The sequence below is a fragment of the Grampus griseus genome, assembly GCF_964374135.1.
Source record: "Grampus griseus genome assembly, chromosome: 1".
Lineage (NCBI taxonomy): Eukaryota > Metazoa > Chordata > Mammalia > Artiodactyla > Delphinidae > Grampus > Grampus griseus.
In genome coordinates this window covers 53,752,388-53,878,232 of record NC_139017.1, presented here as the reverse complement: position 1 = coordinate 53,878,232, position 125,845 = coordinate 53,752,388, and the positions used below count along the sequence as shown (strand labels likewise).

The window sequence follows — 125,845 nt, the reverse complement described above, 5'->3', positions numbered from 1 at the left end:
GAACTCCAGGTTCATACATTCATTTGCCCACTTGACTTCTCCATTTAAATGTCTGTTAGGCATATTAAGTGAGGAAGAATGGAATTTCTGAGTTTGCCCATCCCACCCCCTCAGACACTCCAAATCTACTCGTCTTGAGGCTGATGGAAACGCCATCCCTCCAGTTGCTCAGACCAAAAATCTTGGGGTCATCCCTTACTCTTCTCTCTCACAACCCCTCATCCAAACCATGAGAAACTTTTATTGGTTCTATCTTCAAATATATATATATCTAGAATCTGACCACCTTTCTCACCATCCCAACTATTACTTGTCCAAATTATCATTGTCTTTTTCCTGGATTACTACAGTAGCCTCTGAAATGATTCTGTTTCCTCCCGTCGTACAGCCTGTCCTCCACACAAACAGCCAGAGCATGCGTCTCCTTTTCTGAACACCCTCCATGCCTTCCCAGCTCATTCAAAGTCAGTCCTTACACAGCCCCACGTGATCTACCTCCTTCCGCCCCCACCAGTGACTTCATCTACTAATGGCCCCTGATTCACTCTACTCCAGCCAAGCCCCACTGGCCCCTTCTCCTTCTCTGGATACACCTTTGTCTTAAGGCCTTTGCACTGGCTCTTCCCTCTGCTCTGATGTCCACACACCTAACTCCATCACTGTCTTCAAGGTTTTACTCAAATATCACCTTCCTAATGAGGCCTACCCAGACCACCCTATTTAAAATTGCAACTCACCTGCTTCTTCCTCTGCCACTTCTAATCTTTCTTACCCTGTCTTATTATTTTTAAATGTCTTTTCCATTACATTTAACATCTCCTAACATATAATTCGTTGTTTTTAAATTATATATACCTTTTGTCAGTCTTCCCCCACTGGAGTGTAAATTCCACGGGGGCAGTGATTGTTTTGTTCAGTAATATGTCCCTAAACCCACTTGCACTGTTGGTGGGAATGTAAATTGATACAGCCACTATGGAGAACAGTATGGAGTTTCCTTAAAAAACTACAAATAGAACTACCATACGACACAGCAATCCCACTACTGGGCATATACCCTGAGAAAACCGTAATTCAAAAGGAGTTATGTACCACAATGTTCATTGCAGCTCTATTTACAATAGCCAGGATATGGAAGCAGCCTAAGTGCCAATCAAAAGATGAATGGATAAAGAAGATGTGGCACATATATACAATGGAATATTACTCAGCCAAAAAAGGAACGAAACTGAGTTATTTGTAGTGAGGTGGGTGGACCTAGAGACTGTCATACAGAGTGAAGTAAGTCAGAAAGAGAAAAACAAATACCGTATGCTAACACATATATATGGAATCTAAAAAAAAAAAAAAAAAGATCAGAAGAACCTAGGGGCAAGATGGGAATAAAGATGCAGACCTACTAGAGAATGGACTTGAGGATATGGGGAGGGGGAAGGGTAAGCTGTGACAAAGTGAGAGAGTGGTATGGACATATATACACTACCAAACGTAAAATAGATAGCTGGTGGGAAGCAGCCACATAGCACAGGGAGATCAGCTCGGTGCTTTGTGACCACATAGAGGGGTGGGATAGGGAGGGTGGGAGGGAGGGAGATGCAAGAGGGAAGAGATATGGGGACATATGTATATGTATAACTGATTCACTTTGTTATAAAGCAGAAACTAACACACCATTGTAAAGCAATTATACTCCAATAAAGATGTTAAAAAATAGACTCATGACCAAGATTTAACAAAGCCAAAATAATAATAATATGTCCCTAGAACAGTGTCCAGCTCACACAGTAGGTACTTAATATTTTGAACACATGAATAAACAGAAAAAATATCCTGGAACTTGCCCAGAAACAATCAGAAATAAAACTACCTCAAGGGGTACCCCTTCCCACCATTTTCCCTCCTTGATTCTATGCTTAACTGGCTGTGTGACCCTAGACTAGTCAGTTAACCTCTGTTCCAGCAGTAATGGAACTTTCTGTAACCACAGTATGCTCTATATCTGTAACATGCAGTATGGTAGCCACCAGCCACATGTAGCTATTGAGCACTTGAAATGTGGCTAGTGCAAGGAACTGAATGTTATATTTAATTTTGATGAATTTATGTTTAAGTAGCCACCTGTGGCTAGTGGCTACCCTATTGGACAGTGCAGGCTTGTTCTCTCATCTGACTGAGGATGAGGTCATGTGTGTGTTGAGCCCCCAGCTGGCGATGACAGGTGCTCCAGGCCTGCTCCCCCTGCTTCACTGCTGCGGCGGCAGACCACAAGAAGGAACCTGACTTCCACATCAACAGCACAGCCTGCTATGTGGGGAGGGGATCTGAGCACACATAAGGGTGGGCTTGGAGGGAGAACGCCCACAAGAACTCTGAAGAAGTGAATGCAATAAAAGATGGCCCTGTTGGGGGCCAGGGCAGGCCACCCCAAAATGTGCCTCAATGGCGTATGGATTACCTTAAATACGTTACCTAAGAAACGGCCAATGCAAGAGGAATACTCTGACCCTCCTTTCTGTCTGACCCTTAAAGTAGGAAATAAATCTCTCACATAAACAGACACACTTATGATCAGAGAGAGAATTCGGGCTGAGAAGCCTGTAAACAAATCTTGTTACTTCTTTTATTTACTACTCCAAGCCCAAACTGTTTAGATCCTTCATTAATTGAGCACCCCAAAACCTAAATTTCTTTGTCCTACCTGTTCCTCACAAATGTATTGTTTCCTTGTCTAAAAAGTATAAAAACTGCCTGCTTTGGCCACTTCTTTGGTCCCAATTCCATGAGACCTCCATGCACATGAATTAAAATTTATTTCTCTTTCTCCTGTTCATCTGTCTTTTCAATTTTACTATTAGTCCAACCACCAGAACTCAAGAGGAATAGAGGAGGAAATTTCCCCCTCCCCAACGGCAGCTGAGGACATTTCCCAGAAGTGGATTTGAATGATCACCTCTTTAATGCTTTCTGACTCTTCAGAAGAGTCCTGTGGGTCCTTAGAAGCGCTCTGGGGAGTCTTGAGTATGAGACCTAACTAAGGTCCCTCCTCCCTAACTAAGCCGCTCTGCGCTTGGCTGCTGTTGAAGTTAAGTTTCTTCTGTTAGAGTTTGAAATTCACTTGAAAATCTCCAAGAAACAAACTTTGAAAATTTCGTCCATCAATGTGAAATGCAGCCCAGTCCAAGCCCAGGAGATGCCACAAAAGGCCACAAAACTGTCACGTCCCAGGCTGAGGTTTGAAAACCCAAACCCCTCAGGGTTCTCTGGAGCTCAGATCTTTAAATTGAGATTTTCGCTCATCCAGGTTTAGTAACAAACACTGAGGCCTGATAATTTTTTTTTTAATTCAAATACAACTGACTACCATAAGTGTTCTACCGTGTGGCATAAATTAAAGACCAAACAGAGACATCAGAGACTTGGCTTGAGAAACCAAAGATTACTCTAAGTGCATAAGTAAGGATAAACAATGCTCAACAGTGGTTGTAGGAGAAGAAAACTAGGAAAGAAAGAACAAAGATTTTCCAAGAGAGTCTTCAAAGCCAACCCCAGTGACTTCACGGAAACTGTTTTTTGGAGTTTTCTGTCAAAGTCTAGTTCAAAATGATTGATGTTTTAGGTGCTTAAGAAGGAAACTTTGGAGTCTTCAGTTGGAGAAGGAGGTGGGGCTGGGGGTACTTCGGAGCCAGCTGCACTAGGAGGACGAGCTTGTCCCAAATCCATATCTGAGGGTATCTCCCCGGCTTCATCACTTTTCTTGGTAAATCTCTCTTCTCTGGGAAGAAAGGCACACTGAATGTCATTTAAAGGTGGGATTTTTAAAAAGAACCCCCAGATCCCAGCACCTAAAGAGCATACAGTATTTTGGAGGACATCTTGACTCACCTACCCACGTTTACAGAGCCATCACCTGGCAAAGATAAGATACACTCTATTTACACTTTGTGTGTCTGCTCTTCTCAGAGACAATTTAACCATCTCCACTGGTCCCATGGAACCAGTGTAGCTGGGGTCCACCCCTACCAGCCAGCTCTCTGTAGTTTCAGTCCAGGGCAGGCTCTCTCTCTCAATGTTTTATTTGCATACCAGCTATTCTCTGGCTAGTTCAGCCTGGGCTCACTTCAGCTCTCCTTTCTGCCTAGTCACCCCCTGCCCCCCTGTCCCCACCTCCAGCCTGCCAGGTTCTCCTTCCCATCTGCTAGAATGCACCAGGCATCTCCATTCTACTCAGGTCTGGGCAAACCCTGCCTTCAAGGGAAGAGGACTAGCCAGTTAAGTGATTAGAGATTCAGAATTAACTGTTCGCTGAATGAACACCTACTCTGGTCTAGGGACTTGGAAATTAACTAGAAACTAACTACATTCAGATTCTCAAGGACAGCTCACCCCTGTTAAGTTTTTCAGCTGAGGAAGCTGAGACAGAAGGCGATTTACCCGGGTCATATGGCCAGTAAAATACAGAACTGGAGGGCTTCCCTGGTGGCGCAGTGGTTGAGAGTCTGCCTGCCAATGCAGGGCACATGGGTTCGAGCCCTGGTCTGGGAGGATCCCGCATGCTGCGGAGCGACTAGGCCCGTGAGCCACAGCTACTGAGCCTGCGCGTCTGGAGCCTGTGCTCTGCAGCAGGAGAGACCGCGATAGTGAGAGGCCCGCGCACCGCGATGAAGAGTGGCCCCCGCTTGCCACAGCTGGAGAAAGCCCTCACACAGAAACGAAGACCAACACAGCCATAAATAGATAAATAAATAAAATAAAATAAAAAGGGAGATGGGTCACAAAAAAAAAAAAAATACAGAACTGGAATCCAAACTCAGATTTCCTGATCACAAGTTCACTGCTGCATCTCCCAGTGAGAGCTGATGCCTAATGTTGCTGCGGGGATGTGGGGGAATGGGGAGGGGCTAACCGGGAAGGAAGCCAGGAGAGGCCCCAGAACTGTGGGATCTCTTCCTTCCTGAGTGGATTTTAGAACATAGTGACCACAGCACCCTGGAGACAATGCCCACTCCACAGTCTAACCAGTGGTGTCAAATTTGCCACGCAGCCCCATCTGTAAAGGTTTAAAACTCCATACCTATGTTAACTAAGAAATTGTACATAATTTTTTAAATCAATTCACTAATATCTTACATCCCAACAAACTCTAAAGTCAAGAAGCACTGTGAACAAACTGGACAGAGGTTCCTATTTCAAATCAATAATTTTTATTTTGAGCCAACTTGTCAGGTTTCACAAAATCATTATTTTTAAGCTCATACTATACCCACAGAACTCAGACCAAAAGTGTCAGCTCTGCCAATTGTTGTTTACTCATATCTGCATTATTAGAATGACTTCAACCCAGGTTTCTTGGCAGAAATTTGTTAGGCCACTTTTCTGTGTTGAGGGTTGCATTCATTAAGACTAGACACAATAGGGCTTCCCTGGTGGCGCAGTGGTTGAGAGTCCGCCTGCCGATGCAGGGGACATGGGTTCATGCCCCGGTCTGGGAAGATCCCACATGCCGCGGAGCGGCTGGGTCTGTGAGCCATGGCCGCTGAGCCTGCGTGTCCGGAGCCTGTGCTCCGCAACGGGAGAGGCCGCAACAGTGAGAGGCCCGTGTACCGCAAAAAAAAAAAAAAAAAAAAAAGGACTAGACACAATAACTTATAAGTCCACTTAACTCACACAGACAAACTGCAACATGTTGGCATTTGCTGCGAGTGAGTGAAGCAGTCCAGTGAAGGTGGCCTTCCTCCAGCTTTGCAGCTCCCGTCCTCCCATCTGGAAAGTCTCAATCTACACACAACCTCCTGACACACAGGGAAGGTGCAGCATCCAACCAACATCAATTTCAATAGAGCTCAGTTTTCCTATAAATTGGAGTCCTAATGTTTTCTTTATATACCTTTATATATGAGATGTCTCAGGCACCTGACTTGATCTGGGGATCTCAGACCAGAGAGAGTGCAGAGCATCCCACAGTGGCCATCGTAGGCTTGCCAGATTTAGCAAAGGAAAATACAGGGTGCCCAGTTAAATTGGCATTTCAGATAAACAACTTTTACTGTAAGTATATCACAGATATCACACAGACTTACTTAGGCCAAAAAAACCCCTTTTTGTTGTTCATCTACAGTTCAAATTTAACTAGGCATCCTGTATTTTATCCACTGAGCCTACAGTCAGGGGAAGGTGTCAGGCAGTGGACTTGTTTGAGAACTCCAGCATGCAGCTCAGGCAGCTAACTACTCCAAGGCAGGCAAACCCTCTCCTTTGTGCCAGGTAAGCTGTCGAGGCCTCCCCTTGCTAAGGGCATGCTAGCACAGTCCTGGGCACCAGGTGCAGAGTCATGAAGGAGAAAAGCAGTCCTTGCAGGGAGCTTACAGCCTAGCTGGGAATGAGGACAAGCTTCGGGGAGTCCATGCTGTTCCCAAACTTTGCAAAGTCATGCATTTTTACACTGAGAGGGTACATCATAACTTCCAGCTGATTATCAACGTGATCCTCACTCCCCAGTCAAGAGCCACTGACCTGAAGTTCATCCCAGCGCCCTTATCATTGCCTATTGAAGGATCACGTGACAAGGGTCTGTTTCCCACAGTGGGTGACAAAGTGTTTTCTCATCTGTAAAATCTGCCTTGCTAGAGAATGGACTTGAGGATATGGGGAGCGGGAAGGGTAAGCTCTGACAAAGCGAGAGAGAGGGATGGACATATATACACTACCAAACGTAAAATAGATAGCTAGTGGGAAGCAGCCGCATGGCACAGGGAGATCAGCTCGGTGCTTTGTGACCACCTGGAGGGGTGGGGTAGGGAGGGTGGGAGGGAGGGAGACGCAAGAGGGAAGAGATATGGGAACATATGTATAACTGATTCACTTTGTTGTAAAGCAGAAACTAACACACCATTGTAAAGCAATTATACTCCAATAAAGATGTTAAAAAAACAAAAACAATCTGCCTTGCTGCAATGGATGAATACATTTACATAAACCAGCATCTGGAGGCATTTTACGGCACTTGGTGAGGATCAGCATTTATGTTCCATCCTAACCCCCACCAGAGACCCCGGAAATACCTCATGGTCATGGTGATTCGGCGCTTGGTCACCTCGGAGGCCAGGTCTCTGTAGGGGAGGTTAATGCTGCTGCCCACGGAGTGTTTCTCTGCCATGGCCTTGCACTCAGAGGATTTATATTCACCGCACCTGCGAATCTAAAAGCACCAGCAAACATGCTTCAGGGGCTGGGACTGCTCTGCCTGGGTCCAACATGGCACGGTTTGCAGAGGATTTTCACTGCCATGTTCTCAGTGGGTCCTCCCTACAGCCCACCCCCCTCCCCCCATTCCCCAGTCCCACCCCTGTCACGAGGCAGACATTTTCTCATTCAAATACCTGCTGTGGGGGAAGAGCAAGGTCCTCCCCACCTTAGATAGAACAGGTATTATTAACCCAATCTCATGCTATGGAAACCAAGGGCAGCGATGGTTTCCCCCAGGGAACAGCTGAGGAAACGGAGGCCCAGAGAGGTGAACAGTTTCTCCCCAGGTTGCACAGCTGGGCCCTGTCGGTGCTGCTTCCCCTCTAACGAGTGCCACTTCCATGGAGCCCTTCTCTCACAGGGCTGTTTGGCATCACTGACACACGCAGAGCCGCCCTCTTCCTGGAGCACTTACCTTCTAAAGAACAGGAAAGGGACATAGGATTGACAAGGCTACTTATTCAGATATGCACCTGGCAGAGATACTGGAGGCTTGATATTGAGAAGAAAAATAACAGCAGTGGGACCTCTTTAGTGTCGGATGTGGGATATCCTTTTACAGTATTCTGTTTGGTAACCACAGTAACTTGCAAGATAAGTTATTATGATCCCCATTGAGCCAATGGGGAAACGGAGCAGCAGAGAAATTAGGTAGCTTCCCCAGGGGGAATAGACCTAGAATCTCAACCTACGTCTGCCTGGCTTCAAAGACTCCAGTACACAGTCAAGTGACCCTCCAGTTCTGCCTCGGTGCCAAGCCATTTCCAAAGGAGTAAGGGATGAGTCTTCATTCCTGGATACCTGGTCACACTGACGGGGTGACATGGCCGTTCTCAGAACGTGAGTTGCAATGGCCTGAGCTCGCCAGCCTGGTCTGCTGGCTGGAAAGGTTTGTTCTTAGGAGGAAGCCCAAATGACTCACCTTTTGATTCCAGATCAGCTCACGATATGACCCTTTCCACACCTCAGCTCATGGTCTTTGAAGAAATGCCCTCATTCTGTGCAGTCTCTGTTCCCACACGTCAGTTACTCCACCGTCTCAGAGAAGGAAAAGTCTAAAACCACCACTACTGCCGCCAACTGCCTCCCAGACTTTTTAAATCCTCCTGTAGTCAATCTCTCTCAAGAGCTTGAGTTAATTGATTGATTTTTGCCCTTCAAAGGTAGCAGCTGGGACTTTCCTGGTGGTACAGTGGTTAAGACTCTGAGCTCCCAATGCAGGGGGCCTGGGTTCGATATCTGGTCAGGGAACTAGATCACCCATGCGTGCCGCAACTAAGAGTTCACATGCTGGAGCTAAGGAGACCGCGAGCTGCAACTAAGGAGTCCACCTGTTGCAACTAAGACCCAGTGCAACTAAATAAATAAATAAGTTAGCAGCTGACACAGATTTTCCCTGCAGAATTGACCTTGATGAGAAATCTCCAAAGATGTTGCAGCAGGGGAGATGGGTCTTGAGCGCAAAGCAGGGCAAGAGCCTTGGGCGACATGAGCAACGACGAAGCACAGAAAGAGGCTGGAAAGCATGACCTGTTACTACTGACTACATTTAAAAAGCTAATTCATGTACAGCTGTCCTCCCAGCACCATCATAATAATTGATCCCACTCCTTCCTGATGACTCAGCACTTCTGCTGAGGCGGCAGGTGCTTTGACTTTGAAATAAAAGGTATTGACTGATTTCATGACTCTCACTTTTGAGCTGCATGATCTTGGGCAAGTAATTTAACTTCTATAAGCCTCGGTTTTCCTACCCGTAAAAGAGGAGTAATACTCATAGCAGCACTATTCACAATAGCCAAGATATGAAAACAAACTAAATGTCCATCGACAGATGAATGGGTAAAGAAGAAGATGTGGTGTATACACACACACACACACACACACACACACACACACAATGGAATACTACTCAGCCATAGAAAAGAATGAAATAATGCCATTTGCAGCAACATGGATGGACTTAGAGATTATCATACTAAGTCAGTCAGAACGAAAAAGACAAATACCATATGATATCGCTTACATGTGGAATCTAAAATATGACACAAATGAACCTATCTATGAAACAGAAACAGACTCACAGAGAACAAACTTGTGGTTGTCAGTGAAGGGGGAGTGGGGGAGAGATGGAGTGGGAGTTTGGGATTAGCAGATGCAAACCATTATATATAGAATGGATAAAAAACAGGGTCCTACTGTATAGCACAGGGAACTATATTCAATATCCTGTGATAAACTATAATGGAAAAGAATTTTTAAAGAATGTATATATATATATAATTGAATCACTGTGCTGTACAGCAGAAATTAACACAACATTGTAAATCAATTATACTTCAATTACAAAAAGTAATAATCTCTACAAGGGCAGTTGTGAGGATTGAGAAAATATTTGCAAAAATCCCTAATTTAACCTTTTTTGGGCTTTTAAAATGTTTAAATTCGTGTTTATATACACATACACACACACATATATATATATACACATATATACATTTAGCCCAGGATGAATATGAATATGTGTGTATACTGCCCTTGATGTGGTAACATGAATGTAAGCCTTTTCCTCACAAACTCAATTATATACTTTTTGAAAGTAGGAGCCCTATTTTTTTTTAAATTTTTTTATTTTTGGCTGTGTTGGGTCTTCATTGCTGCGTGCAGGCTTTCTCTAGTTGTGGTGAGCAGGGGCTACTCTGTTGCGGTGCACAAGCTTCTCATTGGGGTGTCTTGTCTTGTTGCAGAGCACGGGCTCTAGGCACACGGGCTCAGCAGTTGTGGCTCGCAGGCTCTAGAGCGCAGGCTCAGTAGCTGTGGTGCATGGGGTTAGTTGTTACGCATCATGTGGATGTTCTCGGACCAGGGCTTGAACCCGTGTCCCCTGAATTGGCAGGCAGATTCTTAACTACTGCACCACCAGGGAAGCCCAGGAGCCCTATTTTTTCCCTCCCTCCTAACCCAGGCTTGGCACAGTGTTGAGTTCCTAGTGGGAACCCAACAATTACTTAAATTAAATCAGAAACTGCAATAGCATTGTGTTCCCATCTGTCTCCTTTAGCCATGTGATTACTAAAGTCTAACATAATCAAATTTCTCTATTGTGTTTGAATATGTCAGAAACAATTATTGGTTTGTTTTGTGTTTGTCTGGTGTTCTTTTGGCCCAATGACTTTGGAGAACGAAGTCTGAGCTCTTAAGTAGGAACCCTTGGGAAGTTTGCTGTCGTCAGATATATCTGAATGATTAACAGCAATACAAACCTGGACAAACCCCTACCTCCTATGCTAGCCATCCTTTATGATATTCCATACAAATCTAAAACATGTTTCTGAACCCTGACATCCAAACATGAAGTTGACACTTCAGATGTGTAAGAAGCAGCCCTGGTAATAGAGTAGTTTGGTGGTAAGAGAATCGGTATTTCTATCCATTAACTATAATGAAATCACATTAGAAATTAGCTGCTACTTGTGAGATAACATGTGTTAAAGCTGGGGTTCATGAGGGGCAGGACCAGAATAAAGACGCAGACGTAGAGAATGGACTTGAGGACACGGGGAGGGGGCAGGGTGAGCTGGGACTACATGAGAGAGTAGCACTGACATATATACACTACCAAATGTAAAACAGATAGCTAGTGGGAAGCAGCCGCATAACACAGGGAGATCAGCTCGGTGCTTTGTGACCACCTAGGGGGGTGGGATAGGGAGGGTGGGAGGGAGACGCAAGAGGGAGGGGATATGGGGATATATGTATGCATATAGCTGATTCACTTTTTATACAACAGAAACTAACACAACATTGTAAAGTAATTACACTCCAATAAAGATGTTAAAAAAAAAAGCTGGGCTTCAAAACATGGTCTACCTGACACCAAAGTTCACATATTTAATGACTGCGGTTTTCCACTCACAAAATAGAATAAAATGAAAACATGTATTCTCTAAAAAACAACAGAAAACTATACAACTACCAATATTACTAATTTTACAATAGGGGAACTGAAACTTCTCTCTTAGGCTCTCTCAGCTATGTGGAACAAAGACCAAGGGATAGGGATTGTTGGGAGGATATGCAGGCAAAAGAGGGACAGGAATCCTCCTGGAAGAACAGGATGGGTCACCCTGCTGTGCCTCCCAGGAAGACTTGAACTGGGAAAGCCAAAGTGGAGACACCTCTAGGGACTATATTATCTTGCCATCCCTACAGCTACAAAAATTTATGGCTCTAGCACTCTACCCTGAACGGGATTCAGTTAGTCTCAATCTCTGCAAGATGTATAAGCCGGGTATAATTTTTATAGGCATAGATGCCTAGCTGAGGTAACAGGATAATTAGCACTAACACAGGTGTGTGAGTCCCTCAAGTCTACTCTCAGCTCCCTTGACCCCCTCTCTAGTCTGCATTTGCTTGGCTGAGTGCCAGCCTAAGTTACATTCACCTCTCTACCTCTTGACGCTCCAACACACACCTTGATGACTACTCACTTGAAATTCATGACGGCAAACTTCAACTGGGTACTTATCTCAGGCCTAGAAACCTTCTCATCTCTTCCCAAACCTCCAACCCTTCTTCCTAATTCTCATTTTCAGCTGAGGAAAACAGAGACAATCAAGAGAACTTCCAAAAGTACCCACCACCCACCCATCTACCCACCTTCCAGCTTTTGTGCCATATTGTTTGCCTCTTCTCCCGTTACTATCAATGCCTTCTCAGAGACCAGTGCTTGCACTCGGACACCTGACCCCATCCTCTCTCATCCACATCAGGTCTTCACTCCAGTAATCCTCTCCTCTTGAATATCAAATGTCCCCTCTCTACTGGATCTTTCCCATCAGTGTTCAAACATTATTTCTCCCATCTTAAAACTCTGTCTTGAATCCAGTTTTCCCCACCGCAAAACAAGTCAAGAAAAATTTCTTGAAGAAGAGTTGTTTGTATTCATTGTCTCCAATTGCTTTCCTTCCATCCTCTATCAAATCCACGCCAGTGGTGAATTACCAAAACAACGCTCCTCTCACTCAGCCATCAGTAGCGTTTGAAACAGTAGATCACTCCCTCCCCCTTGAAACATTTCCTCATTGGCTTCCAGGACACCACACGTCTCCTGCCCCAACCTCACTGGTTACTCTTTCTTAGTTCCCTTTGCTTGTTTCTTTTCATCTTCCTAAACTCTTAACATTAGAGCATCCAAGGCTCGGTCCTTGAATCTCTTCTCTACTCTCATTTCTCTGTTGATCTCATTTAGTCACATCATTAAATTCCATCTCTAGGATGATGACATCCTGTCTGTCTCTCCAGATCTCTCTCCTGAACCACAGACTGATACATCAACTGTCCACTTGACATCTCCATTTTACTAATAAACACTTAACTCAAAACGCCTAAGAATCAACTCTTGATCAACTCCTTCAAACCTGCTCTACCTGCTGTCTTCCCCATTTCTGTTAATGGCAACCCCATCCATTCAGCTGCTTGAGCCTCAAATCTAGAAGTCATCTTTGTCTTATCTCTCTCCTCTCTCTCAAACTCACATTCAGTCCATCAACAGATGGATTTTGAGCTCAACTTTTCAAGTTATATCCAGAATCCAGCCACTTCTCACCACCCTCACTGTTACCTGCCCTTGTCCGCAACTCATCATTATGCTTGGCATGGATAATTGCAAAAGCCTCCTAACTGGCCTGCCTGTTTTCATCCTTGCCCCTCCTTCAACACACAGCCAGAGCAATCCTTTAAAAATATGTCGTGTTCCTCCTCTGCTCCAAACCCTCCAATGGCTTTCCATTTTTACTCAGAGTAAAAGCCAAAAACCCTTGCAATGGCCTTCAGAGCTTATTACAATTTGCCTCCTTCCCTCACTCCCAATTTCTCTGACCTCGACAATTGTTACTCCCCCTTTTTCTCACTCTGGCTTCCTCGTGTTCCCGAACACCCGGGGACACTCCCTCTTCAAGCCAGGCTTTGCACTTGCTGTTGCCTCTGCCTGGAACACGCGGCCCCAAATATCTACATACCTTGTTTCCTCTGTTCCTTCAAGTCTTCGTTCAATTTTGCCTGCACAGTGATGCCTTCCTCGTGTACTCCATTTAAAATATAGAAAAAAACACAGGTTTTTGCCTGCTATACTCCCTGCTGTATCTCAACACCTGAAACAACATCCAGCGCATCGTAGCTGATGCTGTGGCACGTCATCCAGATCCTCTTTCTGGCTGAGGCACTCGTTTCCCCAGATGCTAGGAGTGTTGGCGGCTGATGGCTTTCAGGTGAGTCCCTCTCCAGGCATTGCTTTCAGCTGAAGACAGTTGCCTCAGCCCCTCCCCTAGAGACAAATGATAGCCCTCATCCAATGACTGACCAGTGTAGGGGTATGAATGCCCAGACCCATCCTACCTCAGGAGCTGCCTATAGAATCAACCGAGGCCTTTGTTGTAATTATCGATACATGGCAATTCAGCTTCTCTCTCCCATGGCTACTGATGCAGAGGGCACTCCCCCAATGAGCTTCCCGCACATAAATCTACATTTCAGTGTGTTTCCCAGGAAACTCAGTCTAGCACAGCAGGTGCCAGCAGTGGTCTAAGGAAGACGACTCTAAAAAGAGATTTTGGCTGTGGGTTACCAGGCAAAGAGAACCTTATCACTGATGGTATGTGGAGCATTATCAGTCCCTGGCAAGCTGTAATGGCCAGTGGTTAAAATTTTCATTGATGTGCAAGAAGGAGGGAATATGGGGATATAGGTGCACATATAGCTGATTCACTTTGTTATACAGCAGAAACTAACAACATTGTAAAGCAATTATATTCCAAAAAAGTTTTTTCACTGATGGTGAATTGGGATGGGATTGTGTTGGAAGAGGATGAACTGGAAGGTTTAATATCTCAAGCTTTTCAGAGGCTCAGGGGAAGAACCAATTATAAGGACAATGCCTCTTTCTGACAAAGATGATGAAAGATTGGGGTCATTAATCAGCAGTTGAAGGTGAAGTGAGAAAGTCAGAGGCCTCTTAGGCAACAGCTTAGTTTCTGCAGCCAAAGGACAGAAGACATTGAGGATAAGGCTGAGGACGTAATTATAAAAGTAGCATTCCATGGGCTTCCCTGGTGGCGCAGTGGTTGAGAGTCTGCCTGCCGATGCCGGGGACGTGGGTTCGTGCCCCGGTCCAGGAAGATCCCACATGCCGTGGAGCGGCTGGGCCCGTGAGCCATGGCCGCTGAGCCTGCGCGTCCAGAGCCTGTGCTCTGCAACGGGAGAGGCCACAACGGTGAGAGGCCTGCGTACTGCAAAAAAAAAAAAAAAAAAAAAAAAGTAGCATTCCAGAGGAGGCTGACTTCTCAGTTCCAGCAGGGCTGGGAAAAAACAGGATCCTGAGACTTGGGATGAAGAAAATCCTCAGAGGGCTTCCCTGATCGCACAGTGGTTGAGAGTCCGCCTGCCGATGCAGAGGACACAGGTTTGAGCCCTGGTCTGGGAAGATCCCACATGGTGCGGCGCAACTAAGCCCGTGCACACCACAACTACTGAGCCTGCGCTCTAGAGCCCGCGAGCCACAACTACTGAGCCCACATGCCGCAACTACTGAAGTCCGAGCACCTAGAGCCTGTGCTCTGTAACAAGAGAAGCCACTGCAATGAGAAGTCCGGGCACCGTAACAAAGAGTAGCCCGCTCTTGCCGCAACTAGAGAAAGCCTGCACGCAGCAACGAAGACCCAACGCAGCCAAAAATAAATAAATAAGTAAATTTATAAGCAAATCCTCAGGGCCTGCCAAGATGGTTTAGTCCTCCCTATTGGAGACTAGCACTCCTCTTGATTAAAGATGCTGCAGAGGCCTCTGTGTTGTAGGGTAATACACACACCCTTCAGGATCTCCATTCTGGCTGCCAGACCAATACCTAGAGTCAAGTCACCACATAGCCTGCCAGGAAACTGCTAAGGGACCAAAGGGACTATAGGAAGAAACAGCTACAGCACTCGGCTAACCTGTACCAGCTGGGCCTGGTATTAATCTACATCTGAGACCGGATCCTGTGACTGCCGGCTCAAGGGGGGTTTAGGAGAGACCTGTCCTGCGATACATGTTTTAACTCCCCAGCAAGGACCCTGGGAGACAGTGCTCACCGGCTGCTATGATGGCTCTTGGAAGCTGGCAGTAAGAGTTGGCCCATGTCAAATGAAGTACAAATTCCAGGATGGATGGTGGAAGGTAACACAAGGCTCAGAGAAATGGGCATTCTAGACTGGATATACTGTGTAGGGCAGAAAACCCAGTTGAGTAGGCTCTGGGGATGCACATGGCGGACATTCCCTTTACCAAAGGAACAAAGAATGCATTGCACAAAAGGGCTCCAGTGTCATTAGGAAGCCCAGGGGTGGCTGTCTTCTGTAGGCAAGGGCTGACAGTGGGAGATGCTATGACTGGAATTGGCCTCACGTATAGCAGCAAGCATAATAGATACTAAAGTAAGAGAGGTCAGGTGGTTAAAGATCAGGAACAGGTGGATAATGTTATCATAACCAGCAGCAAAACCAGAGTGGCAGCTGGGTGGTTTGGCCCCCACACAACTATAGAAGTGGTTCATAGAACACAGCCTTCCCAGGAATGAAGAGTCAGCAAGTATTGCTCAGTTTCTACAATCAGATCAATGCTGGATGATGAGGCCGAGGGCAGCCACCTTAATAACCCACACTCACTAAAAGAGAAATCAGGAATTTCCCCGTTGGTCCAGTGGTTCAGACTCCATCTTCCCAATGCAGGGTGCACGGGTTCGATCCCTGATCATGCATGCTGCACAGAGTGGCCAAAAAAAGAAATTAATTATTTACAAATCAATCAATAAAAGAGAAATCAAGTTCTAGGAGGAGGTCCTTGCAATACCCTGGTGAGAGTGTATGATAATGATTCCTCATGGGGATCTAGGGCCATTTACCCAAGTAACCATACACTGGGAATTACCTACACATTTCGAAGATTTTTGGATACAGGATTCAAGTTGACGTTGATATTTAAAGTGCCAACATGGTCCTTCTGTTAGAGTTGGGAACACATGGAGTCCAGGGATAGAGTCCTGGCCCAGGTTTGAATCACAGTGAGTCCACTGGGTCCAGGACCTACCCAGTGGTCCTTTCCACATGCTTTCCATATGCTTTTTATGATTGGAACAGACGTACTTGGAAGTCGGCAGTCCTCTCCCATCGTGCCTGGGCCTGAGGTAGGAGCTGTTGTTGTGGGAAATACTAAGTTGCTAAATGAAAGTCTCTGAAACTGTCTCCTCCCAGTCAATATAGTAAATCAAATATCTTGTGCTGGGTGGTTATTGCCCTGATGGGTACCACCCTTAGAAATCTAAAGGGTGCAGAGATACTGGCTCCCATAATATCCCCATTTAATTCGCTCCTCTGGCCTCTACAATAAACCAGACTGAAGATTACTGCAAACTCAATCCAGCTGTAGCCCTAATTGTCACTGCTGAGTCAAGTAATACATTTGTTAGAGCAGGTCGATGTGGGTCTACCCCATCAGTGAAGTTTTTAGGGATCCAGAGATCTGGGGTCACGCCGTTCCATCACCTCCAAATTAAAGGACAAAATATTGCACCTTACACCTCTCACAAAAGCACAATTGTTGGATTCTGAGGCAGCATATTCCATACTTGGGAGTACTGAGTGACATGAAAGTCTGCCAAACTTGAGCAGGTTCTAGAGCAGGAAAGGCCCCTGCAGGTACAGTGAGGCAAGTGTACTCACTTGCCACTTGGTTGATAACTGACTAGAAGACCCCATCAAAGGTATTGATGACGGGAAAAAGATCTGTGTGGCAAGATACAGTAGGAAAATTACAATGCAAGACCATCTGCAATGGAGTTTTATGTATACAAGGCTCCTGGGAGAAACAGATCACCTGACCTCAGGACGCGAAGTGACCAAATGGCCAGGACTGTTCATCTTGAGCAGCTCTGTTAGGCCCTCAGGGTCGTAAGTTGAGCAGGCCCAGCAGCAATCTATCATAAGCTATATATCTAGAACTGGGCATACGTAGGGCCCATGCTACAAGCAGGTGGCCCAGACCCCCATATCTTTCATTAATATTGCACAGCACCTCTCCCTCAGATCATCCCTACGTTTGCATGAAGTGTCCCTTATGGTCAGCCTAGAAAGAAGGGGAAAACTCAAGTTTGGTCCCGTCATTGTAATATGTGGATGCAAGCCAAAACTGGATGGCTGTTGTGCTGTACCTCTTGTTAGTCGTGGCCCTAAATGATAGGGACAAGGGAAAATTGTCCCAGTAGAGTTTTGGGCAATTCATCTGGCCATTTACTCTGTGTGGAAAGAGAAGGGGCCCAAGCCAAGAATATCTGCAAACTCATGAGCAATGGGAGAAGACTTGGCTTGTTGGTCAGGAGCTTGGAAGGAAAAATGCCTGGAAGACCATCCAACACTTTGGTGACTGGAACTGACCCATTCTGTATATGGGTTTGCCTTCGCTGCCTGCAGGACCTCAACTGGCACCATCAGAGAGCTTACAGAATGTGTGTTCTCCCCTCAAGGGTTCCTACCTCTCTTTGAACAAAGGAGCCCACCTTACCTCAAAGGAGATGTGGCAATGGACGCATAACCAGAGTCCACTGTCCTATTGCATACTGTACCAACTAGAAGCTGCCACCCCGACAGTGCAATGGAATGGCCTTTTGAAGACACAATTGAGGCACCATCTTGGAGATAATACCTGCAAAGAATGCATGGGAGAAATATGCCAACATGAAAATAGCACAGGAATGAATCAGCAGTTTGCAGATGTAAAGAGAAATATAAAGAGAAAATGTACCAATGGAAACAGTTGAAATGTTCTGATAATTACCCACAATTTCCATATACTAGGTCCACTGCCCACTCTTATCACAGACACCATTGAATTTATTTATTTATTTATTCAGAAAATTCCTCAATATTTATTTTTATTTTTTAAAATTAATTAATTAATTAATTTTGTCTGTGTTGGGTCTTTGTTGCTGTGCATGGGCTTCCTCTAGTTGTGGCAAGTGCAGGCTACTCTTCATTGCAATGCACGGGCTTCTCATTGTGGTGGCTTCTCCTGTTGCACAGCACGGGCTCTAGGCACACGGGCTTCAGTAGTTGTGGCTCGCGGGCTCCAGAGCACAGTCTCAGTAGTTGTGGCACACGGGCTTAGTTGCTCCATGGCATGTGGCATCTTCCCAGACCAGGGCTCAAACTCGTGTCCCCTGCATTGGCGGGTGGATTCTTAACCACTGTGCCACCAGGGAAGTCCCTCCTCAATATTTATTAAAGGAAGCACGGTATGAAATAATTCTTGAGTAAAGGAGGAAATACAACCTGAAATTCCTGTTTTGTTTTTTTTTTAATTGGGGTATAGTTGTTTTACAATGTTGTGTTAGTTTCTTCTGTAGAGCAAAGTGGAGTTCCCTGTGCTATATGGCAGGTTCTCATTAGTTATCTATTTTATACATATTAGTGTATATATATTAGTCCCAATCTCACAATTCATCCCACTCCCCCTTTCTCCCCTTGGTGTCCATACGTTTGTTCTCTACATCCGTGTCTCTATTTCTGCCTTGCAAACCAGTTCATCTGTACCATTTCTCTAGATTCCACAAATGTGCATTAATATAGAATATTTTTCTCTTTCTGACTTACTTCACTCTGCATGACAGTCTCTAGGTCCATCCACGTCTCTACAAATGACCCAATTTTGTTCCTCTTTATGGCTAATATTCCAGTGTATATATGTACCACATCTTCTTTATCCATTCGTCTGTCAAAGGACATTTAGGTTGCTTCCATGACCTGGCTATCGTAAATTGTGCTGCAATGAACATTGGGGTGCCTGTGTATTTTTGAATTATGGTTTTCTCTGGGTATATGCCCAGGAGTGGGATTGCTGGGTCATATGGTAATTCTATATTCTGTTTTTTTAAAGGAACTTCCATACTGTTCTCCATAGTGGCTGTATCAATTTGCATTCCCAGCAACAGTGCAAGAGTGTTCCATTTTCTCCACACCCTCTCCAGCATTTACTGCGTGTAGATTTTTTAATGATGGCCATTCTGACCAGTGTGAGGTGATACCTCACTGTAGTTTTGATTTACATTTCTGTAATAATTAGTGCTGTTGAGCATCTTTTCATGTGCCTCTTATCCATCTGTATATCTTCTTTGGAGAAATGTCTATTTAGATCTTCTGCCCATTTTTTGATTGGGTTGTTTGTTGTTTTGATATTGAGCTGCATGAGCTCTTTGTATATTTTGGAGATTAATCCTTTGTCCATTGATTAATTTGCAAATATTTTCTCCTATTCTGAGGGTTGTCTTTTCGTCTTGTTTATGGTTTCCTTTGCTGTGCAAAAGCTTTTAAGTTTCATTAGGCCCCATTTGTTTATTTTTGGTTTTATTTCCATTACTCTAGTAGGTGGGTCAAAAAAGATCTTGCTGTGATTTATGTCCAAGAGTGTTCTTCCTATGTTTTCCTATAAGAGACAATTTTTTCCTCTGCATTTTTTTTTCCTCTGCAATTTTTGGGAATAGTTTCAGAAGGATAGGTATTAACTCTTCTCTAAATGTTTGGTGGAATTCACCTATGAAGCCATCTGGTCCTGGACTTTTGCTTGTTACAAGCTTTTAAATTACTGATTCAACTTCAGTACTTGTAATTGGTCTGAACATATTTTCTGTCTCTTCATGGTTCAGTCTTGGGAGACTGTACCTTTCTACGAATTTGTCCATTTCTTCTAGGTTGTCCATTTTATTGGCATATATTTGCTTGTAGTAGTCTCTTAAGATCCTTTGTATTTCTGTGGTGTTGGTTGTGATGTCTCCTTTTGGATTTGTTTTTATAGGTCTTTTTTTCCTCCTTTCTTCTTTTGTTCTCTTCTCTTGTGATTTGATGACTATCTTTAGTGTTATGTTTGGATTCCTTTTTCTTTTTTTGTGTGTATATCTATTATAGATTTTTGTTTTGCTTTTACCATGAGGTTCTTGTATAGCAGTCTATATATATATGCACTTGTTTTAAGTTGCTGATCTCTTAATTTCAACTCCGTTTTAGATACCCTGCATTTATACTCCCATCTCCTCATGATTACTGTTTTGGGTATATTTTCCATCTAATTGTTCTGTGTATCCCTTAATTGCTTACTGTGGATACAAGTGATTTTTACTACTTTTGTCTTTTAACCTCCCTGCTAGCTTTGTGTGTGGATGATTTCCTACCTTTACTGTGTTTGCCTTTACTAGTGAGCTTTTCCTTTTTGTAATTTTCTTGTTTCCAATTGTGGCCTTTTTTTTCTTTCCACCTAGAGAAATTCCTTTAGCATTTGTTGTAAAGCTGGTTTGGTGTTGCTGAATCCTCTTAGCTTTTGCTTGTCTGTAGAGCTTTTGACTTCTCCATCAAATGTGAACGACAGCCTTTCTGGGTAGAGTATTCTGGTCATAGGTTTTTCTCTTTTATCACTTTAAGTATATCATGCCACTCCCTTCTGGCCTGTAGAGTTTCTGCTGAAAAATCAGATGATAACCTTATGAGAATTCCCATGTGTGTTATTTCTTTTCCCTTGTTGCTTTTAATATTCTCTCTTTAATTTTTGTCATTTTGATTACAATGTGTCTTGGTGTGTTCTAATGTGGGTTAATCCAGTATGGGACTCTCTGCACTCTCTGGACTTGGGTGAGTGTTTCCTTTCCCATATTAGGGAAGTTTTCAACTGTTATCTCTTCGAGTATTTTCTCAGGCTCTTTCTCTCTCTCTTCTCCTTCTGGGACCCCTACAATGTGAATATTAGTGCATTTGGTGTTGTCCCAGCAGTCTCCTAAACTGTCCTTATTTCTTTTCATTCTTTTTTCTTTATTCTGTTCAGTGGCAGTGATTCCCACTACTCTGTCTTCCAGCTCTGATCAGTTCATATGCTTCATTTAGTCTACTATTGATTCCTTACAGTGTATTTTTCATTTCAGTTATTGTATTCTCCAATTGTTTTTTTGTTCTTTATATTTTCTAATTCTTTGTTAAAAACTTTTATTTCTCGCTCTGTGCATCCATTCTTCTCCTATTTGATCATCTTAACGATCATTACTCTTAACTCTTTCTCAGGTGGATTACCTACCTCCACATCACTTAGTTCTTCTTCTAGGGTTTATCTTGTTCCTTCATCTGAAACATATTCTGCTGTCACTTCATTTTGTCTAAATTGCTATTCGTATTTTTATGTATGTGGTAGGTTAGTTACATTTCTCGACCTTGGAGAAGTGGCCCTCTGTAGGGGACATCCTATGTGTCCCAGCAGTGCACTCCCTTATTATCACCCAAGGGCCAAGGGCCAGCTGGTCCCAGGGTAGGGTCTGGCCTGCGTTTGCCGACTCTGTCTGCAGGCCGCAGAACTGTAGTTTTCTTGCTTCTCTTTGTCCCCCGGTGGGTGGGGCTGGTCTAGAGGCTTGTGCAGGCTTCCTGGTGGGAGGGGCCTCTATCTGCCCCTTGGTGGATGGTGCTGGGTCTTGGTCTTCTAGAGATGGTGGGCAGAGCCATGTCTAAGGACGTGTGTAGAGGTGGCTGTGCTCACGAAGACTTTAGGCAGCCTGTCCGCTGACGGGTGGGGCCGTGTTCCTGCCCTGATGGTTGTTTGGCCTGAGGCATCCCAATACTGAAGCCTACAGGTTGTTGGGTGGGGCCAGGTCTTGGTTCCAAAACGACAGCCTCCAGGAGAGCTCACACGGATGAATCCTCCCTGATATGTCTGCCACCAGTGTCTATGTCCCCAGGGTGAGCCACAGCTGCCCCCCACCTCCCCAAGAGACCCTCCAAGACCAGCAGGCAGGTCCAACCCAGGCTCCTATTGAATTATTGCTTTTGCCCTTGGTCCCAGTGCACGTGAGAATTTATGTGCACCCTTTAAGAGTGAAGTCTGTATTTCCCACAATCCTATGGAGCTCCTGCAATCAAGCCCTGCTGGCCTTCAAATCCAGATACTCTGGAGGCTCCTTTTCCCAGTGGCAGACTCCTGGGCTGGGGAGCCTGATGTGGGGCTCAGAGCTCTCCCTCCTATGAGAGAACCTCTGTAATGTAATTCTTCTCCAGTTTGTGGGTCACCCACCTCGGGGGTATGGATTTGATTGTATTGTCAGTCTGCCCCTCCTACTGGTCTCCTTGTGGTTCCTTCTTTATGTCTTTAGTTGTAGAAGATCTTTTCTGGAAGGTTTTAGTCTTTTTCAGTGATGGTCGTCCTGCAGACTGTTGTGATTTTGGTCTGCTCGTGAGAGGAGGTGAACTTAGGGTCCTTCTACTCTGCCATCTTGGCAGCTCTTCTATAACTTATCTAGTTCTGGAGGCTGAGGTCAGTGTACCAGCGTGGTCAGGTAAGTGTCCTCTTCTGAGATGCAGACTTATTTTATGCTCACATAGTGGAAGGGCTAGAAATTCCAGTTTTCTGAAGAGCATAGATACTAGTTTAGATTAAGCTATGTGGATTTAGCAAGGCATGAATCACTTTATTGCAACCTGCCAAACACCAGGCATAGTGTGTGTGGATATGTGTGTGTATGTATATATATTTTATTTCATTTAATCAAAACCTGTGAGGAAGACTGAATCATTTCCGTTTTAGAGCTGGAGAAACAGACATAAGAGTTGTGATTTTCTTAGTAACTTCAAGTCCAGTGCTTTCATAGCAGTTCAGCTCAGTAGTTAAGAGCTTGTGCTTTGAGAATCAGAGACTTCCTGGACCAAATCCTGGCTCCTACACTTACTGCATATCCTTGGGCAAGTTATCTATGCCTCATTCTCCTCAAGTATAAATGAGAATAAAAATACCTTTTAAGGGTATTGGGAGGCATCAGTTGATACATTGTTATTAGGACAGTCCCTGGCACATTGGCATTTTCTGTTTCCTACTTTTATGCAGACATAGCAGGAGGACTAAGGAAGAAGCTAGTTTTGGACACGTGTGGCCGGAGAGTGTTACTCTTTGTGTTACCACTTTTTCCTGTGTTCTCTGGTCAGAATGTACTTGGGAGAAGCCTTTGTACTATGGATGTGGATGGGAACTTTAGAAGGAGTATGAGCATGGTCTGGCACTGGTGGCTAGGTCCTGTCCCTTCAGTAACCTAAACCACCAGGGAAGTACCACTACTGTTTGGTCACACTGTCTCTTAAACTGTGAGCTTCTTGGAGGGTGGAATCATGCCTTTGGCTTTAAACACTTAGGACCTAGCAAGGATGATGCTTCCCATGTGTTAGGTGCTGCACAAATGTTTCTGGAATAAATAGGAGTGCCCGTGTGCCTTTCCCTATGGTTAGGAATAGGATTGCTTTATGTGGGAGGCCTACTTGGCCAGGAGGGTTAAAACAAAACTCAAGCACCTGAACTATGCCCTGATTCTGGGCTGCTGAGGAAAAAAAGGTGGTAATGTCTATGAGAATTGTTTTTCCCCCATGAGGCTTTAAGCTGGATATAAAATTCTGGTAACTGAGCTGTTTAAGAGGGAACTTTATAACATCCATTTCTATTCCCAGGTTATAGAAATTCAAGAACCAATCAATCCCCCCAATGGGTATCACTATCAGCTTCTGTGGGAAGTGTGGCTTTACTCTTGGTACAATCGTCTTTTTGGCTTCTCATATTAAAGAGTTTGAGAGGGCAGCTCCTCTCTGGAATCAACCAACCTTATTCATGTTAATTCTTGTGTTTTGTAGCAGATGAATCCCTTGGCCAAAATTTTAAAGTAAAACTGCTTCAGTTGAACAGTATGTGTACTTCCAATTTGAAAACCACAACCCTAAGTCAGTAAACCACGTATCATTCCACACCTAACAGTGTGAAATTAACTGAAATTGAACACTTCCAAATCTAACTCCAGCGGGCCAAGATACATCTGTCCATCCTTTTTCTGTCCCTCTACATCATCCTTGAACCTGAACCTAAGACTTATTCATCTGGAACCTCAGGCCTGATTAATGAAATTTCCGCACTCTAATTCTCCACTGAATATTAACTCATTTAGGGGCTCCCTTTTCATCTCAGATGAACAAATTGTTGACTTCGCTTTTTTTGCTCAGAAACCAGTAAGACCAAAATTTACATATAATTCTACTACTTACTACCTAGTGTATCAAGAAATGGTGAGAAACAAGACCAGATTAGTATTACCTAAATACTTTTAGAAGGTTTTAATCATACTTAGAAGTTAAGCAGTATGGATATATGGCAGGGGAAGGGAGAGATTGACTGGAAGAAGACAGCTTGAGGGACCCAGGAAATAGAGGTCAGGTATCAGTGATGGCAACCTGAAAGACCTCAAGCTACCACTAGACTATGTTGAGGTAAGAACTGTCTTCTATATTCCCAGCACCTGACACATACGTAGTTGATACTTGACTCCTTGCCTAATTATAACAGAGCCTCATCGCTTGCTTAAACTCTCCAGTGCAAGTAAAATTTCCTTCTCCTTTGGTATGATATTTCCCTGTCCAGGGAAATGTGTGTTTTTGACAATAATTCTTTGGAGTAATTCCATGTTAGAATATGGAGTTAAGTTGGTGAATCTTACCCAAACTTTTTTAACCATTCCTAGATAACAGCCTCCTAGCAATGGGCATTAGTCAATATGTGTTGTCTATATTGCTTGATATCTACCAATTTTCACTCTAAAAAATTCTTGTCAAATTAGGTGTGGAAAAAACTGACGGAAAGTATCTGTAAAAATTCAAAGAAATTCTGTATTCGCCATATGTAAAAGACTCTAGCAGACATGTCAAAGAAATGGCATAGGCTTTGTCAAAAGGTTGGATGGAAAATAAATGTACACCTAAAATCATGCAATTAAAGTATCCATATTTTCTGATTTCCCACTCTAAACAGCCCCCAGTTCAGAAAGATAGATCTGAGGGCTTCTATTAAGAATCTAAGTGATGCCATGTCACGGTCACCCTACCACAGAAATAAGCTTTTACCCATTGTAACTCAAGAAAGGCTGAAAATCAATAGCACTCTTGGCTTAACATCTGTTGCCACCATCTTCTGGATATTCCAGGAAAACCAGTCACTAATTTGAGCACCAACAGCAGACCCAGCCCTACACCTGAAGGTGTGAGGACCAGCACACAGAGGAAGGAAAGGGGCCAAGGAACCATTTCCCTTTGTCAACGTAAAAGAAACATGCAAATGCTAAGATAGCCAGTGTAACATGAAGACATCTTTGTCTAGTTCTTTTGTTTCATTTCACAAGCAGAAATTTTATGGCTAAAGTTTCTTAAAGCACCTAAAATAGAATTAAGATGCTTTTCACAAATAGGTCAACTGTGGTTAACTGCTGACTATGATTGGAATGGAAAAGTGAAAACACTGAAAATGCCAAGAAGCAATGAAATATGATACAGTGGCAGCATAAAAAAAATCACTGATGGGGACTTCCCTGGTGGTCCAATGGTTAAGAATCCGCCTTCCAACACAGGGGATGCGGGTTCAATCCCTGATCGGGGAACTAAGATCCCACATGCCACAGGGCAACTATGCCTGCACGCTGCAACCCGTGCACCACAACTACACAGCCCATGTGCTCTTTAGCCCACGTGTCATGACTAGAGAGAAGCCCGCGTGCTGCAACTAAGAGACCAGACGCAGCCAAAAAATAAAAATAAAATGGATTATTTGCCTTAAAAAAAATCACCGATGACCTGTTAGAAAAGACATACCTCATACATTTAGGTTCTGACCATCTACTCTCAGCTTTTTTAAACCTATGATATACTCTGATCCTACCTTCTACATCTTGCCCCCAACCAAGAGTATGTTGGAGATTTGCTTTCTGTAATTTATACTGTGAAAGCAAGTAAATTGAATGCCTTTTCAGACTATACTCATCTCATTCCCCAACATAGCCCCTGATCATTTTTCTATCATAGAGCACAATTTGTATTAACTAAGGACAAAATCATGCCCCTTCCCCCTTACCAGAAGGGCTGAAGGGGCAGAAGGTTATGTGACCAAGTCTACTGTCAACCACTAACTGCAACATCTTTTGGGTTATCGTGTCCTATGTTGGAGAAGCCAGAGATAAGATTTATATGACCAAACTGTGGAGAAGAACTTATACAAATATCTTTCTTTCATTGGCTATACTTTCTTTGTCATTTTTTCCACTGTAGATCCTAGCTAATAAAGGGCCTAAGGTATTAATGGTTTCAAATTAACACAACCAACTGAACAGCACATACTTGGTGGCTTGTAAGTGAAGACGGTGCACACTATACAGCTGGTTGGTCACTCTGTAAGTCCTAAAAGTCCTAAAATTTAGGAGGACTGAACTTAAGGATGAGAATATGAAAGAGTGGTAATGGAAGTGAGTGAGAAGGCACATATGTGAAGTAGTGACTACAGCATTTTGGTAGAGGCTTGTGTTCCCAGCCTTCTCCATCATACCAAATTAGAGCACATTTAGAGAAAAACCTGAGACTGGAAAGCTTGGACATCAAGGTAGGGTTTATTAGTACTTGCATATTTTCAATGTTTAAGAATCACAGCATCTATGAGTAAAAAAGGCACACAGGTTATTAGTAACTGAATTTACTAGTTTTCCTAAAGCTGGATCTGGAAGCCACACGTTCTGGATACAGGATTTTAGGCAATTGAAATCCCTCAGTACTTCACTTCACAAATTGAGTGAATGATAAAACAAACTCCCTTACTGTCTGCTTGTGTGGGTGATAATGGCTATGAATGTGCTAGCAAAAATAAGAAAAATACAAATATAAGTACTGAGATCTATTTTGGGTCCTTCCATTTCCAGCCAGAAGCATGGCGATTCTATTTTCTACATTCAGCACTTTGCATCATCAAGAAAGACTTCTCTTCTCCTCCTCCTTGGCAGACTGCTTTCAACAGGAGTATGGCTACCTTGAGAACAGGAGCCATAAACATTTATCCTCTGAAACAATCTTTACTTTGATTGAATAAGCTTTAGAGTTTTTGAAAGTTAGAAATCAAGTCTTGGGATGATGACTTTTTTCCTAGAGCATAATGTAGTCTTGATCACTCTTTTTGGTATGTGACAAGCCTTCTTGCTTCAGATTTTAGGAATGGATAAGAAGCTCCAAGACTCATTATTTAGAGAATACTTTATTAGTTTCTGTAATCAAACCCATGTAGATAAGACCTTACATATTTAATACAGTGCGTTACCCCTGTACAAATGGAAAAAATTATGTTTAATGTTTCTAGACCAATATGGCTGTTGATTTCTGTACAATGCCAACCCAACACGGTACAACTGGGATACTTCTCCAAAGTTGACAGCACAGCTAAAGTTTCCAAAAATTCAAATTATATATATATGTATATATATATATAGATAGATTTATTTATTTATATAAAAAGACCAATAGCAGTATGTTATGCATCAATAGCAGCAACAGCTTTTCCAGGTTCTGCAGTCATCTGAACAAAATTATAGAGACATCCAGCGCACTCCATTAAAAAAAAAAGTAAAAAACAAAACCTCAGAAAACAGCAAATTCTGTTACTGTTGTGGTACCTGGCACCATTTTTTTTTTTAATTAGCTTCTCAATTATCATCTGGAAAGAAAACATTCTAGAATAACGTCATTAAAAACAGATCTGATAAAGCACGGTCACTACTACGTATCATAAAGCAGGTACAAGATATTTTACATTCACAGAGGTATGATACAGTACTGTCCTACATCTATAATACTAGAGGATATAATTAAAAAGGCATTATTTGAGACTTGATTCTACTTTTCCAGCAGAGGGCCCAAAGGATGGTTATAACACAGCTCTAGTGCAGAAATGCACCTTCTTAGATAGGATTTCCTTTCTTTAGTGGCACAGTTCTAGGTACTCACTGATCTTCATGAACATCAGCTAAAAACCGTTTTAAAAAATAAAAAAAACTACTGGATTCATACAAAGATGACTGAGTAGAGGCAAGCAAGATTCAACCTAACTAGTATTTGACCAACTCTGTTGTGTCTGAACCGTAAGAGCTCCACGGAAGAAAGAAAACGCCAAGTAGCACATCAAACCTTTGGGCCACAACCAAAACACAGCATCTTTTCAAACAGAAGCAGTAGCCAAACACTGCCCACCTGGATATGTTCAAGGATGCTGACGACAATATTTCATCATCTGCTCACTCATTCAGGAAGAAGGGGAGATCAGTTACTGTACTTTGATTGTGTTCAACTCAATCACCACGTTACAAAAATAGCAAGCTGCCATAATAAAAAATAAGGCTCCTCTATCCAGCACCAGTTATCTTCTGTTCTTCACCACCAAGCCTATAAATGCTATAACCATATCCAAAGAACATAACGGAGCAAAGAAACCACGTCTGATGTCTTAGCTGGGATCATTGCATTGTTCAGGCTGAGCTATTCCTCTGTGATGTTACTGCCCTCACATTTCTGGTGTTTCATCTAACCATAAGGATTTCAGTTCTAAATTATATGCACTCAAGGAATGTGTGCACATATTCGTATATAAATTTCTGACTGAAGATGCATGGCCATCAACAGAATGCATGTTATATAGTAGGTGCAAGCTGGCAAAGCCTCATTTTTACTGGTGCAGCAGCTGTGTGTCAGTGTAAATTGCTCCTATGTCCCTTGTGCACCTCCAAGCTCTGGACAGGATAATGTCAGAGACCATTTTACCCCTTTGGCTGCTGGCATTATCTGACTTCATCCTCCCTCTTTCCCCTCTCCCTTCCCCCAACCCCCTGCAACAGCCCACAGCCTTTAGGATTTTGTTTCTTCGGTTTTGATTGCCTGAGGTTTGATTGGTCCAGTTCTAACAGGTTTGGTGGCTATGGTGGGTGCAGGGGGTGGCTTTTCTTCTACTTTTTCCTGACAGACACCAGGAGGGTCGGTCAGTGTTTCAGGAGGTTTACTTGAATCATTGTCCACTTTCTGGGCTTTGCCTCCTATCTGTTTGTTCTGTTGCTGTTCAGAGAAGAACCGCTGCGTGGACTGAAGAACCTCTGCTCTCTGCTTTGCCTTAAAAAATGAGAAACAACAACTGAAAATGCTACAGTATTACCAAAGCTTGTCAATCAAGCTCAGTTCAAATTCTTTTACCAATCACAAATCAGTTTTCCCCATGTTGGTTTGGCCCCAAAGTACCTCACTGATCTTTTGGCTTTTAATGGATAGATTTCTTCCTGTTTTTGAAAACATTCCATGTGATTTAAAAAAATAATAAAAAAAAATATAAAAAGAACAGGACCACCTCCCACCATCTTTTCAAAGTTTGCCCTTTTATAAAATAATAAAATAGAAATTGTTGTTGGTTTGTATCTTTTCTGGAACAAAGCTTATTGATATTAAATTTTATTTAGGGAGGCTGCTTGCAAATTTGAAAACATATATGTAATACTTAAAACTTCTAGTTATCAATATGTGGTCTACAATAAAATGAAAAGGAAGCACTTATATTGTGGCATTACCAACACCTAGGACCAAATGTCTTGTGGCTGAGTCCTCTTCCCACAGCTCTCTTCTGCAGGGGAAGAGCATCAGAAATTAGTAACTACAACTTCACTTGATCACTAAGTTCTGATAGCTCCTACCACATTCTGAGCTGGTAAAATAATTTCCTAGTTTTATTGACTCTGTGCCCCCACAGAATATACTTACGTCAATCTGTAAATTATACCATTGTATAACATACACAATTAAAACTAAAGTTTCTACACCTCTTGCATATAACAAAAGCCCTTCATGTTCTATAGGTAACCTGTACTATATTCAAAGATCTGAAGCAATTTTCATGAAATCTGTATCCTTCCCCAGCCCATTCATTATTAAGCTCTAATGTCATTTCCAACATGGGGATGTATGAAAATCAAGTGCCAAGAAGGCAAGAGAACTGGAAACCAAGGCCAAATGGTTTCCAAAGATTTCTACACATACTAGTATTTTTAATAGTTATGAATGGATGGAAATCCTAGGCACACAGCCTATTTTAAAATGGGTAACATTTAACAAGCATTTCACTGCAGGGCAGTCTTTAAATCTGATTACTCAGCATCAGAAACAAGGGATATCCACCCAGAAAGAAACTTTACTCAGTCAACCGAATTTTCTAGCAGGATTGTCACAAACATGTTTCTAATTCAGAGTAAAGCATTTACTATGGACATTTCCCATTTGAAAGCAGTAAGCTTTTCTTTGTTCTTGTCTGACCTGATATATAAAGTGACAAAATTGGCAAAATTATTAAGACCTCTGAAGTTAAGTGTAGAAACAGAAATAAACTGATTCAGCTAGCTGTACAGGCAGACAGGTAAGGTTTATGCTATAAAAACTGTCCCCACACAGACTCCTAAAGGCACCCTTCTGCATTAGCAAACCTCAAGTTTATCAGCGCCTTTTATCACGAAGGATCCCAAAGTGCTTTTTGAGTTCTTCATCTACACTATACAATCTGTTGTGGAATATGGCTGCCTCAGGTGGCAGGCAAAAAAAAGGGTATGAAACCAGTTTGAGAAGAAAACTATACTTGGATGACTCATGAAGGAAGAAAAATCAAGATAGGTAAATGCCTCACCCATTCCAGAGTTTTCACATAACCATGATTTATATCTTGGGATGGGGGGATGGGGGTGGGGTGGAAAGGGAGAAAAAAAAAAAAAGAAAATGGGGAAGCCTATAATTATTCATATTACTTATTTGCTCTTCCAAAAAATGTAGTAGCTAAACTTAGATCTCCCTCAAATATTTATTTTGTAAGCAATTCATTTGGCCACAGAGTTTAAAATGTTAACTTGTTTGCTGACTATAGCTGCAAAAAACAAAAAACAACAAAAACATTAAAAAAAAGAAAGAAAAAAGTGTGGGGAGGGTAGGGAGAAAAAAAAGAAATTAAAAAAGGGGGGCGGGGTAGGATGAATAAAAGTAGTTAGTTTGGTTAAAAGTCTGCTAAGACAATGAATGCCTGGATATGCAGTTATGGGTCCAGAGGCATCTTAAGACATGGTTCAGAGACAGATTCTTGCTCTGTTGGCTGTTAACACTGTACTAACCTTCATGTCTTGTTCAGCCTTCAACGCAGCCTGGGCCTGATTACCTCTGACTCCAGATAGTGATCCACAAGGACCCCTGGCTACATGTGGCAAACGAGCATGGCTCATGAGGCCTGTGGTCAGCGGAGGAGGCATCTGACTGGCCAGTGCCATTGGTGGCCTCTGAACAGGCGCTGGGAAGGTGTTAGTATGTGGGGCTCTTACCAATGGAGGGACCAGGTTAGGCTGAGAGAGAATCTGAGTGAAAAAAACAAAACATACAACATTGAACTGTTAAAAAAAGAAAAAATTTGCCAACTAGACCAGGTTGGCTTATCCCAGAGTAAATCTGTGCCCATTCTGTCAGTGAAAGGAAGTGTATGGGTTTGTGCCATTCTATTACAAGGACCAAGAACAAATGGGCCATGCTTGGAGAATCTAACCGAAAAATTAGGCAAAGCATGCTATGGCACTTGAGTTGGTTCTAGCATTTCAGCTACAAATTCTGAAGGGGAGACAGAAAGGCTATTAATTAGGATATCTTTAAAAAAAGATATAACTGCAGAAAAGGCACATACCTATACCAAATATAATCTGAAGATAAATGAAAATAATACTAATTCAACAAATATATGAGAGTGCTTATTAACTTTAGTTAGTCCTTCCATATGATTAGCAAAGGGAAGCCAACATTTTTACACATACAATAGAACACCTTTTTGAATTTCCAGCTCAACTACATATAGTTATCTTAAAAAAACAAAAACCAACCCCCCCACCCCCCAACTTTAAAACTAGAAAACGTTAAGCACTGGGACCCTTCTCTGAAAAGTCATCTTCAAAAAGATAAAAGGATCAGGACTGAAATGAATGATCAGAGCTGTGTGGGGAATCTTATGACTATATTTCAATTGTCTGCTTTAGAACTATATGGTTACTACTTGTGTCTAGCTAAAGATTGTAGAGAATATATTTGAATGTCATAAATTTACTAAAAACTGTTTCTAAACTGGTTATAATACGGCAAGATTATTAAATCAGAGAATTAGCCAGATTAGCAATCACCTGCAAGTAAATAATACTCATTTCTCACTTATATCTGCCCACCTGGGGTGCAAACTGTGTAGGAAAAGGTTGTGTCATTCTCACAGTGGCAGGGGCTGACTGGAACTGCTTCTGATAGACAATGCTGTTCATTTTGCTGGACTGGCTGTTCGGACTTGTGGAAGTAGCCCTTGGAAAGAAGCCATCACTGGTCAGTACGGTAGTGCCACATAAATGATGCTGTTAGATTTTTAGAGACATTGCTCTTGGTAGATTCATCATACTTGGTAGTTGATGCAAATTCACCAAGGTGAGTTACCAAACATTATGGTGGTAATGAAGAGACACTGGAGGTGCAGATGTGAGAAAGCACACTAGCTAGATTTTCCCTGGGTTAAATTTTTTTTTCTTAAAATAGAGTACAGCAAATACATTCTTAATAACTTAATAGCTTAACATTTTGGTAAAACTATCAGAATGTCTTATACTTACTATAGGAAAAGTGGCATTAAGTATCTAACAAACAAATGGTGCTCAGTTATTCGGATATTCTATAAGCAAATTTAAAGGCCCATTTTACCGGAAAGGACTAGACGTTGGTGTGGTGCTTCTACCGCTGATTGGAGGTGTGCCTGGTTTTATATCAATGCCACTTCCAAAGGCTTTTAGTTCCATTTCAGACATCTGAGAAAGAGCATAAAGTAAACTTAATATTTCTGCAATTCCATAAACTAAAGTGCTGTGTTTAGTATTCTATATATGATAACTTCATCTGGCAAAGTGCAAAGAACCTTAGTACAAAATTCCTCCACAAAATTTATGAATTCTTTGTTATTAGGTAAAAACCAGAGGGGACCAAACACATTAACAGAGAGTAGATAAAAAATAAGTATATTGAGTTTGACATTTCTTGGAGGGTGGTAAAAACTGATGCATTTTATTTTTATATACTACACAGATGCATATCTAAACTCATGGCCTTAAATTCTCAAAGAAACTGCGTACATTTCTCTTCACTTACTTTTCCTGTGGTTGCGATCATGCTGTGCTGTGTTCCAGCAGGGATTAATCCCCTGAAAGGCTGGCTTACTTGTGCAGGACGACTCATGCTCTGGGCCTGTGCTTGTGGGGTGGTATGCTGTAATGGGGGCTGAAGAGTCTGAGGCAGAGCAATTAAAGGCTGCCCGGTGGATCCAAAATTAGGCAAGGAAAGCTGGGAGGCTGGTAAAGGTACTGTAACCTAGAAAATAAGCAAACAGAAACTGTAACTATTTGCTTAGACCTGTTGTATATCCCTTTTACTATATATTATACATGACTCTTCAAATACTTTTGAGTAATGTTTTAAACAGAATACTTCAATCTATTACTATATTTCACATATAAATAGTTTGCTTAGTGACTATCTCCATTCTTTTATTAAATGTGCAACAATAAAACAGATTAGCAGTAGAGAAACTATACATATAAAATAATTATGACTATCTTTGAATTAACCCATAGTACATGCCTAATAACCACAAAATACAATAAAATTATGAATATACAATTTAAGAAAGCAGTTACAACTTTCATTTTTATAACAGACATTTTTATACTGTTTTCAGGTGTGGTCAAAATGAGCTTTGACAAAAAAATAGTCTTTCAGTTTTCATACAAATAATATTTAATTTGAACGTCAATGTGGTGATATTTTTTGAATTCTCACCCCCTAAAATAGCCACCAAAAATAGTTATGAGAAAATGACTAATGGCTTGCCTCTCTCCTCCAGCCCTCTACCAACTTTCAAAGAGTAAGCTGATTAATGACATTGCCAGAGGAGATAGTTTCATAAAAATATACATTTTTCACTGAAAATTATTATTACATTCATATACTTAAGAAATGTGTTTGTCATTTTTACTGTCATAACTCTGCCACACAGTCCTATGTATTATATTAACCGGTGTGGTGGTCTTCAGGGTCTTCCTTCACCTCTAGCACGAATGGGTAAAGCATTTATCACACATGTAACTGCATATCCTGGACAATGGTTTTCAAATTTTTACATTTGTGGAATCTTTTGTTAAAATAAATGATTACACAGAAATCCATTTTAAAAAGAGGTAAAAAACATAATGGATTGAAGTGGGGGTGAGAAGAGGGGTGGTATAGGACTGAAATATGTCCCACTACTAGTGGACCCCATGGAATTCCGAGACATCTCAGAGAGAAGTCTGAAACCACTGCACCACTTCCCCATGTTGGTTCTATTTAAATTCCCCAACAATAACAAAAGCAACAGCAACAGCAACAGCAGCAACAACAACAATAATAGTAAAGAAAATTGAGGAAATTTACCATGCCATAGTTTACCTGCTGGAGAGCACTTGGTGACTGGGCAGTGTTATAAAAATTTGTCTGACCAGGCTGTTGTACTTGTCCAGAATAAAGATTTGAAGCCTGGGTAAGATTCGCTCTAGCCTAGAAAATATTTTGTAAGAAGTAAGATTGAAATATTTTTCAGTTCAGATATCAAGATCATGACTTCAAAGTAAGCTCTAAGAATTTTAGCATTAGATAGAAAGGAAGATCTTGTTTTTTCCACTGCACCATTTAACATTTTTTCTTTCAAAACTGTTTTCTTAAATAATTTGCTGCACAGGAATACAAAGACAGTGCATGATTCTAGCTCCTGCCTTACCTGGAGAAGATGTGTATCAATCAGTTGGGAACCCCCTAGTCCTGATGCCTGACCCAACTGATGTTCATACAGTATAGGAATAGGCTGAGTATTTGAAGTTTGCTGAAAGGCAAGACCCGACTGTGCCTTGGCAAGTTCCTGGTGTTGGACAGCTGGGAAGTTGTGGATGGCAGTACCAGAAAGTACCACAGATGGCTGGGATAGACTGCTTTGCATGAAGGCTGGCTGAGATCTACAGAAGTATTAAAGAGAAAAGGCTTGTGTTAGAAGTTAATTCTATCTGGAATCTTAAGAATGAGTATCTCAAATGACCAAATACTCTAATCAGCACAATTAAAGAGGCAGAGTGTGTCTAAAGCACTTGTTTCAAGATTTAGAGCCCTGTATACAGCAAAGCTCCCCATGTAAAAGTTCTGGGAAAAGGCTTGCTCTTCCTGAGGAAATGGTAAGATTTCCTTCTCTTTAACAATGAGAATAATTCTCTTTTCATGTGTTCATTAGCCAGCTCAGAACCAAATCTGCTGTTTTTCTCTTTGGTATTGACATTCTATTCAAATTTATAGACCCCAATAGCTCTGACTTTCGTTATTCGTATTTCATTACTTCCACATATATGTGTGTGTATATACATACATACATATATATGTACATATATTTTTCCTCTAAGAGGTCTCAAGACCTCTATGGAATGAAGCAGAGTAGTAGTTAGCAACAAGATTACCCACAAAATTTTGTTTTGTTAATTGAGGTATAAGGGACTTATAACATTACACTAGTTTCGGGTGTACAACATAATGATTTGGTATTTGTATGTATGCAAAATGATCACAATGAGTCTAGTTAACATCTGTCACCACACAGTTACACATTTTTTTCTTCCTTGTGATGAGAACTTTTTAAGATCTGTTCTCTTAGCAATGTTCAGATATGCAACACACTATTATGGTCAAAGGGTATAAACCTCCCATTATAAAATAAGTCATGGGGATGTAATGTACAGCATGGTGACTATAGTTAATAATACTGTACTGCACATTTGAAAGGTTTCAAAAAAAATACAATGCTGAAATCTAACCTCAGACTGCCCTACTATTTCTGGGATGGAGGCGTCCAATCTTTACACATGTGACAGGAACAAAACCCATTAAGCAGGAGCACTAGTCTAGGGTCACAAGTATTCTTTACAATGTCCACTTATAATCTGTTTCAAATATAAAATGTAAAACATAAGCATACTGTTAAAACTACCCTGGTCCTGGCAGAAATTAATTCAAGGATTCCCTGTTAATAAACACTATGCTAGTTACGTTCAGAACAAGAAACAGCAGAATGATGCGGTAGGGATACAAACAACTACTTTCAAAGTTGAAACTGGTGCCTTCCAAGTAGCCATTTGCCACAATTACATATACAGCTTATATTTCTATTGAACAGGTCTGGTCTTAAAAAGTACATCTTCTGGGGCTTCCCTGGTGGCGCAGTGGTTGGGAGTCCGCCTGCCAATGCAGGGGGACATGGGTTCGTGCCCCGGTTTGGGAAGATCCCACATGCCGCGGAGCAGCTGGGCCCGTGAGCCATGGCTGCTGAGCCTGCGCATCCGGAGCCTGTGCTCCGCAACGGGAGGGGCCACAACAGTAAGAGGCCCGCGTACTGAAAAAAAAAAGTACATCTTCCAAGGCAATTGTTAAAATGGGGGTTACAAATACAGAATTGCATTGCTAATCCATCTCCCATGGCTATGGAAGACCTTACTATTAATTACTAAACTCTTTTTAACAGAGCTGAAAAGTAGCAAACTTTTCAACAATGTTTCAAACAGCCAGTACCAATTAAAAGGAGATTAGTTCTGAGGTTAAATCTATTTGCTATATCTAAATCTACTGAAGTTTTAAAATTTTAATTTTTTTTAAAAAAAATAAATTTATTTATTTATTTTTGGCTGTGTTGGGTCTTTGTTTCCATGCGAGGGCTTTCTCCAGTTGCGGAGAGCAGGGGCCACTCTTCATCGCGGTGCGCGGGCCTCTCACTGTCACGGCCTCTCCCGTTGCGGAGCACAGGCTCCAGACGTGCAGGCTCAGTAGTTGTGGCTCACAGGCTTAGTTGCTCCACGGCATGTGGGATCTTCCCAGACCAGGGCTCGAACCCATGTCCCCTGCACTGGCAGGCAGATTCCCAACCACTGCGCCACCAGGGAAGCCTTAAAATTTTAATTTTTACCACAAATTTCAAGATAACCTCAAATTTAATAACATGAAAGAGATTGCCTATAATTCCAGTTGGGGTAAATAATTTTACTTGTAGTGAGAGAGAATTTCTTGGAATAACCAAACCCAAACTGTCATACTATACCATTACTCTGGTATGACAGAATAATACCAGAAAATAAAACATACTATATAATTATACAGATGTACTAAATTCTACTGAATAATCTTTAATAAAAAATGAAGTGAGAGCCACATTTATTAAGTTTACTAATAATTCCGTTCCTTTGAGAAAGTTTGATTAGCTGAGCCTAGCTTCTTTAGGAGTAAAACGTAATCTGAAAGAAATGAGCTGTATCAATTGATGCCAAGTTTAATCTATAAAGTATGGAAATTCTACCTGAACCACTTAAAAAGCAAAATTCCAAAAGGAAATGCCTAGTTTTGCAACCTTCTTTACAGTAAATGTCCTGAAAGGAATTTTTCTTTTTTTTAAATATTTATTTACTTATATATTTATTTGGTTGCACCAGGTCTTAGTTGCAGAAGGCAGGCTCCTTATTTGCAGCTCACGGGCTCCTTAGTTGCGGCAGGCGGGCTCCTTAGTTGTGTCATGCGAACTCTTAGTTGCAGCATGCATGTGGGATCTAGCTCCCTGACCAGGGATCGAACCCGGGCCCCTGCACTGGGAGCGTGGAGTCTTATCCACTGCGCCACCAGGGAAGTCCCTTATTTTTCTTTTTGATGGTTTAGGGCCATTACCATGAGTATCAATGACAGGTATACCATGATGATGACTGAGTTATGCCATGATCACTGCTGTCATTCAACTCTTACCCCACCCTTCCACTCTCATTAAGTTGGAGATGAGAGACACCTGGGTTAAATCCAGGCTCTGCCACTTATTTTCAGTGTAACATTAGGATAAAATACCAAAGAATCCAAAAACAAAACAAAAAAAACCCCCACAACTTCTTCGAATGTCAAATGGGGATGACTTAATCTACCTTATATGGTTTTGTGAAAACTAAATAAATTAGTGTATGTAAAGGGCTGAATAACTATCATATATAAAGAAGTTCAATAAAGATCAGTTTTCATTACTTGCTTAACTGCAAAGATAACTTAGAGTAGTGAATCTTTCAAAACAATGGTTTCTTCTACACTACAGAGCATCACCACTCATCACCACTACTTCTATTCTTTGACACTCTACTCTCTCGCTTTTATTATATTTCACGCTGGCCTCTGCCCCCTTACATACTGTAATGATATCTGCCATGCCTCAGCTCTTACACAGAGCAGGTCTGGATTTAGAGCTGTTAGCAGCGAGATGGCACTCAAACTTTCAGGTCCTTTAGCAGCTATTTTCTGTGATTTCTAATTGTTATAGGACTGCTGTTAGCCTCTTCTTCAAGACGCTTTGACGATTCACTTTGTTCAATAAAGACTGACAGAAATTACCAGAGGCTGAAGTTCATGACATATACTCAACACAATTATTTAATGTAGTTTGTAAGAGGGTCATTGAGTTTTGGAGGGGAAGGAGGGAGTAGAAAGGATATGGCAAGAAGGCTCAGCAATTACATTGTTTCCAACATCACAGACATAATTTTAAAGCTTTTACCTATATGGTTGAAGTGAAGAACTGAATAGTTCCTGAGCCTGGGAAACAGCAGGTCCAGCACCCAAACTTAGCTGGGCTTGATGCTGCCCTTGCAGTGGTGCATAAATAGGGATTGGAATCTGCTGAACTGAAGTTGGCTGCAATGCAATGAAAAAAACAATATATGAACACCATATACACAAATGACAACACCTGGAAAATAAACATTCGAGATATGAAACAAAAGATTAATGCTATGTATCAGTTCCTTTTTAAAACAAAACCAAATGTAAACATCTAAAATTTCTTTTCAATACATTACTAGTTCTACATTGAGCCCCAAATACTATCACACCACAAAAATGCAAAGAAACAAATACAGAATGGAAGAAGCCTGTGATACTTACCTGAGAGAGACCTGGTTGGAAGCCTTGTTGCTGAGCCAAGGATGGTGGAGCCAATCGTGCATGTTGGGTATTGAATAAATGACTTGTGTCCATATAGAAAGCTGGGATTTGAGCTAGATTGGCAGGAAAAACAAGCAGCGATGAGTGTCTAAACTTCAGAATTTTCCAAATAGTAACAGAAAACCCAAAAAGCGGATTTCAAATAAAGTGAGCCCTCTGAAAATTAATACAGCCAAGGAAAAACTAGAAATGTGGAAAGATACAAATGCAAAAAGATGTAAAACTTCTTTCAGACAGGTATATGCAAAATTAAAACAATGAAACTCTAGAACTTGTGAAGGCAGACGAAAATAGACACTCTCATACAGTGCCGCCACTGCAGTATAAACTAGTAAAATTTTACATAATCCACTAAAACTGAAAATGAACCTACCTGTTTACCAGCAAATCCACTCCAATTTTAAAATCTACCAACTAGAATTTAGCAAAATATTTCAAAAGAATTGACATTTAATAATTGAAAGAATTTGGTATAGATTCTTAACAGATTTCTTCTCTATGTTTATACTCACTACTTTGTATTATGCTGTTTCTATATAATAGTATGTTTGGGAGAACTTCCCATGTTGTTTTTAATTTATTATCATTATAAACAATACTGCAATGAATGAACACCCTGATACATATATCTCTGATTAATAAGTTTACCAGTACAATAAGATTCCCAACTATGAAACTGCTACTACAGTGACTAGGTACACATAAAATATCCTGAGATACTTTTCTAAAAGAATTCTGCCAATTTATATGCTCACTAGCAATGTACTTTTTTTTATTATTATTTTTAATTTTTTTTGCGGTACATGGGCATCTTACTGTTGTGGCCTCTCCCGTTGCAGAGCACAGGCTCTGGACCTGCAGGCTCAAAGGCCATGGCTCACGGGCCCAGCCGCTCCGCGGCATGTGGGATCTTCCCGGACCGGGGCACAAACCCATGTCCCCTGCATCGGCAGGCGGACTCTCAACCACTGGGCCACCAGGGAAGCCCAGCAATGTACTTTTAAGAGCCTATAATACCTGTGGATCCTTATCGATAGTGGGTATTAAATATGCTGGGTATTATCAATCTTCCTAATATTTCCCACATGGAAAGACAAAAAATAGCCTCACTATCCTTTTACTTTGAATTTAAATCATTAGTGAGCTTGAATATTTTTCAAATGCTTATTTACTATTTAACTCAGATTAACATTGTGACATTTAGTAGGACAAGTTACCCCCTGCCAATAAATATTTTTTTCTCTTCTTTGCTGTTCTTAGGTTTATTCTTCCTCATGAACTTTATCATCAATTTGTCAGGTTTCAGATAACAAACTCCAGTTATCTGTAGAGGGTTGGTTCTAGGACCACCCCCCAGATACCAAAACCTGCAAATGTAAAATGGGGTATATCATTTGCATATAACCTAAGCACATCCTCTCATATACTTCATTTTTTAATTATTTCCAATTTGTTTATTTATTTATTTTTGGCTGCACTGGGTCTTTGTTGCTGCGCGCAGGCTTTCTCTAGTTGCAGAGAGCAGGGGCTACTCTTTGTTGTGGTGCGTGGGCTTCTCATTGCAGTGGCTTCTCTTGTTGCGGAGCACGGGTTCTAGGCACGTGGGCTCTAGAGCACAGGCTCAGTAGTTGTGGCACACGGGCTTAGTTGTTCTGCGGCATGTGGGATCTTCCTGGACCAGGGCAGGCAGATTCTTAACCACTGCGCCACCAGGGAAGTCCCCTCTCATATACTTTAAATCATCTCTAGATTACTTACAATACCTAATACAATGTAAGTGCTATGTAAATAGTTACCTGTGTGCAGAAAATACAAGTTTTGTTTTTTAGAACTTTGTGAACATTTTTTTCGAATTACTTTCAATCCACAGTTGGTTAAATCGTAGACTCGGAATCCATGGATATAGACTGTACTGGACACTAATATGTCTATTATATATATAACATATGTGTAAGAAACAATTGCCACACACCCCAGAATGCTTGCCAAGGAGAGACAGCACTCAATTCTATGAGGAAACAAATTTGCAAAGCAGATCAAAAAATATTTAAACTTGAAAGGTAAGGGAAGAGAGAAAAAAAAGCATTAAAACGTCTTCATTTTCTAAATTCCTTATATTCAAACATCTTACCTGCTGCAGACTGAGACACATAGACTTGTGGACTCTGTTGCTGCTGGGCAATAAGGGAAGGCATACAGCTTAACTGTGAAAAATGACTTGCAGAAGGCAGGCTGCTTGTCTGTAATTGTTGGGGTTTCACTTTACAAATATTAGGAGGGTCTGACGTGGTTGTAGATTTTGTACTTAAAGAAGAGGTAGTATAGGTACCAGCTCCTACATTCGGAGGAGGGATAAAATAAGGGTGAAATGTAGCATATTTTAAAGTACCACTGATGTTCACAGTAAACTCAAGCACCAACCAGAAACTGGAAAATTAATATTTATGCCCACTGTGTACTTATTAGGCGCTTATATACGGTACCTCAGACAACAAGTGGATATGAGGGGGCTTGTAAAAGGAAGACACATTTATCAGATGCAAATAAGACTATAAAATCTGGAGAAATATAAATACAAAATTAAAATGAGGAGAAAATTTAAAAATAAACTCACAAAATAAGGAGGCTGAGAGCCTACAACATTGTTATAGTTTAGCCTCAAACTAATATTTAGTTTTTTAATCATCACAAAGGATAATCAAGAGCTTCATTCATTTATGGTGAGGCATAAATATTAGCACAAAATGGGCCTTGAGAGATCACAATTGCTCCTAAAAAGTCACATAAACTTAAGGTTAGAATTTTTTTCCTCTTTCTGGCAAAATACCTTAAGGATAATCTTTAGAAGTTCACTTATTTATAAATAAATATTTGAACATCTATTAAAGGCCAGGCATAGACATAAAAACACAGAAGGATAAAGTGCCTTAAGAATAATTATTAATGTAATATAAAAATTTAATGTAAATTGCTCCTAAAAAGTCATATAAACATAAGACTATTCCTGTCTCTCCTTGTATATATACCAGCAAAAACTGGTATTTAGTGATACGTTAAAAACAAGACAAACTATTAATAATACTAGAGCAAATGACAATATAGGTATTTGATTCAAAAGTGTGATGTAGTAGTTATTATTTTCAGATATCAAATGATGTTCTAAGAGAGGACCAAGACTGAGGTACCCCTGTTCTTGCACTTGAATCTACCAGTAGGATGACTAGCCAAGAAGGTCCTTGTTAGAAGTTTATCCTAGTTGAGGGGAATGTGGGGAAACTAGACCCAAAGGAAAGGAAGTAGTTGGGTTCCAAAGAAAAAACTAGGAACCTCCCTAGTCCCTTTATTTCCTAATCTTCCTACCATACGCTCCTCCTGGTTCCTTTATAGCCTCACCCCCTATCCACCCAAGTAGTCTGGGGCCCAAGCTGGTAAGCATAATGAAGATGCCTTGGAAATGGGTGATGGGGAGTGCCTGAAAGGGTTTAAAGAGGGAAGAAGTACAGTTGGAATACTCTCTTTTGATTTGAATATCTGGGCTTGTCTTAATACATATATCTGATTCCAGATAATGTCAAAATAACTATAGTACAACCTCAGTCCTTTTGGTGCTTGAAAATAGCACAGAAAGCCAGAATACTGAAAATCATTACTGCATTCATTAAATGAGAACTAGCCAAAGCAAGTAAATTCTGTGCTGTATATATTTTACATGTATTGGAAAGGAGTTTCCCGACTGTTTTGGAAACATTAGAGAGTATTAGGAAAGCTTAAAACGAATTTCTATTTTCAGTAGAAGAAACATGGTTATACATATGGTAAAAGGGTATACCTTCTTAGAGCCAAATATTTCAGAAACATCTCTGGTTCTTTAAGAATGATAAAGCCCCACATGAAATATAGTTCAATGAAAGGATTACACACTAGAGAAACATTTAAGAAAGAAAAACACCTTTTAACTTGGGATGCTGATGGACTTTCCTTTAAAAAACAAAAACAAAAACAAAACCCCAAAACTAATGGATATCATTTACTCAAATAACACAGACTGGAAATTCTCTACCTGTAACTCTTCCCCAGAAAATATGTTAAACCAACAGACTTAGGCCAAGAGCTCCTTCAAATTAGATACAGATCACACAAAACTTAAAAGCTTTGTGATTCTGTGTTATTTCCGAGTTGGTCTAATTAGCTCTATGAGTTAAATAATAAAAATTAAAAGGTGAAATTTATAGAAAAATTTAGAGGAACAAGACAGAAAATTTCCCACCAATTCCTTACCCGTATGTGTATTGGGAGTTGGGGTGGGAAGAAGAGAGGGTCAAGCGAAGTATTTTAGTAAGCCATCATTAAATATTTGCCAAATTAAAATTGGGAGAGGGCAAGAGAGGGGAGGGAGGGAAGAAGTTTATAAACCAGCTGATAATTATCTCACGTGCAATCTTCTGTCTTTTACAAATAATACTTTGAGGGATAGTAAACAGGAAAAGATCATAAGAAACTTTAAATAATTTAAGGTATTTAAAGAAAAGGTACAAGACCTCTACCTGATAGTGAAGTTGTGGGAGTGACTGAAGCAACAGGAATCTGAGGCATCGATGCACTTGAGAATGAATTGTAATTAGCAGTGCTTGGTCCACTGGCACTACTGCTGACTCCACTTGCGATTGGAGGTGCTGTGGAAGTTACTGGAGATCCCTTTTCCCTAACATTTGGAGAATTTTCCCATGCCTTACGTGCAGACTCCATCTGCAACCAAATGAACATTTTTTAAAGCCAAAAAAAAAAAGAAAATCACTATGCTAACAAAACTAATACACATATATAAACAAATACATAGACATAAATGTGTTCCAACTATAACCTTTCAAAAACCACATATAAAGATTAGGACCATAAGGCTTTCAAAGCTTTCATGTTCTCCTTTATCTCTACTCCTTTACTCAAATTGGAGGCAGTGGGCTTTAATTATGTCTCTATAGAGAACTTGTTGAAAGCTTTGGCAAACAGGTCAGTGAAATATAGTCACAGCTCTTGTATCATCTAAACCTGAGTCCCTATTCCTACCAGTGAATAAGGAAATGGAAATACCATGTCCCTTTAGGACTGACATAAGGCTCTGATTCTAGTAGGAAAGACACTAAAGGCCCTCCATTAAATAAATATCCATTCTCTCCAGTCTTTCTTTTTAAACCAACAGTTCTCAAATGGCAAGTGACAGGTACCTTTTGTTTGGCTGTTTTATGCTCAGTGTTTTAAAAGGCAGTGTAACCAGACAGGTTTTAGGCTTGGGTACAGTAGAAACACTTCTTGTTTCACCTCCAGACCCCATCAAGCATTTTGGGTTCTGACTGCCACCATTTGTATTTGTGGCTGCTGGTTTTACCTGTAGGCTTAGTTTAATCTATCTAGAGCTATTCAACAGACAGACAAATGCAAGCCACATATAATTTTAAATTTTCTAGTAGCCACACTTTAAAAAATAAAAATAAAGAGGTAAAACTAATTTTGGTAACATATGTTATTCAACCCAATATATCTACAATAATAATTAAAACCTATAATCAATACAAACATTGAGATGTTTTAATTAAAAAAATTAACATTTCAGATCCACCATCTATTTAATTTTAAACTTACAGCACACACCTCAACTTGGATTAGCCACATTCAAGTGCTCAATAACTACATGTGGCTTGTGGATACTGAACTGGAGAGCACAGATGTAGATCCTCAACTATCCTGAGGCTCCTTGAACAGGAAAGGAACAAACAGAGAGATTCTGAAGTTTTTAGTTCTACTAGTCAAAATACTGAGCTGAGAGGAAAAATCTAAGATAACCTATAAAATTCAGCTGCAATGACTTACACCAGGGTACTTTTCACAAATAAGATTTAAAAATACCACTGTTGGGAAGTTTGTAGGTCTCTGAAGTACCAACTTTAAAAATTTCAACCTGATTTTAAGTATTTGAGAAGTATCACATATCTCCCTACTTTCCTGTTAAAACACACACTATATATAATATAACCTCTTCTTGATGGCTAATATCATTACTACAAATTCAAAACATAGGACACTTTTAGGTTTACTTGACTCTTTCCTTTTCCTCACAATCACCTTGCTGGTTTCAAATGTATTTTATTTTAAAACAAAAGTCTTAGGGGGTAAGAAACAAAAACAAAAAACCCCCACACCACCACTTAGCAAGTTAGACAAAATGCAATTTGCTTGTACAGTCTGAGATTTTATAGCTTAGAGCAATGTTATAGACTACAATGCCTTTACAACCAGTTTTGTTGTATGGGAAATACATAAATTATAGGTTATCAATCTTACATAATACTTAAGCCATATACAGTGGTTTCATTTCATTTCTTAAGCAGCATGAAAATTTAGATTCTAATTTTGGAAATTCAAGGAAACTAAAAAGTATAATTACTTAACTACATTCATTTTTCCTTTTGGCAAGTATACTGTTGACAATACCCATATAATAGAAATTTCCATACTTCATAAATTACTCAAATAAAGGTGTCCAAAAAAAAGTGAAAATAATTGACAAGGACCTACTGTATAGCACAGGGAACTCTACTCAACATTCTGTAATAACTTATATGGGAAAAGAATCTGAAAAAGAATGGATATATGTATAGGTATAACTGAATCACTTTGCTCTACACCCAAAACTAACAAAACATTGTAAATCAACTATACCCCAATATAAAATAAAAATTAAATTAAAAAAAAGTAAAAATAAACCAGAAAAAGCCTTAAGCTAATACAATTTAATTTAAATTTACTTTAATTCAAATGCATATTATTTCTTTTTGGGGTGTTAAAAACATTAAGTGAAAGGCAATGAGGAAAGGCTTTCTGAAGAATCAACAACTGGCCTGAAGAATAATTAATGATGATATTGTATTTGCTTATGCGAAATGAGACTGCCTTAAGCAGAATAACGGTAAAAACCACATGTAAGATATAGTATGAAACACAGGTTAAGACAGTCATTCAGGTGGAAAAACAACAAAAAAGGCTGAGTAGGAACTGGCAGTAAACAGTAAGAACTGGGTAAAGATGGAGATGACACAAAGCAGAAGCGGTTGTCTTGTAAAATCTTATAGTCTCAAACTTGTATTTAAGCAGCTTCTTAAAAAGAAGTTGGGGGTATTAAAAAAAAGTTGGGGGGGGGCAAGGGGACAAGTGGTCAGGAGGCTGGAGAATCAAACAGAAAGAGTCTAGAAATAAACACTGGTCACATTATTAAAAAAAACTTAGTTACTCCCTCTCCTGAAGATCATCAAAAAGATTCACTGGCAACCAGTGTAGCATTAGAAAGCCCTGCTACAGTAGAGGATAAATACTTGCCCAGGTTATGAAACTAAACAAACAGCACCAAAGAGATAAATAAATGCAGTTAAAAAAAAAAATCCTCACTTAATTCCACATCTGTACTTTTAACCACTGACTAATCTTGAGGTGAACAACTGATTTAAAATACTCTCAAATAACTCAATTGTAAAAAAAGTATTAGTAACATAGCTCAAAATTATAAGAATAGGAGATTTAAAAAAAAAAAGCCTAAACTTCTTGACATCAAAAAACATGTGTTGTGTAAAACTCTTTTGGACCGTTACTCAAAAATTATCCAACAAAAATCAAATCAAAATCACTTGTATTAATCTAATCAATTACATCTTCATAAAATATTCTTAATTACTACATTACATTCATTCAATTCACACATGACTTAGAGGAAAGACAGAAAATTAGCATTCTTACCATTATTAGTACTTAGGATAAAAAAACATGCAACACCAAGTTAGTTGTTTTCTATACAACTTATGTATCCAATAACTATTAAGATCTCTAAGAGGAACTCAGTACAAACATGAAATATAAAATGCTCTCCTGTACTTTTAAGACAAAATTCACAAGCATAATACGCCTTACTTTAAATATGAGGATATCAAGTCACTGCTATGTGGTATTAGAAACGAATACAATTTTAAGGTATAATTTGACATCATTTCTTCAGCTTAGTGTTGCTGCTTTTCACACAAAACTAGTAAAAATACCAAGAGTATTGTTAACTTATGTCCCCTTGCATACAATAATCAAGGACCGTTAGAAATGGATGTAGTACATACCTTGAAGGTGAGGCTGAAAGTAGTGGGAGGAACTGAAGTTAGGCTGGAGCTCTGTTGTATAGTCTCCCTCTTAGGGAGGGGGAGGGTGTTGGGCAGGGGCACCTGAAAAGGTAGGCAACACATATTATAATCTAACTAAGTCTGCTACAAAAGCCCCATTAAAGATAATGCTAATGTATTCTAAGGCTATTTTCATCAGAGCCAAGAGGAATATTTGACTGCTTAGTTACACTGTATTTATAGTAACTGATAATTCTGGACATCTTAGATAAAACTTCTGAGAAGAAATACTATCTGCTTATTTATGCATAAATTGACAGAAAAAGAATCTGTCGCAAACACAAGGTAAAAACTCAAAGGTCATGCTTCCTATATTTTAATATATATACAAAACACCTGGGGGTGTTGTTAAATGCAGATTCTGATTCACTTGGCCTGGGGAAGGCCTGAAATTCTGCCTTTCAAACAAGCTCCCAGGTGATGCTGATGCTACTGGTCCCTGGACCATACGCTGTATAGCAAAGCTCTAAGTAATATAATTTCCACCATTTACAGGGCCCACAGGTTCTATGAGAAGCATTTAACATGATAGGGTAAGTATAAGAAATTATTCTCTTTACAGCAACCTAGTCAACTTATAACTAGATTCAAGAACAAAAGTAATGTTGAGAGGAAAATATATAGTATCACCCCCACCTCATTACACTAACCAAATTGCTTTGCTATAGTAAGACATGATTATGGCAAGTACTGTTAGAAACTTGAAGATACTAGAAATTCACTACTCATATCTCTTTTCTTCCTCTAAGTCTCTGGATCTTGAGAGTTTATTATGTACTACTATATGATTGATTTGTACTACTACATGATGGTTCAGTCAGTTGTTTAAACACAATGACTGAGTTGTTGGGGGTGGGTTTAAGATAATCACTTTGTGGTACTATGGACAATCTAATGGAGATTATTTTATAAATCTTTAAAATAGCTGTGCCATAATAATCAAAACACCACCTGCATTTAAATCTTCAAGACATTCAAGATTCCAAACAATTGTAATATAAGGTACTACAACCAATAAATATTAGCTAAGATCCTTAAAAAGTGCGTTAAGCCTCGGGAAATAAGGCTTTTTTTCAGTTTAATTTTAATTTTTAACTTTTTGGCCACGCCAGACGGCTTGTGGGATCCTAGTTCCCCAACCAGGGATCAAACCCGTGCTCCCTGCAATGGAAGTGCAGAGTCCCAACCACTGGACCACCAGGGAATTCCCCAGTTTAATTTTTAAAAAGACAAAAGTTCTATGCATAAAATGGAGCCCCCAGACTAATGAATTAGAAAGGGACATTTCAAAAGGTCCTAAAATTTTTTCCCATGTAGGACGTTTGTTTTTAACACTACGTTAAGCTCAGAATCACCACCAAACTTGGCACAAATAAGCAACACTGTGAAATCATTCCAAATTTATCACCTTTTATAATGCTCCCTGACCCAAACTGATCTTGTTTTCAAACATACTCTGGATACACTGCTAAAAATCAAATATAGACTATTTACTTAAACCCAAGACTGGGCGTCTTCCCTTCAGTAGTCCTCTGTGTACAAGTCACTATGTTAATTAGCCTTGCAGATTAGACAGAAACCATTAAAATGCTCATATGGATATTTTCAATGAGTTTTAAGGGTTCTGAGAATAATGATCTTCCCTTCCATATTCATATTTTATAAATTATATTTTTAGAAAAGAGTTGTTTGGCAGAAAGCATCATATACTTTCTGGAAAAGGTAACATACTCTACATTTTTCTAAAGTGAGAAAAGACAGCATGATTCAAGTATAATTAAACCTTACTGAAATGTTACTAATTCAATATTTGAGAATCCATGTAGTGACATCAGGAAGTAAATTGACAGAAAGTCTTTCTGCCCTTCCCAAGTTTTCTATTACTTGCTATAAGAGGTTAAATAAACCTTTCTCCAAAAGGTCAGGGGAAGAGGATTTGGCATATGAAGTGAAGCTTCATAACATAAGTTGGACAAATTACATTAATCAGCTCCAAAAGTGTTCTCTTATCACAAAGAGAAAATGTGTGTCTTCCTCCTTTCTCTCCTTTTCCCTTCAGCTGGACTACAAAAGTTGGATTAAATGATCCCTAATGCATCTCACCTAAAAGTCTATATACCTGATGCTAGAGAGAAAAACAGAAAACATGGGAAAGACATTGTAATAAAAGATAATTGAGATTTTTATTCTAAAATAATAGAGTTAAAGCTTTTTAAGAGATCTTTAAATATATCTGTAAAGGTTATTTTTTTAAAAGAAGCCTTTGTTTAATATAGAAGGCTATATTTAAAAAAGAGACCAGATGAATTTCCACCATACCTGCTCTCCAAAACAAGAGCCATACACGTAACTTCTAAAATGCTCTTCTTCTTCTTCCATGGGAGGTTACCTAACTTTTTTTTGGCTCACAATTTTTCACCTGTCAGTTAGTGAATTAGGCCAAATACTGGACTTTACTGGTTTTTAACAGTCTTGAATTATAACATGGTTGCTTTGGGATACTAGAGCTAAATTTACATAACTTACTGTCATCTTTTAACACATTTTTGAATGGAGACATATTACGGCCACAGGCGTTAGTTTCTGCAAAAATCCCCTGGTCCATAATGTGTTAATAGAGCATTTAAGGCTATATGAAGATATACATTATAGCTCAATCTTCACAAGAGGAATGAAGTTGTTAACGTTCAGTATAATTTAAATTCAAAAAGAAACACATAAATCTTTGGTAATAATCTAATTGTCTTTTTAAGTGAATGACCTTTCACTGCATTATAAAAAGGTGTCATTTAAGAACAAAATTACCAACCAAATAAATGCCGAATCTGTAGAATGTGAAAGCTAAGAACAAAAATTCTTACCAAACCAGGTTAATAGGATTAGTACTTATGAAACCAAGCCTCAGCATCACAAGCCTGTATATTAAACATAAAGCTGATGACTTTCAGGGGAAAAGCAACAACTCAGCTTTGACTATTTCCCCTAATTATATTACAGTGCTCCTAAATACAAAGTTACTATCAACTTTTTCCCTAAGAAGAGTTAAATATTGGTTATAAAGTGTGTATTAGATAACAATAGCCAGGTTCCTATTCAAACTTGCCACATCTCAGGTTGATTACTTACATTATTAACCAAAGTATCCTCCATCTTTGCATTATTAGTAGCCACAGTGTTAGGCAGAGAGGAAGAAGGTGTAGTATAGTCTGTTACAGACTCCTGTGGAGTGGTAATAGAAAAAAATACGTTTTAAACTGAATTAAAGAGTCACTTTCTAATAACAGCCTAACAGTTGTAAAGTTGTTTGGAAGAAAGCAGGAGAGAAGAGCAGATCTTAAGACTCAAATCTTAAAGACCAAAAGTGGGATAAAACAAACATGGACCTACCACATTCCAACCACTGCTGGGGTCCTATACATTTAAAAAATATACTGTATAGTACTAGGAGGTTGTCAACAGTGTCAAATAGTTATTTCTATGGATTTCTAAAAGAACTCTGTGTGGTTCTTATACTCAATCTATAGCTTACTTTCAACTATTGATTTTTTATTTTCTTCAAAATAAAACATGGATAAACGAATGTCAAGATCTTAGTTGTCACAATTAATTAGGTTTTAGGATAAACTCCTTGTTTATCATCATGAATCTCTTCTTTAAACATGGCAGAGTTAGATCACACAAGCTTTTCACTTCTATGCACTGAGTAGTATGGCAATTAAAAAGAGAAAAATATTCAAGTAATATGAAAGATTCCATCTACCTTTCTTCTCCATGAATACATGTTCCGGAGTAAACACCAAATGGCAGATATAAATTTGCTACTCCCACAAGTGTCAGTCCCCATAAAGTCACTCAGTGTATCTTGCCTTAATGACTATTTCTAAAGATATGCATCTTTCATTCAATGTAGTTCCTAAATTCAAGTCAACCATTCCTCTGGTGCTCAACCAATGAAACATGATCTGTTCCAACCCTGAAAGAAAACTGGCTATACTGGAGTTACTAAAAGTTTATCTTTTAGTTTATCTTTCCTGACTTCAGAATCTCACTAGTGTGCAAGATAAGGAGGGGTCCACTGTAACTCCATTAACAAAATAAAAAGTAATATAGAGCAATTCTTTCAAAGTCTATAAACACGCTGAAAAGCATTCTAATCTTCGGTAAATATTTTTTCACTTTGAACTACTCAATAGTCCAGAATTAAGTTGCCATAGAAAAATAATTTACTGTAAGGAATTTCTTTAGATCACATATGCACACCATGAAATAAAATCTTCTCTGTAAGAAATAATAACCCTTATAAGCTATAGAATTATATGCCTCAAGAAAAAAAAAAAAGTATTTTGTTGTTGCTTTCCCCATTCATTTTAGACGTGATTTGCATCAACTGAACTGGTAATCATTGCACATTGCTTACCTTCACGTTAGTGCCATATTCTGGGGACGATACTGAGATCATTGTTCCTATTTCAGTAGACATTTCTGAAACTGCTTTGGTTTCCTTTGTTGCCACAGGATCTGTACTTCTGACTGTAGCAGGGCTTGATTTCTCTTGTCCTTCCGGCTCCACCTGTTGGGCATCTTTTACTTTTCTATTTTTTAATGAACGTTCCTTTCCAATAGGACCAGGTTTATGTTCTTTGTTTTCTACTGGACTCAAATCTGGAAGCTAAATTCAATGTTTATGACAAAAACACATCATGATCAAAGACATTCATTGAAAACTAATCCAATTTTGAAACTTATTTATTCTCCTTAAGTGTTAGTGGCTTTCATACAATTATATCTGGAACATGAACTATATTTACCTTCTGGGCTTTGATAGGGCCTGCCCGTGGCTGCTTCTGCCGTTGTTCTTTAGGTTCAGATATTTTGTCAGTAGTTTTTTCCGAAAGCACAGGAACAATTTCATTTTCACCCCCATTTGAAGCTGGAGCACCAAACTGAATTGTGTCAATTCCAATTTCAACTCCACTTTCTTGACTATTCTTTGTTCCCTAGTAAGAGAACATTTAAAAACTTGCTTCAGATGTGAGAGAGTGGCATGGACATATATACACTACCAAATGTAAAACAGCTAGCTAGTAGTGGGAAGCAGCCACAAAGCACAGGGAGATCAGCTCTGTGCTTTGTTACCATCTAGAGGGGTGGGATAGGGAGGGTGGGAGGGAGAAGCAAGCGGGAGAAGGTATGGAGATATATGTTTATGTATAGCTGATTCACTTTGTTATACAGCAGAAACTAACACACCATTGTAAAGCAATTATACTCCAATAAAGATATTAAAAAAAAACCCTCTGGTTTTATAATGATAAAAACTTTAAAAAAAATACTTGCTTCAAAGCAGAATTCAAATTTGAATGATTTATGTAATAGCACACATTTTAAAAGTACAATAGAAGGTCTGAAGCAATCTACATCCAGCTGAGATTAACTGACCTTGGTTTATGTTTTAGGAGAACACTCCCTTAACCCTACTGATTTGTATTAGAAAACAACAGATAAAATAAAAACTAGGACAAGACTTAAGTTTTAAAGTCCTGGCTTTAAGTGCCCTGGGTTGAAGGGCAAATCACAGCCTCAAGTTAAAACAAATGTAAAACATCATTTAAAACAAATGTAAAACAAATACAGAAAGGCACCACCAGCAAGAGATAAAGGAATGAATTAATGGAGCAGAAAAAAGATAGGAATTCCAGTGTCACCCACTTCTGCTTTGAAAATAAAATGAATTAATATACATGAAAGTACTTCGTGATTGGTAATGGCGTGCACACACATCAGAAATTCATTCATCAATTAAACTGCTACTTTATGTAATACCTTCTTTGTGCTAGGCGCTGATCCAGGCAGACACTACCTATCTAACTTGCATTATAATGGATGAAGAAAATAAACAACTAAAAAGTTAGATAAGGGATATGCAAAAATTAAAATATGGTTAAACCACTTAGAAAAAGGCCCTAGGAGGTCATACTGAAACTGAATCTAAACTATAGGATTAGTGGAAGGTGTTTCTGGCAGAGCAAACATCTAGTGTAAAGGTCAGGAATTAAAAAAAAAAACAAAAAAAAAACCTAGTGAGGCTGGAACACAGCAGGTATTAGGAACAGTGGCAGAAGATGGACAAGCAGAAGGTTAGATGACATGGGGTTTTGTAAGCCTGAGGATGTTTATAACAATGTCCCCCAGTGGACATTCAAAACCACAGATAGTACTCAACAGTGTACATACTGTGTTTTTTTCCCTATACATACACACTGATGATAAAGTTTAATTTACAAATTAAGCACAGTAAGAGAACAGCCAAATTGCCAGTCACACTATTTTTGCGCTTTGGGGCCACTATTAAGTTACGTAAGGGTTATGTGAACACAAACACACCAAAACGACCAACTTGATAACCAAGATGGCTACTAAATGACTAATGGGTGGGTGGGAACACTGGATTTCATGACGCTATTATTCAGAAGGGTGTGCACAATTTAAAACTTATGAACTGTTTTTTCCTGGAATTTTCCATTTAATATTTTCAGGCTGTGGTTGACTGCAGTTAACTGAAACCACAAAAACTGTACTTAACCTTTTCATGGAAGAACAAACAAAAAGACAAAACTAGGGACAAAGTTAAACTTCAGGCCTTGGTCTTATAATCATATCACTATTTCATATCATTTTTGGTACCCCTAAATTAAGTGTGGCAATTACTGTGTAAGGTTATTGTTATATTTATCAGTATAACAATGTCAACAGTAGGAATAAGGCATGTCACTCAGATCTATTTTTAATATCTGAACATTCACTTTCAACTACAAACAGTACTGATATAACTTAGAATAAACATCTCTGTTTTAGTCAATGTTGAAATTTTCTAGTCAGTTCAATATAAATGTACAATTAATCTTAGAAGAGAGAATGGTGCAGTACTTAATAACTGAAAGCTCTTGATTTTATGTACAAAACAATTAAGAACTTATAAATAGTTAAATGAATAGGAATATAGTTAATGGGACTAGTTAAAATAGTTAATGGGACTTAGAGAACGTTGACAATATTATATTCTTTGAAACAAAAAATGTCTATAAAATATAGATAAGACAAGGAGAGATGATAAAATCATTCTATCCAGAAAATATAAAGAATATAAAGAGGATGAAGAAAAATATGCATGAGAAAAATGAGATACCAACAAAATATCCTGGTGCTCCAAGAGGCTGAAGAAGAATGTAAGCATCCTTCTAGTATTATCAACTTGTAGTGGAATGTCTACAACAAAAATCTTGCAGCTGAGAGATTATGGTCCCTGTACTTTAATGTCAACTTAAAAACCTGGACCAAACATTTTAATAAAATTATTAAACCAGTACACTCATCCAAAACAAAGAAAAGAAACTTTCTACTCCATCCTTCTCATTAGTAATGAAAAATCAACTTTCTATACAAGAAATGTTCTAATTAATCATAATGTCAAAACAAATAGGCAGAGGAAAAACGATTAAACTGGGCATCTCAGATACAGAATCCAGTGATTCTTAATTCTATTTTTACAAAGAGTTCTCTGTAGAACTTAAAAAAATCAAAACAGATGATGAGGCCTACTCCAGACCTAAGTCAGAAAGCTGAACTGGGGGTAGGGAACAACAGGAAGACTTCCCTGAAAGGAAAAAAGAAGAAAAACAAAATCTCTTAACTGTATCTTCCTTGACATTTCTCTGCTCCCCTTTTATGGCAAAACTACTCTAGGTTCTCTACACAGTCAGCCTTGCCTCAGCATCCATGGGCTCCACCGCCCCTGGATTAAAAAAACCAAAAAAACACCCGAGAAAGTTCCAAAAAGTGAAACTTGAATTTGCTGACACCGGCAACTATTTATATAGCGTTTACATCGTATTAGGTATTACAAGTAATCTAGAGATAAATATATGCAAATACCGTGCCATTTTATACAAGAGACTTGAGCATCATTCGACTCTGGTATCCGTGGGGGATCTTAGAACCAATCCCGCTGCGATACTGAGGGACGACTGTACTCATCTTTTCTCCCATTTTCTCTTAAATTCACACTAACCAGGCTTTTGCACCAAGTGCTCCACCAACATTTTTTTTGTCAAAGTCACCAGTGACCTCCACATTGTTAATGCCAACTGTCAATTCTCAGGGTCTGTCTTACTTGACTTTCCAGCAGCATTTGACACACTTGATTTATCCCTCTTTAAACTCATCTTTCATTTGGATTCCAGGACACTTTTCTCATCACTTAGCTTCTCCATCTCCCGCAACTCCCTGAGTTGGGACTCGGTTTTTGTTTCTCTTCTCTTTTTCTAACTACTTTTATAACTCATTCTCCCTTCGTGACCTCAACCAACGTCATCACTTAAGCACCATCTAATGACTTACAAATTTATGTAGTCAAACTAGACTATCTTCTCTGAACTACAAATTCTTTTTTTTTTTTTGTGGTACGCGGGCCTCTCACTGCTGTTGCCTCTCCCGCCGCAGAGCACAGGCTCTGGACATGCAGGCCCAGCGGCCATGGCCCACGGGCCTAGCCGCTCCGTGGCATGTGGGATCCTCCCAGACCGGGGCACAAACCAGTGTCCGCCGCATCGGCAGGTGGACTCCCAACCACTGTGCCACCACGGAAGCCCTACAAATTCTTATATTCAACTACCTACTTGACATTTCCACTTAGATGTGTAATAAACATCTTAAATCTAACAAGTTCAAAACTGAATTCCCTGATCTTCTTCCCCAATGATGATTCATTTTACAGCTTCCCAATCTCAACTGATGGGAACTCTATCCCTTTTGTTGCTCAAGTGAAAAGCTTTGGAGATAACTGACTCCCTTTTCTCACATATCACATTTAATTCATCAGTAAATTTATGAGCTCTATCTTCAAATACCCAGAAACCAACCATTTCTGATCACTTTTAATGTCACTTCCCTGGTTTAAGCTATCATCATTTGATTATTGCAACAGCATCTTACCATCTATTCTTTGCTCCCACAGACTGTTCTTAACAGACTACTTAGAATAGTCTTTTAAAAGGTCAGATGCTGTCACTCTTTTTCTCAAAACTATCTACTGTCTTCCTACCATGCCCGAAGTCCCTACCGGATCCTCCACCTATTATCTTTCCAACCTCATCTGTTCTCTTTTCATCCCTACTTCAATCCAGCCATATGGACCTCTTCAAACACACCAGGCATGCTCCTGTGTTAGGGTTTTGTATTTACTATTCTCTGAACCAGGAATTCACTTTTCCTCAGACAACTGAATAGCATGCTCTCTTACCTCTTTCAAGTCTTAATTCAAGTGTCACCTAAGTAGCCTTTTCTGGCCACCCTATTTTAAGCTGTCTCCACACCGCCTGGGAAATTCCTTATACACCTTCCTTGCTTTTGCTTTTCTCCTCAGCACTGATCACCATTTAACATTCTATGTGTTATTTATTGTTGGTTCTCCCCAACTACAATGGAAGCCCCATGAGCACAGGGTTTTTATTCTGTTTTCACACCACCACCCACTTTTTCTAAGGCCACAGGTTAGGACAGTGCCTGATACCATCACAAGTGCTCAATAAATGTTTGTTCAATGAATGAAGAATTGCTGGCCTAAATAGTCAATTACCAATACTGCGTGTTTGAGAAATTACGTTAGAACAACCTCCCGGAAACTCTGCTTCTAGGTAATTATACTGATTATTCAAACGTGCATATCATTAAAAACATAGAACAGTCCAGAAAATAGTAATTGCACTTATACTCTCTGTGTCACAAAGCTAGAACTTTTAAAATGTTAACCTTAATATGTCTAAAGGTGAGAAGCAGCTTATAACTGTTGAGATTCAGTAGCATTAACATCACTTGGGAACTTATAAGAAATGTACTCAGGCCTTAGCCCAGAACTAATGAATCAGAAACTCTGGGCATGGGTCCCAGCAATCTACTTTAATAAGCTCTCCAGGTGATTCTGATGCATGCCAAAGTTTGAAAAACTGTTTTAAGGAAACTCTGCCACACTAACCCCACAAAAGCCATTATTAAGTCTGTTCCTACCTCTGATGAAGTAGCTGATCCAAATGATGTTAGGGGCTTATTCCATGCACTGACTGAAGGTGGCTGCGGTGGACTAATGGGACCTACTGAGAAGGAGAAGCCACAGGAAATATGACCATTAAAATTTAGAGGCTAATAATCTTTAATTCATTTAACCCTTTCTTTTAATGGTAGCTAGATAATAAAACAATGATTTTCACATGGTATATAATTCTTAAAGAGATTCTTGCATACCAAAATAAATATAATCTCCTCCAAAACATTGTACCATTGTTTTATCAACACAAAGTTGTGTCCATAAAATATGGCTGTTAAAAATATAACACACTTGTCTTAGAAACAAAGGTGTTAAGAAAGGAAGCTAAGAAAAGATTACTGTTACTGCTTCCTACTGACAAAAAAGAAATGCCTAGGAAAAAACATACTGAGTATATAAATAAAATTGAAAACAAACCCCCAATTCCCATGCCATATCCCACCTCTCACTTCCTGTTGCACACTTACATTTCTTAGAGATGTCATTCAACACAGCTGGTGGGGCCACCTTGTTATCCCATAATTCAGTTGTAAGAGTGCCATGTGACTGTGGGGTCTGGATGGGTTTTCCTGTGGCTACATAATCTGTGCCATTAGGTGTCTGAGCTGAAGGCAGTCTAATTGAAGGAGGTGGCTGTTTTGAAGACTGTGTTGTAGTCTGTAGTGGACTCTGGACTGGTTTGTGAGTCTGTCCCTGAGTCTGGGCTGGGGCAGTAGGGGCTGGGACTGAGACTTGGACTAGGGCAGGGGTTGGGGCTGGGATTGAGGCAGGGACAGTCGGGGCTGAGGTGGGGGCAGCTGGGGCTGAGGTGGCTGGAGGTGGAGCTGAAGCTGGTGATAGAGCTGAAGCAAGGATAGGAATTGAGGCTGAGGCAAGGATGGGGACAGAGGCTGGGGTGGAAGCAGAGGCAAGGATTGGGGTTGGAGCTGGAGCTGGAGAAGAGGCTGTGGCTGTAGTTGAGGTGGAGGCTGGAACTGGAGCTGAGGCTGAGGCTAAGGTTGGGAGTGGAGCTGAGGTGGAGGTAAAGACTGGGACTGCAGATGGGGCTGGAACTGGAGCCGAGGGTGATGCTAAAACTGGAGCTGGGGTTGAGGCTGGAACTGGAGCTGAGGTTGTGGCTGAACCTGGAGCTGAGGCTGAACCTGGACCTGGAGCTGAGGCTAGAGCCAAAGCTGGAAGCTGTGCTTGCTGGGTTCCCGTAGCCTGTTTTTTGGCAAATCTTGGCGGGAGCTTAGAAGTCTGACTTCTTCCTTTTTCATTTGCATTCTTTTTATTCCAGACCTTAAAAAATTTGCAGGAATCATTTGTGTCAGTAACACAGCTGAAAGTAATAGTTCATACACAGACATTCCAACAAAGCTATCTACTGCTAATTTAGCTCCTTTACTTTACAAAATAGCTACTTGATAGAATAAAAACATCAAGGTTGCCAATGAGATTTTAAATTACAAGATGCTATAGGGGAAAAAAGACAAATATGTATTATATATTCTTGACATACAGGTCCACAATCTCTTTTCCACTATTCTGAAGTTAAAGAAATTAAGGAAATTCGCACTAAATTCATTTGGCAGCAAAATCTGACCCCACCTGACAAAAAATTACTGACTTCACTCAACTCATGTTTGCCACAGAAGCATTAATCCTGGGAGTGTTGCTAGGTATTATGCTATATAAAATACGCACCAATGTATCTTCCTAAACAATAATAACAAATAAATGACTTCTGAAAATATCTAGTCCCAAGAATTATATCCAATTAAACTCAATATTACCAACCACATAGGATTTTTACAGTGTTTCCTGCTTTTAAGCCTCTCACCTGTTAGGGCTCTTTATCGGTATGACCTATGTGCTCTATTTATTTTTATCCTCTGTCAGCATTTAGTAAAATGGGTGTTGGGTTGATCTAAAGGAAATAATGTATCATGATTCATACTATGTATTTCAAAGAACTAATTTAGATTACAACAGAAACTTGTATAGGTCAAGAATCTGCAAGTTATTAGAGATCATGGCAGCTGTATTCATTAAGTTTCCAAGATGATTTAAAATTAACCCTAACTCTGCAATGAAGTATGATGGGGCAAATAAGATATATTTTGAAATAAAGTAAAGATGGTCTTCTCTAAGGCAAATGGTGAGCTAGTGATTACATTCTACTTAAAATTTACCTCATTCTGGTTAAAAAGTTTAAAGTTGTGAAAAATCAGGTCATTCTCAAAACTTGAATAATAACTGCAGCCCTGACCTTATAGGTGGATAGAAACCTTGACCATTTCCTAGTATATTTTGGGCAACAATCTAAATAACTAGTAACAAATTGAAACGCTATACCTGAATGATTTGTTCTTCCTTCTTTCGGCGTTCTTCATCCTGTAAACGTTTCTGTTGTTTTTTGGATACAACTTCAGTAAAACCATCATCATTCAAATTTGACTGGGGGTCTTCAACTACTGTTACTTCAGGATGGTCATCAATTATAACAACACCTACAGATATACAAAAAGATTTAAAATGATATTTTTTTGCAACTGAAAAGATAAATAGAAATGTTTAGTCCAGTAGTGATTAAAAAATAAAAGATATGGCAAAGATCTAGTTCTCATAACTCATAGTATATAAGTCATTTCCCACACCATAAAATGGCCATTTAGCAGCAAAATTTGAAAAGATTTCATAGATATATGAAAAAATTTCATAAACAGGTTAAAAGTCCTGAGACTATCTACTTTGAATGATATATTATACATCCTTTTTTCTTAAGCAATATAGTGGTAGTGCCTTGTTTTTTAAAATAAAAATCAAGGGCTTCCCTGGTGGCACAGTGGTTAAGAATCCGCCTGCCAATGCAGGGGACACAGGTTCGAGACCTGGTTCGGGAAGATCCCACATGCCGTGGAGCAACAAAACCTGTGCTCCACAACTACTGAGCCTGCGCTCTAGAGCCCGTGAGCCACAGCTACTGAAGCCCGGGCGCCTAGAGCCCGTGCTCCGCAACAAGACAAACCACCGCAATGGGAAGCCCACGCACCACAACAAAGAGTAGCCCCCGCTCTCCGTAACTAGAGAAAGTCCGCATGCAGCAACGAAGACCCAACGCAACCAAAAATAAATAAATTTATAAAAAAAAAAAAAAGAAAGAAAAATCAAAATTGTCTTATCGTAGTCAAATCACTTAAACTCTACCTCTCCCAGCCTCAAGATGTGTGCTGTGCTATTAAAGATCTACATAGTACTTTATCTCATTTGCATCTAACCATTCTAAGAGGTGGGTATTACTATTGTTTCCCCTTTTCAAAGGATGTATGTAATAAGCTCTGAGAAGCTGATGTGCTAACAACGCGGTGTTGAACAACTAAGCTGGTCTTATAATTCTTAATGCCTCTAGTTTACGTAGACTATTGTCTATAATGTGGAGCTGTTAAAAACCATGAAATACATGTTAAAGTTCCATGTGAATGTAAAGTGGCATAGATGTACATACATCATAATAACCCAGTGGAAGAATAATTCAAGATATACTTTCAACTCATTCTCTAACAATTATTCTGGCTATCTTGTTAAATTATTCTAGGGCTTCCCTGGTGGCGCAGTGGTTGAGAGTCCGCCTGCCGATGCGGGGGACACGGGTTCGTGCCCCGGTCCGGGAGGATCCCACATGCCGCGGAGCGGCTGGGCCCGTGAGCCATGGCCGCTGAGCCTGCGCGTCCGGAGCCTGTGCTCCGCGACGGGAGAGGCCAAAACGGTGAGAGGCCCCCCGTACAGCAAAAAAAAAAAAAAAAAAAAAAAAAAAAAAAAAAATTCTATATTCCAGTGAGTATAAGAAATCTAGATCCATTAACTAATACTTAGAAGAAAAATAAAAATATTCCAGGTGATGTGATTTTGGGTTGTAGGCATAATGTTTGCACAATAAATATAAGAAAAGGGTGAGACAATTCAAATAAATTATTTTAATTTTGCAAATATAAATATATAATATGTTCTGATCGGGAAACACGTAATAAAAATAGATACTCGCTTGGGAATGATACATATACAATTCAGAATGGTGATAACTTGCGGGGCCTGGCAAGAGAATATGACCATGGAGTGGATCATAGAGAATCTACTGGCAAACAGTTCCTTTTAAATAGCTAAAAATTTGCATTTATAGAAACACTGACAGGGAAACAAAAAATAAATACTAAGACTGGCTTTCACTCTTTATAAACCTATTACTGTTACTGTTTTTCTAATAAAAGTTTAATTTCAAAGGAAAAAGCCAATTGATTCTGATTTATCTATGACGCTTCTACTTGTGTTCTAAATCCTTTAAGAAATTAACTGTGTATAACACAACACTGTAAAGCAATTATACTCCAATAAAGATGTCAAAAGAAAAAAAAAGAAATTAACTGTGTAAAATGGAGCATATGCTCATCTCAATGCAAGGTTTTAGTCCAACATTTCTAAGGATGTCATGCACTCCAGTATTTCAGACTTGTGAAGAGACCTCTTCATAATTCTAAATTCATCTCGGTTTTTCACTTAAACTAAAAAGTGTGTGTGTTTAAAGCTCATCTTCATAGTCATGTCATCACTCATTATTAATTTTTTTTTGCGGTACGCGGGCCTCTCATTTGTGGCCTCTCCCGCCGTGGGGCACAGGCTCCAGATGTGCAGGCTCAGCAGCCATGGCTCACGGGCCTAGCCGCTCCGCGGCATGTGGGATTCTCCCGGACCAGGGCACGAATCCGTGTCCCCTGCATCGGCAGGCGGACTCCCAACCACTGCGCCACCAGGGAAGCCCCATCACTCATTATTTTAATTTTCTTGCCTAAGGGCTCCGTTAGAAACCTTTTGAATAGTTCACTCAATTACATGAAGCATTTACGGACATGTGAACAATACTTTGTTCTCAACACCCTGTTCTTGCCTGGTGCTTTGCAACGTTTTGGGCTAATGGGACATTATTAGGAAGACCATTTTTAGGAAATTATAGAACATTTTTAGGAAAAGAACCTAAAGATGACTCTTAAAATTAACTTCAACAAGTTAAAACTAATAGCTCAATTTCCATTATCAATTCAGAAATAATTTGACTTCTTACCTTTTTATATTGTGTTAATCCAATAATATAATACTTTGCAAAATTTCTACTCCAGAAGTTGTTTGGAAAAAGAGAAACTAGTAAACAAATATTTGAGAAGTCTGCCATGTTCTGTGGACTTTTGTAATCTTCACTTGTCATTTTCCAAATGTAGTGTTTAGATGGATGTTAATCTCTTCTCATGGACCACAATAAGATTAGCATCCAAGCTTCCTATGGATTTACTTTAATCGCTCTCTCTAAATCAGAACTTTCCAACTTTAGCAGTATTAACATTTTGCGCTAGCTGTCCTGTGCAGGGTAGGATGTTTAGCAGCATTCCTGGCCTATACCCACTAAGATGTCAGCAGCATCCGGCCACCAGTTTTGACACAAAAAATATCTCCAGAGATTGCTAAATGCAGAACCATCCCTGTTAAGAACCACAGTTCTAAAAATTCTTAAAACGCGCAATTAAGATAAGTTTATTTCTTTCCCATGTGAATCCTAAAATGGTAGTCTAGAATTAGCTCTCAAAAGTTTGCGTGCATTGGAATCACCTGGAGAACTTGTTAAAACACAGATTGCTTCACACTCCAAGAGTTTCTAATACAGCAGGTCTGGGGTAGGGCCCAAGATTCTGTATTTCTCACAAATTTCCAAGTGATGTTGATGGTCTGAGGACCACGCTTTGAGAACCGCTGGTCTAGAAATAATAATGCCAAAGTCCTGGGCCCAAATCAAATTTAGTATGTATAAATAAGTATTAACTAGATGAAAGAAAACTCTCATCTACATCTCTAATACTGATATAACAAAAGTACCTAAACCAAGTTTCCCATTACTACTATCTGGTCTTAACTTAGTAAATCTCTCAATCTTATTCAGTATTTCCAGCTTAAGTCTCATCTGAATGAATGGCCAATAGCACATTTTTACATGTATCAATATAAGTGTCTACTCATAGAGATTCCTTGTTAACTTCTTCATCAAATATCTCCTTCTTGCTGTGTTGTCCTTCATATTTGATATCCTATCACTCTGTGGCTTTCTGAAAGCATTTATCCATAGCAACACTACCTCCCATCCTATTATTTATTCTCTATTTATCGTATCTTAGATGCCAATTTTATCAAGGTCATAACTCACTGAGGTTAATATTTCTTTCCTTTCAGACACAGAATATGTACAGATATAACTAAGCACCTTCACATTTGGTTTTCTGTGCTTCCCCACACCTGTCTAGCAAGGTAGCGTGGTTAATTTCCTCCTCTTTTTTTTTTTTAAAGAAGAACAGTGAAACTTTGTGGATTATCTTTAACAAGAATTTTATCAAGCACTCAAGCCTATGCTAAAAGCTGGTGTTATTTCAGTTAAAGCTATATCGGTGATTCATAACCAGTCTCTATCTCTACCTTGAAGTCCAACTCTTTCTTTTTTGATGACTTCTTTATTTACAGTATCTATTTAAATGTAACAAATAGATAAACAGATAGATATATAAAAGGGACCTGAGACGCACTTGCATAGTTGTTGAGATCAAACTGTGATAGTGCATCCACTTTCTCTTTGGGTTTTTTAGGGCCTGGTTTGGGCTCTTCTCTTTTTTTCCCAGTAGAATCTTTGGAGTTCTTTTGTCCTGTACCATTAGGGGCTCCTTCCTGGTGGTGTGCAGAGCTGCCATTGACAGTATCAGCACCAGCTGTGCCTGCCGACTGGTCATCAAATGGCCTACAAAATAATAATTTGAGATTTTATTACTACCTCTACATATCCGAACAAAAGAAAAATGCTCTTAGTGGCAGTTTCTAAAGTTCAATCTAAGAAGAAATAACAGTGGGATAGAAGACCCTAACTCTAAAACCAACAAGCTTTAGTGACTTTGGTTGGGTACAACTTCACTAAGATGGAGCTTCCCAGTAAAGGAGATAAGACAAGCTCCTTAGGATTCTTTCCAGCAATTAAATTCTAGAATTCTAATTATCCTCTGAAGGTTCTTATCGTGTCTATTCTTACTGTGTCTATCATGTGATAAATGAGCTATCAACATTGTTTACAGCAGAAAATTTCTGTGATCCAAGCTAGTCCAAAGTATTCACTAGTGGATCTTCTCCACAAGAGGGCAGCATATGAAAATGTCTTTTTAAAGAATTCTATGTTTATACTACAAGAATGTTTTTTTTTTTAAAGTTCAATCAGATTTATATACATGTAAACATTTTAAAAACCAGTTTTAATATGGAAACGATTCACGTCACAAAACCAAAGGTATTTCTACAGGGTTTTTTTTTACCTAACAGATTCTTTTCTTGGGTTCATTTTATAAAAACTTCATGAAAATACACCATGAAAAATGGCCTTACCAATTCATTTCCAGCTCAGTCTATAGTATTACTCAAGATAAAAGCTTAACAAGAGCCTGACAAAAAGCATGACCTCAAACAGGTGAAGAATGAATTCATTTCTTCTAAATGGGACTCTTGCAAAACATTCATTTCACTACAGCCAGTAACTGCTATTTCTGCAGGTTCAAAGTTGTTATCATCTACACAGCACAAAAGTCTTGCTAAGTAGTTGAGATCTACAGTGCACACAAATCTGATCAATTTTTCCCTGAGTATTATTACTTGAAATTCTAATAGTTTGGTTACAGTCAACAACTATTGATACGTTGTTATTTTAACTTATATGTTATCCTATTCTTTTGACTTTTAAAGGGAGATTTAAATTCTGTGTTAAGCAGGTACTCAAACACAACTGGTAGTATTATTTCCCTGGAACTTCGTCTAAATTATCAGAAAGCAAAAATATTTTCGCTGACTGGTATAGTAACCTGAAATGCTAAGTGTCAGTAACTAACCAATGCAGATTAAGATACTTTGCCTGAATAAATTTCCTACCAGCTCAGGCTGCAAATCTGGGAATTGGTTTTAAAAAAAAAAAGAACAAACGGGCAGGCCATAATAATAGTTGCTTACTATATACCAGGTGTTACATTAAGTTTCACAAATATCATGTCACTAAATCTTCACACATTTTTATAAGTACTATTACTTTCTCCCCCTTTTACTGGTGAGGAAGCAGAGTTTATACCACTAGTAAATACCAGAGTCTAGATTTAAAACTAGGAATAACGCTACTTTATAATGTTTCCTAATACTAAACATAATAATAATAATTTACTATAACCAACATTTTAATATTTAAAAAAACAGACCAAGTTTAGCATAGCTGAGAAAAATTCTTTTAAAAACACCACCAATGACATGGTATTTATGTTACTGGTGGCCTTGGTGGTTGGGCAGGACTTTGTTTTCTAGGCCTCTCTCTAAGCTGGATCATTTATTGTAGGTTTGCAACTTGAGTGAGGAATATAATTTATCCTTAACTTTCAACATTCACTCTCTAGAAACCAGTACAGAGTGACTGTATATGGTTACAACATATTAATTTAAGTCCCAGAGGACACCTGTGAGCACCAGTTTTCCAAAGAGAAACCAAGAAAGAAAGGCAGGCTGCTCATCATCAGTAAGATGATTTACCAAATGGAAGACACTGTATAGGTCCTGCCCTAGGTGTGTAGATTTTCCCAAACCTACAAATTCCTAACAGGACTCTTTTGGGAAATGTAACGTAACAACAGGCAGACTCCTGAGACACACTAACCTCTTTCTCAAGCACCCTTACACTTTTAGAATAGAAAAAAATTCTAGGAGAAGAATGTCTTGGCCCTCTATAGACTAGTTCCTTTGCACAGTTCAACCAAGAAGTATACTTTTAGCTTCGCTAAAGGTACAAAACTAGGGAATTCCCTGGTGGTCCAGTGGTTAGGACTCTGTGCTTTCACTGCCGAGGGCCCAGGTTCAATCCCTGGTCAGGGAACTAAGATCCCACAAGCCGCATGGCGGCCAAAAAAAAAAAAGAGAAGTTGCGTAAGTAATTATATCTAACACAAAATACTCACCCTCGTTTTCCACTTTTTGATGGTGGGCCACTTCTTCTTTCATTCCTAGGACCTGAGAAATTCCTTCCGGATTTGGGTGGACCATTGTTGCCACGCCGATTCTGGCGATCTATGCCAGGTCTCTGACTAGAAAAACTTCTCTTTGCTATTTCCCTTTTTGGAGGTAAAACATTCTCTCCAGCCTTCACAACCACTTGTGCATTCAAATCAGCATTTTTTTTTTCATCCCTTTCACGCCTCTCATTGAAATCACTGCTTTCAGAAGCTGTTTCCCATTCTTCATTTGCCTGATCTGAAGAGTTCTGATTAGATAAGTCTGGTGTCTTATTCCCAGAAACATCCCCAGCAGTATTAACTGGTTCTTGAACCACATTACTAACTGTGCCATTTGTGGGCACTGCCACCTCATTGGTTTTTGAAGCAGCCTCCCTCTCTCTTAGTCGTCTAAATCGGGGAGGTTTATCTTGCCTCGGTGGTCGGGTAGGACGCTGCCTTCGGGGCCTCTCTCTAGCTGGGTCAAATTTTCGCTCAAATTTTGGAGGCCGTTTATCTGCTGGCATAGGAATAAACTGCTCATGTCTTCTTGGTGGCTCTCCATCATCTGGTTTAGGAGCTTCTGCCTGCCTTGGGTTCCACTGATTGTCCCGATAAGCAGGTCTTCGTAAAGTAGAAGGGCGTGACGGGCGACCTCCAGGATCCCTTCCACCACGTCTGAATGTTCCCCCTCTGCCTCGCCTTGTAGGCTCTCCTTTAGGAAGGAAGCCTGGTTTAGATTTATCATCATCCCTTACAAAAGGTTTTTCTAGAGGTCTACTATCTATTCGGACATGATTTTCAGGCTTGAAAGAAGATGGAGGCTTTACAGGTTTTTTGTTTTCAGACCGTTCCTCTCTTTTGGGAAGTTTACCTTTGCTTAAACTATCCTTGTCACTTGCACTTTCATGAATTTCACTGTCCGTGTCAGTCTCTGAACCTCGCTGTCTTCTTCTTTTGGGAACTACTTCAAAATCAGAGCTCTCACTTCGTGTTTCACTTTCTTCTCGCTGTCTGAGGGGCCCTGGGGGCACATGCTCTGCTCGTGGCTTACTGTCTCTATACTGAGGATAGTCTCGAGTGTGTCCTCTACCACCCCGGCCACGCCCTCCATAAGAGCCTCTATAGCTTCGCCCCCTGGAGTAATATTCACCTCGGCCTCGACCTCTGTACCCTTGATCTGGAAACCAATCTCTATCTCTAGCTTCTTTCCAATAGGCCCTAGGGGGTAAAGCTGATTCTTTCTTAGCGGTTGGTCTTAAATCTGGTCGAGACCTCTCTGTAACAAGGTCTTTGCTGATGACTTTCTCAGGTTGCTTTTCTTCCTTGACTGTTGGTGCTGGGACAGTTTGCTGGTTTACAGTTTTAGCTGCAGGCTCTACCTCAACACTACTTACAGGTTCCAAAGGCTTCTCAGTATCCTGAGGTGGCTTTTGCACCAAAGTTGAAGGTGAAGTTTCTACTGAAGGAAATTTCTCTGGTTCTGGTTGAGGTGGCAGTGGAACCGACTGTGGCTGAAGCGGTGTTACAGGTGGTGGGGGTGGAGGAAGAGGCTCTTTCTTTTCTGTCTTTTCAGGTTTTGCCATTTTTTCGGTGACCTTTTCTCCCTTTTCTCCTTCTTTCTCCTTCCTTTGCTCTCGTTCTTCTTTCATATCTCTAAGTATAGGTTTTTTAATAGGACCTGATCTTCTCACAGGCCTATCATTACCTTCTTCTCTTCTGTTGGAGCTAGGCCTTGGGCCCCAACGAGTTTCCGATTTAGATTTATACAGTTTTTCAGGTTTTGGTCCTTCAGAAGATCGTATAAAGCCCTCTTTTTTTGGTTTTTCCTCTGACCTTTCTGCTGGTTCTTTTGAATCAATGCATCTGCTAGTTACTTTAGGAATGCTTGCAGATGGCTCATTTCTCTGCTCCTCTGATTTTTGAGTATGGTTAGATCCATGGGAAACACTTCTTTTCCGGGCAGGCTGACTTTCTCCAGCTGAAATTCGCTCTTCTTGAGTGGATACAGTCTTTTGATCAGGTACATCAAAACAAGCAGGCTGATTATTTGTGTCAGTATGATGAGGTCTAATGTCTTCCACTGATCTGCTTAAAAACTTCTGTACTTCTGTCTCACTTGATTCTCTGACAAAGTCTGCTTTTGGATGAGCCTCTAACTGACTATGTTCTACTGGATAAGCAGCAGTTATCTGTTCCTGATCCAATGGGGCTTCAGGCCTATGATAAGGAGAATTCAAAGAAATAACAGCCATCAAGGCAAAAATCTTTCTCACAGGTACATGTACAGCAAAATAACCCCTCTAATTTAAAAAGAAAAAAATGGATTCTAATCATAAAGAGCTTTATATGTCTCTATAAAAAGTTTAGTGCAACATTATTCATAATAGCCAACAGATAGAAACAACCTAAATGCCTACCGACAGATGAATGGCTTAAGAAAATGTGGTAAATGCATACAATAGAATGTTGTTTAGTATTAAAAAAAGAAAGAAAATCCTGCTATATGCTATGTCATGGATGAGGACATTACACTAAGTGAAATAAACCAGTCACAGAAGGACAAATGTTGCATGATTCCACTTATATATACTATATAATGTAATCAAACTCATCCACACAGAAGGCGATTGCCAGGGACTAAGAGGAAGGCGGAAATGAGTATGATTAAATGGGTAAAAAATTTCAGTTGTGCAAGATTAAAAAGTTCTAGAGATCTGTTGTACAACATTATGCTTATACTACACACTTAAAATTCTGATAGGAGGGCAGATATGCTATGTTTCTACCCCCACAATTAAAAACAAATGAAGCTCATTCCTTAAGAGGAAGTTTAGACCATGCTGATGTGAATTTTTAAGACCGAAACTAGTCATTTCCACTTATAACGAGAGTGCACTAGAGTAGGTCCATCTTTCCCACTGAATCAGAATTTTAAAACACCATAACATACTCCTTAAAAGGGCAGAAGTTCTAACTTCATGGTTATAAACTGTTAGAGATCACCAATTGTCTGACACTTCATAGTAACTCTGTAAATTAGTGTTTGTCCTCAACTCAGCCTTAGAAAACTTCCATAAGATATCGATAATTAAATGTCTACCATATTTCTCGTTAGTGGAAGAACTACATCCACACTTTAGCCACATTACAAGTCAAGTACTTAATCAACAGCAGAATCTTGCCAATTTTAACATCTACCACTGAATTTCAGCATTTAACTAAGTGTACAGAACTACGTTACAAAATGCCCTAATCAATACAGAAATGCCAGAAAAAGGAAAATACGTCCTAGAATGAAATAAGGCATACTAAAATGGGAGAAAATCAGATCGGTGGCTCAGTCCTAAATCAGAAAGATCTTCAGAGAGACTACACAGTTTTCGTTTCCCCACAATATTCTATTGGTCTACTAATAATTTTAATAATTACCTTATATCCTCAGGTTCTTCTGTTGCCTTGGGAGTGGTGGCCTGCTGAGGCTCAGTATGAGGATAGGGATCTGACCCCCACATCATACGAGGCTCAGAAAGGGAAATTGCATGATCTCTTGCAGAGCGAGCTATATGCTCAAATGACTCAGAGCTGCTCGGTGACCCTTCCATCTGGTCTCTTCTCATTAATGGCTTAGGAGGCATCATTCCTATACAAAAGATCAGAAAAAGATTGGGGGGTGGGGGTAGGAGAACGAAGGAAACAAAATCATTATAGACGTAGAATCTACATTATTACTTAATTACTATTTGGACATTCTATATTTAAACCAAAGAAATACTTTTGGCAAGTAAAACTGATTAATTCAAAAAAATAATCAGTGAAAATTATATTGAGTTTTTCTGTGAATGAGATTTTTATCGTTGCTTTTAAATAGATTTAAAAATTGAGGAAGCAAAGCAAGCAAAACCATAAGAACAGCCTATTTTACTTTAAAGGAAAGAAAAGATAATGCCTATAAAAATCAGATAACAAGCACCGTGACTCTACGCATGTTAAACATTATGACAATTACACCAAGTGATAAATTTTCAGAGAAACATTTTCTATAGAAAATCCCATTAATCTAGTTTAGTTGATCAATATGCTATAAATTATGTCTCTTAAATTTAAAATTTTCAGTGTAAATTTTAAAATAAAGATGTGATTCTTGATCATATTTTTGTCACCTCTAAATTTTCCTCTAGACTGTCTTGGTAATGGATTATCTGGATTTATTCTGATAAAGACTGCTATTTTATTTGTTTTTAGCTAAACTATTAGGAAATCCAAGTGTTAGGCTGGCAAATGACAGAGAAAATTGAAAAGCTGTAATATATAATATATGGACAAAATTCAAATGCTGAAACACCTGAAAGAATAAAAACAATGTAGCGAATAACAGATATTATAACTAAGATAGCAATTTTCCACCTGAAAATTTTAAAATAGTATTTGCAAGAGAGAAAATATATTTTCTCTTTGGTCTTACCACACTGTTGGTACAGTACCTGGCATTTAACTACTCTGTGCTGAGAGAAGACACATAATTTTATGATTAAAAAGTCCTACTTAAGTTCTGACTAGATTATAACTCTCAAAGGAATTAAGACTAAAAACGTGGGGAAAATGAAAAACTTTGAACTTGCAAAACTGCAAGTGAGCCATGAGACAATGCCAACTTAAACTTACCAGGATGAATGGGTGGAATATCCATAGCAGGTCTACCTGATATCATTCGCGGATCCATGTATGACTGCATCATGAGCCACCTTGGATCAAAACCCATAGAAGCCAAATGCTGAGGGTGAGGCTGCATGGCCTGGTAAAGAGGTCTGTGTGGTGGTGGAGGGACAGCACCACTGGATGGCTGTGAAGGAACCGTTTGTGGAAGTACACCTTGCTGCTGCTGCTGCTGCTGCTGCCACTGCTGCTGTTTCATCTGTTCCTAAAAAAAGCAGGACCTTACATCTGAGACTTTAGTTCCATGTGATAAATTAATACAATCAATCAGAAAACAGGCTTTTTTGAAACCTTGAGGGAAAAGAATTCCAAACACATTTGACAGTGAGAGGTGGCAAGACAAAAGAACAAAGAATAAGTTATGACATTTTGCCTTACACGTGACTTAAGCAACTAATCACTCATTAATTATACTGCAGAAACCACTTCCTAGAACGGAAGATGGTTTCTATAAATGAGGCAGATGGAAAAAAGGAACGACACAGAAGTTTCACAGTAAAGCCCTTATCAACAAACTTTTACTAATTTAAAAGGAGGAAATTTTTCAGGGAAAATTTGTATGCTTTGTGTATTTTGAGTTTTATGTCAAATTATTTCTTATACTACTGAACAATAAACCTTTTTAATCACACATACAAGATAAAATGTTTTTATTGTTACCTGCTGCCGCTGGAATCGTGGTGGTAAAGACTTCTGAAACTGTTTAAAATAGCCAGATAATATAGCAGGCCGAGGCTGAGACCCTGACTCTGGTTCTGTTTCATGTGCTGCTTGTGTGGTCTCTTTTTCACTGCGATTGTTATCTTGTCTACTGAAAACTGGGTCATCCTCTGCCCAAAGAAAAGGTGAAAGATAATTATACTCATCAACGACACTTGACAAATACATGTTGTTTGTACTGGAGTGAAATAATTAGATTGATATATTTAAAAAGTTAACAAGGAAGAAAGCATCCTTACTCTAAAACACTTTTGTATTTTAATATTGGTAACCATCAATGAGGTAACATTAGATTAACAAAACCCTAGACCTTCTCAAAGCTGGATTCTTAAGACAGAAATCACATGCCCAAATGCTTTACCATACAAATGTCTGTATTTGATATTTTGTGATAATAAACCATTTCAAATACTACCTATTTTGCACTGTTTCACTAAATATTAACACTACTGTCAAAATTTACTTGGGGTCCTCTAGGACTTAGGTGAAAACATAAATGGCCTATAAATACTTAAAATAGAACATACTGGTTTACTTAAAAATTTTTTTGATCAGGGGATGTTATCTATAAAGAAAACTAATGAATCTAAGTCTGATGACAACAGTGATCACCAGCTATCTTCAAATATATAAATCATTATTCTGTGATATATCTGAAGATAGATGGTGATCACTCTGTTGTCATCAGAGTTTAAAATCATTATTTTATGTAAAGGGTATCAATTATGATACACGAGAAGGAGAATCACACACATCCCCCACACACAAAAAATGTTCTCATCCCAAAGAAAACTAGAGCCATATATACATTCTAGAGAATGCTATTTGTCACAACTACAAAGCCATGCATACTATAAATTCTTTTCTCAGATAATTAGGGGTGGATTTTAATGGGAAAGCTAATGTAATGCCAATGGTAAAACGATGCAGTAAAGAATCACAAATCACATTTTGTCTGTATTACATTCAATATTAAAAATGCTAAAAAAATAAAATATTAGCGAGAAAAGAGAGCCAAGTAGGTGCAACATTTAAAAATGAAATGGGTACATCTCATGATAAACCCAGCTAAAATTAAACTGCCATCAGAAGACATATAAAATGTGAATGAAAATAAACGTGTCACTAAATAACGATTATTAAAAACAAAAGCATAATTAATTAAGTATATATAGTGGCTGCTGATGGTTAAATTAATTAATCAGGGTCATTACATGTATTCACTGGCAGAACTAGGACTAAAATGCATTTCCTTATTTCTAATCCATGGTCCTTTCTCATTAACTGTGAATGAGATTCCCTAAGGTTGTTCTCTTTCAGAATTCATCAATTTTAAAGTATACAAATGTTTTTCATTTCTGTGGTGAGAAATTTTACTTTACCTTTTTTGAGTGTTTTGAGCAAAGTGCTTAAGATATATAATAAAAGCCCATTATCAATATCAACTTATCTCTAGACTGCTTAATATAAAAATTTGTGAAATCTGGTAACTAAACAAATAATCCACATGGGCTGTATCTTATTTTTTTAAAAAAATTGAGATAAAACACTCTTACTCTTTTTATAGTTACATTAAGGACCAAGTTTGAAGGTAACCTAGAATATAGATAAAAACTTAAAGCAAAACTTTAAACAGCTTTATAACTTCAAGCAGCAGGGTCTTATAGAAAGAGCATTGGTTTTGAGGTAAAAAAAATTTCAGTATTTCCGTAACAGAAAATATACTGAAATAAAACTATTTCTATTTTAAATCACTGTTAACTCAAGCTATTCATTAAGACTGAATTTTACAGCAAGTTTGGAGCAAAGTTTTATTAATTAGAGTTTATAAGCTAAGTTGGGAAAGAACAAAAAAGCTGATTATAGCTAACAAAGGCTTTGGGTTTTTTTGGGCAGCGCTGTGTGGCTTGCAGGACCTTAGTTCCCCAGTCAGGGGTTGAACCCATGCCCCCTGAGGTAGAAGCGCAGAGTCTTAACCACTGGACTGCCAGGAAAGTCCAGCAAAGGCTCTTTTCGAAAAGCATAATTACTGTCTGGTAAGCTTATAAATGACCTGTGGAAGCTTTTCTATTCCCACTGGTAGAAAAACAAATATGAAATTATGAACAGAGTACAGTCATTTAATTACGACAATCCAAAATTCCCATTAACCTCTATTCAACTTAAGTTTTAGAGGTATTAACACATGTGAACAAATGAGATTTTATTTAGTAGTTAAATATCTTGGAATCAGAAAAGAGTAGAAGAATCAGCATCTCCTAACTATGAAGCTAATACAATTTTGCAGACAAAATAGAATTAAAGGTCATCTAACTATATGGTATCTACAATAAACTCACTTTAGATCCAAATATGTAAATAAATTGAAAATGAGAAGATGGACAAAGATAGTCCATGGAAACAGTAACCAAAAGAGAGCAGGGTGGCTACACTAACATGAGACAAAATTGACTTTATTTTTTTTTTATTTTTTTTGTGGTACGCGGGCCTCTCACTGTTGTGGTCTCTCCCGTTGCGGAGCACAGGCTCCCGACGTGCAGGCTCAGCGGCCATGGCTCACGGGCCCAGCCGCTCCACGGCATGTGGGATCTTCCTGGACCGGGGCACGAACCCGCGTCCCCTGCATCGGCAGGCGGACTCTCAACCACTGCGCCACCAGGGAAGCCCCAAAATTGACTTTAAATCAAAGAAGTTTTACAAGAGATAAAGAAAGTCATTAAATACTAATAAAAGGTTCAATACTGCAAGATACAACAATTATAAAACACTTATACACCTAGTAACAGACCATCAAAACGTATGAAGCAAAATACTGACAGAATTAAGGGGATAAATAGTTGCACATTAATAGTCAGAGGCTTCGGTCTTCCCTGGTGGTTCAGTGGTTAAGAATCCACCTGCCAGTGCAGGGGACACAGCTTCGAGCCCTGGTCCAGGAAGATCCCGCATGCTGCAGAGCAACTAAGCCCATGTGTCACAACTACTGAGCCTGCGCTCTAGAGCCCGTGAACCACAACTACTGAGCCCATGTGCCTAGAGCCTGTGCTCCACAACAAGAGAAGCCATCACAGTGAGAAGCCTGCGCACTGCAACGAAGAGTACCCACAAGCTTGCTGCAACTAGAGAAAGCCCGTGTGCAGCAACGAAGACCCAACGCAACCAAAAATAAACAAACAAACAAATTTATATATATAAAAAAATAGTGGCTTCAACATTCCAATCCCAATAATGGCTAAAATAGCCACACAGAAGATAAATAAGGAAAGAGGACTTAATAAACCAACTAGATCCAACAGACATATACAGAACACTCTACCCCAAAGCAGCATACACATTTTTCTTGAGGGACATTTCCAAGACAGATCACATTAGGCCACAAATCATCTCTCAAGAGTTAAAAAGATAGACATCACATAAAATATTTTCTCTAACCACAATGGAATGAAGTTAGAAATCACCAGAAGTAAACCTGAACAATTCACAAATCTGTGGAAATTAAACAATACACTCTTTAACAGCCAAAAGATCAAAAAAGAAAGTGCAAGGGAAATTGGAAAATACCTATGAGATGAATGAAAACAAAAGCACAACATACCAAAACTTCTGGGATGCAGCAAAAGCAAAGCAAAGAGGGAAATTTATAGCTATAAATGCTTACATTAAAAAACAGGAAAGCTCTCAAATCAGTAACCTAGAGTTACGACTTAAGGAATGAGAATAAGAAGAACAAACTAAACCCAAGGTTACTAGAAGGAAATAAAAATCACAGCAGAGATCAAGAAAATAAGAGAATAGAAAAACAGAGAAAAATCAATGAAAACAAAAGTTAGCTCGTTGACAAGATCAACAAAATTGACAAATCTTTAGCTGGGGTGGGGAGGGGGTGAACTAAGGAAAAAAGGAGACTCAAGTTACTAAAATTAGAAGTGAAAATGGGGACAATACTACCAATTCTACAGAAATAAAAAGGATTATGAGAGAATTATGGACAATTGTACACCAACAAACTGGATAACCTAGATGAAATGTACAAATTCCTAAAAACAAAAAATCTACCAAGACTAAGTCACAAAGAAATAGAAAATGTGAATAGACTTTTAACTAGTAAGGAGACTGACTTGGTAATCAAAATTCTCACGACAAAGAAAAGCCCTGGACCTGATGGCTTCACTGGCGAATTCCACCAAACATTTAAACAAATAACATCAATTATTCTCAAACTTTTCCAAAAAACTGAAGAGGAGGGAACACTTCCTAACTCATTTATAAGGCCAGCATCACCTTGATACCAAAGCCAAACAAGAACACTACAAGAAAACTACAGACAAATATCTCTTATGAACACTGATGCAAAAATTCTCGACACAATACTAGAAAACAGAATTTAGCAGTATACTGAAAGTGTTATACACCGTTTACCAAGTGGGATATATTCCTGGGATGCAAGGATGGTTTAACGTACAAAAATCGATCAATATATTATACGCTGACAGAATGAAGGGAAAATAACACATGATCATCACAATTAACACAGAAAAGGATTCAACGAAATTCAACACATTTTTATGATAAAAATACTCAAACTAGGAACAGAAGGAAACTACCTCAACAGAATAAAATCCACTTATGAGAAACCCACAGCTAATACCACACTCAATGTTGACAGACAAAGCTTTTTTTGTAGGATGAGGAACAAGACAAGGGTGCCTCCTTTTGCCACTTTTATTCAACTTAGTACTGGATAATTTTGAGGGATTCAACACTGCAGTGGAGGAAGTAACTGCAGATGTGGTGGAAACAACAAGAGAACTAGAATTAGAAGTGGAGCCTGAGATATGGTGGAATTGCTGCAATATTACAATAAAACTTGAATGGATAAGGAGCTGCTTCCAACAGATGAGCAAAGAAAGTGCTTTCTTGAGATGGAATCTACTCCTAGTGAAGATGCTGTGAAGCCTGTTGAAATGACAACCAAGGATTTAGAACATTATTACATAAACTTAGTTGGTGAAGCATTGGCAGGGTTTGAGAGGATTGACTCCAATTTTGAAAGAAGATCTACTGTGGATAAATGCTATCAAACAGAACGGACGTTACAAAGAAATCATTTGTGGAAGGAAGAGTCAATCGATGTAGCAAACTTCACTGTTGTCTTATTTTAAGACATTGCCACAGCGCCCCCACCTCAGCACCCTGATCAGTCAGCAGCCATCAACACTGAGGCAAGACCCTCCCTCACCCCCACAGCAAAAAGATCATGGCTCACTGAAGGCTCATTGATGGTTAGCATTTTTAGCAATAAAGTATTTTTAAGTTAAGGTATGTACATACAGCATATATGTATTTTTAGACAGAATGCTACTGCACACTTAATAGTCTATAGAATAGTGTAAACATAACTTTTATATGCACTGGGAAACCAAAAAATTCATGTGACTTGCTTTATTGCCATATCTGCTTTATTGCAATGGTCTGGTACCTAACCTGCAACATCTCTGAGGTATGCCTGTGCTCAAAATAAATGAAAGCAAGGTCTCAAAGAGATATCTGTACACTCACAGTCACATCAGTGTTATTTAAAATAGGTAAAACATGAAATCAACCCAAGTGTCCATCAACAGATTAGGTAAGCAAAATGTGGTGTGTGTGTGTATTTATATGATGATTAGTAGCCTTAAAAAGGAAGGAAATTCTGTAATATGCTACAATGGACGAAACTTAAGGACATTATGCTAAGCAAAAAAAGCCAGTTACAAAATGACAAATACTGTATGATTCCACTTACGTGAGGTACTGAGAATAGTCAAACTTACACAGAAAGAAAGCAGAATCACCATCCAGGGAGGGGCTGGGGAGAGTTACTGTTTAATGGATACAGAATTTCAATTTAAGAAGATGAAAAGAGGGGCCTCCCTGGTGGCGCAGTGGTTGAGAGTCCGCCTGCCGATGCAGGGGACGTGGGTTCGTGCCCCGGTCCAGGAAGATCCCACATGCCATGGAGCGGCTGGGCCCGTGAGCCATGGCCGCTGAGCCTGCGCGTCTGGAGCCTGTGCTCCGCAACAGGAGAGGCCACAACAGTGAGAGGCCCGTGTACCGCAAAAAAAAAAAAAAAAAAAAGATGAAAAGAGTTCGGGAGATGGATGGTAGTGATGGTTCATTATGAATGTTTTTAATACCACTGAACTGTACACCTAAAAATGGTTAAGATGCTAAACTTTATGTTACATGTATTTTATCATAATAAAAAAAATTACAGAAAAAAACATTTTAAAGTATCCAATAAAATTCAACCTTATCCAAAAAACACTAATCACTTTTATTCGGATTACATATTTTAAAAATACAAAAATATCCAATATCCACATGTAACATGAAGCCTTTTGTAAAGCTTATATAAAGACAAACAAGACTGTCATACCTTTGTTACAGCTGTTTTCACTTTCTGGTTTTTCTACCATAGGCTCTAAAGTAGGTTCTTTGTGTTCAATTTTTTCCTCCACCTTCTCCCTTTCTTTCTTCTCCAACTCACATTCCTTTTCCTGTTCTTTCATCTTCTGCAGTTCTTTTTCCTTTTCTTGCTGCCGTTCTAGTTCTTTCTCTTTTTCTTGCTTTCTTTCCTTCTCCATTTCTCTCTGTATTTCCTGCTCTCGCTCCAGTTCTTTTTCCTTCTCCTGTTGCCTTTCCCTTTCTTTTTCCCGCTCCTTCTCTCGCTCCCATTCTTGTTCTTTTTCAAGTTCTTTCTCACGTTCCCGTTCCTTTTCTCGTTCTTTTTCTCGCTCCCTTTCTCTAATTTCCTCTGGAGAGGGTTGTTTGTCCACTATACCAAGCTTTTCGTCTAATCGTTTAAGCTTCTCTGCACATGCTGCTTTCCTTTGCTCTTCCATTCTTCGCTCTTCCTCTTCACGCCGTTTACGAGCACGTTCCACTGCTGCAGAAAGTTCTGACTGTTGTCTTCTTCTTTGCTTCCATATTTCATCTTCATCCGGAACCTGTTGCTTAGGGGGGAAAGGGCCTGGTCTTCCAGGTACTGCCTGTCGGTCTGGAGGAGGATGCTGAAACGTTAAGATAAATTATCAGATGAGTATGACAACAAAGGATATATCACAGACACGGAGCAGGAGCAAAATTCTCCAGTGTGTCAGAAATTTTCCTGAAAAACATACACGTTAAAATGTAAACAAGTAACAATGTGGGGAAAACAGTAAATCTAGTTAATTTTCGAGAATAATTAATCCAGCCATCTAATAAATATTTACTGAGAGTGTACCTATTTACTGTGCCAGACATTACCGCTCACTCAGTATTTGTTGAATAAAATTAGAAATTGCCACAACATGAATTTCAAAATCTATATTTAGAGACAAAGGAAATTTAGAATGTGAGTGCTTTAGCAGGAACTTCCAGAGATGGAATGCCTAAAGAGGGAGAAAAGAAGTCCATAAAGATGCAACATGGCACCACATGAGCCCTGAGAAGGTTGAGATACAGTTACAAGGAAAGAGCACACAGTCAAAGATGCTAAGTAAAGGACATGGAGACATTGCTGCTGCTGACATGCCAAAGGAGAGGAAATTCCTAAAAAGCAGCTTGGGTAGAGAGAATTCTATCTTTAAACTGAAAGATCCAGAAAGGCGTATCTAGATCCCATGGTGAAGAATGGGAGGATGACCTGAGAGGCTGAGTATTAATGATTTAATTTTCAACTAACGTGTTCTAAAACAATTACTACAAAGCCTAAAAATGCCAGCAACTTTGCAAAGACAAGCAGGATGAAAAAAGCACATGAAGAGCTGCAATATCAAGGAACTAAAAAATTTGTTTAAAAAATATTGATTTTGGAGACTTCTGTGGTGGCGCAGCAGCTAAGAATCCGCCTGTCAATGCAGGGGACACAGGTTTGAGCCCTGGTCTGGGAAGATCCCACATGCCGTGGAGCAACTAAGCCCATGCGCCACAGCTACTGAGCTTGCACTCTAGAGCCCACATGCCGCAACTATGAGCCCACACACCGCAACTACTGAAGTGCACGTGCTCTAGGGCCCACGTGCCACAACTACTGAGTCCATGTGCTGTAACTACTGAAGCCTGAGCACCTAGAGCCCGTTCTCCGCAACAAGAGAAGCCACTGCAATGAGAAGCCCGTGCTCAGTGACGCAGCCACAAAAAAGATTTTTAATAGTATTAGGATGAAGAAACCTTAAAAGCCATTAGTCAGAATCCCTACAAAAGAGAAAATAATGATATGGTGAAAACACTGGACTGAATACAAAACAAAAAACCCAAACAAACCATGAATCCAGGCTACCATTTACTAACAGTGCTGTCTTAGGCAAACCGTTTAATCTCTCTGGTATTTAGTTACTTCATCTATAGCTTGAAAGACAAGCTGCAAAAACAAAGTAATTATATAAACACACCTAATTTACACTGTAAATTCAGAGAGTAAGCATTTTTTAAAAAGCAACTTCACTGAAGTATAATTTACATAAAATGTGATATATATATTTTAACTGTATAGTTTGATGAGTTTGGACAAATGATAAACTTAGGTAACTACTGCCCCAATCAACATATAGAGCATTTTCATCAGTCCTCTGCCTGCATCCCTGACCTCAAGCAACCAGCAATCTACTTCTGGCAGTATAGAGTAGATCTGCCTTTCCTAAAATTTCACAAAAATGGATACATCAAGTTATATACTGTTTTGTATCTGGCTTCTTGCATTCAGGGTAATGGTTCTGAGGTCACTGTGTGTAGCAGGAGTTTACTCCATTCTATTGCTGCGTAGTATGGCATCATAGGCATATTGTTTCATCTGTGGATGAACATACGGATTGCTTCTAGTTTTTTTGTTGTTGTTGTTTTGTTTTTTTGCGGTACGCGGGCCTCTCACTGTTGTGGCCTCTCCAGTTGCGGAGCACAGGCTCCAGATGCGCAGGCTCAGTGGCCATGGCTCACGGGCCTAACCGCCCCGCGGCATGTGGGATCTTCCCGGACCGGGGCATGAACCTGTGTCCCCAGCATCGGCAGGCAGACTCTCAACCACTGCGCCACCAGGGGAGCCCGCTTCTAGTTTTTTTTTAACTAGATATAAGACAGCTATGGTCATTCATGCCTAAGTCTTTGTGTAAATGTATGTTTTCATTCCTCTTAGATGAGTACCTAAGAGTGGAACTGCCAAGTCATATAGTAACTATGTGTTTCACTTTATAAGAAACTGCCAAACTGTTTTCCAAATTGATTACAAGGTTTTACAGCTCCATGAGCAATATATGAGGGTGTCACCTGCTCTGCATCCTCCCCAATATTTGGTGTCATCAGCCTTTTAAATTCTGGATGTGTAACAGAATTTCAATGTGGTTTTACTTTCCATTTTCCTGCTGACTAAAGATACTGAACATCTTTTCATGTGCTTATTGGCCATTTGTATACCTTATTTTATGAAGTGAATGTCCAAATCATTTTGTTGGACTTTTTGTCTTATTATTGACTTGTAAGGGCTTTTAAATACACACACACCCCCATACAAGTTCTTCGTCAGATGTATTAATATTTTTCCTGTGATATCTTTTCTTCGCCTTAGAGATGTATTTCAAAGTCCAACTGATCGATTTCCTTTTTCTTTCTAATTCTTGAATTTTTTGTCTTATCTAAGACATTTTTGTTGGCCCAAGTTCATAAAGACTTTCTTCTACATTTTCTGCTAGATGTTTTAGTCTTAGCTTCTATGTGTATAGAAATGCTACAAAGAGCATTCAGTGGTTAAAAGGAAAATGACTGGTGGAGATGACGGTGATGGTGATGGTATGTGCACTGTCACTGTACAGTGATCAGGGAAGGCCTGTGCATTGTTAACACCTGAGCAAAGAACTCGACCACAGCAAGAACCTTGGAAAGAGTCTTCTGGTTAGAGGCAACAGCAAATAAAATGTCTTGAGGGTAAAATTAAAACAAGAGCAATAAAGCTTGTGTGGTAAGAACAGAGAGGGAGAAAAGTAGATGAAGTCAGAAAAGGAGACAGAAACTTTAAAGACCATGAAAAGAACCTGAGCAAGGAATAACTGACCTAGTGTATGTATGTATGTGTGTGTGTGTGTGTGTGTGTGTGTGTATGTAAAACATATACATGTAATATAAGATATATAAATATATACATATTTAAAGTTATATCTGCTATAGGAGAATTCGGGGTGGACGTAGTGGGTGAGAAGGCAGCAAGACAGGAAAACAAGACGACCTGTTAAGTCCAAATGAAATATATCTGGTGGCAGCAAGTACTCAGTATAGGAATATATTCTAAAGGTAGAGGTGACAATTTGCTGATAGATTAGGTTGGATGTAAGGTAAAAAAGAAGAAAGATTTAAGAGTGACTTCCACGTTTTAACCTCAGCAATGTCATTATCTAAGATAGGGAAGACAGTAGCTGAACTGCCTAAGTGTGGGTGGGGGTTGTTATGGTTTGGACTATTAACTGTCAGATATCTACCAGAGATCCAAGTGGAAATGCTGAGCCGACTGTTGAATACATGACTTTCGAAGTCAGGATAGAGCTTTAAGGGCTCAAGAAACTTACTGAGTGCCATCAGATGATCCCCCAGGGAAAGAATATAGTTAGAAAAAGAAATGAGAACACAGCCCTGAGCCCTCCGACACCCAAAGGTTTAAGTATAGGAGGTCCAAAAGGAATATAAATTTTAAAAAGAGAACAAAACAGTATGATGTCTCAAAAGCAAGTTTTCAAAAAGTTTTAAGAAGGATGGAGGGATGAAAAGATTAACTATGTCAACTGCTGCTGAGATGAGTAATCTTGTAAATGAATACAAGAGAACTGTATTTGGCAAGATGCAACAGTCATTACTAACCTTGATACTAACAGTTTCAAAGGTATAGTGGGGAGATGAGAACATAACTGGAGAGGGTTAATGAGAGACAAAGTGAAGCCAGTAAGTGTAAACAGCTCACTAAAACAATTTTGCCATGAAGGGGAACAGAGATACAGGTAGGAAACTGGGGAAATGGAGTGTAGTGGGAGTTAAAGAAGGGTTGGTGTTTAAAACTTTTTTTTAAAGATGAGAGAGAATATTACTGGTAACTGATAGAAGATGGGATCCAGAGAACAAGTAGAAGGGTCGTCCTCAGGAGCAAAGGCAACAGGAAAGAAGTCAGACCAGGAAGGGTACTCAAATGGGAAGAAGAGCTGCTTCTTATTTTCTTAGAAAAATTAGGAATATGCTTATCAGCTGAGAAGGAAGAGGGACAGGCTAAAGAGGAAGACGTGCAGGAGCTACAAAGTAAAGTCAACAACTGTTTCATAAAAATTATAAATAAGAAACACACAGAGGACGTTTCCATTAAAACAAATAGGGCGAATAATACACACAGACCATTAACAAGCATTTAGTTAAAATTTACCTGCTGTGCAAGCAACTTTGGAGGTGGTGGCAAGTGTGAAGATGGTCCACGTTCCTATTATTAAGAAAAGGATTTTTACAAAGTAAGATAAAAAAATATCTACTTGAAATATTTCTGATTGCAATGTTTTTCAGTGAGACCAAAAGACTGCAAAAAGTAAAACACCTTTATCCTTTTCTCTTTTTAAATAAAAGTACATCAGTCTCTACAAAATAACTTTATGTTCTATACAATCACTCAGCCACTTTAATTAAGGTTACAATCTCAAATTAACTTTAAGAGTAGAATCTTAGTGTACAAATTCTAGAATTTTAGCCCAGGTAATCTGGCTGTGAAGAAGTATGCCTCTAATTTCAAATTTTTATTTACATAAACCCAATATTTTTTCTAATGGCAAACTAAACCTTTCAAATTTATATAAGGAAAAGAAACATCTAAAACATTGGAACCAGATATATATAGACTATTCACTTGTTATTATACATATCAGTGTCACACGCATGCAAATCAAAACATCAAGATATGGTCTATATTTTTCTATTCTTTTATCATTCCCCATTATGCCAGTAAGTTAAAAATCACACAAAACAACAGATTTTATTTAAAAATTACTTTAAAAATCCTTCTTTTCCAGAATTCACAAATTTATTTTCCAATGGCTAACCAATGCCTTAAGAATAAAATTCAAACCTCTTGTATAGCATACAAGACTTAACAACTACTAGTTCTTACATAGCTCTCTTACTCCTCTCCCACGTCAAACTGTTGGGGACTTCTTGATTAGGCCATGCTTTACTATACTTCTCTACCCTGAACATGTTCCCACTGCTTGGAAGCACCCTCTTCCCTCTGTTTACTGGCTAATTCCTGCTTCAAGTATCAAGTCTTTTGTGAAATGTTTTACATAGAATTTTCTAAGAACTATGTGCACCCTATCACGGCACTGTTAGCTACTTACTTTTACCTCCCTGAAGGCACCGATTCCTCCATCTGTTTGGTATGAATTCAACAAATACATGCTGAGTATACTATGAATTACTTAAGTAGGCTCTCTGGAAGATAGCCCTGTTAAATTCTCACTTTGCAGTGCAGTTCTTGCTACATCTTTGAGGTAGGATCAAGTGTATCTGTTGCCCACATACTTCCCCCCTTTTAACAACATTCTTCAAAATGGCTCAGACTACATAGACTGCTCTACTCCCTAGTGTGATTTCCCTACTCAGATAACATACAATTTCACACATGAATACTAACTAGGATTTACAAAGCATTCAGTAAACTATAAAGCACTTCAGTTATGTTAGTTTGGAAAAACAATTTATCCCTCCACTCTGACATGCCCAAGCTGCTCTAAGAAGGAAGAGTGAAACTTTAGTTTCTACTTTATAATTTTAGCTACTGCATTGATAATTCCTGTTGGTATGGAATAAAATTATGGTTTAGGTCTAGAGCTATTTAAGAAAAAATATATAGTTTCCATTCCCTAGGTCTTTTTCCAACTAACTCTATGATTATGATTAATTCATCCTTGTCACTTGTCTGCAGTGACAAGAATCTCCATGAGTCCAACAAACCTGATTAAGTGGAGGTCCTTTCCCATAGGGACCTTTTGCTACTGATGGATGGGCAGGTATCTGAGAAGATGACTTAGTGTTGAAAACTTCATCTGCTTCTTTTCGGTTTTCAGTGTTTACAGAGGCTTTTGAACCTTGATCCTCACTGAAGAATCAAAATCCAGGTGAAATAAAAAATAGAGTGGACAGAATGTACCACAAGTAAATGCATTTTCTCAACGTAAAAAAGACATTATTTCCATACAATTTCAGGGGGAAAATGTATCAAGGAATGAGATGGTGTTGTAACCTAGCAGTGTTAATTTATTCATTCAAGAAATATATGCTATATATCTATAATGTGATGGGGCCTGGGCTTGGCCAGATTTATCACTACAAGATACAAGATGCGATATAGTACTTATCAAATACGGACACTCACACCTGACACACAATATGATTCCATCATTTTCTATTACCCCCACCCAAAACTCTCATCTGAGCACAACCAATATTCCAGATAATTAATTAATTAATGTATTCTAATTTGTTCTGATTTAATGGAAAAGAGAAATCAAACTACAGTATTTTTAGTAGGCATCTCACAACTGATCACGAAACAGCAGTGTATTATAACACTATGGCTGAAAAATTATACCAATATGTGCATGCAAACTCCTGTTTATCTTAAGACCCCAATTTTTATGTTACATAACCCATATATTCCTGACTCTGATGCCCCTACATTCCAGAAAAAAAGAGAAAAAGCTCCTATTTTCAAAGACCTTATTGCTCCTTGCTAAGTTTAAAAAAAATCAAAGACTTGAAGCAGCTGTTGTAACCCAAGTAATTTTTCTCCAATTTTATAAATATGGATCAGGTCAAGTAAGTAACAAGTTTTAAATAGTCCCAAATACGGTTTCTCAAAATATTTCCAATTAGATGACAAGCATCTAAATAGCTTCTTTTTAAAAATATGTATTTTCTTTAGAAACATCAAACTCTTAATTCCTTGATTATCTGTACTTTTAAAATTTGGCTCATTAATCGCCTTCCCACTCAGTAAAACTCCTTGGGGTAGAATGTAGAAATTCTGTAAGCGGGGAACAAATACCTATTAATGAAACCTCTCTGCGTAAATGGCTCATGTCACATCAACAAATTCATACTATTATTAGTAAGAGATATCACAACTTACCTGTTGTTTTCTTTAGGACTACTACTTCCCTGCTCATCATCATCACTGAAATTCAGCTGTTCTGTATAATCTACTTCCATCTGAGCACCTATTAAATTAAGGAGAACTCAGATTGACTGTTTCAAAGCATCTAAAAACTAAAAGTGCTTAATTAATCTTGCCTCTTACCTGCCCAACCTTCATCAGCTTCAGCATCTAGATTATCAAATTTATCAAGCTCCTTCAGTTCTGATGCACTAAGGATGGAGGGGCGTTCAGGCTCAGAGGCCCATGAAGGAGGTGGGCCTCTTCCTCGAAGGCCTCTAACCAGTGACAGGTTATGAGAGAAAAGGATACTAAGTTTTAATGATACTAAATTAGGAAAATATTAAAAGACTGGAATTTAGTTCATTTCAATTCAGCATTAGTTTTCTATACCGTGATATACAAAATATTTTGCACCTGACATGTATGAAGAGATTATAAAATTAACAAAGAAATTTAAGATAATACATAATTATATTTCTTATGCAGATATTTAATAGCAAAGTTTTCAAACATCTAAAATAAAACAAATATATGTTAAAGGATGATATGGCTAAGACTAATACTAATCTCAAAATACACTAAGCAAAAAAAAAAAGAGAATGGGGGTTATCAACATCATGGAAGGAAGGAGTAAACAAGTGCCATACATTTTTGGGGCCACAATTTTCAGTTTTTAGAATTTTATGTCAGCTGATTTAAAGTTTTAGAAGAATAAAGTATTTTTGTTCTGTCTTACGAAAGTTAGCCAATTACTTGTTAATGGTAAATGCACCTTGAGGACAGAAAAATAAATCCCCATAATCCACTCAACCTCCAGAAAATCTTAACAAGTATACATATACCCTGCAAACTTTAATCATTTAATAGTCTTACTTGTTTGTTTCAGTTAAAGAAGGTGGAAACCTCATGGGACCATGTAGAGGAGGATAGGCCATCCTTGGATACTGCTGAAACATCTGTATAAAAGAAACAAAAATTGATAAAATCTAGCTACCCAGTTATTTTTTTAAAAAAAGATCACCCTGACTAAGCCTGAAATTATAATTTATAGAAATGATTAAAATAAACAGTACTGTCAATAAATAATTTTATCTACTGGTATAGATGATCATTCACCCTCAATAACAAGCCATTTAAATATCTACTGCCTCCAACAAGTCATTACAAATACAGGTAATAACTAGGACACATCTTATTAAGAACTTCTGTTATCCCATTAATTAAGTTACATAAAAATGACTGTGTACTGAAATGAAAAAGTAAAAACGACGACATGCATGCACCCCAGAAAACTTCAGTTTCTTAACCAAGTTCAAATATCAATACTTGACATGATATAATGTGAGACCTCATCCTAATGCAAGAGTAGATTTGCAGATTTGCTGATAAAGAGGAACTCAGTTCAGATAAAAGGATAGTCCATAACCCAACAGAGTTGAAGGAGGAAGTGGGTAGGGAGCTAATTGAGAGATTTTCTATGGGTGGGGCATAGGTGGATTCTGAGTCATTACACAGATAGTAATTATATACAGAGGCGCAAAGATGATGCTCTCCACGGGAACTTGGCTTTGAGAATCTGACTTTAGGAGAATTCTAAGATTATGAAGACAAATAATAACACCAAAGGATTCATCCTATGATTTGGAAGGGAAGAAGTGTCAAGGAGTGCTTGATTATTTACTATTTGCTTATATCCAGGTTAAATTATGTTTAAAAAAATGAAATTGTATTATCTTAAATACATAATTTATATCCTGAAATAGTTTAGTTTTTCTTTAAAAAAAACTGATGAGGGAATTACTTTATACTAGAAGAAAGGCTATGTTTATATGATTGTGCTGTGTAAACAAGAAATTTCTAAGCAGGGTTGGAGCAAAAGTTAATTAAGATAAACAACAGCTGAAACACAACAGGAGACGCTTTTTGTTTGGGGAACACTCTGCAGAATTTTCGGTTGCATCACACTTTACACTGAAATTAGCAAATACACTATTGGAGGCAAATGTTCATAGGATAAGTTGCATTAGATCTTTCTGATTATTTAGGCATAGGTATTAATTTCATGTGGTATTAATAAATGTTTGAAATTTACGAATTTGCCACAAAAACTGCATAAACAGGGGACTCCCCTGGTGGTGCAGTGGTTAAGAATCCGCCTGCCAACGCAGGGGACACAGGTTTGATTCCTAGTCCTGGAAGATCCCACATGCCACAGAGTAACTAAGCCCGTGTGCCACACTACTGAGCCTGCACTAGAGTTGCATACACCCCAACTTTTTAGAGCCTGCGAGCCACAACTACTGAAGCGCGTGCCCTAGAGCCCGCACACCGCAACTACTGAATCCCATGCACTCTAGGGCCCACGTGCCGCAACTACTGAAGCCCGTGCCTAGAGCCTGTGCTCCGCAACAAGAAGCAGTGGTTAAGAATCCGCCTGCCAATGCAGGGCACATGGGTTTGATTCCTAGTCTTGGAAGATCCCACATGCCACAGAGCAACTAAGCCCTGCACCACAACTACTGAGCCTGCACTAGAGTTACATACACGCCAACTTTTTAGAGCCTGCGAGCCACAACTACAGAAGCCTGCGTGCCCTAGAGCCCGTACGCTGCAACTACTGAGCCTGCACGCCGCAACTACTGAAGCCCATGTGCTCTAGGACCTGCATGCCGCAACTACTGAAGCCCACACGCCTAGAGCCTGTGCTCCGCAACAAGAAGCCACCGCAATTAGAAGCCCACACACTGCAACGAAGAGTAGCCCATGCTCGCGCAACTAGAGAAAGCCCGCGCGCAGCAACGAAGACCCAACACAGCCAGAAAAAAAAAAAAAAATGCAGAAACAACTATAAGTTCTCAACACATAATAATGGTGTTTTAAATGTTTTTGTTTAGTGAAACGTTTTATTTGAATAAACTCATTGATGAAATTGGGAACAAAGCTCACTTGGTCTCACCTTTCCCCCTTATCCCATTCCACCCCTACGCCTGGAAATTCAGGCAGGGGTCCTTGGAAGCACAATTTGAAAAATCTTAGGAGACAAGTATTTGGATGCAAATCATTATTCAAGGTCAGGTTAGCACATAAGATTGTTTTATCATACACCCCAAATTTTTAAGAAAATATTTAACAAGTAATTGTATTTAATAATTTATTTCCCTCTACCTTAGAATGGTTAAGTAATAATGATACAAAGAAAAAATAGAAAATATGGTTGGACCTTGACTACTTAGGAGTTAAGTAATAAGAAAAATAAATGTATGAACTAGATTGTTCTTTCCTTTGAGATTAATGGTTTTCTCAAAAAATGTAAAGTTATTTACTTGAGCACATGTAACTTGCCATATAATTTCACAGTAGACTGAGAGCAAACGAATGAATGAGGGCACCAAATCTAACTACTAATTTATAGGAAATATGGGGGTCAAAAGTATATATATATGTGTGTGCGTGTATATGTGTGTGTGTGTGTGTCTGTGTGTGTGTATATATATATATATATATATTTGTTTATTTTTTAAATTTCCCCTGCCCAAGAAGCAACCACTATTAAGTTTTGTTTCTTTTTTCTTTTTGGCTGCACCGTGTGGCATGCAGGATCTTAGTTCCCTGACCAGGGATCGAACCCGTGCCTGTATTGCGAGTGTGGAGTCTTAACCACTGGACTGCCAGGGAATTCCCCTCAGAAGTATATATTAAATGAAACTACAAAGATGGAATCAGCAAAATCCAGACTATGAGAAACTGCACAGGAAAACAAATAAATTGTAATAGATATGCTCCAAAGAAAACAAGCGATAAAGGAAAAGAGGTACCCATAGATAACAAGATTACTAACAAAAATATAAACCATCTCAAGAATAGATGTTACCTGGATCCTAATTATGAGATAATCAGGGAAACTAGAATATTGACTTGGTATTTTAAAAAGAATTTTCAGGGACTTCCCTGGTGGCACAGTGGTTAAGAATCCACCTGCCAATGCAGGGGACACGGGTTCGATCCCTGGTCCAAGAAGATCCCACATGCCGCGGAGCAATTAAGCCTGTGTGCCACAATTACTGAGCCTGCGCTCTAGAGTCTGCAAGCCACAACTACTGAGCTCACATGCCGCAACTACTGAAGCCTGCAAGCCTAGAGCCTGTGTTCCACAACAAGAGAAGCCACTGCAATGAGAAGCCCATGCACCTCAACAAAGAGTAGCTCCCGCTCACCACAACTAGAGAAAGCCCGCACGCAGCAACGAAGACCCCATGCAGCCAAAATAAAAAAAATTAAATGAATAAATAAATAAATAAGAATTTCTTTTTAGGTGTGGTAATGGCACTGTGGACGTTTCCCTAGTCTTTATCTTTTAAAATATAACCTAAAATATATATGGATGAGATGATATATCTAGGATTTTAGTAATCCCAGGTGGTGAGAAACAGGTAAAAAAGATGGACCACAAATCGATAACCATTGAAGATGTATGGTAGTTATGGGAGGAAGAAAGCTCAGGCTTTCTTTTATCATTTCTATTTTTGAATGTTAAAAATATTCCATTATAAAAAGTTTTTTTAAAAAATTCAAGGTATACTAATAAAAACTTTAGAACTAAAGCAGGTATTATCCTTTTCTTGTGCCATGAACAACCCCTCTGGCAGTCTGATAAATCTTACGGACCTCTTCTCACAGAAATGTTTTTAAATGTATAATTAAAAACACAGTATTACTAAGGAAACAATTATACTAAAATTCTGTTACCACAATATTTAAAAAACAAATTTGTGATACAGTAATGTATGTGCTTCATTAAATAACACTAATAACTATTTTGAAGGAATGCTGAGTATAAACAATATTTGCAATACCTAAAAACAATGTAATGTGATATGAAAATACCTATGATCCCTAAGGATAAAACATGGGTACTGATACTTTCTGTGATTTGATTCCTAAATTCATAATCAAAGAAAATTTTAATTTTTAATTAGATGTTAATGAAAATAAAGACTTCAACTTTTTCCCATTCCAATTCTTTCCTTGGAATCCAGATCAAAAACCTCTTTTTTAACCACTTGCTGATTCAACAATACTCACGTAAGAAGGCATCATAGCTCTGTATTGAGAAGCAAGGGCAGGCTGTTGTCCATTCAGTTTAGCCTGTGGAGGACCACAAGCTATCCTCTTTTCCACCACTTTGAGGATATCATTTTGCTCTGATGTTCCAGTCGTGCTTTCATCCTGGCCAGACTTTTCATCTTGGTCAGATGTTAAAGGCGAACTAGCAGATTTACCACCATCTCTCCAACAAGCAACATCTGGTATGAAGAGAGAGAAAAAATAAGAAAAAAATCTGAAAATGGAACAGAGTGAAACCAAACTAGGCACATTTCAAGAGAAGTTAAGCAAGTAAGCATAGTGAAGGAATAGTGAAAGTCTAATCTAGGCTGTACTAGAAATTTAGACTTTGAAGGTGTTTAGGTAGTCAAGAGCAGTGGCTTCCAAAGCAGAGAGGATGTACCTCAGAGCAGCGGTCCCCAACCTTTTTGCCACCAGGGACCGGTTTCATGGAAGACAATTTTTCCACAAACAGGGGGAGGGGGGTAATGGTTCAGGTGGTAATGCGAGTGATGGGGAGCGGCAGATGAAGCTTCCTCACTCGCCAGCCGCTCACCTCCTGCTGTGTGGCCTGGTTCCTAACAGGCTGTGGACTGGTACTGGTCTGCGGCCCAAGGGTTGGGGACCCCTGCCTCAGAGGGTACCACCAAAAGCAAATACTGGGGTCAGGGAAGAAAATATTAGAACTTCCCTATTAAGCTTCACCAATTTTTGATACAGAGATTAAAATCACTGTTATACCTGAGGTGTCCTGAAGAAGGGCAGAGGGAGTTCCATAACCCAGAAGGACTGACAGTGATGCATGCTCTCATTCGTTTTCAGTCTACTATTGCTAGTTACATGTGCCCAAGTGAGCAGATTTAGTGACTGCATTACCTGATTCAACTACACTTAACCAAATAAAAGAGATAAATGGTTTTACAAGGAAACCTTGTTTGGTTCGAATGGTCTCTACCTCCTGCTATTCACACCCTGTGTAGTCCCCTCTCAGCAGTGTACCAGGATTGGTCTGTGTAACCTGTAGAATAAGGCAGGAGTGTTGGCTGTCTTCTCTGAGAACAGGCTATGAAAGCCTAGGGGTTCCATCTCGGGTGAGAGATGTCTGTCTGTCCCTCCTTATTTTTTCTGAGGAAATCCGTTGTGAGCCGCCCACATACAAATGAGCCACCATGAGAGAGCTTAAAACAGCAGCCCTAGTCAAGTCAGCATCGGATGACAGTTTCACTGCAATTCTGCTGACAGAGAACCAACAAAACCTGAGCTAGAACCCCCAGCTAAGTGGCTCCCAGATTCCTGACCCTCAGATACTGTGTGAAATGGTAAGCCCAGTTCAGTTTGTCTTTTTAAGCTGCCAAATTTGTTACACAGCAACAGGTAACTGGTGAAAAGAAACTAAACAAGAGAACAGTGGAGCTGACACATCTATTCCTAATACAAACTCATCAACCACATTACAGTAATTAAAAATAAAAATTAAAAAAGGTGATTTACCCAGACCTGGCAAGAAATGAGCCAAAGAGATAGAAAATGTATTAGGTTATCAAAAACATGAATTTGTAATCATTACTGTAAATAGGAACTTCCCTGTACATGGTACAGGGTTCTTTGAGATATTTGGTGACAACACTATGAATCCAATATAATTAATAAGATGTTTTAAAATCTCTCAAAGATTTTATATTTCTATTTTTAGTTTCTGCTTTATAATGTACATAATACGAGTATCTCTTACTATCCAAATTGACTGGTTCCTCGGTTTGATTTCAGAATATTAACAGAAAGCAAACGAATGGATATAAATTATAAACAAATATTTGCATATTGGGGAGGTGTGCTAAAAAATTTTACTATTGTAAAAATGACCAAATATTGATGTGCAACCAAGTCACCTAGGCATCTTGTTAAAATGCCGACTTTTGATTTAGTAGGTTGGGTGTGAGGCCCAAGACATATACTTCCAACAAGTTCTCAAGTTAAACTGATGCTGTTCATGTAAAAACCATACTTGAGTGGCAAGCAACTACAGTTACTATCTGCCTTTTCAAACTAGGTGAGTCATCATACATACAACAATAGCAGACAGGAGGTTATATCACAAGATAAAACACAAATATAATCTCATTCTGTATTTTTATTAAATAGAAAGTATTCTTACTTGGTGGGCGTAAACTGGGTCCAGGTCCATAGCTGTCATCAACTGATTCTTTTTCTTTTTTTTCTTGATCCCCAGCTGCCTGCAGGCTGGGAAATTCTTGCTGAAAATGACTATTCACCTGGATTCCTATGGATATTTTTAAAAAAACCTTACATGTAACTTTTATACTGAAGATAATTCAAAAACCCTCCCAGGATAGAGCTCTGTCTTTTTTTGATAATTTATTCCACATTTCAATGATGACTGTTTGTATCCATAAAACTTTTAAATTTATCTAGAATTAGAATCCCTTGGAAAGTTAATGAACAGCCATGAGGAAATAAAAATCTAAGAAAGGAATCTGCCAGACATTGTTCCAGTGGACTCATTAAAGATAATGAGGAAAGTAAGGAGAATTTCACTTGTTTCTCTTTTATTATGACTCCTTTCATTTTCAACATAAGTAAAATTCCTTTACTAATAAATAACTCTAAGAATCAGTTCAAATAATACTGCTAAAATAGAATTTATGAATCAACACTACAAGTATCATGGTGAGACTAAAATGCTTCATTTTAATTTATTGCAGAGATACTGATTGCACCTCACTATTCACTCATTCACCTATCTACCTACCTGCCCGCCTATTTATTTTTATACTTCCATATATTTAAAAGAGCTGATTTTATTAGCTTGAGGGCCCAGATGGGTTTTTCCATACAATGTTTTATAGATATGTTTTGCAAGTGGGAAAATTAAGTTTTGTTGGGGATTCCAATCATTTCTAGTAGGGAGGGAAGTATTACAGCTACTGTGCTTTATGGCTACTCTCTAGGTCTTCTCTACCACGGAAAGCGTGAACAGCATATTTGAAACAGAAGAGGTTTAGGGGCACAGATGGAAAATAAAATGGTTTCTAGCAATCAACATAACGTCTGGGTACTTTTATGTCTCAGAGCTGAAGGCACAAGATTTTTTCTGGTCATGTAGGGTAAAGACAGAGTAATGTGGGGCACAAGGTACCTTAAAGGCTCCTTCTTTAATCTCTATTATTGGCTCATACATGGCTCTTAACACTGAAACTTAAGTAGCCCAAGAGAATTTTTACAAGACCCTTTTTTTCAGGGCCTGATAATACCTTTTGACAGTGTTCTCTACCCCTGCCAAAACACCATAATTCGCCCCTTATCTCCTGCATGGCTGTTCAGTAACTATCAAGCCTAACCAGTTTCCCCAGCTAATGTCCACTTACCATCTCCTTGCCCACCTTGCTTGTTACTGGCCCATGATTTGGGAGCAGGTGCTACTTCTGGGGGAGCTGCAACCCCAGGTTTTGGTTGTGCTGGTGGAACTTCTGGTGCTCTTAAAAAAAATATGACTCCATTATTTCAGATATTATATGTTTAAATAAAATAAATATTGCATTTAAACTAAATTTGTATACAAATTATTTTGGCTACATATTTACTCAGATGCACGCCACCATGTTTTCCCTCTGCAACATTCCTTTAAATTTTGTCTCCTTTCATTTCTACCCATGAATAACCCAAGGAGATGACAGCTTTGTTTTTAACTTTGGAAAGAAAAGGGGAGGAAGGGAGGGAGGGAGGAGGGGAGGAGGGGAAGAAGGAAGGAAGGAAAGAAGAGAAAGAAAGATAAAAAAGAAGCACTCATTATTGAACATAGCTACCAAAAATTTGTTTTGAAGAAGTGAACATTTATAATTAGGAATAACATTATAGTCATACATACAGTCTGGATTGGTGGGATTAACCAGGGGCTAAGGCTAAGCAAGCTCTCCATTTGGCAGTCCACAGTTTCACGACTGTACATATTACTGTTAATCAAAAGAGGTAACAGCAACCTGCCTGATGCATCCCCATGAGTAAAAGGTGTTTTAAAGGGGTCTACAGTTTTATTCAATTCTTGTAATGAGTTAAGGCTTAAAAATGAAAAAGGCAGTTAACAGGCTTAAGAAATGCAATATATTTCTGGTATACTTAGATCTAAAACTGACTTGCTACTATAAAATAATTCTATAACAACTAAGAAGTAGAGAACAATAAGTCTTTAGTAAGCTTCACCCAAGCAGTTGTATTTATTATATAAAGCTCCCCAAACCAGAATATAGAAATTTAGTAACAGATATAGGCAAAAAGCATTAAGTATTAATGTTCTTGTGTTATTTTTAAAAACTACCACTACTTAGATTGGTCATTTAATAAACCAAGAGCCCTGAATAATCCATGACACAGAATGCTAAATATTTATTGAATGAATGATGATTAAGCGGGATATTACTAATTCCACGCCAGCTTTCTTGTGAATTCTTTATTCATTCAAATAATATTACTTGAGCACCTATGATGTGCATCAGGTATAGTTTCAATGAATCAGGCAGACAGAAACTCTTAGCTTCATGAAAAGTAGTTAACAGAATCAACTCTTAAATCATTTTAGAAAGAGAATGCCTGATTTGGTGAGGATGGGATAGGAGGGAGCCCGACAGTGTATGATACAAGGAAAACTGTGATTAGCAATTCTGTCAACTGTTCTACCCTGACACATAAAAATACTGCCACTAAACCCACGCATAGGAAAAATTACACAAAAGTTGACTATATAAAACACAAAAGTTGACTATATAAAAAAGGGCATAGCACAACACCTAGCACGTAACGAACTCAAACATAAGTTCCCACAAAGAAAGGGGAATGATTTCATTCTTTAACAGACTTTGACTCACTTTTCTTCTTCGTGTTGCTCTTGTTTTGATGCCCATCCTGTGCCATCTTTAGGTACGATGTTCACATTAGGATCATTGCCTTTGTTTTCCGCTTTGAGACTTGGGAGGTTAGCAGGTGGAGGCATACGCCGTGAAATACCAACTTTTCCAAGACTCTGCAATCCATGTCGAGCTGCAACTAAAGATCAGTAACATCAACTTTCTTAGTAACTATTTTATTCTTAAAACAAAATAAAAAGACAATAGGAATTAACGGGATCTTGAATTATTATTTTCTATTTTAAAATGAAAAAATTAAAACTAAGCCACACACCTGCAACATAACCCAATGTAGAAATTATACTAAAAATAACTATCAAGCCACTGAGCAGCAGATGCTTTAAAAATTCTAACAACTGGGACTTCCCTGGCAGTCCGGTGGTTAAGACTCCACGCTTCTGGGCTTCCCTGGTGGCGCAGTGGTTAAGAATCCACCTGCCGATGCACGGGACACGGGTTCAAGCCCTGGTCCAGGAAGATCCCACATGCCGCAGAGCAACTAAGCCCATGAGCTACAACTACTGAGCCCACGCACCACAACTACTGAAGCCCGTGCACCTAGAGCCCATGCTCTGCAACAAGAGAAGTCACCGCAATGAGAAGCCTGGGAACCACAATGAAGAGTAGCCCCCGCTCGCCACAACTAGAGAAAGCCCACGCGCAGCAACAAAGACCCAAGGCAGCCAAAAATAAATAAATAAATAAAATAGAGTATACAGAAAATAAATAAAATAGAACATACATTAAAAAAAGAAAATTCTAACAACTGAACCAACTCTATAAACTATGAAAAAGAAAACACTGACAATGCTGTTTTTTAATTTTTCCAGGGAATCGATTTTAAACTCGAAACTTCGTACGTTAAAGAATAAACATGATATGAAACAGACTCACAGACATAGAGGACAGACTCATGGTTGCCAAGGGGGAGGGGAGTGGGGGGGGTGAACTGGGAGTTTGGGGTTAGCAGATGCAAACTATTAAATACAGAATGGATAAACAACAAGGAGCTACTGTATTCAATATCCTGTGATAAACCATAATGGAAAATAATGTGAAAAGATTGTATGTATATGTATAACTGAATCACTTTTCTGTACAGCAGAAATTAACACTACTGTAAATCAACTATACTTGAATAAAGTTTAGAAAAGAAGAAATATGCTACCTTTATGTACATAATGAACACTGTTAATGCACCATATAGCTATCATGTGTACATGGTCCAGTTTTCACTCTTCACTGTAAACACTAGGTTCAAGGTATTAAAAAACAAAACAAAACTAAGAACCACAGGACTCTCTAGTCCATAACTAGAAGTGGTAGAATAAATCCACTAATATTTATGCCTATTAATTTCATTGACCAAGTCTCCCTTTTGGAACCACATAGTTTTATTTATTTTCTGATGACAACAAACAGGAAAAAAAACCATATTTTATAACATTTATAAATTTTCAGCCTAAAAAAATTCATATCCCTTCAAAGATGTGTACGTATATAAAAAGCCCAATGTAAACAGAGCTGCATTAACATATGTTTGACCTAGATCCTAATAGCAATAGCCCTAGTGTGTCATTTACAGTAATAAAACAAAACCATGAAAACTATAAAAAATATAAATGCCACTTGATTTTACTCACCTGTGGTTTTCTGAGTTTCTAATGATTTACCCTTGTAAGTATTAAATAAACTGAGTGTCGCATACTTTTTCCCATCCTTTGCTTTTGTGTTCTGGCCTGACTTCTCCGACATTTCAGTGGAAACTCATCGAGTCCAGAACGTCCTGCCACACCCCTTAAAACCAGTCTTTAAGATGCACATAAGAAAGAAAAACAAGGAGGAAAACTTTAGAATTAGTTTACTAAATGCTGTTAGTAAATTCAAATGTTCACAGAAATTCTGAAAAATAAAAACATGAGAAATTAAGTCAATCTTCAATAACTCACATCAACAATAATTTCAAGAGCCTGTAAAATTCCAACAACCAAAATGTGACAAAATTAATCAAAATAAACTTCCATGTGCTTGGTGAGTATATTGTTTATGATTTGTAACCATTTAACTACACTATAGAGAATAAGGGTTTCAATCCATACTGAGATGAACAGTTCAAATACAGTGAATCTATGGATAATGTCTTTCTATTTAATAAACAAATATCATTCAACTTAATAGGGTTAAAATGACTGGCATGATCAGCTTACACATATGGAATCCAAACATGACAGAAGGATAACATCATTTCCCTATAAACTGCATGCCTGTGTTTTCAGGCAGTATGTGTCTAACAAAGATCTATTAGTTTAACAGTTTAGAATAGAAAGAACATTCTATTTTCTCGATGTTCTGCAAAGGGTAGATACTTCTTTATAAACCCAAAGTACATAAAAACAATATTCTATTTCATGGCTATGGTGTAAGTGTTCAAGAAATGGTGTACACTTGTCAAAACAAATCTCTGTATATATAAGAAGTTATTAGAAGTACATAGTATTTTAATGAACATTCATATACAAAGAGAATGTTCATCTTTGGAACTCATGTACCCAATTAAAAACTAGTTTATTAATAAACAGGGCAAAAGACACAAATTAGCTCTCATACTATTTCCCTTCAATTTAGTGAGGTGTACATTATCAACCTTAGGAGTTGGATTTTTTCTGTTTGTTTTGTTTATTTTGTTTTCAGGGTGGACATAGGACAGGAAGCGGTGAATTCTACCAATAAACCATCAACAGCTAAAAGCATGGGAGCTAAAGATAACACAGAGTAGTATATAATGCAAAAAGCATTCAAAGTCAAGGAATGCCTGTGTAGACCCTACCATCATAAAAATCATTTTATGTACTGGTTTTACATTTGTCAATTGCAGAATAAGCATCACCTGCAGAGACGTGATTTTATATTCATATCACCTGCCACAATATTTATGGCGTTCCATAAAATTTATCAATAATTTTCACATCTGTTATCTCATTTCAGTCTAGTAACTTTATGATACAGTTAGTATTCTGATTTTACAGATAAGGAAACTGATGTTCATAGGTAAACAAGATTGGATTTGAAATCAAGGCTTCTGGGTCAGTCCATTTACACCATGCTGCCTCCTCCCCATGTAACTGTAATCACTTAGCTTCTCCAAGTATACATTTACGATAGACCATCTTTCCTTGAAATAAATTGTGAAAACGACTCATCTGAAACCAAAAGAACTACATTAGTGAATATGATGGCTTACAATCATATGTGGCAGAATGTATATAATTAATTTTATCCCAAGGGTGCTAACGATGACGGTGTGAAGAGAGCTATCTATATACTCCGAGAATCTATCCTGTTGACATATTTTCACCAATAACATGGACAAAGATATACAGGAAGAATATTCAGCTCCAGTGACAAAAGAGGACAGTGCATATTCATCAGACGACAGAACTAAGATTCAAGGAGATCTTTCTTCAAGGTGAAAAAAAATTAACTGACATATAATAAAAAGTCAACTTGTTCTTTCACCCTCATTTGATGGCAATTTTAACACCTAAGAATCCTCAAACCCCTCTTAACACTACAACTACTCATGCAGCACTCTTAGTGGAGACCCTAACGTGCCTACATCATAAACAACGCAACGTTAAGAAAGAAACTCCTTAAACTTCCTAGGGGCAAACCTACAAGCCCACCAGCATCTACATCCATCTTTCCTAAGGGTTTCCTTTCCTTCACCTACTGTTACAGTGGTTCTCAGCATCATCTAGAAACTTGTTAGAAATGCAAATTCTCAGGCTCCAACCCATACCTACTGAATCAAACTGAGGATGGGGCCAACCACTGTGCCTTAGAAAGCCCTCCCAGTGATTCTGAAAAACACAAAAGTTCAAGACTCACTGACTTACTACAAACAGATATATGCTAAGCAGTGGTCGGTCCTTAACTCTTGCCACACATTAAAATCACCTGGGGATTTAAAACATACCAGTTTGCGACTTCCCTGGTGGCACAGTGGTTAAGGATCTGCCTGCCAATGCAGGCGACACAGGTTCAAGCCCTGGTCTGGGAAGATCCCACATGCCATGGAGCAACTAGGCCCGTGCGCCACAACTACTGAACCTGCGCTCTAGAGCCTGTGAGCCACAACTACTGAGCCTGCATGCCACAACTACTGAAGTCTGTGCACCTAGAGCCCATACTCTGCAACAAAGAGAAGCCACTGCAATGAGAAGCCCACGCACCACATCGAAGAGTAGCCCCTGCTTACTGCAACTAGAGAAAGCCTGCGTGCAGCAAGGAAGACCCAATGCAGCCAAAAATAAATAAATTTATTAAAAAAAAAAGTTTCTAGGCATGTGAGGTGGGATCTCATCATCAATCCTTATTTTGAAAATGCTCCTCAGTCAATTCTAATATGTAAGCAGTCTTCAGAACCACTGCAATAAAGGAAGTGTATCTTTCCTCCCATTCCATCTAAGGCCAATCCTTCCTTCTGTGCTACCCATCCTGTCCTCACCTTCTTTCTCCTTCTAAATTCATCTCTGTAGGAAATCTCATCCAATTCTAAGGCTTCAACTACCAACCGATCATGCCAAATTTATATCTCCAGCCCAGAACTCTGTGTTCCTACATAATTCTACTTCCTGTTTACATTTCTCCTTTGTTTTGAATAAAGTTTCAACTTTACCTACAACACAGGCATGTATTTCACATTAAACGTTTCAGAAGCAAACCTACCGAATATTCACAAATCACGAGAGGAAAACTGTAGTTAAAAATATTAAGTTGAGAGTCAACAGGAAAAATACCTCAACATTTGACAAAATGCAAATGTTATGTAAGAAGTCAACAAATTGAAGAAAAAAACTTGCAGAAACCCAAATATTAATGCTATATGTAACAAACAATTCACTATAGAGAAATACCACTAAGCAAATGTATTAAAATGTTCAATTTTATAAGTAAACAAAATTAACAAGATAGGGCAGTTCAGCTTGTCCATAGGCTTACACAAGGAAAACAAAGTTAACATAACACAATTTAACTGTAGGGTGACAGAATATCTAATTCAACTCAGCCATCACAAAACATTAGAGCCTGGAAATAATCACAAAATGAACCTTAATTTTCCTACTTAAGAGTTAAATAAACTAAAAAATTTCCTTTAAATTATAAGGAATTTCCAAATACAAAAAAAAAAAAAAGAAAATTCCTGTAAATATATAATAAAATTCAAGTTTGAGTAGTTCTTTTTAAGGTTCAAAATTCTGTACAAAGTTTCTCCTTCCCCTATTAATAAACTACTGCCTATATGGTATGCCCTTCAGTACATGCTCTTTCACCAAACAGATAAACAAAATACATACTGGGTATATTCTGAGGTAAGAAATATGGCCAGGGAGTCAGCTTCTCAGGCCATTAGAATAGAGAATAAATTTATTCTTTCATATCCTATGAGCCTTTCCAGTATAAAACCCAAGAAGACTTTATAGTACCTACTACCCCCCTCCAAAAGTAAATCATAAATACATGATTGAAGCTAGTACAAATGCATTCAAAAGATAATTCAATCAAAGATAAGAACAAACTATCACAATGTACCTATTTCTATAAAAGATCATGCATTTCTAAAGACAAAGAATTTAAAGCCATAAACAATAAGACTGGATAAATCAGAAAAGCCAATTGCACTCTAATGGTTTGCCAGTTATATGTGGGCACTTTCAGAAATCCCACCCCTGGGCCTATATGCAGAGAAATCTCTAATATGAAAAGATACATGCACCCCACCCCTATGTTCATAGCAGCACTATTTACAATAGCCAAGACATGGAAGCAACCTAAGTGTCCATCGACAGATGAATGGATAAAGATGTGGTATGTATCACAATGGAATACTACTCAGTCATAAAAAAGAATGAAATAATGCCATTTGCAGCTACATGGATGGACCTGGAGATTATCATACTAAGTGAAATCAGAAAGAGAAAGACATATACCATATGATATCACTTACATGTAGAATCTAAAATGATACAAATGAACTTATTTACAAAACAGAAACAGACTCAAACATAGAGAACAAACTTGTGGTTTCACCAAAGGGGTAAGAGGGGTGGAGAGGGATAGACTAGGAGTTTGGGATGAGCAGATACAAACTACTATATATAAAATAGATAAACAACAAGGTCCTACTGTATAGCACAGGGAACTAATAAACCATAATGGAAAAGAGTAGGAAAAAGAATATATATATATATATATATATATATATATATAAAACCTGAATCACTTTGTACACATGCATATGTAATGTGTTTATATATACTGTCCAGTGCAGGTAGGTGTGTATAATTTTACTTATATATAAATAAAACAAGAACTTAAGATACTGAATTGATGTGATCCCTAACAGAGAGGAAAGAAATGAAGTGAGCCCTATGGTTTCCTGAGCTTATTGCCTGGAGAGCTCCCAGGTCATGGCACTGAGAAGGGAACTCAGAATAGAATCCAAGTGGAGGCTGGGAGACTCCCTAAGTTGAAGAAATGAAGCTGGGCATTCAGGATGACCAAGGTAGCTAGGATATAATACTGGAAAGAAGAGAGGTATACAAAGAGAAAATGCTACAGATCTGCAGAGGATCTGTTCCCCCTTGTGTATTCAGCAGAGTATCAATATGTACGTGAGTGAGGAAACCACCCAAAGCCAGGAAAGAACCATCTGAAATAATCAGAGGGAACAGTGCCTGTTGCTCAGGAAGGACTGGGAATAGCACCAATTCTCACATGCTAGACTTTAAATCACACTGTTTCTGGTAACTGAGTCCCAAGCAAATCTAAAGAATGTTTATTTTAAAAAATGGAAAAATATCCAGCATCCAAGAAGGCAAAATCCACATTGAACAATTTAATTAAAAACTACGCAGGCAAAGAAGCAGGAAAATATGAACCTTATTGAAGAGAAGAATCAATCAACTGAAACCAATCTAGCTGACCTAGGTATCAGAATTAGTGGACAAAAATGTTAAGTTATTTTATATAACTGCATTCTATATGTTCAACAAGTAAAAAGATTAAATACAGAGACATGAAAGATAAGCCCTGAGACAGAGTTAGACAGCCTAATCTATGTGTAACTGGAGTCGCTCAAGGAGGTGGGTTAAAGAAAAAATAATGGCCAGAATCTTACAAAATCTGATGAAAACTATAAATATAGATGCAAAAGACTCAACGAAGTCCAAGCATAAGAAATATGAACTAAACCATACCAAAGCACATCATAATAAAATTGTTCAAAACTAGTGATAAAGAGAATCTGAAAAGCAATAAGAGAAACAAACATAAGAGTTAGAGCAGAGGGAATTAATTCCCTGGTGGCCAGTGGTTAGGACTCTGCGTTTTCACTGCCAAGGGTGCGGGTTCAATCCCTGGTTTAAACTAAGAGGAACTAAGAGGTTTAACAACAACAACAAAAAAATTTGAGCAGAATCCTTGTTGGAAACCATGCAAGTGAGAAAATGTTGCAGCCACATACTTAGAAAGAAAAAACTGATAACCTAGAATTCCATATCCAGCAAAAATACTTTCAGAAATGACCAACAGGGGCTTCCCTGGTGGCGCAGTGGTTGAGAGTCCGCCTGCCGATGCAGGGGACACGGGTTCGTGCCCCGGTCCGGGAAGATCCCACATGCCGCGGAGTGGCTGGGCCCGTGAGCCATGGCCGCTGAGCCTGTGCATCAGGCTCCGCAGCGGGAGAAGCCACAGTTCACCATATAGTAAACTAAAACACACACACAATTATCTCAATATATGCCGAAAAAGTATCTCACAAAACACAACACCCATTTCTGATAAAATCTTCTCAGGAAATTAAGACTCAGCCTGATAAAGGGCATCTATTACAACCTATTTAAAAAAAATAGTCTACTAATAAAAAACAAAAACCTATAGCAACATCATACTTAATGGTAAAAGACTGAATGCTTAACCCATGTTCTAAAGAACAAAGAAAGGCTATCAACTCTCACCACTTCTGTTCAACACTGTTCTAGAATTTCTAAGCCAGTGCAGTAAGACAAGGGGGGGGGGGAAGGAAGTCAGATGGGGAAGGATGAAATAAAACTGTCTATTTGCTGACATGATCATATACGTAGAAAATCTGACTAAGTCTAAAAAAAGCTACTAGAACTAAGAAGAGAGTTAAGCAAGGTTGTATACAAGATCAACATATAAAAATCAATTATATCAGTGCATAGTAGCAACGAACAATCAGAAATTAAAGTACAACTTATAACAGCAATTAAAACTAGGAAATACTTAGGGATATATCTGACAAAAATTGTGCAATATTTGTATACTGAAAACTACAAAACACTAAAGAAGACCTAGATAAATGGAGATAGGCCATATCTGTGGGTCAAAAGACCCAATAATATGTCAATTCTTGCCAAGTTTATCTGCAGATTCAAAGCAATCCCAAACAAAACCTCAGAGGGAGTTTTTCTACGATAAGCAAAAGAATTTTAAAAAGAAAAATAATGTTGGAGGGCCAATGTCACCTGATTTCAAGACTTATAAAGCAGCAATGAAGACACTGTAATAACAGTGTAAAACAGATCAACAGAACAGAATATAGAAAGATATACAAAACTTGGGACTTCCCTGGTGGTCCAGTGGATGAGATTCCGTGCCCCCAATGCAGGGGGCCCAGGGTTCCATCCCTGTTCAGGGAACTAGATCCCACATGCCACAACAAAGATCCCATATGCCGCAACTAAGACCCAGTGCAGCTAGCTAGCTGAATGAATGAATGAATACAAAAATATACAAAACTCAATGCAAAATGGACCATAGCAAAGGTACAAACTTGCAGTTAGAAGATGGGGTAAGTTCTGGAGACCTAATGTACAGTATTATGATTATGGTCAACAACATTGTATATGTATTTCGAAGCCGCTAAGATCTTTTTTTTTTTTAAACATCTTTATTGGAGTATAATTGCTTTAAAATGGTGTGTTAGTTTCTGCTTTATAACAAAGTGAACCAGCTATACATATACATATATCCCCATATCTCCTCCCTCTTGTGTTTCCCTCCCACCCTCCCTATCCCACCCCTCCAGGTGGTCACAAAGCTCCGAGCTGATCTCCCTGTGCTATGTGGCTGCTTCCCACTAGCCATCTATTTTATATTTGGTAGTATATATAAGTCCATGCCACTCTCACTTCGTCCCAGCTTACCCTTCCCCCTTCCGATGTCCTCAAGTCCACTCTCTATGTCTGCGTCTTTATTCCTATTCCACCTCTAAGTTCTTCAGAACCTTTTTATTTTAGATTCCATATATATATGTTAGCATATGGTATTTGTTTTTCTCTTTCTTACTTCCCTCTGTATGATAGTCTCTAGGTCCATCCACCTCACTACAAATAACTCAATTTCGTTTCTTTCTGTGGCTGAGTAATATTCCATTGTATATATGTGCCACATCTTTATCCATTCATCTGTCGATGGACACTTAGGTTGCTTCCATGACCTGGCTATTGTAAACGGAACTTCAATGAACACTGTGGTACACGACTCTTTTTGAATTATGGTTTTCTCAGGGTATATGCCCAGTAGTGGGATTGTTGGGTCGTATGGTAGTTCTATTTTTAGCTTTTTAAGGAACCTCCATACTGTTCTCCATAGTGGCTGAATCAATTTACATTGCCCCCAACAGTGCAAGAGGGTTCCCTTTTCTCCACACCCTCTCCAGCATTTACTGTTTGTAGATTTTTCGAGCTAAGATCTTAAATGATAATTATGCACGTGATGTGTGGAGGTTTAAGCTAATGCTTAACCTCCACACATCACGTGCATAATTAATCACACTGCAATATATAAATGCACAAAAATACACCTTAAACTTATATGACATCATATGTTAAAAATATCTCAAATTTTTTAAAAAGGACCACAGACAAAAGGTAAAACCTGAAACTATAAAAACTTCTAGAGAAACCATAGGAGAAAATCTTTGTGACCCTGGGTTAAATATAAAGACTTCTTAGATAGTACACTAAAAACACAATTCATAGGGAATTCCCTGGCAGTCCAGTGGTTAGGACTCAGAGCTTTCACTGCCAAAGGCGTGGGTTCAGTCCCTGGCTGGGGAACTAAGATCCTGCAAGCCGCATGCTGGTGGGGGTGGGGGCGGGGCTCACAATCCATAGAAGATGAAATTTTTAAACTAGACTTTTGCCTTTTGAAAGTTCTCACGGTTGACAATGAAAACACAATCTACTGTCTGGGAAAAAACATCTGCAGATCATGTATCTGACGAAACACTTTTATCCAGAATATGTACAAAACTCTCAGAACTCAATAATAAAACACATGACCCAATTATTTTTAAAGGGCACAGGATGTGACACTTCACCAGAGATACACAAGTGGCAAATAAACACGTGTAAAGATATTCAGCATTTCAGCACCATTAGTATTTGGGAAATGCAAATTTAGACCACAGTAAGATAACTCCATACTTCTACCGTATTGGCTAAAACTACGGAATAATTATACCAAGTGTCGACAAGGATGTGGAAGAACTGGAACTCTCATAGCCTGCTCGTGGGAATGTAAAATGGTATAACCACTTGGGAAAACAGTTTGGCAGCTTCTTTAAAAGGAAAAAAATCCCCAAACCGTACAATCCCAATTCCATTCCCAATGTTTATACAAGAAAATGAAAATATATGTCCATATGAAGACTCAGACTTGTACTCTGGTTCATAGTTTTATTTGTAATAGGCAAGCACTGGAAACAACCCAACTGTTCACGAACAGGTTACTGGATAACCATATTGTGGTATATACATAAATGGAATGAATACCCAAGTAATAAAAAAGAATGAACTACTGATAAATGTAACAACATGCATAAATCTCAAAGTCATTATGGTGAAGGAAAGAAGCTAGACTCCCAACATATACACTATATACTGAATTCAACTGTGGATGAAAAATGTTGCCTCCCATATCAGTAAACAAAGGATGTTGCCGCAGGCCAACAAGCCAGTAGCTACAGCAGCCACCGCCAACTGTGCACCCTGAGGGGATCCAGGTTGGAGAAAAAGGAGGATACTGGTCCTAGAGAGTTAAGGTGCATATCAAAGGAATGATTTCAATAAGCCCAGACCCTTGCATCTTCCCATACTAGAAAAGAGCTAAATTCATTAACTTGAGACATCTGGTTTTCTTTAATTAACCTTAACCTTTTTTGATGTTCCAACTACCTGGGTTTTGTTGCAAAACTTCTATATATCCTGGCTCCTCCCTTACCTCTCTGGACTAGTCCCTAAGAGCCATCTGAAAGGCTAACTTCCAGGCTTAAGTCTTCAGTTTTGTCCGCCAAATAAAACGTAATTCTCAACTTTTAGGTTGTGCTTTTTTTTCAGTCGACACTACAAAATGCAAATGTATCTATGGTACAGGAAGCAGATCAGTGATTGCCTATGGATAGGAACTGGGAGGAACAGAAGGAAATTTTTCTTGATATGTTCATTATCTTGACTGTGGTAAGAGTTTCATGATGTGTATATGCAAAGCATCAAACAGTATACTTTAAGTATGTGCAGTTTATTTTATGTCAATAAAAAATATTTTTAAAAAGATCAAGGACCCCTAGATTCCAAGCAAACAAGAGGGATTAGAAATGAAGTTATTACAGATATTTACACAAATTTATTGTAAGTGGAGTGTAGACTGCAAGGTATGATATTGTGATTTATAAGAAAATTATACTTGGTCTTCAGCCCCACTCCTGACACAGGGCTAAAACCCTTGGAATTTCCTAAATAATAGGAGATAAAGGTATCTTTTGTTATTCATAACAAGCCCCTTACAACCACACCTGAGGATAAGTTAGTGTAGTGACTCCAGGAAGGCCTCTAGGGGTGAGGGCTGGTTGCCAGGGGAATCAACCAAGTGATTAGAGGGCTGGCACTTTCAACACCATCCTCCTCTCCTCCAGGGTAGGGAGAGGAGCTGGAGGTTGAATTAATCACCATTGGCCAAAGATTTAATTATTCATGCCTCCATTAAGGTTGGGAGCACTTCCTGGAGGATGGAGTTCCATAAACTACACAGGGACAAAAACTCATGTGCTTGGGACTCTTCTGGACCTTGCCCTGTACATCTTTTCATTCACTCCCATACTTTAATATCTTTGTAATAAACCAGTAATCTAGCAAGTAAATTGTTTTCCTGAGTTCTGTGAACTGCTCTAGCCAATTAATCAAACATGATTTACAGCCAGCCAGCCAGTTAGCTAGCAGCATGGTTAACAATCGTTAACAATCTGGACTTTCAACTGGCATCTGAAGTATTTGAGGGGACAGTCTTGTGGGACTGAGCCCTTATTAATCTCTGGGATATAATGCTATCTCTGGGTAGTTAGATCAGAATTGAGTTAAATTTCAGGACACCCAGACAGTGGCTGGAGAATCTAACTGCTTGGTGTGGGGAACCCTGCCCTCCACGTGGTGACCAGAAATGTCAGAAGTAAAGTAGAATATTAATATAGGAGATATACAATAGTGGTTTTTTTCTTTTGTTTTTTTTTTTTGGCTGCATTTGGTCTTCGTTGCTGTGTGCGGGCTTTCTCTAGTTGAGGTGAGTGGGGGCTACTCTTTGCTGCAGTGCGTGAGCTTCTCATTCCGGTGGCTTCTCTTGCTGCGGAGCATGGGCTCTAGCTGTGCGGGCTTCAGCAGTTGTGGCTCGCAGGCTCAGCAGTTGTGGCTCGCAGGCTCCAGAGCGCAGGCTCAGCAGTTGTGGCACACAAGCTTAGTTGCTCCACGGCATGTGGGATCTTCTTGGACTAGGGATTGAACCCATGTCCCCTGAATTGGCAGGCGGATTCTTAACCACTGCCCCACCAGGGAAGTCCCTACAGTAGTGTTTTTCATTTGTACAAGGGAAGAGGGCAGGGATGGCAGGGAGGGAAACAGGCTGGCAAGATATGAAATTGGAGAAATCAGTAGCTCTGAGAAGGAGTAATGAAGAACAATGTAATAATACAGCTCATACCAGAGCAGAAAAAAAAATGTCAGAACATCATAAACAAGGAATCAACAAACTGTTTTTGTTCCTGGGATTGATAAGACAGTAGTTTAATATTCCTGTGGCTACAAAGTTAATAGACAAAACTAGAAATGTAGAAGAAAATCAACTGAAAGTGAAAAACAAACACACCTCTTATCAAACCATAAAGCGCAGAATCATATAATTCAAAGGAATGCTCTTAAGGACTTTCATTACCAGACAAAACAATATGTTTTAAAAGTTACCCAAAAAAAAGCAGAAAAGAAAAATCAAATTAAAAAAAAATAATAACTACTGATAAATTCAAGAGCTGGCTCTTTTGGAAAAAATATATATAAATTAGCTGAATCACTCTAATTTTAAGTTAACACTAAGAATGAGAAAGATGATATAAAATACACACATGAAGAGAAGGCTTTGAAATAAGGGTTTTCTAGGAAAACAGAAATTACCAGATTTGGCTCAAAATAAACAGGTAAAAACAATGGGGAAAAAAAAGTTGTCCAAAAGCTGCCCACCCCCGAAGTGTCTGGCCCAGGTGATTTCACAAGGGAATTCTGACATTAAACAGAGACAATTCACATGCTATTTACAATGAACTAAAGGCAGGCTTTGGCAAACTAAGGCCTATGGCCAAATCCAGTCTGTGGTCTGTTTTGTAAGGCTTGGGTAGAGAGCTAAGAATGGTTTAGAACCCAGCAGCATAGCTTAAAACAAAGTCTAAGAATCTATCCTAAAAAAATACTAATGCGTGCAAAATACACATACACGTAAGGATATTCACTACAATATGGTATGTGGTAAAATTTATTTATAATCTATGTCAGTCATTAAGTGATCCATATTTTGAAACATTTACTGAACACCTACTATGTATGCTATTCTGTGCACTGGAGATACAAGGGGTAAGAATCTGCTCTCTCCGGTCTTACTTTCTAGTTTGGTGATTCAAATAATAGGTAAATAAAATCATTTCAGATGGTGACAAATGCCATAAATAAAACCAAATAGGACAACATGAAAGGGTGGAAACTACTTTAGAAAGGGTGGAATTACTTTAGATAAGTTGATCACTAAAGGCCTCTCTGAGGAGAGAGCTTCTGACTTGGATCTAAAGGGCAAACAGGCAGCTTCAAGGTTGAAGAAAAACCAAATGCAAAGGACCTCCGGCCCTGATATGCTAACCATGTTCAAAAAAGCTGGGGAAGCAGAAGCTAGTAAGAAAGGGACAGCTGAAGGAGAGAAAGAAGGTTGGATGAGGTGGGTCTATTAGGATTAAAAACTTTATCTTTGAAACAATGGGAAACCACTGAATTCTGAGCAAAGGCTTGTCTTTGTTTTAAAAATAGCATTCTGGGAGTTCCCTGGTGGCCTAGTGGTTAAGATTCTGGGCTTTCACTGCTGTGGCCCAGGTTCAATTCCTGGTCAGAGAACTGAGAACCCTCAAGCTGTGCGGCATGGCCAAAAAAAACACCTATTTTTTATATTACTACCCTGTCTACTATGTACCTAAAAAAATCTAAATCATTAAGGGCTGAGGGTCAGTCTCCAAAATAAAGCTTTTTGAATAACACATCCCCTTTCTCTGTTTAAGGAAAGAGAAAGTAAACATCTCTCTAAATTCAAGGTTCTATAACTGAGCAATGCTGGTAAGAAACTAGCATTTTTTTCACTGAAATTAGATGTAGCAAAACATGCACCTACATTTTCCGAATTTTGAATAAATACATATTACCTTTTTTGACCAAAAAAAAAAAAGTTAAGATGGAAGAAAGGAAGAAAAAAGAAAAAAAAAAAAAAAAGGAAGCCAGTGCTTTTAAAGCCAACAGACTGTTTCCAAAAGGTCCAAGGGAAATTTGGAAGGCAGCAGTTTACCATAATATAAACATCAACTTTTTGAAATTGAAAGAATAACAAACAGTGGTAACAAAAAGATGGTTTTCATGAAAGGATAGGTATTGTAGGCGGAAAATTTGTGGGAAAAAAAATCTGTAAGAGATTTCCACATCAAGAGGAGATTAGGTACCACCTCTAAAATTCCATCAGTGCCAAAAATTGTAAGATTCTAAGGTGACTCACCTACGATTACAAAATAATTAAAAGTATTTGATACCAAAAATATTAAGTATTTAAAATCTAGTATTTAAAATCTAGTATATTTGGGGGGGAGGGAGGAACCTCATACTTTTGCAAATCACCAATTTGCAAAATTCAATTAAATGACAGAATCATAATCTTTCTGGCCTCCATGGGCTTCTAGGTATCCAGCCTCTGTTTACCTCTTTCCTCCTTATTCTTATGGTGATTGTTTAGTTCCTCTGGGAAACACAGCACAATGTCCCACTCAAATTGTTAACATTAAAAAGAAACTGCAACCATTTCCAGATGAGCCTGCTGGACACATTCAACAAATGTTTTATTGAACAAATATAGGAAGAATATATACTAATAACAGTCAAGTATCACATACAAATATAAAAATAAACAGCTTCTGTGTAAACCATTTTCACTGGTTTCTGTGACTGACATCTGCCTCATTTTTTTTTCCTATCCCTCTACATAAATGTTAGCTGCTTTTGTCAGCTCTCTTCTCTATGTGCTTACCTCTTTAGCCATCTCATCTACTGTTCACTGCTTCAGTAAGGATAATTCCCAACCAAATCCTTCCTTCAAGCTACAATCTTTAGACATTCATTTTTAATTGCGTATAGAACAAAACATCTTCACTTAAGTTTCTTGACAGAACTACGCACTAAAAATGTTTAATTCCGCCATCCACGCAAAAAAAATATTTACCCAGTGCCTACTAATCAGGCACTACTAGGAACAAATGAAAAAGAGACATGCTGATCTCATCAACTGAGTGGAGATCTGAGAAGGCTGGAAAAGATTTGCAAAGAACTGGGAGAAAAGACAGCCAACTAGTAAAACGAGGCATTGACAGGCAGCACTGAAACCTGAGTAGAAGCTGGAAACCGGGAATATACAGTATTCCCAAGCCTGTGCAGTTTGAAGACTGTTAACAATGTCCAGCAGCATGTCTAGGAGTAGGGAGTGGTGGGAGGCACAAAGCAGCTGGATCGAATAAGAAATTAGAGTTGCGCCAGGCAGGTGTAAAGAAAAGCAAGGGAGATGAGGATACTGCCAGGAGAATGGTTAGATTAACATTTCATGGAAGTCTAAATCAGAGAGTGAAGTAAGACAAGCTGGAAAAAAATAAGGAGGAGAGGAGAAGGAACTGGAAATTTCAAAAAGATTGAATAAAAGCTCTTAACAGTAGTGATTATTGAATGCTTGCTGAGTCAAGCTTACTATGGATTGCTCTGTTCATTTAATAAAAACAGCAGGAGAAAATGTACTGAATGAAAAGTGGAGGCATAGGAGCTTGTGATTTGAATGTAACATTTCAGGTAATGACAGGGTTTAGACCAAGACATTAAAGGTCAAGAACATATGTGTGAGTGTGTGCATAGGTACATGTACACACAGAGAATGGTAAAACAAATACAGCAAACTATTAACAATCAGGGAATATGAATGAACGAATATGGAAATTCTCTGTATTATTTTTACAACATTTCTTTGAGATTAAGACTATCCAACCCCCAAAAAAGTCTAAAAGCTTATCTGCTTTCCCAAACATGTTCTTCCCAATTTCACCATAACCATTTTCCCTAACCTCTAGTTTAAAACCCTGAATAATCTTCTATATTTATTTCTCCCATTTCTAACATAAAGAGGGATCCGATTTCTATACATTCTAATTTTGTAATGTCTCTTGAAGCCAATTTTTTAAAATCTGAGCTCTAGAGATTTAGAATGTAAAAATATCAGACTGGAAATAAGAAGAGCTCAAAGCCCAAGTCACCAAAACTTACCCAATGAAGAAACAACCTTAGAGAAGTAAAACTCATAAGGCTAGGAAGTGATGGAGCCAAGATTACTGTCAAAGCCAGTAACCAAGATAACCTCACCGTATGAAAATCAGAACTCAATTTTCATTATAGAAGAGATAAGCATAAAACCTTTAAAATACATAATAAATAACATGTCATTTGAGGTTAAGAGATTTTAAAAGATTCAAGTTTTTCGTATCAAAACTTACTCTGGGGACTTCCCTGGTGGTGCAGTGGTTAAGAATCCTCCTGCCAATGCAGGGGACACGGGTTCAAGCCCTGGTCCGGGAAGATCCCACATGCCACGGAGCAACTAAGCCAGTGTGCCACAACTACTGAGCCTATGCTCTAGAGCCCACCAGCCACAACTACTGAGCCCACGTGCCACAACTTCTGAAGCCCGTGCACCTAGAGCCTGTGCTCCACAAGAAGAGAAGCCACCGCAATGAGAAGCCCGTGCACTGCAATGAAGAGTAGCCCCTGCTTGCTGCAACTAGAGAAAGCCCGCGAGCAGCAATGAAGACCCAACACAGGCAAAAAATTAATTAATTAAAAAAAAAAACTTACTCCGTTACAATACAGAGTTGAATATCAAGGATAAAAAAATTAAAGCAACAAAACATAGTAATATCTCAATTAATGAATGTATTCCAACTGTTGTAGAAATATTATTTTGAAGTGTAACAATGTAAAAAGCATAAAAATCAATGCACTATAGACTGTAAAAGAGGGGGTTACTATGAACTGAACTGTGTCCCCCCAAAATTCATATGTTGAAGCCCTAACTACGAATGTAATAGAAAGTATTTGGAGCTGGGACCTTTGAGAGGTAATTAGGGTTAAATGAAGTGATGAACGTGGGGCCTCATAATGGGATTAGTTCTCTTATAAGAGGAAGAGACATCAGAGCTCTACTCAGCCATGCGAGGACTCAGCTAGAAGGCATTCAGCCAAACCCGACTACACTGGCACCGTGATCTTGGACTTCCAGCCTTCAGAACTGTGAAAAATAACTTTGTTTTTTAAGCCACCTTGCCTATGGTATTTTCTCATGGTAGCTAACAAAGATAGAGGGGATTGATGTATTAACTTCAGAAAACAGCATTTTATAACTCAAATTTTAACTCATTTAAAATAAAAAGTCAAGACATTCACCACACTCCTCTGAGTTCCAGGTCAATCAGCATTCACAAAATATTACCTTTCTAAAAAATTTTTTTAAATTAATTTTTATTGGAGTATAGTTGATTTATAATGTAAAATATTACCTTTCTAAAAAGTTTACTTTTGACTAACTCCCCACCCGCAGTTTGACTTTAAACACATTAATCAAAGTACTAGTCTTTATACACTCCTCCTTAAATACAAATAGGATCATATAATATTTGAGGCTGAAAATTATTTTATATTCAAGTAAGTCAATATGAAGTAATGTGACCAGAAAAACTAATATATTGGACCCTGTCCTTTTCAAAGCCTTTTGTCAAAAACTTGAATAAAGACCTGGAAAGTAGACACCACATATGACACAAACATCTGAAAGAGTAACAATGTGCTTAATGACTTTCTTAAGATTTAATGACTTTCTTGGAATGCTGGATAAAATTAAATTGGATTTAAGAATAAGTAGTGGGCTTCCCTGGTGGCGCAGTGGTTGAGAGTCCACCTGCCGATGCAGGGGACACAGGTTCGTGCCCTGGTCCGGGAAGATCCCACGTGCCGCGGAGCGGCTGGGCCCGTGAGCCATGGCCGCTGAGCCTGCGCATCCGGAGCCTGTGCTCCGCAAAGGGAGAGGCCACAACAGTGAGAGGCCCGCGTACCAAAAAAAAGAAAAAAAAAAAAAGAATAGGTAGTTAGTCATAGCTCAAGAACTGAATTTCATACAGAATACAGACCCAGTCTGTTCATATAAAACAGGACAGTTAGTAACATCTAGTAGTGTGACAGCACTGCTTTACAAAAATTGCTACTTTGATAGAAATCTAATGCACAAATCTAGAATTGTGACAGTTCTACTGAATCTTGTGTTTATCACATTGTTTAGAGCATTACGCTCAATTCTGGTCTTCATTAAGACAAACATTAAAAACAAACTAAATTGGATACAAAAGAAAAATTTCGTAACTGTTCAGTTTACCCATAGGTGGAAACAAGTTATATCTTAAACTCATTCTCTACTTTCACCATTAGCCAAGCAACCCAAAGAGCTGTGAAATGAAGTGATAAGTAATTTTCCTGAGGCACAAAATGCCACAATGCCATGAGGTATGTGAGAGAAGGATGCTTCTAGGAAATAAGCTTAGACATCTCTCCCTATCTCTCCTGCTGTCTCATCCCCAGAGTTTGTTTTGCTTTTTAAAGAAACAGTAACTCTCGTGAAGAGATACATAACTGTTTCTTTGTGGGGAAAAAAGAGCTCTGAAAAGAAAGCCAAATCCTCGTGCAGATAATGGAAGCCAAGTGAAAGTGAAGAGGTTTGAATGCTATCATGGTGTTCAAATATTTGGAAATTTAGAAGATCTTAAAATGACTGTTAAAGGTTGACTACAGTGTCTTCCTGGGCACCACATATGTTCAAGCAACAGCAAGATAAGCCTTTATCAAAAATATTTTAAAAGGTAACTTCTGCTTTGAGTGAGAGGTTGAACTGGTCAACTTCTAAGGTCACTTCCATTGCTAACTGTTATAATCACTTAGTTATTCAGAGTGACATAACACTATTTGCAGCAACATGGATGGACCTAGAGATTATCATACTAAGTGAAGTAAATCAGACAAAGACAAATATATGATATCACTTACATGTGAGATATCACTTACATGTGAGATATCACTTACATGTGAGATATCACTTTCTGTGAGAAAGACTCATAGACATAGAAAACAAACATGGTTACCAACAAGGAAAGGGTGGGGGGATAAATTAGGAGTTTGGGATTAACAGATACACACTACTATATATATAAGAGAAACAACAAGGATCTACTGTACAGCACAGGGAACTATATTCACCATCTTGTAATAACCCATAATGGAAAAAAATCTGAAAAAGAATATATATATATGTGTATAACTGAGTCACTTTGCTATACACCTGAAACTAATACAACATTGTAAATCGACTACACTTCAATAAAAAATAAATTAAAAAAATAAAGTTAGAGTGACATCCAATATTTTTAAGATCATCTGCTATTATAATAGTAAAGCTAAGAATATCACCACGTTGACTGCCTCTACTACAAATAGCACTACAGCAAAAGCATTAAAAATTGTTATTTTTAAAAACAAAGTGTAATACCAATAAATCTGTTGCAGTTTTAATCAAAATGGTAGAAGGGCTCAGACTGTTCTTAGAAACTGAAATATGTGAATTAAGTTTCTGAGGCCAAGAAAGCCTTATCAGAAAAGAAATGTAGCTATCAAATCTTCTGTATTATAAATTACTATCCCAGCAAAGTAAAGCTGTGTGTCTATCACTTACTCTATAAGGTGACTGCCAGAGCACTCTTTTGGACAACTTGTAGTATTTTAAAACTGTTCGTATTACACAATTACTTCTCTTACAACAGATTCAGTTTAAATCCCAGCTCTAACATTTAGTAGCGACGTGTTTTTATAGCATAATTGTGGCATACACATATTTATGGCATAAGCATTTCCAGTCATTAAATATAATCCTGAATTTTTATTTCCTCATCTGTTGGCTATATCTTCTAGTTTGTTGTGAGATTTAAGCGTGTATAAAGCTGTTAGATGGTGTCTGGTACTTAATAATGAGCTTAATAAACGGTAATAACATTTTCAAAACTTATAGATAGTAAATAAAAACTAATGCATAAATAAGTTCTTAGTCAACTTTATTTTTTAAAGGCAAGTATGTTGGATTTTATGGGAGAAAAAGAGAAGCATTCTGTTCAAGATGCTCATCCAACATCATGAATTATTCTAAACCTTTCATATAACTAAAGGGCTGCCTTTAAGGGTTGGAATTGTAAGTTTAAATTTTTAAGTGTAGAGAATGGGTTAGCATCCCTCCCCACCAAGCACTGGCTCTATTCCTCTACCATTAAAACGATCTGTCTTGAGACATGTTAACCTACCCATCTCTTTCTCCTACTTTCTACTTTCATTTTTTTCCATGTTTTCAAATTTGTCATAAATATAACTATACAACCAAAGAAATTTATTTATTTATTTTTTGGTCAGGTCAGGAAATCAAGCAATCAGCACATATAAGCTATTCTTGACTTTTCAATCCTTACTCAATAGCTCTTTCTTCATCAGGAGAGATATTTTGTGTCTCCAAAATGTCAGAAGACTCTGATTCTACAGTTGGGAGATATTTCATCTTTCTACATTCTGTATCCTAATTGTGGTGTGGGCTACATGTAACTACACATATCAAAAAATCCAATTTTTCTTAATCAAAATTTTAACACTTATACAGCAATATAACCAACCTTCCACATCTCTGTCAAAAGGCTTATTTCAATAACATCCTTTCCCTGCTTTTAAAATAAAATTTCTCTATCTGTCCCATTTCAGAAGCAATTCTTCATATTATGTTCAATTAAGATCTACAAAGTTTAAACCTAACATTAAAAACAGTTACTTAGGGCTTCCCTGGTGGCGCAGTGGTTGACAGTCCGCCTACTGATGCAGGGGACACGGGTTCGTGCCCCGGTCCGGGAGGATCCCACATGCCGCAGAGCGGCTGGGCCCGTGAGCCATGGCCGCTGAGCCTGTGCTCCGCGACGGGAGAGGCCACAGCAGTGAGAGGCCCGCATACCGCAAAAACAACAACAACGACAAAAAACAAAACAAAACAAAACAAAAAACCCCAGTTTCTTAAAAATACAGGCCAAGGGACTTCCCTGGTGGCACAGTGGTTAAGAATCCACCTGCCTGGACCTAGAGTCTGTCATACAGAGTGAAGTAAGTCAGAAAGAGAAAAACAAATACCGTATGCTAACACATATATATGGAATCTAAGGAAAAAAAAAAAAGGTCATGAAGAACCTAGGGGTAAGACGGGAATAAAGACACACCTACTAGAGAATGGACTTGAGGATATGGGGAGGGGAAAGGGTAAGCTGTGACAAAGTGAGAGAATGGCATGGACATATATACACTACCAAACGTAAAATAGATAGCTAGTGGGAAGCAGCCGCATGGCACAGGGAGATTAGCTCGGGGCTTTGTGACCACCTAGAGGGGTGGGATAGGGAGGGTGGGAGGGAGGGAGACGCAAGAGGGAAGAGATATGGGAACATATGTATATGTATAACTGATTCACTTTGTTATAAAGCAGAAACTAACACACTGTTGTAAAGCAATTATACTCCAATAAAGGTGTTTAAAAAAAAAAAAAAAGAAATCCACCTGTCAATGCAGGGGACACAGGTTTGATCCCTGGTCCAGGAAGATCCCACATTCTGCGGAGCAACTAAGCCCGTATGCCACAACTACTGAGCCTGAGCTCTAGAGCCCATGAGCCACAGCTACTGAGCCCTCGTGCCACAACTACTGAAGCCCACGCACCTAGAGCCTGTGCTCCACAACAAGAGAAGCCACCGCAATGAGAAGCCCGCGCACCACAACGAAGAGTACCTCCCGCTCGCCACAACTAGTGAAAGCCTGCACGCAGCAATGAAGACCCAACACAGCCCCCAAAAAAAGTTCAAACATCAAAATAAATAACATTAAAAATATATACAAATATAGGCCAAGCAACAATAGTCATATTGCCAAAAATATAAATTGTAATTGTAACTGAAAAAGCATAAAGTGGTTTTTTTGAAGATTAAAATGTTAAGTATAGTTTTATTCATATATTCTCTTTCCTCTTTGAAAGCTGATAATCTACATATGATATTTTAATAAACATTTGTTTCCAAATTATTAGAAACACTTAATAAGTTATAATGCCCATCTTTAAAATACACTGGATAAACTAGAATTCTGTACTTGCTGTTGGGCAACTACTTAACCCATTTTCATAATAAGTTCTAAGCTTTCTGTTCCTAGTGACCATTTCTCCAGTCTCCCAAATGTTTTTGATGTTGCTCTAAACCCATATCCTTAATATGTCTCCTTAAGGAGCCTTTCAGAGCACTGGCCTCCACAGGGCCTTTGTGCAAATAGAAAAACACACCCTCTGGGAAGATACAGGTACTCATCTTGGTGAGAGGGCTGATGTCTTGTGAGGGAGAAGAGAAGTGGAGGCACAATTTCTGCTGGAGGCCTAGCCAGGGCACAGGACTCTGAAAGCAGATCAAGGGCTAGATTTCAGTCCTTGTTGCCTCCTTCAGCTAGGCATCTTTGTGCAGTGCACAAATGGTACAACCATATACAGCAGCCCTGCACTTTCAGATTATTCATTAGGAAAGGAGGAAGATCGATTATTAACCTCTCTAGACACCCATTCTCTAACTACATATGCACCATGAGGAGATCTTCCAATCTCGTTGAGAACCTATCCTCCCGTAATTCAACTTTCTACTTTTCACGCGTCCCTTTTGTTTTAAATGTGGTTGACTCATGTGATATCAAAGAATATTAAACTCAAAAAGTATAAGAAATACATTTAATGTGATCTTTGTAACAATCCTCTAAGATAGGGGAAACCGATATTATCCTTATTTTCCAGATGAATAGTGTATCCACAACTTGAAGAAGCCAAGTCACTTGCCCCCAAGTGACAAAAGGATTAACCCCAGATTTTCAAACTCCTAGTCCAGAGCTCATTTTGAGTATTCAACACACCTAAAAATCAAGAGGTCTCACTACTTATTCCTCCCTGCTTATAACCTTTCAGCCTCATTAATTGACTTAAATTCTCTTAGGGTCACCAAGGATCACTCAAGCCAAATCCAAGAGCCCTATCTCACATATTTTTCTGAACTCTGCTACATTTGGCTGTCACAATCCTATTTTAGAGATTTTCCTTTTCCACCCTGATTTCTGTAGTGACTTCTTTCTTAAGTTAGTCATTCTTGTTCTCCTTCTCTTGCCATAGATTATCTTAGACATCCTGTTACATTTCTCTGTCTAAATAAACCCACTCCACTTTGCAGTTCATCCTGGAAATGGTTGTCCCAAGTATGTAGTTAAGGCTCTAACTTATATCTCTACTCCTATAATGCTGCCATTTCCTGTTTGATGAATCTATTCTATTTTTAGGCTTTCATCACTTCTGGCCTTCATTAATTCCAACTGCTGCCTGATCCTATGCAGTATTCATTTCTTATAGCAGTTATGTCCCAAAGGGTAGGATACAAATGAGTACTGATGGTATATTAGATGATTTTAAGTAGTCCGTAGAGGAATATTTAAAATTACATGTTTAACACATGTTGGGGGGAAAAAACTCTAACACCAAATAATCACATAAATTTTTCTTTTAAACTCACTTAATTAAAAGATAGGAAGCTAAATTAAACAAAAATATTGACAGATGGTTTGAAGATAAAGCAAAAATTGTGAATGACTGAAGTTTGAGAAACACTGGCCACTGGGAAATCCATGTAGCATAGAAGTTAAGCACTCAGGCTCTGGGTCAATAATCTGAATCTCACCTTCCAGCTAAGTAACTTTGAACAAATTACTACATCTCTTTAAATCCAGTTTTCTAGTTGTGTAATGGGAATAAAATAATCCACATTCTAGGCTTATTGTATGGAATGAAAGAGATAATCCTCAAAGTGTTCTTAGCTCAGTGCCCGGCATGGTAAGTGCTCACTAAATATTAATAATTACAATTATTCTTAGTCCCTCCTGGCCATCATGCCTTTACTTGTAACCAACTGGGTACTCGACCTATATACTATGGACAATTTTCCATATATGAATTTTCTGCCCCAAATTTCCATTACCTGTCTGTATATCTTTATTTTTATATTCTGGTATGAATCCAAAGATCACATGATAACTTTTAATATTAATCCTTAAGACTGTGAACATCTCGGCAGTACGAACCAAAAGCCATTTTCCTCTCATGCACTGTGCCTTACAAAATTAAAAGAATCTGTAATGTTTGTTGAATAAATCTAAAAATTAGTAAGGATAATCTGATGCAAAGAAATCTCACAATGTACAGAACATAAACACAAACTATTTGAAAGCATCTGATACTATTCTAATAGGTAAATAAAGGGGGAAAAATGACTGGGGTATTCTTTTGCTCCACTAAGGCATTTGTCAGTTGAACCTTAGTTGTGGGTCTAATCTTTCTGTTTCCTAATCTCATTTATTCAATTACATATAATAAACTCTAGATACATGCGAACCACTGTACAAAGTGATAAGACACGGAAACAGTCTAGTAAAGGAAAACAGACTAATATCAGAAGGCAGACAAGAAACAGAAAACTACTATATAATGTTATGTAAGTAATACTCAGTATTGGGGCTTCCCTGGTTGGCGCAGTGGTTTAGAATATGCCTGCCAATGCAGGGGACACGGGTTCAAGCCCTGGTCCGGGAAGATCCCACATGCCGCGGAGCAACTAAGCCGCCCATGTGCCACAACTACTGAGCCTGTGCTCTAGAGCCCGTGAACCACAACTACTGAGCCCGCATGCCACAACTACTGAAGCCCACATGCCCAGAGCCCGTGCTCTGCAATGAGAAGCCACCACAATGAGAAGCCTGTGCATCGCGACGAAGAGTAGCCCCCGCTCGAGTAGCCCCCGCTCGCCGCAACTAGAGAAAGCCCATGCGCAGCAACAAAGACCCAACATAGCCAAAATCAAATAAATTAAAAAAAAACACCCAATAGTGTTTTTTTAATACTAGATGTGCTTCACAATTGCTGATTATGTCCTGCTCTTCTTTAATGTAGAGCACCTAGCAGCACCACACATGGGTGAGTACATTACATTAACAGTAATAATTCCACTGCTATCTTGTGTTCAACTCTAGGTATAGGATAACCACATAAAAGTTTCTGTCAACTAGACAACTGTTGAAACTCAGTAATAGTCCTTGTTCTGATTTGCCAGAAAATATGTGCACACAAAGCCCCCAAAATGTGACAGGCATTCTGTCAATCTAGAGCAAAATAATGACTAGAAATATAACTGGCAAAAGGGTCAGACTACATTTAGCCTTTGGGGAAGGGGGGGAGGACACACATACAATAAAAACTTTACTGAAATCACCCTCTCTAGAGAACACTTTTACCCCCAAAGATGTCCTGACTGATGCATCAATGGCATTATTGAGAATTTTTAAATGTTATGACTCAAAACTAAGTTATTAATTCTCAAGACTTCGAAGCAACAGTTAACACAGACTGAGACAAGCTTTCATTGTGTCAGCCTATTCATAAGATGACAAGGCTCGCTTTACTGAAAGTATATTAGTCATAACTCAGGCAGACACAACTTTTGGATCTCCTTCATGGTAAGAATAGGGTTCTATACCAGCTTGTGTCAACATTTTATGAATGATCAATTCGTGCCTTACACAAATATGGCATAAATAGCATCTGAAAAACGAGTTCCTCAACTGAATTACAAACTGAAGTGGTGTTTGGGGTCTGGGGGAAGAAGGAAACCACTTGGAGGGAGAGGAGGACATAATATAATCTTCAAAGACATCTTACCATAAGGATGGTGGGGTGGGGTAGGGGTAGAGGGGAGACAGGGACTTTGAATGAGGCAGAACTTCTGTATTTTCAGCTATGCCCAATATACTGATCACAGGGGTACTGACTCTAGAACATGAAGAAATCTTTAAGAAACAAAACCCAATATATAAGTGTAAAAAAAAAGAAAAAAAAGATATTTAAGTCCAAAAAAGCCTTAAAAAAAAAAAAAGGAAAACTATTTCTTAAGTTCCCAAAGGTATACTCCATTCTGAGAATATACAGGTTACCCACTGCTTGGAAGAAGAGTATTTTCTTCTACCAGTATTCTGTCATTCTCCTTCCACTACTAGTTGACCTTTTACTATGTACTGAGCACAGTAATAAGCTCTTTACATACATTATCTGTGATAAACCTACAGCAAGCCTTTGAAGGAGTTACTACTATTATCATCTCCATTTTACAGATGAGGAAATATTTTATCAATAATATAGGCCAGATATCAAAATTTAAAACTTATCTGTCATACCACAGCATTTGAGTTTTACTCGACTGGCTTTTCTATCCCCAGAGTAGCTATAATGTATTTTTTACACCTTGGAACACTTTAACCTTCACATGCAACCATGTTTCTATACTAAGTCAAGGAAAACAAAAACTAGGTTAATAATGCTGTATCTTATTTAGGTCCTATAGTTTGCAAAATTACAAGAAACAGGGAGGCAGTTCGACAGCTTAGAGCATCCCCTTTGCGTTTAGACAACCTGGGTTTGAATCTATACAGCACCATCAATAACTGCTGTGTGACCTTGGTCAAACTACTTTAATTTCTCAGATTTCATTTCCTCATCTGTAAAATGGGGATGATGATAGTACCTCCCTCAAAGGCTTGCTGTAGGATTAACAAAGAGAATGTCTGTAAAGAGCTTATTTATGTGCTCAGTACATGGTAAAAGGTCAACTAGTGGAGGGAAAACAGCCACATACCGAAACACAAAAGTAAAAAGTCTATATTCTGAAAATTCCATTATGGAAAAGGAGAGAATTACTCGTTGACTATATGCTAGAAACTCAAATTCAATCTATTCCTTTTTTTAGGGGATCAATGCATTTGAAGTGAACCAGAAAAGATGCTGCAGTGCATTTATGACACACACCTAAAAATGGCTCCAGTCTGAGCAGCATCTTAATTACCAACAGAGGAGGTTAATCTACTTCTAACAAATGCTGGAGTTGGGCTTAGTGGGCGTTTAAGTATCACCCTATCATTTTTATTTGCGGGAATAAGCTATCAAGCATTTAATCAAAAATCCCGATTCTTCTGGGGGCATTCCAAATGAAAATCTTACAGCACAGTTGCCTACTGTACAATTCTAAGTACCCTGGCGAGGTATGAATCTATGGACATAGTCTGAAGATCGGTCAATGCGGAAATCCGGCTAGCCTTAGAAGCCAGCAAACATCAGACACGTCGGAAACCTCAAAAGAATCTCAGATCAAGTCAAAACATATACACATCCCTTTAAAGGAATTAGACACATTCCTCTCAAGGGAAGGAAGAATTTATCAGTGCTCCTATTGGCCCCCTATGCCCTTTTCTTCAAGCCCTAAAGTGGGGCCTTTACCGTAACACCAACACTAATGCTATCTCAAAGAGAAAAAGCTGCGAAGTGAGATTCACCAAGCAGGTTAGCGGATGAAGAGGCCTAGGGTGAGAAAAGACTATCCGAACCCGCCTCTGGAGTTGGGGAAGCACGTCCCTAGCGGAAGTAGGACTGGTCCTCATTCCCCGAAGAGCCTCTCACCGAGCCCGGCCTTTAACCCGGTCTCTCCCGCACACTACTCATTGCAATTTTCACCCTCACTAAACATGAAGAAGAGGTAGGCATTAAAGAGCCTAGATGAGCCTCTGAGTTGTTTGGGGGGACACATACCCACACTAGGAAAAGAGACCGCGCACCCGCCTATCCCGCGGGAAGGAAACTCCCTTCCCTTACCCGGCAACGCGCGTAATCCCCCTACAGGGCCTGAGTGGGAGGAGGCCGACGGGTCCGGAACTCCCGCTGCAGACCACATGGGGCGGGTCTGACTCCGGTTTTTCCCGCTCCCCAAGCAGGAGGCCGAGGCTCCCCCAGAAGCAGAGATGATGGTAGCCAAAGAGAAAAAGAGGATGCCCGGACCCAAGGCCCTCTCCACGCGGCTCCCTCGTCTCTGGGCGCCAGGTCGGCGTGTGCTCCCACGCCCCGGGCCGCCCCACGCCAGCCCTCCCGGATAGGGCCCGCTTTGATCGCAGCTCCTACGCCCTCGCTTTCCTTACCGGCCAGGATGAGTGTCAAGCTGAGTGTGCCTGCGCGCTTCGAGGGGCTCCGCAGAGCTCTGATAGGGGGGAGGGGAAGGGGAAATTAGGGGTAGGGGGCGGCTGTAAGGACCCCGGGCCCCAGAGAGCCGAAGCTGCGGATGGACAAACCGCCAAAGCACTTTCGCTCCTTCTCGAGAGGGAAATAGCGAGCGAGAAAAAGAAGCAAGATGGCGGCTAGCCAGCCCCTACGTACGACGTCATGCGGCGGCGTACGTAAGGCAAATCCCCGCAAGACCGCCCCCCGGCGCAGAGACGGCCGGATCACGTGAGGTCTCCGTGACGACCCAACCTCGACGGAAGGCGACGGCGCCGCTTGCTGGACCGAGGGAGTTACTGCGATCAGAGCTCAAGATGCAGGGTGAAGATTTCGCCTGAGATCTCTCCAGGAACTCTTAGAGACCTCATTACAGGTTGTTATGCCTCACGGAAGTGAGCACTCTTGTAGGTGCTGGATAGTTGTGTGAATTGGTTAAAACAACACTTTGGCAGTGTGTATCAAAATAAAACTATGCATAATCTTTAACCTTGGTATTTGGCAGTATCGGTATTTTCTAGAAATGTACATACACAATACTCAGTATTCATAATACCAAAACCTGTTTGT

The 125,845-nt window shown here is 39.0% G+C and overlaps 1 protein-coding gene across 11 annotated transcripts; it reads right to left on the bottom strand.

Annotated features, from left to right (window-relative positions):
* Positions 1 to 26,761: 26,761 nt before the first annotated feature.
* Positions 26,762 to 125,474, bottom strand: PRRC2C (proline rich coiled-coil 2C). Of its 11 annotated transcripts, XM_082670468.1 has the most exons (36): positions 125,200 to 125,474; positions 97,966 to 98,131; positions 96,284 to 96,461; positions 94,790 to 94,899; positions 93,559 to 93,684; positions 91,383 to 91,603; positions 87,174 to 87,256; positions 86,442 to 86,575; positions 86,274 to 86,361; positions 85,097 to 85,241; positions 83,523 to 83,576; positions 78,528 to 79,161; positions 72,050 to 72,219; positions 71,339 to 71,594; positions 70,106 to 70,316; positions 66,641 to 68,893; positions 64,199 to 64,407; positions 59,940 to 60,094; positions 58,070 to 58,883; positions 57,566 to 57,651; positions 52,312 to 52,500; positions 51,921 to 52,172; positions 50,630 to 50,722; positions 47,444 to 47,545; positions 43,838 to 44,039; positions 41,425 to 41,628; positions 39,234 to 39,346; positions 38,848 to 38,984; positions 35,017 to 35,248; positions 34,674 to 34,796; positions 33,354 to 33,572; positions 32,913 to 33,016; positions 32,396 to 32,522; positions 31,310 to 31,546; positions 29,732 to 29,784; positions 29,060 to 29,282 (listed from the first exon to the last, which is right to left on the bottom strand). In XM_082670468.1, exons 2-36 carry the CDS (start codon positions 98,075 to 98,077, stop codon positions 29,210 to 29,212), a joined length of 8,499 nt encoding a protein of 2,832 aa, XP_082526594.1. In that variant the 5' UTR covers positions 98,078 to 98,131; positions 125,200 to 125,474; the 3' UTR covers positions 29,060 to 29,209. The 11 variants fall into 11 exon arrangements, with proteins under 11 accessions (XP_082526586.1, XP_082526591.1, XP_082526589.1 ...); XM_082670460.1 differs by lacking the exon at positions 29,732 to 29,784 and having other exon boundaries at positions 26,762 to 29,282; XM_082670465.1 differs by lacking the exon at positions 29,732 to 29,784 and having other exon boundaries at positions 26,762 to 29,282; positions 34,689 to 34,796.
* Positions 125,475 to 125,845: the final 371 nt, after the last annotated feature.

Bases quoted from the DNA above. Each gene is read 5' to 3' on its own strand.
- PRRC2C (XM_082670460.1), bottom strand. From the start codon at position 98,077: ATGTCGGAGAAGTCAGGCCAGAACACAAAAGCAAAGGATGGGAAAAAG. The intron at 60,095-64,198 runs GTGCGTCTCAGG...GTATATCTGTAG, and splicing joins TGATCTCAACAACTATGCAA to GTGTTGTTATAATTGATGAC. The intron at 44,040-47,443 runs GTATGTACTACA...ATTTGGTTGCAG, and splicing joins CTTTCAGCCTCACCTTCAAG to ATGGAGTCTGCACGTAAGGC.